The following is a 102,342-nucleotide window of genomic DNA, read 5'->3' as shown; positions in this document are numbered from 1 at the left end:
GCCAATTTAAGCATATGATGCTCAACAGCACAGTCTTGGACATGTCTTGAAGGCAATCCTGGCCAGCATACCTTCTTTTCACAGCTGACAATCTGACATATCATAGCAGGAAAAGCACAGGTGTATTAACAGTGGTGCATGCCACTTAATGGGTAGCTGTGGTTTATGCATAAGGACCTAACGGAAATACCTACTTCAAATGCCTGTACTGTGAAAAAGTCTTGAGCTATCCCTGATTTCTAGATAGTCTGCTTTCAAGGAGCCAGACTTTGTGAGTTTTTTTAAAAGTGGCCTCAATTTATAGTTCTCCAGGCTTTCTACAGGTCCTTTAATGTTGGTCTTTGGATTTGGTTGCTTTTTCACTCATTTTCAGTTGACTCCTAGCGCCTGACCATTTTCCGAGGCATGTCTTTTTGTTAAGCCACTTAATGCTGACATATTCAAGCATATAGTTGGGGCTGAACAAGGTAACCCTGGATTCTCCCTTTGCACTAGGCCAAGACTGGGGCCTTCCTACCTACCTTTTTCACTCACTATGTGCTTACACACCACTCTGCATGTAATCATTAGTCATTATTAATCTTGGGCTCTCTTCCATAGTGTGTATTTGGGCCTGTCTTTCTACCCTAGCCCTCAACCAGTCGTGGCAAATGTCTGCCTTTCTCTGAGCCTGGTTCTGCTGAAGGTTTCTTCCTGTTAAAAGTGAGTTTTTCCCTCCCACTGTCACTAAGTGCTTGCTCAAAGGGGGTCATTTGATTGTTGGGGCTGCAATATAAAGCCCCTTGATTGCTGTTGTGATTGCATCTAACTCAAGGGATGAACGAGTATTTTGTCTATGCATAACAGACAACCTAGCAAAGAACCAAAAATGCCAAAGACAACATAGACTGGAAAAAGGTCATGTTTTTTGCATCAGCATGTTGATTCCCAAAGAGCTATTAGCCAAAGACTTTAGGGGCTGGTCTACCTACATCAGATGAATACTTTCTATAAGTCATGCCCTTAATAGGTAAAGCTCCAGCAACACAGGACCTGAGAGATACATCTGGCTATTCAATTGATCTGTTTTCTTGTCAGAAATGGTCTCAGTGGATGTGTAGCTGTCACAAAGGCATTCTTAAAGAAGCATTTTCTCTGCCATACTGGAGAAAATGCTCCAGTATGCCAAATCACACTAGAACTGGACTGAAAATTAGTGGCAAAAGGTCTTATGGAGTGATTAATCCAGTTTTGAAAAATTATGGTTTAAATCATCTCAAGTCCAGAGAAAGTTGGGAGAAAAGTACAACAGCCATCTAATGTCTACAGCTATCTGCAATCCACAGTGGAGGCATCTATTACTTTACATGGACGTGTTTTCAGCTAACGTTAGCTTATAAAAGCCAGCTTGTCAATCTATCAATTTTGCAATACATAGCACATTTGGTTATGAAAATATTTTTTCTGGTTAAAAATTTTTATATTTTGATTTTAAATTAGATTATATGAATAGAAATGTGGATTAAAGGTATTAAATGCTACTTTCCTCAGCAATAAAACTGATAGACTTAACTTCACATAAAACTAAACCCACTTAACTGACCTACTGCGTCATTCACTATATTGCTTATTACTTGGTTTTTTGGTGTTCCTTGAACCTTTAATGATGGGTGCAGTACTTCGTACATACCTAAAATGAACTCGCATCTGGAAACGGTTTTCTTGAGCCTGGTTATTAGTGAAGCTGGGATATCTCGGAAGGAGCGTCATTTCACTTGTAAGCTACACTGGCTTGTGTTATTGTGTTTTATCCAAACTCTACCTGCCGCCGTCTACCTGCCGGAGCTCTCGGCTAAGCGGAAAAGGAAGCGGTCGTTTTAAATTCCCTCCAGCACCGCAGAGGCGTGGCGTTTATGTTGAACACTTGAAGGCTGGTGGAGAAAAGCGCAAACTAACTTTAGTTTCACATTATATGAGAAGATTATAGAGATTAATGACAGAAGCATAAACTTGCACATGAAAACCCTTAAATATGAATTATTTACTGAGCATTTTACTGATTGCTGTGGATTGGTCTTCCAGGCAGCTACGTTTGTGGTGGACAGATGCTATAAGATAAAGAGACAATATTAACCGAAAATAATATTATGTTATGCAATGTATTCCGAAGAAGTGTGGATTTTAATACAGGGGTGGATTTGTGGTGTAACACTTATTCACCTGTTTTCACTTTGGTAAATAAAAATAACAAAAGTTCATCTGCACTAAATCCTGCCTCTGCCCCTCTTAAAGTGCCTCTATAATGTACTTTAAAAACAGCGAGCACTGACCAAAGTGCTGAACATAAAATAAGAAAAAATATCAAAATAAATATAAATACTAAAAATAAAAATACAGTAAACAAATAGAACACTAACAACAAAAATAACATCCAAATAAATTTAACATTTCTATACTGGGTTAAAAGACAAACTGAAAAGGTGGATCTTTGATCGCTTGAGGAGGCCTTTCTAATTTGTAATGGCAGTGCTTTCCACAATTTGGGAGACGCAACTGTGAAAGCCCGATCCCCCGGTGCTTCTGATGCGTCTTCGCCACATCCAATAACAACTGCTCAGCTGATCGAAGAGACCACGAGGGGGTGTGCAGGTGCTGTAGCTCAGAGAGATACTGAGAAAAAAAAATACAAGAATTTTAGAATGAACTCTAAAATGGAAAGGCAGCCAGTCTAGTGAGGATAAAATAGGAGTAATATGCTCCCTTCAACATGTACCAGCTGAAGACGTGACAAGGATGACTGGCTAATACCAAGGTACCATGAGTTACAGTAATCCAGCTGAGTCGGATGGATTACTTAGCATGGATTACTGTTCTGAAATCATCTTTTGACAAGATGTGCTAGAGGGCCGATGTCCACAGGAAAGAACCCACCAGTGACACCTGACCCAAAGAGCCAACCAAGCTTTCATTTCCTCAAGACAGTCATTTAGCGCTTGCATGTAGTGGTCATTTGTCTTTTTTAGGGGCATATAAACCTGCGTATCATCTGCATATTAATGGAAAGCAATTTTTGGCCTTCTAAAAAAAAGGGAGAAAAGCAGAGGTCCAAGTATTGATCTCTGTGGTACCCCACATGAGACTAGAGCTTATCCTCAAATCCTCAGATTTTAGAGGATCTAAAATCTGAAAGACTGACACAAAATGTTCTCTCAGCCAGGTAAGACCTAAATCACTTCAGAGCGGTACCATGAACGCCTACACAGTGTACTAAGAATGATAGTAAAATATTGTGATCCACTGTGTCAAAGGCAGCTGTTAAGTCTAGGAGAACCAAGATCACATGGTCCCCTACATTTGTAGCCAGGAGGACGTCATTAACAACCGTAAGCAATGCAGATTTGGTGCTATGCAGAGATTTAAAACCAGACTGAAAAATCTCAAGGACATTATTTTCATTTAAAATGGTTTTCAGCTGATTATATGTAATTTTCTCCAGAATTTTAGAGAAAAAGGAAGCTTGGAAATAGGCCTAAAATTTGATAAAACAGAGGGATCCAGGCTAGTTTTCTAAAGCAGAGGTTGAACTGTAGCATGCTTCAAAATTTTAGGAAAAATACCAGATGAGAAACTGGTAATAACAATAACAAGAATGAATGGCCCAAGAGTAGAAACGACCTCTTTAAATAATTGAAGAAGAACAACATCAGTAAGGGAACCTGAGGGCTTCAGATGACTAACAACCTCATAGAATAAAGAGAAAGTTACAGGTTTAAACTGGTAGAAAACAGCAGAGCAAGAAACAGGGACTGAAGGGTCAAGAGCAGGTGGTGTTTTCTGAGCCCTGGCGTTATTCACCTTTTCCACAAAGAAATTCAGAAATTTCTTACATACCTCAGAGGAAGCTTCAATACCGTCAGACTCAGGAACATTAAACTAAAACCAAAAAAATGTCTTAAAAAACATTAGCACAACAAATTATTCTCAAAATTCCTTTAATTTTATTAAGATTGGTGGGACAAGTGGCTGCCCACACAACATTGCAGTATAAGGATAAAAGAAACTGTAATAAGGCATTAAAATGCAAGACTGATTTAATAATAATCCAACTGTACAGGAAGAATATCCAGAATTTTTGTATGTGTCCTACATGCACAATAGGTTTTCAAGATTATAATCATCTCCCAAAATAATTACACAATTTTGGCCAATGAATTAGCCAGCTACTAAAAAAATAACAGTCTACACTCTTACTTCTACTTCTGCTTATTATTTGTAAGATGGTGAAGTAATTAGATTCCTTCTTTTTTCAGTGCAAAAAATAAAAACAAAGAAAACCCCAAACCTAACATAACCCATTTACTGCCAAGTCGGGGGAAAAAAAGAAAAAGGCAAAACACCAATCATAAGCTAATTCTGCATTTGTAAGATGATCTGTTCTGCGTGTGTTAGGTTGATGCTAGATCTCACACGTGACTCAGTGTTAATGCGTTCGTCACATAAAGTGACTCAACTTCACTTTATTTACACACAAACATTCAGACAAACATGCAGCTTAAAGCGCTTCACACAGCAAAACCAAAACGACACAGAATGACGTTAAAACCATTCACAACATTAATTATATAAATTAAAGACAATAAAACATAATACTAAAAATAAATATATAAAAGCAATAAATACAGGGATACACCTTGCACTTCAAACTTTCATTGATGTATTACAGATAATTTAGTAATCAACAAGTGGAAGAACAAAAACAATCCATTAGCAGAATTTCATATGATTTGTTCAAGCTATCTTTATAGTGTTTTGCAAAAACAGATTATTGTTGAGACAGTGCCGTTAAAAGAAAAACTACTGGCAACCCCCAGTTCTACCCATCTGCCTCCTTGTAGATGGACCTATGGCATACATTTGAAAATACTAGATGATTTTCAGAAATGCTGACCTCTGACCTTTACATTGAGCTCACTGAGATTTGAACTCAGATTTTTACACAAACTTGGTTCCCCACGCCGCTCCGCTGCCTGCACGGCAGCGTGATGACAGCCTTTTACTTTTGATGGGTAAAAAATTTCATGCATTACATTTAGAGTTAAGAGTTCGTTTTAACACATTCATTTAAAAAAAAAAAAAAAAAAAAAGTTAAAAAAAAAACAAACAAAAACAGACTGGGTAGTGTACTTTTACTTGCAACTTAAAGTCAGCACTGTCCTATTTACAATCTTCTCATTGAAGCTTAGCGGCATTTGGCAACGTGACCGGAAAGATGGTGAGAGCGGGCAAACCTGCGGAGGCATTTAGGGCAAGAATACGGCTTCTCGCCCGTGTGAGTTAACATGTGAGTTTTCAAATGGCCCGACAGGCGAAAGCTTTTCCCACATTCTTGACATGTGTAGGGGCGCAGGTTAGTGTGACTCCTCCTGTGCTTCCCCAGATCACCAGATGAAGTGTAACAGCGGTGGCACTCGGGACATTCAAAGGGCTTTTCCCCAGAGTGTATCCGTTTGTGTTTCACCAAGTCACCGGACTGTGTGAAACTCTTATCGCATTCAGTACATTTGTAGGGTCTCTCACCAGTGTGGGTGCGTTGGTGATTTCTTAAATGGGCAAGGCGAATGAACCTACTGCCGCAGACAGTGCAGTGGTAAGGCCTTTCACCAGTGTGTGTTCGTAAGTGTATTTTTAAAGCGCCGAGATCTCCGATCTTCAACCCGCAGTCTCCGCACTGATGAGCTTTCTCGTTGGTATGAAGTTTAGTGTGAACCCTCAGGTTTCTCTGAGTGTTAAAGTTTTTCCCGCACACATTGCAGTGGAAGGGTCTTTCACTTGAATGTGTCCTCAGGTGTAGATCCAGGCTAGACTTCAATCCAAACTCCTTTCCACATTCCGAGCAGGAATATTCCTTCTTGCCAGAGTGTGTGGTTAAATGGCACTTAAGATGGTGGGACCTTAAAAAGGCTTTCTCACACACCTGACATTTGTAGGGCTTCTCCCCTGTGTGTATTTTCATGTGTTGTCGCCAGCCGCTGCGCTCTACAAACCTCCTGCCGCAATCCTTGCAGACAAACGGCCGGTCGCCTGTGTGGGTGCGCATGTGGTCTTCCAGGCTTTGAGGTGTGCGCACTTTCTTACCACATTCTGGACACTCCACACCAGTGTCCAGACAGATTGGTTTATCTTCAGGCTCTGTGCTATCTAGTTCATGACACAAATGAGGTCCTTGACCCCAGGTAGTTTTGAAACTCTTTCCACAATCAGCACAACTGAGATATCCTCCTCTAGTAACCACAGACATGTTGTGCCAGCGCTGACAGTGATTTTTTAGGTTCTTCAGGTACTGGAAGCTGCGAGCACAGGTTGGGCAAGGGTGAAGCCTGCGGGGAGGGGCAGAAGGGTGGACTTCACGTACGTGGACCCTGAGGTGTACTTTAGAGTTAAAGGTACTGCTGCATGCACCGCAGCTGTATTTGGGGATGAGATTTAGTGTGCGGCTTGAGATGCATGTGTTGAGTTTCGCAAGGTACTGTTTCTGATGGACCCACTTAACATGCTTCTCCAGGAAGTCCAAGTCAGTAAAGGAGACAGTGCAGTGCGGACATGGAAAAAACTCGGATGATGACTCTACATAGGAGTGAGAAAAAAATAGACAGGAGTCACATCAAGCAAAGGTAAGAATGTATGATTAGACTTTTCCTGTTACAGTAATAGGAAACTCTCTTGATTTATAATAAAGACATTTTAGCTGTATCACCGAATTTGCACACAATTTTTGTTTTTAAAGTTATTAAAGATGTATGCTGTACAATAATTCCACTCTTGAAAAAGAACAGTTCAAATAAATAATTTAAAGCCCTAAATTCATGCCCATGGTGAGGCTATGTAAACTTCTGACCATAACTATATATTCAGTGGCTGGATCTGGATTTTTAAATGTAATTTTTGGTCAGAATCTTTCCATTTTCTTGTCTTACTATTCCCTTCAATGAGGGTGTCTAGCTTAAGGATCACTAACAGTGCTCCTGTTATTTCTTAACTTTTTAAAAACATATGTATTTAACCCTCAGCTGATTAAAAAAATGCAAATGCAGATACACCTCTAGAGCTTGCATTAATGTGTTTCTTATAAATACTTTTCAAGCTAAAACTGGCTATTTGTAAAATTTGGAAAAGGTGAATAACAACTAAAAGCAAAAAGAGAAAACACCCAGACTTAAGGCCGGTCTCTACCTCTGCAAGCCTCCTCCTCCTCTCCCTCTTCAAACCCCTCTCTGGCGCTGCTTGCATCCTCCACCTCTTCTTCACTCTCTCTCTCTTCTTTGACCCACGACTCCGGCTCCTCCTTGACAGCTTCAGTGAATTCATAATGTGGTGAATGGTAGGAGTCAAACTCCTCCTTTATGTGTCCTTGTGAAATATAAGCATCAGTAATAGTGTCAGGCTTAGTGTCTAAACAGTCTTCTGTGCCTTCACTGTGCTCCTCGCTGATCTCCTGCGAATGTGGCTCCTCCTTTATCTGGATATTGAGGCCGTGCCCATTAGTGCATACTTCACTGAAGCCTTCCTCGCCATCACTCCCCTGCTCTAATTTATGCTCAGCTTTAATAGTGACCGCATCGCTTTGTGTCTCTTCTATCTTTGCCTCCCCTTTTGTGGATTTCATCTTCACGTAATCACCATTAGGGTTTCGTCGTGGCGTGCTGTGGAGCAGAGGAAAACACCGTTATGTCGAATATCTCGATGGACACTTAAATTTAAAAAGGCAGTCCGAGAAACACAGGGAACAGAAGCAAGCGTCATCTAAATATTCCCTGATTCTGGTTATCTGATCTTTGTTAGCTCACATTAGCTAAGAAGCATTAGCCTAGCAATAGGCTAACGCCGTTTACTTTCCTACAGCTGTGCAACTGTCACCGTTTCGCTTATATTCCGCCACAAAGAAGAGACTCACAGTGTTAAATCGGGCACTTAAGCCGCAGCAGCTTCTTCACATTTAAGCGACCATTTACTGGCAGCCTGCATCAGTTATAAATGGATAAAAACACAGGAAGAGCACCGCACACTTCCTCTGGTGCTGGCCAACCAGAGCACATCAGCCTTGTTTACCTTGAACCCGCTTTTAAAGTGACAGCTACAAAAAACAAGCATCACAACAAATCACGCCATCCTGCATCATGTTATCTGTCATGCTATACGTGATATAGATGGGTTAAGAAAGATTTAAAAAAAACTACAAAAAGAAAAATATTCTCAGTTTTAACAAATTCTCACAGGTCAATTCATTAAGTTCACCTTGATAATACTGCGTTACAACCTCCTTTGTCCTAATTATTTATGGTATAGAGTCAACAAAGTTTTGGGAACATTACATATTGACATGAGAGCATTACACAGTTGCTGTAGATTTGTCAGATACATGTCCTTGATGGCAAGTGGTTATTTGATTTGCTGTTGCCTTGAATGCCAAAGCAGGGCCAGGGGAGGTAAAGATGCAGAGTGTCTGTGAAGGTTCTCAGTCATCCAGGTCATTGTAGTCAAAGGAGCTTGCAAAGAAAAGCGTCTGGACTTCTTTAAGTTGCTTGAAGACGTTTCACCTCTCATCCGAGAGGGGACACTCCCACCACTCCCACCAGGTTTATATCTGGGACTCTCCACCATTTGACCTTAGAACTGAAGAAGCCTCTCGGATGAGAGGTGAAACGTCTTCAAGCAACTTAAAGAAGTCCAGACGCTTTTCTTTGCAAGCTCCTTTGACAATAAAGATGCAGAGGCTTTGCAGGCCAGTCTCTGCAGGCACTGAAGTGTCTGGGCACTAGAGGACTCCAAAACCATAGAGCAATCAAGAACGCCACAGATGCAGCAGAAAAGGTGCCAAGCAGCCTATGGATCAAGCGGACCAATCCATGGATGACAATTGCTACTTGGACAGCCAGGGCCTGGGTTGCATGGGTGAGGGTGTATGATGTTGAACGACCCGAAACACTCACTGAAACCAGATTGCATCACTGTTGATGTGTTGCATCAGAAAATGTATGCAAGAACTTGAAATACTTAGGCTTCTCAATTAGAAGCACATTAGTCTGTACCAGGTATAAATATGTTGTAGGGTTTCCAGCTCTCCTCCAAAATATCCTATTGGGCCAGGGGCGTAATTTCTGGGGGGGGGGGTTATGACCCCCCCATAAAAAGACCCAACCAACCCCCCCAATAAAATTATGAATTCACTTGCACAAATAGGCTGTTTTCTTTGCTCATTTCAGGTATTAACAGCAAATTAGTTGCACGTTTAATCATCTAGGAATTTACCCAGATTTATTTATTTATTTATTTAGACAGAGATCTTGATCCCCCCCCCCCTCCCCTAATGTTCAGCACAAAGTTACACCGATGTTATAGGCAGTACCTTCTGGGCAAGTCATTTGCAGTTTTGAACTCTTAACTGTCAGATTTAAAAATCACTGTAAATTACTTTTACCTCAACATTAAAACGTTACCATTACAGCATGCTTATTTTTTACTAAAACTTCAGTTGTAAGCCATTGCTAGGTTTCTTGTTCTCAACGTGACAAGATTAATGTCTGAGCCACAAACACCAGAATTTTACAGCTTTTAAATATTAAAGTATTTTTACTTGTAACAGGAAAAAAAAAAAAAAAAAACGCATAATCATGTTCCACAGACTTTATTTCAGCTGACTCAAGACAGACTCCTCACACAATCCTCTGTACAACACTGTTCCCTTCTTTGAAAACGAAAATACAAACACAATAAAAGTTATGTACAAAAATAAAGCATGTTAAAAAAAATTACAGAGATACAAGACACAACAATTTTAATGCTCATTTGGGCATGGCTGCTATAAATAGTGACAGTATTCATATGAGCTTTATTTTGCTGAACTATGCTGAACTACCCAAAAAAAATGGGAAAAAAAAGAAAAGAAAAGAAAAACAAAACGCCAGTAGCACCATTCTGAGTTCGTCCACGACAATGTTTTCCATCCGAGCATGGATGACACCCCGACCTTGTGTTTCACATGAATTTTAAAGCCCCATGGCTCCGTGCAGTGCAAAAAAGTAAATCAAAATACTCCCGTTAACACAAACCAGTGAACATGTAAATCAATTAAAATAATGCTGCAAAACCTTTACAAACCTCTCACCAGGAGAACTTTCTAATGTAACACTTTCCACTGTTAATGAAATGTAACTGTTCATACTGTATTTATTTATTTTTAGTTAGACCATAGTTTGATTGGTGCATACAATCACCTAAGAAGGCAAGCTGCCATAAAAAAAAGGCAGCTTAATGAACCATCTCAACACCGACACACATTTAATATGAACAAAAAATAATCATAAAAAGGACGATTTCTTCATTTTAATGGACGAGTTCTGTTAAGTTAGTGTAGTGTCGTGAGTGCAAAAACAATACTGAAAACATTATCCATCACAACTTCTCAATTCAAAACAACTCATTAAAGAAAATTCTAAATGTCACTTTAACATCTTTCAGGAGCTGCACCAAACACATTTCCATTAACACAAGTATTCAGTGTAAGCCATCTGACACACAGACAAGGCAAGAAGTGAAGGCAGGCGAGCAAAAAGATGTATAACGTAACAGAGCAGGTGAATGCATATGCGGAAACATACTGAGTCTGTTTAACATAAACGTGTAGCTTAGAAGCCTGCCATATACTTAGCTACAGTTAATAAATCATTCATATCGACTATGATATAAAAACCATCTCACAAGTAACTCAGACTTTTTTCCTGCGCTGACAATCAAAATGTTGCACATTATGCCGAAATCAAGTCTTTTGTTCTCAATGGCAATTCTGATTGTCACTTTTTGGGGGAGGGGGGTATAAAGCACATGTTGGTTCAAAGCAAGCACATGGTTTTACACCTCTGTTGGTCAATGAGAATAATTTTAACACGAGTCCAGCTTCAGTCTTCAGTCGCATAATCTGTCGAGTGCACTCATACCTCTTTAGTGACCACAGACACGATGTGACGAATTTTGCTGATACGTATAGCAGTTGTAGTGCATTCTAGAGACAGCTGGCTTGGTCATGTGAAGCACTGAAATACAGTATAGCAACACATAATAGAATAAAAGACACTTTAAATTTATTATACAGTATATGTACATCTCTTCAAAATGCTCAAGTTGCTCTTACTTTTGGATGTTGTCATTGCCTTGTGGCTGTTTCTTTCAAAATTAATTTATTATATACCAAACCCTTTAAAGACTTATTCTATCTCTCATAAAAATGTTACTTGTTTCTCTACATAGCCATAGTGGTCAGGTGCTGATGCCCCAGCAGCCCCTTGCGGCCCGCACCCGCTCCCGGATGCCCGCCTCCATTGCCGTGGCCACAGTATTCCTGCAGGTTCTGTCGCAAAGTAACCAGTGCGGAGCCCAGACAGGCGCGGTTTGGAGCCAAGACACCCCCCGGCAGCTGGAAGAGGACTGTAGCCACTCCAGCCATACCATCATCTGTGGGCTCCAGGGTAATGGGCCCCACCTTGAAGGAGGAATAGGAAAAGCCCATAAGCTGAGAGAGGAAAGGGTCAGGACGGCAAAAGTGCTGGTAAGCGCTGTATGTGGATGGGTGGTGATGATGTGAGGCTGGGTTGCCAGCTGTGGTACTGGCATAATGATGGGTGTTCAAGTAGTGCAGTGGTAAATGCTGGCCGCTGTTGCCTCCTCCACCCAAGGTGAGGTGATGGTGGTGATGGGCTGTGGGGCCGGAGGATGGGTCATGTTTATAGGAGACAGGTCCTGCTCTGCCCCTCTGGCCAACCACCACTCCACTTAACTTGCTTGTGCGGGCATGAGCAAGCGACACAGTGCTGCCCCCTACCCCTCCACCAGATGAAGGCAAGTAGATGAGCTGAGGCTCCTCCGGCTCAAGGTATATAGTGAGCTTAGCAAAAGGCCTTGATGCCATCTTTGTCATCTCCTGAATGTGGCGACGCTGCTCCCGACGGAAGTCCAGGAACTGCTTAACCTTCCACAGGAGGACGCAGACAGACAGGAAGAGGAAAAAGCAGGAGAAGAAGACAGAGAAGAAGACAAAAAGGTCAATGTGGGCTTGGTCCTGTCGCAGAAACAGCAGGCCCTGGGACTCTCCTTGTCTCTCTTCAGTTCCCACACCTCTCAGAGCGATGTAAAAGCGACTAGATTTCAAGGAGTGCACCTCATGGGGGAAGGTGATCACCACGCGATCTCGAACACCACGGACAATCAGCACCGTCTGGGGTTTCCACACAGTGATATAGGTGATGAGTCCTTCAGCACGTTCCTCTCTAATTTCCCTTTCCGCTCCTGGAGGTTTTGCTTGCAGGCTTTGGGAGAGCACAGAACCTGCAAAGTTGGATGAGGTGTTGGCAAACACCTTTATAGGGGACGGAGGTGAATCCTTTTCTGTCCCGGCAGTTTTCCCTGGAACTACAGATTCCTCCTCGATCTTGATGGTGTGAATCCCTGTGTATCGATCTACGTCCACAATGAAGGTGTCATGAGAGTTGGACACGTACACCTCCACCTCACCAAAAGTGACATCAATGGTGACCCGAATGTCCACATTGGTGAACTTTGGCTGGGCAGCAAAGAATACAGTGCGCCCCTTGGGCAGGTTGCGAATGGTGGGATCATGAAAGCAGTTGGTCTGCGATGTGGGGTCAAAGCAGCACTCTGAGTCCACATTAAACTGACGGTAGCACTGACGCCCATTCACTGGTGTGCCATTGAAAGAATCCTTGCACTTTGCACACTAAATGAAAGAGTAAAACACAGAATTTAAGCATGTTTCATTCACTGACAAAAAAAAAAAAAGAAAAATGTGGATTTCAACAAGTCAAAACTGTAAAAAGCGGAAACTGTGAACTCCAGCATGCACATACCTGTTGTCTGTAGCAATCTTTGCGATCACTCTGGGGGCTGCTGAGGCAGGAGGAGGTCTCTGTGTTGTTTTGGCAAGGGCAGCCTGTGCCATCGTGTTCATTGCATGTGTCTGCATGGCCATTACACTGACACCTGTGATGAAGAGGAGAAATTAACATTCACTACAGCTGTGCATGTATAAGCATTTCTCTTAATAGTAAAAGACACGTCTGCTGATTATAACTGACAGACCAGGTACTGAGTAATCAAAATCACACATTAAAACTTGATATAATAACTTTATATAATAACACTCCAGTGACAGCTCAGCAGCAGATTTTACTCACTTCTCACACTTCCCCTGCAGCAGGAAGTAGCCACTAAGGCAGCTCTCACACCGATCCCCTACGCTGTTGTTCTGACAATTTACACATACAGCATTCTCCTCTGTAGGACCCTCAGACACCCAGGACTGAATCTAAGAGGAGGACAAAAAGTGACAGAACTTTAAAACTAAAGTGGTTTGTGTTTGTTTTTTTTTTGTTTTTTTTAAATATATTCACATACACAAACCCTCACGGATTTCAGTTACTTACGCTGTTAGGGTCAAGAGGATATAATTGTGGAGTTTCCTGTGCCTTCTTAAGTTCATCCCGGGATAGACACACAGCGCTGTTTCCCTTGCAAAATTCCCGACATGGATGGCAAGTGCCACCCCCCTTGGCAGAGCCCACAAACAGAGGCTTACACTTCTCACAATGTTTACCCTAGATTTGGGACATAGAGGAAACAAAGTGGATTACTGAATATGAAAAAAACAACAACAAAACATTTAAGGCACGTGAATGTAGATTATTATAAGCACTTACCATGGTGTTATTGTGACACTCCAAACAAACATCTGGTTTGTTAACACCAGCACAGTTGCTGTGTTTGTTGCAGCTGCACTGAGAGGAGCAGTTATCCCCTACAAAGCCAAAGTGACACTGGCAAACTCCAGGGGATGTGCATGTCCCATTCACACAGCCTTGTGCACACACTGGCTCACACTGACCAGAAATACTGCACAGAAGGACGCAAAAAAGTGGAGATTTCAGTGAACCTCTTCAGTCACTATACAATAAAGTTCAAACTATCCTCTTATATTACCTGCTAAGTATGTAACCCTGTTTGCAGGTGCAGTGGTATCCTTGTGGCAGATCGTGGCAGTCCTGAGTGCTGTTACAGTTGTGATGACCGTTGGCGCATTCATCCTCCTCTGGACAATGGAGGAAAGACCAACTGCTGTTTGTCAAAGGGCAGACACCCTCACTCACACCTTTGGGGAGGGGGGGGGGGGGGGGGGGGGGGGCGAAAGAAAGAAACAGAGGTATGCTGATAAATAACAAAACAATCCACTCACAACATGCTAAGATGTTCAGCTTCTTCAAAACCATAAATTTAACGTTGTTCTCACCATCAAGTCCTCCCTGTAGGCAGCGTCCAGCCCCATTGCCCCCGCGAGAAGAACACCAACCACACTGAGGCCTAGCAATGCACTGGGAGCACTGAGTGAGCTGGGAGCACTGGGGAGAGCAGGAGTCTCCCCTAGAAAGCAGTCGACCACACTGGCCTGCCTCACACCGGAGGGGCACAAAAGATGGGCTCATGCACTACAGGAAGGGGAAAGAGATTTGCTCAGTTAAATTAAAAAGAAAATAAATTAACTTAAAGTCCAACATTCCAATCAGGGGTGGGTGATACAGCCTCAAAGTTCTGTCACGATATTTTCAGAAAACTTATGTTTTAATGATAACACTACAACATAAAAAAATATAGGAACATTTTAATGATGGTTGCGCACAGCAACATTTATAAGTGTAAATAAATGAACTGCATTTTCTATCCTTCCTTCCAATGAGCTACTATCACTGAAGCTAACCGTACCAATCTTCTAAAACAAGGTGCCAGAGGTAGCAGCTACATAGTACAATAGTAGTGACACAGCACCATATACAGTGTGAGTAAAGTCAAACCTAAGCACAACAATTTAGCTTAGCTAGTGTTAAATAATGCATGATCAGAGCTCATTTCAACTACTCCCTCACTTACAAGGAGTCGCCACAGTGGCTCATCATGTTTGATCTGGTAGATTTTTTTACATTAGACACTCTTCCTGATGCAACCATAAAACTATCCACCCAGAATTGGGATAGGGATCTGCTACTTGTTAGGAGAACATGTAAACCACTACTTTGTTACATGAGAAACTGAAAAATGTTTTCTACCTGGGATATCATTTCTTGAGTAAAGTCTTAACCGGCTGGTCAAAGCCCCTTTCACCACAATCTATATTGCATCATATCTTTAGCCAAATAAAAGACAACTACATCCACTGCTTGGTCTTTCTGTCACGTGCAACCTGCAAGTGAAATTAGCGAGTGCTACAGCGACACTGGGTAGAGTGGTTCTTTCACACTTTGACAGCACAACACCGATCGCTAATATTGCCTCCTTCACATCCTGTTTGCACTTGTTAGTGTTTTTTTTGCTTCAACTGGTCGTTTCCACCTTCAGTTGGAACTATTTTCTTGCATATTGAGCTTTGTTAGAGGTTGTTGAAGTAGCTCTTTTTTTAAGTTATTCTTTAATTGCATTGCTATAGCTGTGATATTGTGACATGACATTTTATATTATGCAGAATTTCATACTTTTGAATTCATCAAATCTTACCCGCTGCAGGGCCATGCTCCACACACAGTGCTGCCAGCCCCCATCAGAGCCATTGGAGCTCAGACAAAGGCTGCAGTTATGGAGACTGTGGCATGGCGGAGGGCACGGCAGAGGAGGGGATGACTCCACCTGCATGGGTGAGACGTTGAGCAGAGCGTAGCTGAAACATGTCCAGTCATAAGTAGGATTCACACTCAAGATGCGCCTCGTTTCGCCTGGAGGAGAGGGGAAAAAAAGAAAAAGCAAAGGGGGTCGACATTTCTTATTGGAAAATAATTATTAATCATAAAATTCATTTTCTGTAACACAAACACATCATCTGAACCTGGGTACCTGTGCGTTTGAACTGGCGAGTCCACATGCATTTTCCAGAAGCTGTACACTTGGGGCAGTCAGAAGCCTCACAGCTAGTCTCAGTGCAGTTGCTGGACAGGAAGATCTCTCTCTGGTTGATTCGACAGTCATGTACAGCTGTACAGCTGAGAGAGCTGCTGATACAAGCCCCCTCTGGACAATTTGTGCACCACTTACACTGTAAAACAGGCTGGGAATTTATTAAGAACAGACTTTAGTTCACAGTAATGGTCTCTCTTTGAGTGATTAACTGTGTTTGAGAAGGGGCATTACTTGTTACCTGGGATTGACTGGAAAATGTTTTAGGGTGTCGTGCAAGGCATTCACTACATGTCTTGAGTCTGCGACATTGGTCTGGCTCACGAGGGGTTGGAGAACAGGGAGACTGTCCAGTGAAGCATCCCATTCTGATGGAAAACAAGGAACAGAAGTGAATGTCATATGCATTTTATTTCATAGCTGCACATAACTTCAAGCTCAGAGTTGCTGTCAAACAACGTGTTACCTCTCAGCAGTGTCAGAAGAAGCACAGCTCCCTCTACACCATATGCAGCTGCCTGTGGTGGTGTTGCAAGCCTCTGGTGTGGGAAGAAGGGCGCAGGGGTCAGAGGGCACAGACAAGGTTAGGAGTCTGCCAAGGGTGATGCCATTGAAGCCTCCTGACAGGAAGAGACGACCGCCCCAGCTCGTCATGGCAAGGGACACCGAACCATTAACCGGATCTCCAACAGCTGACACTAAAAGAAAAACATGAGAAGAGATTAGCCTATGGTGTTTTATGATTTACAAATTAACCTGCAGCTAGAAATGTATAGTTACCTGGTTGTATCCAGGTGTTACAGTTGATCTGGTACAGAGAGACAGAGTTACTGTAGTCTTCTGCTTCTGTCCTGCCGCCCACAATCACCATCGTGTCTTTAATCAGTGCAGCAGCATGGAAGAAACGGGACAGGGGCTACACAGGAGAGAGATGACACAGCAGGAATCCAGAAGTGATCTTTCTGAAGTGGATGGATGGATGTCAACTGCTTGGATTTTCCAATTTCTTACCTTAATACCCTGAGAGGTGGCCAGCAAAGACCAGGTGAGGTTGGGGTAATACAGGCTGTAGAGCTCAGCAGATGGCTCTACACTTTCCACGTGAAAGCGGTAGCCTCCAAAGACATAGATGGCATCAGTCTGTTCATGGTAGACTGCCGTGTGGCCATACAAACCTGATTCAAGAACAAAGCAAGCAAAATAGGTTTATGTACAATGAAAAGAGTGTTTAGAGCTATATTTGTCTCTTTTTAAAAAAACATTTTCACAATGTGATTCTGTATTGTTATAACAATAAGCGGTGCATCAGTGAGTTATTGACATTATAAAAGGCTTCAAAAACCTGTAGGTGGTGTGCCAGTGTGGGGGGCAATGGTCCAGTTTCCAGACTGAGGGTTGAACTCAAGTAAATGGTGATTGAAACCATTTTCAGGAGAGTAACCGCCAATCAACAGCACAGAGCAGTCTCGCCGTACAGTTAAAGTGTGACCTGCCACTGGAGGAAGCACTGTGCTCTGTCAGCAGAAGAAAATTCATTAGTTAAAGAAAAAAAAAAAGATTTTTCACATATTCTTTATTTCCATATCAAGTCAGATACCAACCTTGTGCTCTCTCCAGACTAAACTGCTGAGATTGAGAGTCCAGGTATCCATGGAAACGCCGTCTTGTGTGACCCCGCCTACTACCAACATAAAGTTATGATTGGCTCCGGAGCCAGACTCATGACTCAGCATTGCAGAGGCGTGATGGTAGCGAGGGTTTGGCATCGACCCTTCTTCCACAGAGCTTGTCAACATTTGTGTCCAACGACGTTCCAACACAGAATATCTAAACCAACCAGAAGGAATTATTACACACATACAGAGGCAACACTGCACTACGTGACTGTGAGATTACCTAACCAACTTGTTGCTGGATGCCTACGCCAAGATATATGCAACAGGGTTATGTAATGTTATGTTTTATTGTTCTTATGCTACAGTCTGACAATATTATTATTATTATTATTATTATTATTATTATTATTATTATTATGCCTATAAAGGTGATTGTGATATATTAAAATGTTGAAGATTATATTTCAAAATGTTTAAGATGCTGCTGCAAAGAAAGCAATGCATTTGAAGATTCAACATTCGTGTTACCAATTCCTTTAAACCAAAATCAAAATTTAACTTATTTGGATCCAAAGTTGAACAAAGGTTTGTCCCAAATATGAACAAACTCCTTCAAGGAGTTAAACACATAACATTTTCACAGTAATAAGACAGAAGGTTTTCAGTAGTTTTCACAAATGGATGGGCTTGTTGCCTGATTGGCATTTTTCTCTCTGAGCAGTACAAATGTATTTCTACTACCATACCCATTCACCCATTCAAACACACATGCATATAACCTAGCATTCATACACACTCACTCTGATGGATTCATCAAGTGCAACTTGGGCTTCAGTATTTTACCCAAAGATATTTTGACATGAAGACTAGAGTAGCCAGGTATCTAATCTGTCACCTTCCAATAGACAACCTACTTTAGCTCCTGAGTCACATGTGCCCCACCCTGAAACATGAATACTACTGAAAATTGATTCTTACAAGCACTTTGTCTAAGCATTTATAGACTGTTGTTGCACTTTCTTACCTATAGACATTTCCCAGAATTCCCTCTGTCAGAGAAAGCCCTCCATACATCCAGAGGTTGCCCTGTGGTCCAGACACCAGAGAGTGTCCCATCCTGTGGAGGAACCTGTGGGCCTGGTTCTGTTTGGGGGGGGGGGGGGGGGGGGAGGAGCACAATGTTTATTTGTGTGTGCTGCGTTGTGTCAGCCATGCACACTTCAGGATTGTTCGTTCGTTTTTCTTTGGTCCTTACCACAGTCATCTGTGTGTCCAGTAAGGTTTCCCACACCAAGCTGTTGAAGTCTCGAGGAATAGAGCAGTCTGACCCAACCCAGCTCTCTGAGCACACGCACACTCCCAGAGACTAACACAAACAGAGTTATGCTGGTTAATGTTCTGTGTTTTATTTGCTAATTTTTTTTTTAAAACTGACTTCATAAACAAAAAAACCCCTCAAAAACCAACCAACCAAACAAACAAAAGAAAGTTAACAAAAAAAAGAAAAACACCAAAATTATCAAGTACACAACTAGAAATATATTGTTATGAGCGTTACAAATAAAAATGTCCCAGTATATTTAATTAAGTTTTACTTTTGACAAAAGAGACACTTGGAAATTTAAGAAAAGCAAACTTTAAATTTTTTTTTACAGCTCTTACTATATTACAAGTTCCTCTTCCTTCTGCTATTCCACAATCCTGTGGGCACACTAGCTGGTCACAGTGTGGTCCCCCATATCCCTGAGGGCACTGGCAGAGCCCACCCTGGCACTGGGCTCCACCTGGACATACAGAACCATCTTCATCCTCATCAGAGCTCTGCTGACACCGTCGTACCCAGAAAGATGCATTGAAGCCTTGAGGTCTGTCTGAAGTGACATTGGCTTCAAAGTAGACTGAGATCACACCTGGAGATAGAAGAGACGCTTATATGAGTGATTGTGTATATGTAAATTGGTTTTGTAGTCTAAACAGTGTATTTATTAATCAATGAGTTAAGGATAAACCTGAAGTGGCCTCCACTGTGATAGGCTGAGTCCTCGTGGTGCCACAAAATGCTCCAATTAGATTGTGATCAGAATGTACGACTCCGTTACCCAGAAAACGAGGCAGGCCATCGAACACATAGACATACGAACTCTGAAAAATAAAGCATCCTGAATGTCATGAACACAGTTTCAGGTACAGTGAGCTGTTAAGTAATTTGTGTTTATTTGAACTCACTTTACAATGTGTATGAGAGTCTGGGTGTAGCGTGAGAGCTACTGGGGGGCAAAACTGTCTGGGCAGACAGGGTGCCAAGTTTTCAGTCACAGAGAGGACCCACAGGCAATGAGAAAGTCCACCTTTCCCCTCTGTGCCACTCCGCCACCCCAAAGAAGAGGACAGGGGAATAGTGATGGAGGAAGTGGAGGACAGCAGGACAGAGCGGCCCTGGCACTGGCGGTAACATGTTCCATTGTTCCTAAATGGTACAGGATAACATAGACAAGTCACGATCACAGAATACACTGAAAATTGTCCAAGGAAATTATTTCTACTGAGCAAAATAGTGAAGATCTTTACCTGGGATCTCCATAGTAGCCAGGCAGACAGGACTCGCAGTGTGGTCCCTGAGTGTTGTGGGTGCAGTAACACTGGCCTGTCTGGTTGTGACAGTATCCCTGGAGAGAGTCGCCGTGTCCGTTACACTCACAGGGAACACAGCCGCTGCCACCAGCCAGGGCTGAGCCAAAGCTACCTGGACGGCAGTGCTCACAGTGAGGCCCTGTAGTCCAGTCTGAAAGTGAAGCAAGTGAATGTTAACCAATAAACAACACAATAGCCTTTATCTGTCAAACACCAAAATGCCTCCCACAGTTTCAGTTTTATGAATAGTGACTGAAATCAAATCACTATAATCCATTTATCAAAATCTGACCTTGGCATTCATCACAGATCCCTGGAGCAGTAATACATGTGGAGTGGAAGTTGCAGCCACAGTCAACATCACATTCTACGCCACTCAGAACCAGAGTAGCGGGATCAGATGTCCAGCCCAGGGCGCATTCACACTCAAACCGTGGGCTGCCGCTACACTGGCCCTCACGGCACTCATTGTAACAGCTGTGGGACGAAGGAAGATAACTCAATGAGCAAGATGAATAAAAAGATTTTATTAAGAGATTTAAAGAAGGAATTCGTGGATTACTGCTGTATTTTAATGCACTTACGTTTGGTTGCAGTGCAGTGTGCCATCCCCTGTGAATCCTCTCTCACAATGGCACTCATATGAAGTGGGAGTGTTGATGCAGGTGGCAGAGGGGTGACAGTTGTGGAGGCCCAGCCTGCATTCCTCTACATCAGGACATGTGGGATAGGCCCAGATTGCATCTTGCTCTTCATCACTCAAATGCTCCAACTCCATCTCCATTTCTAGGGGGCGAGGTGGGGCTGAAGTTTGGGGTTCAGGGCTAGAGAAGCAAGAAAGACAGGTGTAAACTTGGACTGATATACTACACACACATCTGGCTATCAGTTTATTCAGGATATATGTACAAGAAACATGATGAGAGATCTCACTTTGCAGCCCGAGCTTCAGCCACAGCCACACTACAGTTATACACTGATGGATCATCCATTCCTGCCCAGTCTCCCCTCAAGCATCTGAAAAGAAGGGCAGAAAATATGAATTATACACAGAAATCACAATGAATGCTAACTTATGAGCAACCTGATACTATAAAGATTGCATTTGCCTTATATGCAATTCTGGGAATCTGTATACTTTTTTTGTGTTGTTATGGGTTTGCTGTACTTACTTTCCAATTGTGGGATTATTGTAGTCACCACACCAGCCACACTGAAAAGTCCTCAGGCACTCTGTACATGTGTTTAAAGCTGAACACTGCTTACACTGGGGAACTGAGTGAACACTGACAAGCAAAAAAAAAAAAGTATTTTATTATTGATTGCCATTAAAGGGCCAATTCAACTGTCTGGCAAAATCTAAATGTGTTGTTTCTTGTGTTTTTGTTCATCTAATGTGAGTACATTACTGCATGTGAAAGCATTTGGAAAGTTAAGAAAAAAAATTCTGTCTTCAGGGCTGCCGCTTCAGTACCTTCCACTTTTAATCCAATACTGGCCACTGCTTTTGATACCAAATCCAAAATCCTTGTTTTAAATTGAGTTTACATGAATACAGCCTCTCCGTGAATCGCTACCTTATCATGGTGGAGGGGTTTGTGTGTCCTAGGGATCCCAGGGGCTATGTTGTCTGGGGGCTTTTGCCCCCTGGTAGGGTCTCCCATGGCAAATTGGTCCTGGGTGAGGGACCAGACAAAGAGCGATTCAGAAGACCCTTATGAAGAGAACATCGAGGGAACAGTTTACCCTGCCCGAGATAGGGTTACCGGGGCCCCGCCCTGGAGCCAGGCCCGGGGAGGGTGCCCGAGGGCGAGCCTCTGGGCTTTAGTCCATGGGGCCCAGCCGGGCCCAGCCCGAAGAGGAGACATGGGCCCATCCTGCCGCAGGCCCACCAGCCGCAGGAGGCGCCATACGGGTCGGGTGCATTGTGTGCCAGATGGCGGCCAGGAGCGGAGGCCCTGGCGGGCTGATCCCCGGCTGCCAAGACTGGCAATAGGGACATGGAATGTCACCTCTCTGGTGGGGAAGGAGCCTGAGTTAGTGCGTGAGGTTGAGAGGTACCGGCTAGATATAGTCGGGCTCACATCTACGCATGGCTTGGGCTCTGGAACCAGTCTCCTGGAGAGGGGCTGGACTCTGTCTCAGTCTGGAGTCTGGGGATGAGGGGAATGACCCGCCAATTTCCGGGGGCGAGGTCAGTGAGGCAGTTAAACAACTCCTTGGTGGCAGAGCCCCTGGTGTTGATGAGGTCCGCCCCGAGTTCCTGAAGGCTCTGGATGTTGTAGGGCTGTCCTGGTTGACACGCCTCTACAATGTTGCGTGGAGATCAGGGGCAGTACCCCTGGACTGGCAGACCGGGGTGGTGGTCCCCATCTTTAAGAAGGGAGACCGGAGGGTGTGTTCCAACTACAGGGGGATCACACTCCTCAGCCTCCCTGGGAAAGTCTATGCCAGGGTGCTGGTAAGGACAGTTCGTCCGCTAGTCAAACCTCGGATACAGGAGGAACAGTGCGGTTTTCGCCCTGGTCGTGGAACACTGGACCAGCTCTTTATCCTCTCAAGGATACTTGAGGGTGCATGGGAGTTTGCCAAACCAGTCTACATGTGTTTTGTGGACTTGGAGAAGGCATTCGACCGTGTCCCTCGGGGTGTCCTGTGGGAGGTGTTGCAGGAGTATGGGGTGTCTGGCCCATTGCTACGGGCCATTCGATCCCTATACAACCATTGCAAGAGCTTGGTTTGCATTGCTGGCAATAAGTCGGACTCGTTCCCGGTGGGTGATGGGCTCCGCCAGGGCTGCCCTTTGTCACCGGTTCTGTTCATAATTTTTATGGACAGGATTTATAGGCGCAGCCAAGTGGCGGTGGGCTTTCATTTTGGTGGCCTCAGAATCTCATCTCTGCTTTTTGCGGATGATGTGGTTCTGTTGACTTCATCGGGTGAGGGCCTCCAGCTCGCACTGGAGCGGTTCGCAGCCGAGTGTGAAGCAGCGGGAATGAGGATCAGCACCTCCAAATCTGAGGCCATGGTTCTCAGCCAGAAAAGGGTGGAGTGCCCACTCCGGGTCGGGGATGAGTTCCTGCCCCAAGTGGAGGAGTTCAAGTATCTCGGGGTCTTGTTCGCGAGTGATGGGAGAAGGGAGCCGGAGATTGACAGACGGATTGGGGCTGCGGCTGCAGTGATGCGGACGCTGCACCGGTCCATCATCGTTAAGAGGGAGCTGAGTGTAAAAGCAAAGCTCTCAATTTACCGGTCGATCTACGTCCCTATCCTCACCTATGGCCATGAGCTGTGGGTAGTGACCGAAAGAACAAGATCGCGGATACAAGCGGCAGAAATGAGCTTCCTCCGAAGGGTGGCTGGCCTCTCCCTTAGAGATAGGGCGAGAAGTTCGGCCATCCAGGAGGGGCTCAGAGTAGAGCCGCTGCTGCTCCACCTCAAAAGGAGCCAGCTGAGGTGGTTCGGGCATCTGACAAGGATGCCTCCTGGGCGCCTCCTGGGTGAGGTGTTCCAGGCATGTCCCACCGGGAGGAGGCCCCGGGGCAGACCCAGGACACGCTGGAGAGATTATATCTCTCGGCTGGCCTGGGAATGCCTTGGTGTTCCCCCGGATAAGCTGGAGGATGTGGCTGGGGAGAGGGAGGTCTGGGCCACTTTGCTTAGGCTGCTGCCCCCGCTACCCAGCCTCGGATAAAGCGGATGAAGATGGATGGATGGAGGAATACAGTGACCAAATGGGGGGTGCTTGCTGCTATTAGCAGAAATTACACTCACAGCTGATTATGAGGTGAAAGTTGCAATTTAAATTGAAGTGGAGTTGGTAGTCTGCGTTGACCTGGCCAAGCAAGGGAAATCCTACTACTAGTAGTAGGGATGCACCGATACCGATACCGGTATCGGGTATCGGGTATCGGCCTCGATACCACATTTTCTAAAGCACTCGTACTCGTTAAAAGTCCCACGATACCGAGGACCGATACCACGGTCTGAGACCTGTCTATGTTTGAGCGGCATGTAACGGGTTAATCACAGGCGCCGAGTGCCCGCGTCTTCGTTTCAAAGTGAACGAAGACGCGAAAACAAAGGCGGACTGCAAATTGTGCTCAGCGAAATTGTCCAGAGGAGGCTCAAAAGGTAGCGCATTTAACACAAGTAATTTAATCAAGCACCTAAATTCCCAACACAACAACGAGTACAAAGAGTTTACCCACGCTTCTTTAGCCATGCTTATTAGCACAGAGGAGCATACTGTAGCTGATGCTATAGCAGTGGGACGGAAAATAGTTGGGCATTTTAAACATTCCGCCTTAGCCTACTCCCGCCTCGAGGACATTCAGGGACAGCTCAACCAGCCAATAAAGAGACTGCAGCAGGACGTACAGACGCGCTGGAACAGCACGTATTACATGCTCCAGTCCCTCATTGAGCAAAAGCGAGTGCTGGGCGTGTATGTGTTCGAACTCCCTGACTATCTCACCGCTCACCAATGGGCTCTTATGGAGACGACTGTTGCCATCCTCGCCCCCTTTGAGGAACTAACTAAAAAAGTGAGCAGCTACGACACACTAGCCTCTGATGTCATCCCAGCTGTGACTGTGCTAGTGAGACTTCTAAACAGAGAAACAGACGAACAAATTTAAAATTAAATTTTGTTTTTTTTACAATTATTTATTCTGTAATATGTTGCATACAACATGCTTTTCATTTTAAATAAATGTTCTTAATTCCAAACTAGTCCCTTGTTTGTTTGTTTTTTGTTAAATTATAGGACTAAAGCTGTTACCTGCAAATTTAAATCATGTTTTTATTAAGTACTCGGTATCGGCGAGTACTGAAATGCAAGTACTCGTACTCATTTCCAAAAAAGTGGTATCGGTGCATCCCTAACTAGTAGTAGTAGTACTACAACTCATAATAATAAGGCTCAGAAAAAGCAACATGAATTTATTTTCCATTAGACATAGTAAGAAGTAAATTATAAATAAGACAGGTACAAGCAGGAGCCCTGACCAGCAGTAGTCTTAGGGATGAGCATAAGAACATAACTTGAATTTTTAGAGGCAGTCAAACACATTTCATCATTTCACAGGATAAAAATACAGTTAAAACTGTCTTGAAATGTCAGAGCCAATTATGTAATCTCAGTCCAACTGTACAGTTGCTAACACGGCAAGGAAACCTTTGGACAAATGAAGAGACGAGAGCGCGTAACCAGGGAAACCACTTAAATGCCGATGACTATGGGTTTTTAATTTTTGCTATATAACTTTGCACTGTCCACTTTCTGCTGGGACTAATAACGGTTATCTTATCTTACAAAATACTTAATATGATGATTTTACTGACTTACTTACTCTTAGGTATTCATGAGTCATTTGATTATGTTAAGCATGGCTTTACATTTAAAATGTAAAAAAAGAAAGTGATTATAGTCATTACAGCATTATAGACATAATGACTATATTATTATAGTATTTATAATGATTATAAATAGAACAAAAGGAAAAAACAAAAATATCTTAACAATGTTCTCATCTTACCTGTCATACCAATCCCTACACTCTCCATAGGGATACTTTGTGAGGTAGGCAGCAAAATAGAAGCAGGCTTGAGCAGATTCACACCACGCACACTGGCTGGAGTTGGAAAGGCATTCACCACACGTCTTTCTCCTGTAAAAGAAAGTGAAAGTAGAGTAGAAAAGATGAGCTGCAGATGTTTGTATGACCTAAAATAATATCTAAAATGAATATTATTTTTCAACTTACTGGTTGCACACTTTAGGACACCCCCTTGGATCACGTATGGATCCATCTACTCTTCCTCGCCGACTGCACTGGTAGTCGCCTTTCTTGCTGGAGTTTATCTGCCACTCACAATAAGGGTCCTACAATCAAAGTTAGCACAGCATGAGTCAAGAATACAGTTATGGTATACAAGTCAGAATAATGACAGATAATGTCAGTTTTTATGTGCATCTGTGTTGTACCTGAGTACAAGCAGAGCAGTCTCTATATTCTTCACACATGGTGCAGTGCTGGGGTGCTAACAGCAGATGGAGCTGACCTTCCATCTTCCCTTCACTGTCCTGGCTCTCAGGGCAGGGTTCGAGGTCTGGGCTGTCACGCAGCAGACAGCGGGACAAAGACGGGCACCAGCCACAAGATTGGTCTGACAGACAGGCCAGACAGGACATGTACCCTGAGCAGGAACCTGAGCGGTACGGCTCCGAGAATAGGAAGGAGATCTCCTAGAAGGAGATATCACAAGATATAAAGGAAAGGGTATTAAAATGATGCTTTTGTTTCATGATCTAAGAAAAATCACAAAGGAATTTTGCATAAGTTAGTTTTGCTGTTGAAGTTAAACTCACACTTCCTCCAGGCAACGTTCTGTTCCAAATCAAGGCCATCTCACTTGTTTGTCCTGAGCCCGAGTTGTTCAGGTAGCCCTCCGCCTGAACAAGGTAATGGTTTCCCCGAGTGAGGTTAGAGAAAAGTCGACTCCCATCTGGTCGAGTCAGGAGCTTCAGCTCCTTTTCCTGCTGAGCTGCCCAGTGACCCACCACCTCCTGATCAGCAAATGGGTTCACAATACATACAAAATTGGACATGAGGAAAATATGGATAAAACAATAGTGTTTAATAACCATATTGAGCCCTGGGGACAAGGATATTGGCTTTCACCGACAATTCTTAAGCATTCCAACAGTTCCAAGGTTTGGCCATATGAAATTATTTAAATTTATTATCAAATCTACTACAAATAATCCTCTAAAGAATTATGCTGTAAAGAAAGAGACAAAGGAATTCCAGCTGACATGCACTTCTCCTCACCATCTGACTGGAGTTAGGTCCTGTTGCCATTCGAGCCTCAAAGTGAAGCCTCTGGATGCGAGCCCACATGGAGACTGTCTCTGTAGGAGGGGGTGCAGGTGGAGGCCCGCCCCACAATGGGTGGACAAACCCCCTAAACTGTAAGGCTACGTCCATTTCTGTGGTGGGGCCAAGCATGATGGTGGCGCTGCGGAGGATGGTTACCTAATGTGAGGGGTGAGGAGGATGGAGGACAGTGGAGGATGATGGAAGTGGAAACACATCAACAGAGGCACTATTCTCTACTAACTGCTCCACAAAGTCTCACAAACTACTTGAACAAAAATATCCTTTCTACCCAAAGCAAACAGAAAAAAAGAAAAAGAGACATGACGAGGTTAAAAAGCATAAAGCACAAAGAAAAACTAACAAAAAGAGAATCATTATATCCAAGCTCAAATGCAATATTGGTGGCAGGAAGGAGGAGTAAGTATAAGCAGAGAGGGAAGTAGTTACAGGCTCAACTGGTAAAGTCAATACATTTGGACTCCGTACCTGGTCAGGCTGGGAGTCGTTGCGGGGGTGCTGGAAGGTGAGCAGGTGCAGTCCCGGGACATAGTTCTCGGTGCGACAGGAGTGGAGGGAGGTTAGGAAAAGGGTACGCTCCCCCCACCAGCCGTACGCCCCTGAGATCTGGTCCACACGGCACGCACTTCGCTCTGTGAGACCGAGAGGGAAAGGTCAGCACATGCACAAAAAAACCTAAAATACCCCCACACATCGGGCCTCTTAAATCTCATATTACAGCAGCTTTCTACTGTGCACTACTGTACTGAAATGAATGTAATTGGTGACTCTTGTTTGACGTGTGTTCTGAAGGAGTAAAATGACCTCACTGCACCAGAAGTATGTGACTAGACAGGCGAGTCAAACTGTGGTTTGAGGAACCTGTCCAGTCTCAGCTGGGTATAGCCAAGTCACTGTACTTCACCTCTGAAACACACCAAACACGAGTCAATTACGTCCCTCCCATGTCAACTCCCAACATCATTTTCCAGTCTTGACCCTTTTCGTCTGCCCTCATTCCTCCCTCCCTGGGTCTCACCTGACACTGGTAGGCAGGACTCATTCTGAACACACCAGCCAAATTCACCAGGGGCACGGGCCAGAGAAGCTGGAGTGCCACTGAACACCAGACAGGACTGGCAGTCAGACAGGAAGCGAGCAAGGCCCAAGCAACCAGTACTTCCACACTGCGACCAGAAAACAGAATTTGCACTTTAGCTATACCTAAACAAACAGTCTGAAAAGGAAAGGATTAGATTTCTGAAAATGTGAAAATGTAAAAATGGATCCCCCCCAAAAAAACAAAAAACAGGCATTGTTACAATTTAACAAAAAGTCTGAGAGAAGCGTTACCGGGTTAGTGGGCTGGTACTCTCGACAGCGGCCTTCACACCAGCTGCACTCTGGGTTCTTCAGGCACATATTTTCATCTACTGCCTCAGCACAAACAGCATCCTGATGATGAAACAAACAAACACAACAATTTCAATGCTACTATATCCTCTTGATCAACATAAATTTCAACCAGTGAGATTCTTCCAGCCACAGACAGTCTTCCAAATACGATTGGTTTACAGCGCTTTCACTCACCCTGTCACCTTGGTCGCTACTGACAAAAAGGGGAACTTTGTAAGCCACAAGGTCTCCACGCGCAACGCCACTGTAACCTCCAGCAACCAGCAACACTCGTCCCTCCATCACTGCAGCAACATGTGAGTAACGCCCCCTCACAGCATCGCCACCTTGGAAAAATATGAAAGCTCTGTGACCACTACACATGCAGAGGTAACAATCACTAAGATGGATGGTGTTTAAAATGGACCTTAAATAAATAAACAAATGTAAAACAACAACAACAAAAACCGCAACTGCATGTGCCTTCGCATTTCAGAGTGCTGGCAAGAGGCTACCCACTCAGGAAAAAACTGAAGATGGTGAAAATAAAAAAAGTTGAAAAGGTCTAAAATAGTTTGAGAAGTGAAAATAAACTTGTGCATCTGTGCAACCTGCTCAGATCTCAAACAGATTTTAGCCCAAACCCTTCTGATTGTCCTTACAAATATGCTCACCATGGAGCATAAAGACATTTAGTGTTTATTTCATCTACATATACAAAGTGGACTTTATTTGGCTGTCTAATCACAACCATTTCAAAACCAAATAAAATATAATGTGTTAGAAAAATAAATAAAACAAGTAAGGTGCAATCTAGAAGTCGGCTGTTTTGTTCACTTTCATACTCACTGAGTTTCTCCTTTGCCGAGACCCACTGGTGACAACCCAGATGGTAGAAAAAGATTTCCTCGTCATAGCACTTTTCCTCATGGAAATGAATGTGCACATTTCCTCCTGCAAGACAAACAAACAGATATAAATATAAACATGGCTGGACTGATTACAAAACAAACTCTGCTAATTATCTCAGGACTCACCGTAGACAACCATGTAGTTTCCGATGACAGTGGCTGAATGGAAAGCTCGCTCTCTTGGGCCAGTTGCTGCGAAACGCGAACGGAAGGATGTCCAAAATCGTCGATCCACATGGAACACGTCTGTTTTGTTCACCCTGACACTAAACCTAAGAAACATATAGAGTATGTATATTTCTATTGTCTATAAAGATGCCGTTTTTTAAAAATCCCCACTTCCTGGATTTTTCTGAAGAACTTAACTAACTTTGTGTAGCAAGTTATCACAAAAGAATTAAATCTTGGGATAAAATGTTTCTTATTATCTTGGGATCCACTGGTTAAAAATTGGTCCAATACTGACTTAAAAAGCTAAAATGGACATCAATGACAATGAGCCAGTCTAGGGAACAGATTGTGTGTTGCTTACACCAAATGTCAGCAACAGTGCATCACTAGCAGGAGGGATTGATAAAATAACATAGATTAAACTAATAGTATAATTAATAAACTTAGGAAATCAATGTTTAAGTGAGTGTGATGTGGTCTTATAGATAAAAGACAGATTCCCACTCTTCTCTCAACCTCTACCTTCTCATGTATGAGAAGGTACATACCTGGCAGTGGTAGGCCTGTGCCCTCCATAGACAAGCAATGTCCTGGAAGGGCTGTGGAAGACCATGGAGTGCCCAGCAGTGGCAGGTGGCTTCCCACCTGTGGGCTGAACCGTCTCCCACCGTCCAGAGCCATGCAGGCCGAACCGATACAGAGTCGAGGAAAACATATCCTCCTCAGTACGACCTGGAAAACAATTTTGGGTTTGTTCGTTTCTTAGTGGATTAAAAATGCTGATATAAAAAAAAGACAAAGTGCAACGTGACAGTATACATGCGAACCCACCTCCAAACACATAGAGATAACTGTCTACTATAGCCGCAGCGTGATTAGCCAGTTTAGGAGCACCACGTGAAGTGGAAAAGCCAAGCTGTTGCCAGTCATCATTGAGAGGCCGATACATCCACACATCATTGGCCAGGGAGCTGTTGGCTAGCTCTCCTCCAAAGATAACCATTTTCCCCATATACTCTACTGCTGTGTGGGAATGACGAGCCACCTGACAGAGTAGGAGAGCCAAAGAGAGCACGAAGGAAAGGAATACAATTGAGATGTTAAACAAAAAAATGAGAATGCTAGAATTCCCATTGACTATGTTTACATGTGCAAACAAATAGGATTAAAATAAAAGTGAATAGATTTCTACAAACTGCAATAAACTTATTTCTATAAAAACAACAAATGCACATTTGGTAAATATAAAAATAAATTCTTAGACAGTTACAACATTATTTACAAAAAAATAAGCAAATATTCTTGACTTTATTGATTTACCTTGCTTTTAACAATCAATCAGGAGAGTGCAATACTCTATCACCACAAAGTGGCATTAAATAAATATGGTCAATCAGCACTGAACAACAATAAATAAATAAATAAATAAAAGAAAGCAAGAAAGGCATGTTAAAAGTTTTGATATCCACAAGTATGCTAGGATCTACTTAAATTCAAGTGATGGAAATTTTAACACTAGATGGTGACCTTAAGGATCTGTGCAGATGTCTGCATGTCTGCCAGTCTTTTGTGACTGGATGACTGCATCATAGAGCACTAGCTACCATGTGCCCTTCAGCCACACTTCAAATAAGTGTAAGAGGAACTGTCAAAAACGGGTAAAACAGCTGTGCCATGGTGAGATTAAGTCGTACATTTGGACAATAACCAGAGAGAAGCATAAAATAAAATGTTTAAAAAGTGTGAAGAATGGACTGCATTAACTGAGTTGTTGGAGTGAAAAATTTAAGCATTTGTATTAGAATTTTACAAATGATATTAAACAGCTGTAGAGACCAACTTTGTGAGACTGGTATATTTCTGCTTTAGTTAGTTAGATGTTTCTGTTTTTTTAAGATTTTGCATTTAGGCTATTGCAATAAATGGCCATAAGTAAATGGATAAACTAGCATTAAGTTATAAGTAATAGTAATAGCTTTTGCCTTTAATCCTTCTCTATAGTTTTAATATTGTCTTTTAAAGTTATTTTTAGACATGTAATATAGAATGAAACAATAAGCTTATGAGTCTTAATATATCTTAAAAAGAAATCCTGATTCCAGAGTTGTTCCTGAGTTCCTGGTTGTCGGAGGATAAGTTGGGGCCTGACAAGTCATTGAGAGAAAATCTTGGAGTGGATATCTTTGAATCCATTCTCCTGATTAAGGAAACTACATTTCTTGCCTACATGACATTTTGAGGATCAATTTACTGTAAAGTGCTGACAGTAACTTGGACACTTGTTTGCATAGAGAATGACAAAGCAAATACAATAGCAGAAGGAAAGAAAAACAGCACATGTTTGAGTGTATGTTCACTTACAGGTGAATGACCATAAGACCTGCTTTCCCATTGGTTGGATGTAAAATTGTATTTGATCAAGTCACCAAGAGCTCTGTTCAGATCAAATCCTGCAAAGAAGATAAGCAAAATATAATTCAAACAAGGCCAATAATGAGATATGAGACTGATGACTCAGACATCGGCATTCAGCTCTAACAAAGACATCAATATCACTGATGGTTAATATGTAACACAGTAACAAATTGTGTTGAGTTATGATTATTAACATATACCAAAGAATCAAAGTCAAAAACCTTGCCGTTGTCTTGTGTGTTAAAAATGTTTTTCTAAGCAAAAAAATTGTGTTAGTGGAATTTAACTGTATGTTGCTCTTACCGCCAAACAGGTACATGGCTCCTGTGGAGGAGAGGTACACGCCTGCAGAAGCTGTCCTGGGAGGTGTGTAGGGGTTTTCTTCACTCACACGCCACCACTTCCCTGCACCGCTGTCATTATAGAGACCAAGCTGGCAGTTTTGACCCACGAAGCCTGGCTTACACAGACAACGCTCTCCTTTCTGAAAAAATAAATAAATGAATGAAGGCAAATATGAAAAGTTTCATCACGGCACACAAATGAATAACCTAATCAGGTTGAGAAACGCGTTACTGTGCGACTATAGTATATATTTTTTGTGTGTGTTCATTTAATCGTCCCTATCCCTACTCTTACCTTGTCACACTGGCCGTTCACAGAACAAGCTTGAGTGCACAGAGGGGTTGTACATGAGGGCCCACCCCAACCCTGATGACAATGGCACTTTGACGTAGAGGAATCACAACGACCATGACCGCCACACACTCCAGGGCACAAAGAGAAGGTGTAAGTTGCATTGAAACCCAGTAGGTTGTAATTAGCGTCACTGAAGAGGTGAAGCAGCATCTGTAACACAGTTTAAGAGTGAACACAAATTAAGTTAGAATTCAATGCTAATGAAGTGTCAAGAATCATTCTGACCTTTCAGCTGTGGTATCTTTTCTTGGTTACCTTGCCAGACTTTGCTTCAACGGGCTGGGGCAACGTGTGGCCACTCAGACTGGCTAGTAGGGGGCTTTGGTAGGAGTCCCCATCATATACAAAAAGGTAGTCATAAGTGCACTCTGTGTTCATGAAGGTGAAATTCAAGACAATGCGGTAACTGTTGTTGGGAGCTGGAAGATATGAAGAATTAGATAAATATCACTTTGAATAATCACAGAAAACAACAAAACATAATGACAAAAAAACATTTTCTCCACCTTTGATGAGCCACTCGCAATTCCCATTGACAGAGTAGTTTCCTGCTCCATCTGTCACATAGCCAGGTGGTCCCCTCAAAACCTGCCTGTGGCCCTTGCAGTCCCCTGCCTGGTACAAAGGCGACTTGGCCAACAGGAGAACCACCAGGATGAAGGAGACAGGGAGGGGGGAGGCCATCACTGGCACTGCCTGAAACATGGAAAGGGAAAGAGCAAGGTGGGAATCGGTTGGTGTTTGTCTCCTAATAACAAACCTTGAACATTTGCAGCACATATGAAGACCAAGCTCTTAAGTTTCGTTTATCAACCACATATAACAACTGAACGATCCGATCTGGATACAAGGGAACGTCCCTTATGGACATCAAAACGCAATCTTCGTCCCCCTAGTTGTTCTCAGGTCTCGCTGAGCACTCTTATGCCGCTGAAAGGGTCCAATTTAAAGCGCTATGACTCATATGTCAACTGCAATGCCATTCACCCTGCAGCAACAACCAATCAGGCTTAATGATCAGATTACAAGGATTACTACAAATTGCCAGACTCAAGAAAAGCTACTGCAAAAATTCTTATGCTGATGTTGCTAACGTGCACAGGGAAGTAGCTCGGAAACATTACGACTCCAGAAATCATACCACACAAACATCAAGGTGAAACGACGATAATCCACATCTGCAATGTTACATTAGAATAGCACACAACACAGTTTAACTTTTATTATCTGGGTTTCTTACAACAAACTAGCCAAAGGATAAACCTACGACAATTAGCAGCAAGGGTCTCTGCAGGCTATCACAACAAAGCTAACGAAAGGGTAGCTAAGCTAAGATAGCAAACGGAATACAGTTAATCTGAGCTCATCAATTGGTATAAATAACACTTACCATTTCCCGTCTCTTTGTTCGCATGGTGGTTTACATTTTCGGCAGGCCTTTAAACGTCAGTTACTGCACGAGCTAACTAGTGAGGGCTGCAAACTGACCGCTGGCTAAATTATCCAGTCGATACTAAATTTGATTCACTGCAGAGCGCTACAGCATTCTGCTCTGCTAGCCTGTCCGCTAGCTAGTGGTAGCGGCTCGGCCAAATCCAGATGCGCAATCGTTGGTTGCTGCAGACCCTAACAGAATCAGTCATTCTTGAGAGTAATTCTTCATTATGTAATAACAAAATGATGGTACACCTCGGGGAACTGCTTGCAGCTATCAGCGACACGTTTTAAAAGCATCGACGCTACTCCTGCGGACCATGTTGTGGTGAGAAGCCAGTGTTTTGGTGCTTTTTGGCAGGCGAGCAATAGCCAACGGTGACCAACACAAAGACAGTGCAGCGAATAACCCATCCCACTACTGCCACCCAGCGGAGACAATCAAGGTTTACACTTGGATCTTGTGTAAGCCATAAACGGAGGGTTGTTTATGAAATATTTTATTCATTATTTATGTCATTTATTTGTGGATAAAGTGAATGCCTTTAGAGGTTCAGCAGCGGATCATCTATTTGCATCTTCCCCCACTTCTGTCTCACCAGCCGTTTGCCTTCATTATACATCCATTATTTGTCTATGTGCTCTTCTTCTTTTCCTCCTACCTGACAGCTTCATATTCAACCTTCTCAGTCCAATACATCCATGATCCCTCCTCTGCACTTGTCCAAACTGCTCAGCCCAAGCTGTTCTTCTCAAAAATTAATTTCTAATCTTGTCCATTCCGGTTGCTCTCAAATGTTGCCATCTTCAGCTCTGCCTCCTGTGCTTTTTGTCAGAGCAACACAGGTCTCACTACCTTATTCTGAACCTTCTCTGTCTCTTACCTTTTTGTCACAAATTACCCCTGATTCTTATCTCCATCCTGGACTCTCTTCACTGCTCTTGTGCAGACCGTTGATGTCAGGTATTTAATCTCATCTCCCATCACTACCTCTACTCCTTGCATCTACACTGCTACATCTGTCCCCATCATTCTCATTCTCCCTCTTATGTTCTTGCTTTTTGTTTGTGTATCTGTAAGCACTTATTGATTTTCTGTAAATTAACAAGTTACAGTATTATTTTCACCACTGCTGAACTCCTCTGCTCCCTGCTGAATAAAGTTCCCCATACTGTTTGCAAACGTTTCGAAAAGAACTCTACACACATTTAATTTGAAACAGTTTTTAATTGAAGACTGACACACAAGTGTTAATGTTTAGAGGTTACACACACTGCAGTAGTATATTTTATATCACAAAGTGTTGCTAAGCATGAACTTAGTATAGTGAATGATAGCCAGCATAGCAGTCTAACTATCCCAACAATCCCAACAATCAGCAGTTTCATTTTGCATTTTAATCCAAAACATCAGCATCACCAAAAACATTTGAAACACATTTTTTAAGTGTATATTTGAGAAAATTTTCTGATTCCTCACAGAAATTAAATGAATCAAAGGCTAACAACAACTACAATATCATCCCCTAAAACCCAGAAGCAAGTGACTTTAGATATAACAGTGAAGTTTCAAACTTAATCACCATCATCGCCTTTATTTCATTGAAGGGTTAAAAAAAATAAAGCTATCAGTCCAATCCTTTGTTTTTGTCATGTGTTTTGTTTCTGTTTGGCCACATTAACTACGCTCAAAACACGAGGGTAGGGAGGTGCAGAGGGCCAGAAAACTGTTGTGCAAAACAAACAGTGTAAAGGCAACGCTGTGAACTCATAAACAAATCAATACAGCCTGAAATCTTCCACCAATGCAATGCAAGTTGAAAACAAAGAAATAAGAAAGAAACAACAAAATACACCTATGAGTAGAAACGGGACAGAAAGCACGAGTGTCTGTGTGTGGACCACAGGCTGATATTTCATCGCTCTGATATAAATAACCACATCCTTACTGTGGTTGTAAATCACAGCCTGAACGGCAGCCCGCATTAAGCTGTAATATCACCACCTATGTTGGTGGTGTCATATGTCAGCGGTCCCCAACCTTTTTTGCGCCACGGACCGGTTTATGCCCGACAATATTTTCACGGACCGGCCTTTAAGGTGTCGCGGATAAATATAACAAAATAAAACTAGTACTGGTACCGAAAAAAAGAAGATTTATTCATAACACACGTGAAAAGACCCAGGAAAACCGAGTTAATGATAAAAACAATAACAAAATAACGCCGAAAACCGATAAAAACCCTTAAAAAAGCATACATTTCACACCTGAGCCTCAACTCTCGCGGCCCGGTACCGGTCCGAGGCCCGGGAGTTGGGGACCGCTGTCATATGTCACGGTCACTGTTAATTATTTATGAGACTATCATATCAGTAATATTAACACAGCAAGAACCTTTCGATCATGGCGATCATCTTCGATACAACATAGCGTGACATCCCAAATTCAGTTTACTTCTTCCTCCTTTGGTCGGTCACTAGCAAGGTGTCAAAAGATCAGTGGATTCGGTTTCCCTCAGCAAAGGCACTACGGCACAAAGTGTCATCCTTTGATCACTTCTTGGTTTCTGTCTTCTGCACGCCGTCAACACATTTCATCTTGACTGTCTTTTGCAGGCTGGTTTGCATGTTTTAAAGTTTAGGCATTTCACTCTAAATTGCGTTTCTGACATTGTGTTTTATCACACGTTTCAAACATTATGTCAGTGTCAATATTTTCATCTTTATACTTAAACTGATGTTTCATCTACTGGCAGATTGAATCTTTTAAACTTTTATTTGATGTTCTCGTTGCCCCTGATTGACTGATAAAGGCTTGTCGAGTTTATCTTGCTTTTAAAAGTTTTTCATCATTGATTTTCAATCTCGCATCTTCACGGCAATAACCTTATCCTGGGTTGTTGACATGTGTATAGCTATTTTTCCTGGAACCAGAGCCATGGGCGAGCTATGGAGGCCGGGACCAAAAATAGGAAATATCGCACCTTCAAACTTGTGTGTAAGTGTGACCAGGTGCTTCCCTAACCCTCCATCCCAAAATGACACCTCTCCCTTTTCCATATTAAGCTTGACTCGAATCTTTTCAGGTCGCTGCTGAAGCTGCAGCTCTTCACGCTTAGTCGTCATTACATTATACACCCCTTTGCTCAGTCCTAAGGCCCACACACCGCGGTTTGTTGCGACTGTAAACTTCTTTTTACGCGGCAATGACTCTCTGCACACTCCCACTATCCACTTGGGGTTGTCACCTACAAGGACATCCCATTTGTGTTTCCCGGAGGTGTAACCTTCAGCACCGAGGACAAAGACGCAGGGATCAAAGCGATATGGGTTATCAGGGACGGTCTGCCGCTCTGAGCTTTCCTTCACACTGACCAGGTCTGAACTCAAAGACAGCCAAGGCGAGGCTGTGTTCGGGTTCAACAGCACTGGATCTGCACACATAGGGTGACAAAAGCCACAATGGGGGTCAAATTTCTTGTGAAGAGATATGCTAAATGTACTAAATGTAGGAAAGTCATGTGCAATCTCTATGCACTGTTCTAGAGCTCAAGACTACAAACATCCACTATCAAGTGCTGGCAGGAAAAGATTAACTAGTATTAAAATGTACTGATTCCAAGGTTCAGTGGCATTTCTTTGTGTCTGAAATAAATAAACAGACTAGTTATTTTTGCCTTCTGTCTGTAGTATAGCCATCAACAAGCATAAGCTCTGTTTTCATGGAGGATCTGGATCACTGTCAAATGACACCAAATACATGATGAACAGCTCAGTTCATACAACACTGGTTTTCAGGCAATGACTGAAGTGTAATACTGATCTACATTCACAATTCTTTTAATAGAATTGAGCCTATGAGATGCATTCTAGTGCACGTGTGTCTTCTAAAATTTGTGTATATTTCAGGCAATAAAGGCAGTTCCACTGTTCCAAAATCCCAACGTGTAACATACTCACAATATTTCACATGAGACTGCATTTTCTTCCATACGTTGAAGCCCAGACCACCAACGTGTTTGGCCACGTTCAAAAGGGATCCGTAGGGAAGGCGAGGCTCTGAACGAGACCAGTGAGCTCTAGACAAGAGATGGCAATGTGTAAAGCTAATGAGAGACAGTTGTAACTTAGCAAAAGACAGCAGAGAGCTATATAAAGAAAATCATAATTTGACGATTGTGCAAATATTTATTAAAAACATCTTTGTAATGAATTTTTTTTAGATGTATTTAATCTATAACAGAGATTGTTTTTGCAAAGATTATTTCTGATTACAGCGAGTTTTGCAGGGACTTACTGTCTTTTTAAATTCTGGAAATTCTGAAACAAAAAAAGTGACCGAAATCAGTTTGATTCAAGTCATGTAAAGCGCTCGTGAGACAAAAAACGACATTGTGATAAGAGACGTTTTTTTTTGTTTGTTTGTTTTTTTACCCGGAGGAGCGGTAGATCCTCATTGCCCATCTCCTTCTTAATTGTATCAATGAGCTCCTTCATAGTGACAACATCCTTTTCTGTGTTTTCAATCAGTTTCTCTATGCCAGCGATCTTCTCCCCCTCCTCATCAGACAGTGCTTTAAGACGCATCGCTTCTTCTGCGGTAAGCACGTCGTGAAGCCTCTGAAACTCTGCTCTGATCTGCTTTTCTGCTTCTCCAGCCTGATACTGTATTAAGATTGAGCAGAGAGTTTGTTTATGCAACATCGAGTATGAAATGAGACGTGAGCAGCCTCTGGTGTTTTATGTTTTGCATTTGTACTGTACATTTGTGCTGTGCCAGAAAAATATTAACGTGAAGCAGTGAAATTAATACCCCATAAGCTATGGATAGAAATATGCTTTAAAGTGTTGCAAATATGAACACTTCGTTCATATTGTGTGTAACAAAAGTTACACACAAATCACTGTACACAATTGTACACTTCGTACAATTGTGTACAGTGATTTGTGTGTAACTTTTGTTTCATGTCACAGAGTAAAATGGAGACATCTGGGCTCTCTCTCTGTATTTGTCTTTTTTTAATGTATTACTTTTTTTTTTAATGAAAAAGTCTTTTCTTGTTCTCAATAAACAGAACTGCGCATGTGTGGTCAAATTGCTTTGTATTAGTGCGTGGATTGAAGCATGATTTGTGAGTCCACAGAAGTTACACATGAATCACTGTACACAATTGTGTATTTTACTTTTTGCCTGTGGATAACATTGTACGTATTTGCGATGCTTCTGATGCATATTTCTCTCCATAATTTCCCGTCTACATGTTCTATAGTCTCATCTTTCCTTTGGAATGTAATCTGCCCCGGATCAGTTTAACATAAGGGGGCAAAGTACTTTACAGATCGCCTCAGGAAGCCACGCTTTAGAAACTGAAGATGTCTGAATTCAAAATACCAGTCCTGCTGCTATTAATAACCAGCTTAATCACTATTTGTGTAATAAGAACACCGTGAGACATGTCAGTGACCTTACCTTGACATAGGTCACTGCGTTTTTGAAATTGCGAGATGCTTTCTTGTACGAGTCCACTTTCTTTTCAAAAATGTGGACTCTGTCGCTCAGCTCTTTCTGCAAAAAACACCATTAGCACAAAATGTTTCAGTGACAAGGGTTACACACACAACACAAATATACACATCTTAGACAGATAAGATGACATCAAATTGTAAAATGGTTTGGTACTTATAGTATATACTTATATAGTGCTGTCGATTTAATATGAGCATTCAAAGTTCTTTTTACTATGTATATCTATCAGTATCTTGCTCATGGATACTTCAACAGACTGGAAGATCCAGGGATTGACCCTTTCTGCTACCAGAGCCACTGCTGCCCAAACATTGCTTTAAAAACATTGTTATGGCTGAAAGAGTTACCAGAAAGCTGTTTACTGCTGGCCAAGATATTCACAAGCATTCATTGAGGTACTTTGGGTGGTTGTACAGACTGCAGTAACGATCCTGTGAACAATTTTCTGTCTTTGATGGGAGATTATGGGCATATAATGAACCTCTAAATTATCTACTTTTACCAAAGATCCAAAATTGTCACCGTTGCTGCTGATGACATTATATCAGAACCTACACCGCTGATAGAAAGGGCCTTAATGCTTGATGAACCAGAAACACCCCTGCCCAGGCTGCTGTATTGGTCTTGAGCTATGTCTCAATTTTTCACTGTGGGGTAAAACGAGAGCTTTCATCTTTATAGTGAGTAGAAGCATGGCATTGTGAAGCAAGGTGAGGTGATCAAGGCATGTTTATTATTTGGCACAACTTTACAACATAAAATACTGGTAGTAGAGTGTGACATCTGGTGAATTAAACGGTCCAATGATGAGGAAGTCACCACCATGAAGTCACTATATTGAAATGACTAAGTCCTGTATTAGACTAAAAACTTATTTGTAATGAGAATCCACATTCAATTTTTCTTTTTTAGTCTGGCACTGGCCTTACTGTTAATTACACACCTTTCCATAACACATTACTAAATGAGCAGCTGCAACTACAGTTTGTCAGCTTTGAAGAAATCTCAAACAAACCAGTTCCTGCTGGTGGAAACAGGATTGCATAGCATTTTTTTCTTTCTCAAGAATAGTCTGACAAACTGGTTGGGGGAACTCTTACCTTGCACATGGGCGCCCCATCGCTCAGTGTGTACAGCCTGTGGGTGCTGTGCAGAGGGACGCAGTCCACGCACACCGGCTCCTCGTCCTTCTCGCAGTACAGCTCCAGGGGTTTCAGGTGCAGGTTGCAGACTGCCTCACTGGACTGAATGGTTTTCGGTCGTTTGTTCGTCTGTTTAAGGAAGGACTCGCAGGTGCTATTGAGCGCACGATTGGCGATGGCCTTGTCTTTCTCACACACCTCCCGGCAGACGGGACACGTTTTGCGGTGCTTACAATTTTCATCCAGACACTCCCGACAGAAGCTGTGGGTGCAGGGCAGCAACATCGGGTCCCGGAATATGCCCTGGCATATAGGGCAGGTCAGGTCCTGCTGGAGAGGTAAAGGCTCATCCTCATCCATGTTGTCAGACATGGCTTCACAGGCCCGCTTCAATTTGCTTTCGCTTTCAAAAACAGTGAAAATCGACAAATAAAGGCAGACAGACACGTATCCACCCGCCTCCGCGGATTAGGCGAAATTAACTGGCTGTTGATTTCAACAATGTTGGTTAGATTAAAACAGAAAGAAAAAAATAACGAAGATTTACTATCACTGCGTTGACAAAGTTCAACAACTTCTTCCCGCAACTCCTTTTCCGCGTTTGTGCTACAGGAAGCAGATCTACTCACTGTTTTTTGAAGCACTGCCCTCTAGTGGTCCTGGAGGGAACAATAAATATCTGGTGGGGAGCAGGATGAGCTGATCCCAACAAACCAAATATAGGACAAAGAGTTTGTTTGTGTGGAAAAATGAGGGACACGCTTCTAGTGCTGAAAAGGATGTGAAGAAATTATTTTTTTCTGAAATTTGATTCATTTAAAAATTCCACAAACAGCCAGCGATTAAAGGAACATGAGGTTTCTTCTTTTCCTTCAATCATAGTTTTACTTTCATGCATTCTCCATTTTGTCCCAGTAACATTTATATGAGCTCCTTGCTGTTATTTCAGTTCAGTTTTCAGAGATGGTGCCATCCATCCATCTGCTAGCACATTTCTTTCAGAGCGACAGCTTTCTCGTGACACTGACAGATAGGTGTCAACACAGGGGAAAACCCTGTGCCAGGTACCGTCAGCAAGTTTCACACAGTGGATGTTTGCAATTCTTGTGGCTGTCTTTCTTTCTCTTTGTGGTTATTTTTTTTAAAGCCTATTCCAAAGAAATCTGCACAACCTTTGAAATCTGCAGTGACAAACATTTTTCCACTTTGCTGCAGCGTGGAAACTAAATAACACTTTAGCCTGCAGGAGACCCACAGTGAAACGTTTTGGTGCTTTTGCAGGCAGATTTTAGAAAACTATCTTCCCTTACGGTGGGTGTTGATTTTCAAAAATTAAAGGTAATCAAAATGTAGAACATTTTTTCAGTATGGGGAGAGCAAAGGATAAAAATGTGTTGCAGTCCCATATAAAACAGAAGGTGTTTTCACCCCAGTGAAAGGAGAAATGAAACCTATGAACTACGGCATAGATTTATAAAAAGGCATGCCCACTGTGCATTTCCCAAATGAATGACAGTTTTTGTACATTTAGGCCGCTTGAGGCTGTCACAATGAATAAATATTATTTGAGATGGTTTTATTACTTTTTGTGTTTCCTTTACTTTTGCCTCATATTTTGATGTACATCATGGAGTACCAACATGTCTCCCTGGAAGCTCAGATAACACAGCAGCTGTCATTGTGCAGTAGAAATAACTTAAGGTGACTTAACCGATTCTTAAACCAGGCAAGCATAATCTATGAAGATACATAACTGCAGCACACAAGCACATTGTTTTTTGTATATTTTCTCTTTATTTTTACTTGCCAGTGAAGAATCTAAAGCTTTTTCCTGTTTGCTGCTTAGAGTTTATAAAAGAGCTGGAGCAGGATTTTGCACTTAATCTCGTTTCCTCTGTTCATCTTAGTTTATTAAACAGTCTGCATTATTTGGAACATCAATCCTTTAGTCACACTGATGCAATCATACAGTAGATTTGTTTTACAAAACACTGTTCTGAGAGATGATAGCAGGGTATCCAACAGATGGCACTGCAGCACCACTGCGTGACGTACTCTGAGTGGTGATTGTTAAAGAGTGGTTCCCCAAAGGTGTGCCCCTTGAAATGTGGCATCAACCATAAATTGTCGTTGCAACTGACCATAAAGCTTTCTTTCTTCAGCTGGTCCCCTTAGGGGTTGCTAAATCCATGAATCTTCTCTGTGGTCTTCCTCTTTTCCTCCTGCCTGGCAGCTCCATATTTAAGATAATTTTCCCAATATATCCACTATACCTCCTCTGCACAAGTTCAAATCATCTCAGTCTTGCTTTTCTTACTTTGTCTCCAAAATGCTTAAACGGAGCTGTCAACTCCAGCTCTGCCTCCTTTCTGTTTTATGTGTGCCATCATCTCCAAACCATCACCAACATCTTGTAAACTTTCCCTTTAACTGCAGCTGCATTTACCATTGGTGCACATCAAAGGCCCTCACTGGTGTTGATGAGGAAAACAAAAATCTGCGAGGGTGGTGTTGGTGGTGGTGGACTGCTTGTGTTTTAAAGCAAAACACAAGCAGTCAAGACAATCTACTAACTATAGAGTTTTTAGCTTGGCCATAGTTTCAGCCCAAATGCCTCCACTGTGGAGAGAAGTTGGCTGACATGGTGCCGAGCAAGCTGAAAAGGAAACCTAACCCATCCTTTCTGAGAGAAACTTGGCTTCTCAAAGGAAAGGCTTGAGCTGAACAAAAGCTTTCACTATATCTGATTTTTACTACACTTCCATCATGGTGAAATGAATATTCCTGCATTATCCACTGGAAATTTGAATAAAAATAACAAGGAGAGTTTTTCAGTGAAAACATCTTTGACTTTTATTAATGTGTGTTTTCTCTCTTTGTCAGTAAATGAATTAAACTCAGCCTTTAACTTACTCGTCTGTTTGTGACAAAGGGACCGTTACCAGAAATGTAGAAAATTTGATGATGAAGTGATGATGATGGTGTTGCTTTAAGAAAAGTTCTTACATTTAAGAGAAGAACTGATGAGACGGTTCTTCTGTGGGTAAGATATGTTGTTTTTGTTTTTGGCAGGTGTGAATAATCCAGTTTAACCTTTAGTGTGTTTTTGCCTCAAAATACTTGAAAACCACTGAGCACGGTAAAGTTACCAAACTCAGATTCTGCAACAACAAGTAGTTCCAAAAAGTAAATCAATCCAAAAAAAAAAACAAATAAAAGAGAAAAATTCCTTTTAGAAGGACAGTGACAGTGTGTGGAAAATGTGTGGTTTGGTTTGTATGTGTGTCTTTTGAACGATCTTGGTAACGTTTTAAACAGGAACCAAAACAGTGAAGCTCCCAGTAGCAACAATTCAGTGCAGGTTTGGTATTTTGGACAACAAACTGTAAAGAGGCTTCAGAAAATCCTCATTTAACCAACCAACAAACAAACATGCATTTGCTGTGAAACTAATGTTCTTTTTCTGACAACCTCAACATTAAAAAAATACTTTTTGCTGTTAATAAAGCAGTGAACAGATGGCAGAACTTGAATGCAGTGGAAAATTAAATTATTTTACAAAAGCATAACCAAATCACATACTGTGTCTGGACTGGACTCCACCTAGAGTTGACCATTTGGCTAAAATGGGAAATAAAGCAAGAAGGGCCTGAGGGAGATGATCAGGGAGATGATCAAGAGCCCAATGCATCACTGTAATAGAGTTTCAGTATTTCTCTGCTTCTTCTGGCAATCGGCTACATGGAGACCGTGGTGAGGGTTTGACTTAAATATAGAGTGAGCGCATAAGGAAAAATCACCATCTGAACTGGGAAGACACACAACTGAATATGAGTCCAACTCCAGAAACCTTTTTTTGCCAAACACGTAGTCCACATATCCCCTGGACTAGCACCATCCTCGAGCCTCAGCATTGTAGTATGGCAGCGCTTCTCGGCAGAGGCACAGGGAGGCTGCCCAGAACTAAAGAAAAGATGAATGTAGTCCCACACAGAGGTACTCAAAGAAAACCTTTCCCACAGTGCATGTGATCTGAGAATAGGGCAATGGTTTAGCTTTCAGCATTTTAATGACCCAAAGCAAAAGATATCACTGAAGTAACCTCAGGAACTTGGTTCAGATAAGGGTTCCACCCCCCAGAGTATCTGTGAAGAGTCCAGTTCACACATTTCCGACAGAGCTCAAGAGCATGCGGCACACTGAGTGGGATAAACTGCACAAATCTACGTGTGCATTTCCGAGATACGGCTTATATGCAATAGTAAATTTAAAGGTCTTAAATTTTTATTAAGTGAGCAATTTCATATTTTGACTTTTAATAAATTCTATAAAAAACACAAAAAATATTCTCATTGTTATTTATGGTTCATGAATTTTAGGCCATTTATGCAAGTCATTTGAGACATTTAGAAACTATAAGACAAGTTATGCAGAAAGTGAAAGAGTCCGAGCACTTTCTGATGCAACTTCAGAAAGTGTTTTGTTTGCTGTATGCTTTATTAAGCCACTGTAACCAGGGGCTACTGGGCTTAGTCATACAGACTTTATTAATACCCCAATGCATACTGTGATGGAAAATTTTAAGATGATCTTTTTCTCTGTGTAAAGCTGAACCTACTCAGTGAGAAGCTCCCTACAGTCTTATTCTTTCTCAGCGTGATCTTTCAGATATACCACATGTTGAGCTGTAAAGAATCTTTTGCACACTGACTTTATACTGTGATCATGGCAGATAGACAGTTCTACACATAATCTAGACTTATGATACCTCTTTGTCAAATAGCATGCATACTCCAGTCATGTATGCATGACAGGAGTATGCATGCTGTGCTGTTGGCTGATACCTTTGCAAAGTAAATTCAAACTCAAACTGACTGTTTGAGGTTTATTTCAGATTTCCATAACAAGCTTCAGAATTGAGATGCCTTGGTTGATTGAATGAGGGGTGTGAGATGGACAGAGACAGATCATACTGGAATAATCTATTTTTTTTTTAGCTTTACCTCCCATAGTTGAGACAGAAAAAGGGCAAACATTGTAGACCCTAGATGTATTCCCATTGTGTATCTAGAAATGGCCCACATTGTTCTCAGAGGTCGGATATGTGAAATAAATTGTGATAATTCTTTAGGGGAAAGACAACAAACAAACAAAACCCCCGCACAAAAACTCATTGCTCGCTTTTGGTCTAGAGATTTGTCATCACAAGGCTGAGTAAATTCAGTGCTCAGGGAACAAAGAGTACTTTCTCAATGGGAAAGTAAATTGAGGACAAGGGTTTTCCGAACGTTTAAGGCTGTTGTGACTGTTTTGCCTGGTTGTAGCGAAAGACAGTTTGGATTTGAGGTGACATTCATAGAAATTAATGTGCCAGATAGATACAATTAAGCATTTGTGAGCATGGGGATAGGTCTGGTAAAGAAAACCCCATTGAAGACTGAAGAGGTGGATGCTGTTCATATGAGGGGAAAATATGGCGATGGTGCTATAAGTGTTATGTATGTTTGGGTAAAAGATTTCAGGGCTCCACAGAGAGGAGCACTCAGCATGAACTAATTTATTTGGAAGGAAAAAAATAGATCATAGAATAAAGAAGAAAAGAAACTGAAAAGACATTACATCTGTGGAAATATAAAGCAGAATGCAGGAACAGAGGGAAAGGAGAAGCTCAAGAGAAAAGTCTTGACTCATCACTTGCAAAAGGTCCTAGCAAATTTCCTACATAAACATCAAAATTGTGATTGAGGCGATGATGAGATTGGGGCAGGGCATTGAGAGAGGCCATACAGGGAGGCCATAGCAGCCATGTAAGGCAAGACACCATCTCGTTCACACTGAGAATACCATCAGAACCCAACAGGAGAAGAAAAAAGGAGAAAATGGACAAAGTGCTCCACCTGGTGATCCAAACCCTGTACCAATCAGTTCAAGCTATAGCCTCTTTGCCAGAACTCCGGAGGATGAGGATGATATGACCTGGGCATCTGTTTCAAGTGCTATCAGAGGGAATGCCTCAACCGGGACAGCATCGCCACAAGAAATGACAACGAGAGACATGCAACTATTCTGACTCATACCTGATACCTGAAGGTGACGGTACCACGCCTTTGGCACATGGACATGATAGCATACCAGCATGAGCTCACACTTGAGTAACTCCTCCACAGGTTAGTGGCAACTAAGTTCACTCTATCAGTGTGTGGGAGTAAGTTGAGAGAGAACATTTTACTTTATCAAATAAAGAACTGGAAAACTAAAATAACCAAAAAATAGAGAGAAAAACTTCTTACTTTTAGCATTCCCCAGTTTGGTAATATTTCACATTCTGCCTCATGAGGCTTTGATTCACATGCTTATTGAGACTTTAGAAATCTGTTGTGGCCGTGAAGCAGCCACACAGCTTAATGCACCAAATCTGATCCTTATGTGCTGCTCTCAAAGCACGGCAGTGACAGATGAGAGGATTTTGGCCCTTTTGGTTCTGGTCATTACTGCAAACACTGCAATTTTATAAAATCCTGCCAATCTGCTGCCTGCTGCTCGGGAAGAGGAAAACAGCTCAACGTGACCTTTCAGCACCTTGTATTTCCTGCCTGGGAGGCCCCCAGAGCTGAGCGTGCAGCATGCACATAGAACACCTCCTCCCACTATTCACTGTGAAAATGATACTTTGAGATATTGCAAAACTTTGTCTTCCGTGTAATCCCAAATTCACAGACAGGTGAAGGATGCCTTCCTCAATTAGGCTGAAGCCTGACTATCAGTAAGAGCAGACAGCAAGAGTAATGTGCTGTGCTCCACCAAACACCAGGTTATGGAGGAGTTCCTCAACTTAGCTTTGTTCCTCTGCTCACAATAGAGCAGTAAAGTGTGATGGACTGATTTTCCTGTGTGCACCATGGAAGAACTAAGTGATTAATGCTCAGATGAGGCGTATCTGTCAAACCAAACCAGTTTTAACTGTTCTGTCATTACAACTCTTTTTGTCTGTTTTCTAGTACTGTGTCTTAGACTAAGGTTTAATAAGGTTTAATGATTGTTCCCTGACAGCCAGCCCAGATGGTTCAGATGATCATGGACAATCACGTAGGGTGTATGGCACTGATTTGATGGTAACTGTAATGTTGGGCGTTTTTAAGGATGCAGCTTCAAAGCCACACATTTAGCAATGAGATTCATTAATAGTTCACTTCTGAATACATCATGACTATGACAGGGTGGTGGATTTTGCACGCTTCCATCTGCAAAATAAACTGTACATATTTGTTGTGACATCAGCACTGTTGTTCAGCTGTATTTTGCTTAACAGCTGAAAGGGTGAATATATTTTTTGAGACTGAATGTCACACAGGAAATCCACAGAGGTGCTGTGAGTTCCTTCTGTTTACAAGTTGAACCTGCACAAGTGACATTTTTTGTTGCTGTTGCTGTTTGTTTTGCCATCACTCAGGGATTTAAGATCAAATACTGTTTTAATAGTTTATTCTGGGTGCATTATATAATGGTAGCAGTTTCGCAAAAACAAAACAAAGTAGCATTCACACCTATGACGAATTATATCCGAGGAAGTGTTTTCATTGTTAAATGTAAGTCGTATAGAGTGCGAGTGTGTACCTAAGCCTGTCCCCTTACCAATGAAGTGTCAAAACAAGCACGCTATCAAATAGATTTCCCAATATGAACTATGTCTTTCCTTCCCCACCCTTCTGTCAATCATAGATAGTCATGCATTACAACGGAAACCTTTTTCAGCAAGTGGCACAGGTTAGTGGCACACTAACCTACAATGTGGTCAAATTAACCGCCTAAGCAAAAGGAAGAGGTGGTTCAAGTTGAAGCCATTCTGCAAATGTTCAAACAGTTGCTAAAGAAAAATCTTGCCAAGAGGCTTATTCATCCTCTGTGAATCTTATCTTACATCCAATCACACCATCAACATCACACGAAGCCGAAGGTATTACATCAGTGAGCAGATGTGATTGAACCTGTAAACTGGAACTGTGATTCCTATGTGCTATACGAAATGATTCACTACTGCTAAAACTTAGCAATACAAAAACGATTTTAGGAATTAAAACTGCCAGTTTTCTTCTCTCAGTTCCTCAAACTGCCCAAAAAAACATCTCAATGGTTTCACTGTAGCTTAAAAAAAACAAATCTCAGTTTAGAAGCACAGATTTTATGGTGAACAAACAAGTTTTCATTAGTTTCTAAGAGACAAAAAAGTAGTATTCATGTGTATATATTATATATTTTTGTTTGTATCAGAATGTTGTCATGTTATGTTAGATTTGAATGACTTGTGTTTAAATCCCAGTGTTTCCAGCATGCTGCATCCCACTGCAGAATGAACCAAAAAAGCCAGACATGCGTGCTGTTTTTCATATGATGTAAAATGTATAATCTGGGTCACAACAGAACTGTTTTCTAGCTGTGCTTTTCGCTCTTTCTCTGACAGGTGCCTACATTTCCATTCGCCTCGAAGATGAATTGCATAAGAGCTGCACAACCAGCCGAGGAAAGGTGTGAAAAACAACAGGAACACGATCTGAAGCTTTTGTAAATGGTAAGGGGAAACAGACATTTGAAACCAAGCTCTGTCACAGGTGTCATCTTTGCATGTTTGGTGGCTGCATACAAAGCATGAGCAATACAGTGAAAAAAAAAAGGTGTGAGAAATATCTTGAGGTTTTGGGGGAAGGTAACTAAATCTTTGAAATGCTGATCTTGAAAATGATATAAAGTGAGATTTAACACTGATATGAGTGTCATAAAACGCTATCTTTTTTTTTTGGTTTGTTAAGACATGCCAGGAGCTTATCTATCAACATGTAGCTGTTCATTCATAATTCCAGTTTGTTTTTTTCATTCATTTTGATGAGACTGTGTAGTCTAAGAGCTTTATATGAATGGTGTGAATTGCTGCTGTGTCTCTGGTCATGCATTCTGCACCAATACTCTTCACTACTACTGTTCTAATAAAACCAGAGTGAGATTTGTTTGTGTAAACAGACAAATGTAAGACATGTAAGACAAAAAGATGCACAGCATGACTACATTATTATTTCACCGCACATTCAGTCAGTTTTATGTTCTTTGCATAGAGTCTGCTTTTGAAAAATATGATAGTAACATAAAATAGACCTATAAAAGGGTGCTGTAGGGCAGTGGTTAGCACTGTCACCTCACTGCAGGAAGCTTTCTGGTTTGAACATCAGTGGTCTCCAAAGGCATTTCTATGTGTGCATATCTTCTGTTGCCACTTTAGAGAACTTTTTCTTTTCTAAATTAGCAATAAGTGTGAATGTGTCACCCTGACATGAGTAACAAGAAGAGTGCATTTACAACAATATTTGTATTGTAATTTCTTGCTGTGAAAACTGTTTTAAATTTTGGATTTCATGTATGTCGTTCGTTTGACATGCATTTCTTGTGCTTATTACAGTTTTTCTTGATTGCTTGAGCACATTTTAGAATTGTTTTTAAGTTTCCAGGACTGAAGCAAATAAATGCAACAAAACACTGGTGCACAATTCAGTTAAAGGATTACAGAAACGTATATTTGATCAACTTTTATGACACTGTCTTTCAATTTTGTGGCAAAACTAAATGGATGTATGCAAAGTCCATTACGTGTGTGCTATGATATTGTCATCTAATCTAAATGCGCAGTTTATAAATTTAACATATTCCAGAGAGTGTTTTACAGCTTTCAACTGATGTGTGAGGACATGTGCACATGCATGAATAATACATAACAAGTTAAACACTGCAAAATATACAAATAAGAAAATCAGACACTACTCACTGAAATAAATCTGGTCAAACTGCATGATGAGGATTGATCTTTGGTGGTGACAGAGAGCTTAAGCTCATGTCTACACCCCCAAAAAAAGCTTAAAAAAAAGAACCCCATCAACATTTGTGATCAGAGGCCAGAAAAAATGTGCCCGAGCTTGTCCAGGATCAGAGCATATTTGCATGTAATATATGTCAAATACATATGAGAAATTCAGCACTCAACACAATGCATTTCTTTTAAATCGTGTGTTTCTCTTAAATGGCAACAAATTCTGAAACACAACTTCCAAACCAAATGAAACTGATGAGTGTTTTCATTTTTAGTCTCTGATTTCACAGAAACGTTCACGGAAAGTGCAACTACGTTACTCACACAGTGACCCCGAAAGTGTTTTTACGTATTCATATCTCCACATTGGTGTAAAGGCCCTTTACTACTACTTTAACATAAACAGAAGGGCGACAAGGAGAAAGAAAACTTTACAATTTTTTTGAGAATTTATAAATATGTTAAGTTGTTTCTATTGTAGGCTTGTTTCAGACATCTGAAACACATAGTTTAACATTTTAAGTTTGTTAACTGTTTGTTTTTAATTAAAGGATAAAACGTTATTCTCAGCGTCTCGGAAAAAAGAGGAAATAAAAAATAAAACTTTTTAAAAGTAAGACGTTTCTTCACAAAAATCCTCAAAAAACTATTTTAGCAATTATTTCATTAAATTTCTGTAAACCATCAGGCTTCTTATTTACAGCTTATGAGAGTTTTCATACTGTCATAACGTACCATGAGAGGTGGAGGAGGGTTTTTTTTTTTTTTTTTTGGTTTGTGTGCCTGAGCCTTTGTCTTATGTCAGCTTCCTTTGTAGTAGCTTTAGATGCTTTTATCGGGACTGCTAGAGGTAGAGCTCTTTTTCGCAGGGCAGATTTATGTGATCTACAATATCAGAAACTCCTAGTTTGGTATGTTTTTTTATTTTATGCTGTTTTCAATCAGGCTATACTAGCTAAATTTCATGCATTTGTCATTCCTTGTTGTAAAATTTCAGTTGTGCTTACATAAGAGTACACACATTACATTGAACATTTAAACTGCACTCTCCCCTCTCTGCACAAATGCATGCAGTTAAGTATGTAATTAAGAAATAATTAAAATCGGTTTGTATTGAAAACAATGCAAACCATGAATTCTGCATAAAAATTCAATTTGGAGTATGATTGAATTTTGATGTTTGCATTGCTTTCATTGTGCTCTTTTGTTTTTCTGTTTGTATGCACACCTTTAGCTCACAGTGACAGACCACAGCATATTAAACTCTGATGTGGTGTGAAGTGTTATAGTTTGCTATTATATTTTTGTCACTGAGTAAGTTTCCAGGTTTTGTAAAGATGAGATGTGATAGAACTCTTTTGAATCATTTGCATTTATGTTTATTGATATAATAAATTCCATTTATTAAAAATAAAATTACAAAACTTGTATATATGCATGTATGTTTATGTGGTGTTACTCTATACCTACAGTTATGATATTATTTACAAAACACGGTGTTTTTTTACCTGCTTATAATGTGATCACCAAGAATATCTAAATGACCAAACTAAATACTACAGATAGATAGATAGATAGATAGATAGATAGATAGATAGATAGATAGATAGATAGATAGATAGATAGATAGATAGATAGATAGATAGATAGATAGATAGCACCATCATGTGGTAGAAAACATTTGACAAATCAAATGCTGAAACCAAATTAATGGCCTTTTCTCTGTCTGTCCACAGATGATGGAAGATGAAAAGATTACAGTGAGAGGGGAGGACCTTGACTGGTCTGATTTGTATGAAAACTATCACTATTCAGACTCGAATGGCTCTTATGAAGGGGGTGATATTTGCGACCTGACTGAGAATGTGAATTTTGAAGCTGTGTTCATACCAGTTCTGTACTCTGTGGTGTTTGTTGTTGGTCTACTTGGGAATGGATTGCTTTTGGGAATACTGGCTCGGAGTAGAAAGACCTGGAGCGTAACAGATACCTTCATCCTCCATCTGGGAGTGGCAGATATCCTGATGCTGGTGACGCTGCCCATCTGGGCAGTACAGTATGCCCAAAGTGATGGATGGACATTTGGTACTCCCCTGTGCAAGATCAGTGGAAGTGTTTTTACAGTAAGTATTGTGCAGGAATAAAGTTGTACAAAATATCTGTATTTTCAATTAATTTAGCAGAGGCTTCAAAATATGTCTTGCTCATCTCTCATTGATTTCTTTAGATTAACTTCTACAGTGGGATCCTTCTCCTGGCCTGCATCAGTCTGGACCGCTACCTGTCCATCGTCCATGCTACACAGATGTACTCAAAGAAGAAGCCTTGGGTTGTTCAGGCCAGCTGCCTGATGGTGTGGTGCTTTTCCCTGCTTCTCTCTATCATTGACTGGATCTTTTTAGAAGATGTGTTTGATGAAAGACGAGTCAGGAGAGAGTGTGTTCCCAATTATTACAAATTTGGTGAGGAGGCTGTATATAATTGGAGGTTGGCATCACGCATGATTTATCTCATAGTGGGCTTTGTACTTCCTTCTGGTGTAATGATTTTCTGCTACTCCTGCATTTTGCATCAGCTGAGCTATGGTGCCCAGAGCCATCAAAAGCAGAGAGCTTTTAAAGTTATTGTGGCTGTGGTGGTGGTTTTCTTTATCTGCTGGACACCGTACAACTTCACAATCTTAGTGGAAACAATTCATTTTGATAACAACACAGAAACTTGTTCAGGCACAACATCTCTGGAGAAAATTAAGACAGTGACCACCTGTGTGGGTTTCATTCACTGCTGCCTCAATCCCATCCTGTATGCTTTTGTGGGTGTGAAGTTCCGCCGTCAGCTCATGAGCATCCTCAGGTCTCTGGGCTGCAAAGTGGCAAGTGCAAAAATCCAGTCTTTTGTCAGCAACAGGAGAAGCTCCATGTGGTCCGAGTCTGCCGACACCTCCCACTCCCTTGCTATCTGAGAAAGACAAAAACAACAAATCTGATTGACCTAAACAATCATGAAGACAAATACATGAACATCAGCACATACAACTTGTGTTTGTATATTTTTTGTGTTACATTACCTGAAATCAGCACTGGTTATTTGCTACAGTTCTTAGTGCACCAGTAGTTGAATGAGACAGAACAGAAATAACTCACACCTGCATTTGTTGGCAGTGTATGAGATTTCCTTTCTCTGTTTTCTCGGCAGTATTGTAATAGAAATAAGTTATGACAGCACGAGAATTATTAATGTAAAGAGCTACTATTTTATCTTAAAATGTTTTAAACATGTATTTTATGCTACATTTATTTTGCATATTGATTTATGTTTTATGTGTAAAATGTTCAAATGTACAATAAATCTTTGTTATCATAATAAAGTCTGTTTTTAAGATTATACCTACAGGACCAACAGGCCTATTAAAGGAATCTTGGATGATTATTCATTGAAATAAACGTACTTATTCTTACAGCTTTGGAAGGAGTTTTGGGAACATATATCAAAATGACAAGACAGTTCATCAGACAGTGTGTACAGTCCTTTGATGAGGTGTACTGGTCTCTAGGTTCCAGTTTCTATTTGAGGCCTGGTGACTAATTTGATGAATTTTTCTTTATCTGACAGAGAAATTGCATGAAAGTTAATTTTCTTTTATCTTTGTACTTAAAACAACAACCTAAAATATGAATAAAAAAGGACACATATTATTCACATACAGACTACACATATTGACTAAAATCAAAACGTCTTTTAAATGTCAAAAGAATCTGAAACAAAACTTAAAACCAAATGAAACTGATGTGCGTTTTCAGGTTTAGTCTCTGATTTGACAGAAACATTTGCAGAAAGTGTAACCACCTTACTTACACACCTACCCCGTAAACGTTCTTATCATATGCAAATCTTCATGTTGGTGAAAAGGTCTAACATAAACAGAGGGGCAAAAATTACAGATTGAGATTATTTTATAGATGTGTAAAAATATATATAACATTTTAAATAAGGGATCAAGTTTATTCTCACTGTCTTGAAAAAAGAAGAAACAAGAAATTGAATAAAAATTAATAGTGAGATTATCTTCACCAAAATGTTTTATCAGGTCACCTTTGGTGATGGTGTCTCTAAGATTGTGTAAAACTATCAAAAGTCCTGATGCAATTTTACAAATGTTTTTACGTGTAATGTGGTCTGCAAGGTGGGGGAGGGGTTTTTTGGCTTTTGTCTGAGTCTGTCTTATGTCAGCTTCCTCTTCAGTGGTAATACATGCTTTTATCGGTGCTGCTGGAGGTAGCTGAGCATATTTTTGTGATCTAAAATATCAACACTTCTACTTTGGTATTGTTTTCATTTCATGCCTATCTTTTAAAAAATTATTTACTGTTTTATCATTGTATATTAGTTAGTTCTGATTCCTCGTGCAGTTCATTATTATAGAATTTTTGTTCACCTTTCTTTACACACATCACATTATGGATTCAATTGCACTTTCTCATCTCTGGACAAATAAATGTGATTAACAATTTACAAAATGATCACAAATTGACTTTTGAGGATGAACACTTGCTTTACTCTGTATTATTTGCTTATTTTTTTCAGTTTGTAGGCACACCTTTAGTTCACAGTAACAGACCACGGCGTGTTAAAATGCACTGTGGTTTGAAGTGTGATAGTTTGCTAGAATATATATATATATATATATATATATATATATATATATATATATATATATATATATATATATATATATATATATATATATATATATATTTATCATTCAAGAGGTTGTTGAGATTTTCTCAAAGATGAGGGTGTAATGGATGTCATACTACTCTTTGGATCCTTTATTTTAACAAAAGTACGATTAATTCATGATATAGCATTAAGTCACAGAGAATTAAAATTCAGATTAATGTTTAGAGCCTTGTGGCTCTTAATTTCTCGCAAACTGAATTTACACGTGCTACCTCTTGGATGTGCACATTAATTTCTCTTCCCCAAATTTTGCGACTAAATTAAAAAAAAAGAAAAAGAAAGACTGTAAAACAAATTAAAGAGACAAAAAACAAACAAACAATGTTGATGGAAAAGTTAAAAGTGTGTGTTCATAATTTCTTTTTGGGTTTGAGATGGGATTTATGTTTAGGCTTATCTGCACACTTAGTTCCTTGCTTCAAGTTGATTCTTGGGGATTTCACTACATTATTGCAGGGTCTTTACCTTACAACGTAAAGTGCCTTAAGGGAAGTGTTGTTGTGAATTTGGTGGTATATAAATAAAAATGCACTGAAAATTTATTGGAATTGATTAAACTAAATACAGAAAATTACAAAAATTATTTTTACTTTTAGTTTGTGTAACCAAAAATAAAACAAACAAAAACACTGGTGTCCATAGAGACATATAGTTGGATGGCACCCCCATCTGGTAGAAAAAAATATGACAAGTCAAATGATGAAACAAAATTTCGTGTCTGTCCACAGGTGATGGAAGGTGGAAAGATTTCACTGTCAGAGGAGTACTGGCCGGATTTGTGTGACAACACCTCAGTCTGTAACAGCTCTTATGATGGCATTTATGAGGATGAAATTAATGACCTGGCTGAGCATGTGAATTTTGAAGCTGTGTTCATGCCAGTTCTGTACTCTGTGGTGTTTGTTGTTGGCCTGCTTGGGAATGGATTGCTGTTGGGAATACTGGCTCGGAGTAGGAAGACCTGGAGTGTGACAGATATATTCATCCTTCATCTGGGACTGGCAGATATTCTGATGCTGGTGACGCTGCCCATATGGGCAGTACAGTATGCCCAAAGTGATGGATGGACATTTGGTACTCCCTTGTGCAAGATCAGTCGAAGTGTCTTTATGGTAAGTATTGTGCTGAAGTAAAGATGCATTGAAAATATCTGTACTTTCAATTATTTAGCAGAGGTGTCTTGTCTCTCATTGATTTCTTTAGATTAACTTCTACAGTGGGATCCTTCTCCTGGCCTGCATCAGTCTGGACCGCTACCTGTCCATCGTCCATGCTACACAGATGTACTCAAGAAAGAAGCTTTGGGTTGCCCAGGCCAGCTGCCTGATGATGTGGTTCTTTTCCCTGCTTCTCTCCATTATTGACTGGATTTTTTTAGAAGAAATGTTTGATGATAGACGAGGCAGAAGAGAGTGTATTTACAACTATCGTAAATTTGATGTGGATGCAGAAGGCTCTTGGAGGTTGGCATCACGCATGATTTATCTCATAGTGGGCTTTGGTGCTGCCTTCCAGTGTCATGATTTTCTGTTACTCCCGCATCCTGGATCAGCTGAGGTGTGGTGCCCAGAGCCTTCAAAAGCAGAGAGCTTTTAAAGTTATTGTGGCTGTGGTGGTGGTTTTCTTTATCTGCTGGACACCGTACAACATCACGCTCTTAGTGGAAACAATTCATTTTGACAACAAAACAGAAACTTATTCAAGCAAAACATCTCTGGAGAAAGCAAAGACAGTGACCACCTGTATGGGTTTCATTCACTGCTGCCTCAATCCCATCCTGTATGCTTTTGTGGGTGTGAAGTTCCGCCGTCAGCTCATGAGCATCCTCAGGTCTCTGGGCTGCAAAGTGGCAAGTGCAAGAATCCAGTCTTTTGTCAGCAACAGGAGAAGCTCCCTTTGGTCTGAGTCTGCTGACACCTCCCACTCCCTTGCTATCTGAGAAAGACAAAACCAGGGAAATACATAAACATCAGAATGCACAGTGTGCTTTTGTATATTGTTGTGTTAGATAACATGCAGGCAGTGTTTTTGTTGTTGTTGTTGTTGTTATTATTATTTTCCGTAGCTGAACATGAATTAATAGTATTAATAATATTAATAATAATATTTCTTTTTTCTAATTTCCGGGCAGTATTGTAATAGAAATAAGTAATGACAACATGAGAATTAATAGAGTAAAGAGATTAATACCTATTCAACAGCTTGTATTTTATATATTTTTTCTTTGTATCTTGATTTATGTTCTGTACAAAATGTTCAAATGAAGATTAGATATTTTTTAAGTATGATAAAGTCTCTTTCCAATATAACAATTCCCATAGGACCTGCAGGAATATTAACCTCTTAAGCCCCAACGCCCCCTGATACGGGGGCAAAAAGCAGGAGATCAGGTAGGCTCGGGGCTTAAGAGGTTAAAGGGATTTGGGTGATTATTCAGTGAAATGTAATTAATTGATGTTAAAACTATGCAGGAAACTTTGGAAATGTGTCAAAAACAGTTCATCAAGCAGTTGGGACCTTCCTGTGATTAGTCTGGTCTCATCTGGAATCTGGCATAAAAATGAGTTTTCTTTTGACTTTGTGCTGAAAACTACAAAAACCTAAAATATGAATAGAACAAGTTGTTACAAATATTATTGACATACAGATAACACAGACTAAAAAAAAAAAAACTTGTTAAAGTCAAAGTCAAATTTATTCATATAGCATCTTTCATACAACCTCACCAGGTTTGGTTCTAGATCTGAGACCTTGGAGACCTAGGAGCCCCACAGACTTCAAGTAGATCAGCAATATATTTAGGTCCAAGACCCTCAATGCTTTATGAACCGTTAACAGTATTTTACAATCCCTTTACACACAGGAAGCCAGTACAATGATTTAAAATTAGTTGTAATGTGATCAGTTTTTCCTGGTGTTGGTCAGAAATGTAGCAACAGCATTTTGGATGTACATTAAATTAAAACCAATAAAAACAACAATTATAATAATTTAGCTTACTAAAAATAAATGCATGAATAAGCATTTATTATCTTTTTTTTTTTTGCCACAAGACTCTTAATTCTAATTCTAATATTTTAAGATGGAAGAGGATTGCATAATGGTCTTTATATGACTATTCAAATTCAAATCAGCATTCATAACTATGCTAAACAATTTTAAATCGTTCTGTTGTATTGAATTTTGTTGACTTTCATTTTTTGGGACCAAAAGTGATTACTTCTGTTTTTCAGCATTAAGCTGAAGAAAATTATGGCTCATCCATTCATTTATTTGGTGAACACATTTACCCAGTAACTGCAATGTATTAGAATTATAAACATAGCACTAACATATACTAAAAATGCTAATTTTGTTTATGCAAAAATGAAATAATAATTCTGAAGGACGACTTACCACTAAATTAAAATGATGATTGTTTTCAGGTTTAGTCTCTGATTGCAGAGAAAAGTTCACAGAAAGTAAACCTTACCTTACTTACACACTTATCCTGTAAAGGTTTTTATCATATCCATTTTTTTTTTTTTTTTGCCTGTCCCATTTGGTTCTTTTGCCATCAGAATTATTGTCTAAAGGCAAAGAAAGATGTCCAACAGATTTACTTTACCAAATGGACCATCCCTGCCTTGCTGTATTGGTCTATTTGATTAACCTTTTATTGTTTATTTTATTTTATTTTCACTTGCTAAATACAGAACAGACTTGTCAGGGGAGAAGAAAGGGGAGAAAGAAAAAGGGAAAGAAAAACAGTGGAGAAGAGGAATGTGACAAAGGGCAAAAAACTAAAACAACAAAACAAACAGACAAAAAATACATATATCAATCACCTGGATCACCTGTTGAGAAAGAAAAAAGAGAAAACAAGGAAAAAAAGAGAGCAATATTATAAACAACATCATTGCAAGGAACTATGTGAATATAATAGTAAATACTAAATATTAAATATTATTGTGCAGCACGTAAGATCGACAGCGCACAGTGTGCTTTGAGGTAGGAGCCAAAAAGGGTGTAGTTTGTATGTGTGAGCACCCGTGTGTACACCTGTGAGCATGAGTGCACTTGTATTTAAAAGATTCCTTCATGTAATGATCTGCTAGAGGGTGTGGGGAGCCACTGCCCTGTCCTCCAGGGCATGAAGCAGGTATGGAGGAGATCCAGGCTCCAGACATCCAGAGGCCCCTAGAACACAAGCGACCAAGGAAGACCAACAGAGGGGCAGCGGCGCCACTATCCCGGAAAGAGCTGAGGGGAGCCCCAGATGAGGGGTCACTCAGCAGCCGCGGAGCAGAAGCCAGGGGGGGTTGCTGTGATGTGCCCATGTGCCAGAGTGACCGAGCCCCAGGCCGAGAGGCCGAGGGCACCCCACCCCCGAAGGGGCCCGAGTGAGCCCCATGCTCCAGGCAAGCAGCCACCAGGAGTGAGCCGGTGCGTACCTGGACGCCCATCCCTGGACACAAAGAACCACCAATGCACCGATGTCTGAGGGCGTCTGCCACTGGCAGGGGAAGTAGTGGGGGGAGATAGGCCTCCATACCATGGAGGGCCTGAGATGTCCCTAGAGAGGTGGCGTCTGATACCCGACCTGACATGTAGACACAAACAAACAGGCACACACAGATACAAACATCCATTCCCACCCTCATGCTCTCAAATGCAATTACTCATATACATATTTTCACACTAGTGTAAATACATTCCATGAAGCTTTCTTGAGCTAATCTGAAGGCCACATGAAGTTTGGAGGTCTATATTGATTGACTCTGCAGAAGGTTCACGAACCCATACCCAAGCGCAGAGCCCACTTTGTGATTTTAGGTGGGTTACCTCTTTGTGGCTGCTGTTCTCAATCACTTCCACTTTGTTATAATACCACTGACAACTGACTGTGGAATATTTAATAGTGAGGAAATTTCACAACTTGACTTGTTGCACAGGTGGCATCCTATCACAATACCACACTGATGTCCACTGAGCTTCTGAGAGCGAGCCATTCTTTCACAAATATTTGTAGAAGCAGTCTGCAGGCCAAGCTGCCTGATTTATACACATATGGCTGTGGAAGCTACCAGAACAGCTGAATTCTAGATGGGTGAGGGAATACTTTTGGCAATATAGTGTCTCTAAAACAAATCCTGACTGAGCTTACAAACTAACGTAGATGAACACTAAGGCAAAAAAAAAAAAAACCCATACAACATGCTTTATTATTGTAGAGAACTACTATTTCACCTTAAAAAGGTTTTATACAACATGTATTTTATGATACATTATTTTGCACATTGATTTATGTTTTATATGTGTTCGAATACAGAATCATTATTCCAAATAACACAAACAAGTCAGTTTTTATAGTTTTTTATACAGTACACCCACAGGATCAAAAGGCCAGTTAAAGAAATCTCACTGACTTAATGATCGTTAAAGTTATACAAGGACAGCTATCAAAACCGAAAGAGAGTTTAGAAAAAAAACCCCATCAAACGGTTGCTAAATTCTTTTGATTGGGATAACTAGTTTCTAGGTTTCAGTTTCAATTTGACACCAGTTGACTAATTTGTTAAACTTTCTTTATTTGACAGCGAAAAAGCAAAAAAGAAATGCAACAAAAAGCAAAAAATAAAAAAAAATAAAAAAAATCTAAATAAAATAACTTTATTCAAATGTTAATAACATATTGATAACACTTATAGACTAAAACTCTAAGCCTTTCAATTCTGAAACATAACTTCAAAATGAATCTTTTGTGTTTTTAGGTTTTGTGCCTGATTTCACAGAAATGTGTACATAGACAGTGGAACCACCACTTACACACTGATCCTATAAAATTTTATAGCATATATTCACATTAATAACAAAAATGGAAGGGCAACAATGAGGAAATCTTACAGCTTTACAGCAAATTTATAAATGGGTTCAGTTATCTCTGCTGTAGTTAGTTCCAGACATCTTAAAAGCACAATTTAAATATATAAAGTGCAGTTGTAAGCTATATTTTCAGCATCTTAAAAAAAAAGAATAAATACAAAATAAAACATACAAATAAAATTTAAAAGTATTGTTATTATTTTTTGCAAAAATACTTTTTTCAAAACAAAGTTAATAATTTTATATAAAAACATCAAATGCTGGCTCATAATGTGCCTAGTAAGGTGGAGGAGTTTGTTTTGGTTTTGTTTTTGTGCGAGCTTCCTCTTTAACCGATTTAGATGCTTTTATCGGCACTGCTGGAGGTAGAGCTCTGGACACATTTTTATTATCTACGATATTAGAGACTTCTACTTTGGTATGTTTTTATTTTATGCCTATATTATTGAATTATTAAATTATTTGTATTTTTTTATCATTCTATGCTGGCTATTTCTAACTTTTCACGAGTATGTCATTATTCTTAAATTTTGGTCAACATCCTATTATGCATTTTAACTACATTGACCACTCTCTGTTTACATTAATTAATTATGCGTTTAAGAATTTACTAAATGATCACAAATTGAATTGATTTGATGCAGAGGGGTGTATGTTTTTCTTTACTGGATTGTTTTTCTGTTTGTATACACACCTTCAGTTCTCAGTGAAAAACTACAGCATATTAAACTGTGATGTGACGTGAAGAGTGATATTTTCCTTATATATTTTTTTAACATTCAGTTTATGACATTATGTTTACAACACACTAATGTCTAGAGCCACCTGACTCTTAATTTCTTGCAAAATGTGAATTTACATGCTTCCTCTTGGTTGGTGTATATCAGTTTCTCTTCCCTAAATTTTACCAGCATAAATAAAAGAAGATGAAGATTGAATACAAAACAGTTAAAACAAATTAAGAAATTAAAAAATAAATCAATAGTATGACTGAAATGGTTGACACTGTCTTTTGTTGATTGGTACAAGTAATTCAGTTAATAAAAATAAATAAATAAAATAAACCGTACAAAGCAAAGCTTTATGTATCCAGTTTCTGCATTTGTTTTTTTGTTTTTTACCCTGCCTCACTGTTAAAATATTATCTATTAAAAAAAAACAATGTGCTCTTTACCTGGAAAATATTAGTAGTGTTTCCAACTACTTTAACTGGAAGGCACGGGATATCTAATGCAGGAGCTTTTTTAAAGGCATGCATTAAAAAAACAACAACAAACAAACAAAAAACTAAATACAGAAAACATGATCGACCATGTGGTTGAAAACCACTTCATAAGTCAGAGTCTAAGTGAAAATTTGTGTCCTTTTCTCCGTCTGTCCACAGATGATGGAAGATGAAAAGATTACAGTGACAGGGGAGGACCTTGACTGGTCTGATTTGTATGAAAACTATAACCATTCAGACGGGAACATCTCTTATGAAGGGGATGATATTTGCAGCCTGACTGAGAATGTGAATTTTGAAGCCGTGTTCATACCAGTTCTGTACTCTGTGGTGTTTGCTGTTGGTCTGCTTGGGAACGGATTGCTGTTGAGAATACTGGCTCGGAGTAGGAAGACCTGGAGTGCGACAGATACATTCATCTTCCATCTGGGAGTGGCAGATATTCTGATGCTGGTGACGCTGCCCATCTGGGCAGCACAGTATGTCCAAAGTGGTGGATGGACATATGGTACTCCCCTGTGCAAGATCAGTGGAAGTGTTTTTACAGTAAGTATTGTGCAGGAATAAAGTAGTACAAAATATCTGTATTTTCAATTAATTTAGCAGAGGCTTCAAAATATGTCTTGCTCATCTCTCATTGATTTCTTTAGATTAACTTCTACAGTGGGATCCTTCTCCTGGCCTGCATCAGCCTGGACCGCTACCTGTCCATCGTCCATGCTACACAGATGTACTCAAGAAAGAAGCCTTGGGTTATTCGAGCCAGCTGCCTGATGGTGTGGTTCTTTTCCCTGCTTCTCTCCATCATTGACTGGATCTTTTTAGAAGATGTGTTTGATGATAGACGAGGCAGAAGAGAGTGTGTTCCCAATTATTACAAATTTCGTGAGCAAGCAGTATATAATTGGAGGTTGGCATCACGCATGATTTATCTCATAGTTGGCTTTGCACTTCCTTCAGCCATCATGATGTTCTGCTACTCCCGCATCCTACATCAGCTGAGGTGTGGTGCCCAGAGCCTTCAAAAGCAGAAAGCTTTTAAAGTTATTGTGGCTGTGGTGGTGGTTTTCTTTATCTGCTGGACCCCGTACAACATCACTCTCTTAGTGGAAACGTTTAATTTTGATATCAGTAATGAAACTTGTTCAGACACAACGTCTCTGGAGAAAGCAAAGACAGTGACCACCTGTGTGGGCTTCTTTCACTGCTGCCTCAATCCAATCCTGTATGCTTTTGTGAGTGAGAAGTTCCGGCGTCGGCTCCTGAGCAGGGAAACAGTGTTCATGTCACACTTAAATGTTTCAAATCATCAAACAAATCATAGGTGAATTGTTCCCCCGTCCCCTGACCGTGCTTCCTCTAAAGAAGACACTCAGTCAGATTAAGGAGCTCCTCTAAGTATTATTTTACAGTCTATGTCCTCAGTTGAAGGCAGCAGCACCCCACCTTCATTAAATACCATGTGAGTAGAGCACCGCTTTCCCCTCCACCTTTTCTCATGTTTATGCTCACCTCATGATAATAGATGGAGGTCCAAAATGATTGATTCTTTTTTTCTTTCTTTAGGAGTGAGAATTCTCCCTAAGTTGTAAAGCTTTAAATATTTATTTCACTCACATGCAAATTCAGTTCAATTCAATTCGATTCAATTCAATTTTGTTTGTGTATAAACCTAAATCACAAGAGCAGTTACGTCAGGCACTTGATATACTAAGATCCTACAGTAAGTACACAATAATTGTTGGGGAACTCATGGTGGCTCATGGAGCCTTGTTACAGTATATTTGAGTTGATGGTTTTGACCCTGTGTGGATATGAGAAAATCCAAAATTAATTAGATTCATTTTGGATTAAATTCTTGTGTTTTTAAAGTAACTAACGATGTATACTGTACAGCAGGGGTGGGCAGTTCCAGGCCCCGAGGGCCGGTGTCCCTGCAGGTTTTAGATGTGTCCTTGAACCAACACAGCTGATTTAAATGGCTAAATTAGCTCCTCAACATGTCCTGAAGTTCTCCAGAAGCCTGCTAATGAACTAATCATGTGATTCAAGTGTGTTTACCCAAGGTGAGATCTAAAACCTGCAGGACATTGGCCCTCGGGGCCTGGAATTGCCCACCCCTGCGTACAGCTATTCAAGCCTGGAAAAAGAACAGTTGAAAGAAACCATTAAAAGCCCAAAATTACCATGAAGTTCATGGTTATGATGAATTTATATAAACTTCCAATCACAACTGTAGTCTCTGGTACAAAGTGTAAAGTTTTAGTTGATGTTACAGAGAATTCTGACTGACTGAAAGCATTTCTTTAAATAGGAAGGACCCACTGGTGTTATGCAGGGACCCAGTTGTTTTAAGCTGGGTTTTTTCCTGTTTATATAGGCTGCTTTTGAAAATATCGGGATTTACACCCAGGGATATACTCTCGATCTTGGAATACTTCTGGAAAGCACCGTTAGATGAGGATTTTACTCTCAGGATTAAAGGCTAAATTTACTTTTATAGACAAATATTTTTTTATGTGCACAAAAATTGTCATGTAATGAAGTTCTGTTTTAAAAACTTCACATAGTCAACATAGCAAAAGTCAACCCAATGAACATTCAGGCACCACATCTTTCAAAATTAAAATTGCTACACACACTTTATTTACACTACTTCAAAATGGCATTTTAAAACCAACCAACCAAATTACTGTAAACAATATGGTTATTTACTACATTTTTAAATATATGGAATTAATTAACAAGAAATCAAATCTGTAGAAGATTTAAAGAGATATATTAGACATGCAGAGAGATTGTTTCCAGTCCACACCGCAAGAAAGATGAGGTGTGAGGCTTAAATTACAGGCATTGACACTGGTACTTTTTCTGACTTGACTCTCTGTGGCTCTCCTATACAAGTATAATTAATGTATGCATAGGTCTATAATTACTTCACAGAATTACTTCAGCTGTTTTTGTGTGTGGGATTGCATAATTTCTGTGGCCTATAATGCATGCAGTTTGGAAATGTTGTCTATCGCTGGTGATTTTAAGACCATAATGAAGGCCACCATTACTCTTACTGTTATACAATGTTCTATTATTTTAATGTTTTTATGTTAAACAAACTGTTTTTCTGAGCTGTATAAAAAAAACTTAAAAGTTTGGAAAATTCAAAATCTGAGGTCTGTTAGAACATGTTTCTAAAAAGCAATTTTAGACATAAAAAACACATTTTTAACAAAACTTCAAAGCAAAAGTAAAATAAAAATGTAAAATGAACACTTAAATGAGTGAACATGTTTGTTGGTGAGTTTATAGGTAGTTAAATCAAAAATGCTACTCCTCAGTAAAAGCTTTTGGCTCTTTTTTGAGGAATTTTATTTCCCAGAGTTTATATTTGTGGTAATAACAATTTTGTTGCTAAATAAAAAAAAAAAGTAAAATCAGAGAAATAACTGTTACAATTGCTAACAAAATAAACGTGTAAAAGAAATTTTTTTAATAGAACAAAAAAATGAGTAAATTATTGTTTTGGTTAGTTTATTGGTTGTCAGTATATATGCTGCTCTACAATCTTATTGAGCTGAAGGGAACTTTCCTGTTTACAACATACCATTACTCTACTTATTATAACGACTCCCAATATTCAATGTTTACAGCCTGCAAAGATAAAAAAGCTGCATTATTACATGCATCATTTGCTTATTTCTACCTGCTTTAAGCATTATCTAAACAAAAAAAGCAGTATTCAAATCACATTATGAAACCACTGTGTGACTTGTTTGTCTTCTGCTCATGAAGTCTTTACTCAGTACATGTCGACTGATGTGACAGAAGACTGCGCAACCTTTTGGTCTATTTCTTCCCTCTTTTTTTCTGTATATATAAAATTTTTATAATGGCCTGTGTAAACCAAGGAGAAGCTTTTAAGTTAAGTTCACGACCTATTTTGGCAAACAGATGAAGAATGCATGTAAGAATGATAGAGAAAAATTTCAACTCACATCCAGCAGTTTTTGTAAAAACAGCTTACATGTTTTTAACTGGAAACTGAAACCATAAAAATGAAAGGTAGACGCACTGGCTCGGTGACAGAGATCTTACGTAACAGATGGAAACAATGAGATATAATGTGACGTGTGACTCACTTCTCCAAAACAACTGACATGCACATGACCGACATTCAGAAAAACATGTGGACAATGACACGACTGCTTTTGTTTTCATAATTACGTGAAAGGCAAATATCTGACAATAGCAGGCTGATGGCAGCAGTGCTAAGATCATCCCAACCACAGTCATGATGTCTACACTATAAACATTTCAGTCTTAAAGCAACAGAGAGTAAGGTGGATTAAAGACACTGTCTGCAAACACAGCCAAACAGGGTCAACTAGCCCTGGATTTGTGTTAATCATATAGTATTTTTGCTAAGTGCGCTTACATTTGATCAAGTTGTATACAAAGACTTTCTCTTTTTCTTTTGGACTCTATTTCTAAAGATTATGTTGATGCTGATACCAGATTTGTTACTCATTAAACAAAAGACCTGATTAGCTGGTTTTCTCTATCTTAGTTGCCAGATAAGCTGAAGCAGGAAATAATGCTTGAGGTGCAGCTGAAAACTGTAAACCACATCTTAAACATGAAGAATGTTTCTGCTGCTTTTGACAACCACCATTTCTTTTATTGCATCATGCGCTCTTACAGACTCTCTAGAGTCACAAAACACTAAACAGAGGAAGGAGTGCGTCGAAACGAGGAAACTGAATATTTTCAAGTGTGAAATTACTATACAGCGAGTTTTCAGAAGAACATTCAGTACTGAAAGTACATTTATTTCTGAACATAATTACATTTCTCAAGATTGTTAGGATTTGAAACCAGGCAAGCATGGCAGGTCACAACGTGCTGGGCAGTGTCAAAGCATAAAACCACAGGCTTTTTTGTGTGTGTGCAGCACAACACAGACTATTATCATCACAATAAGTTTTTATCTTCTCTAACTTCTGTTCTTCTCCCACATAGTGGTCTGCTGGTTTTCTGTCAGCTGGCTCTGTTCACAAAGCCTCACACAGTTCTTCCTACTAAGCACAGACACGTCTTCAGATGACTGTAAATAGAAAGCTATGAAAAGGGTGCAGCACCCCTCCTCCACCGTTGTGCTCTGTCACCTGACTGATGACATCACTACTTTTTTTTCTTTTCTTCCTGTGTCACATTTGTACATTCCCAGAAACAATGATTTTTAAAGTTAAGTAAACTGGCCTGAGGGGAAATCCCTTAACTGCAAAGCAATCACACACTGACATGTCATTACACAATCTTGGAATTTACTGCTTCAAGACAAGTCAAAGAGAGCAGATAGAGAGAACGCATAAACACTGAATTGTTTTAATGGTGTTAAAGTTATAAACTGTTTGGGTAACAACTTGCATTACACTGAATTTCAAAGATTATGATATTAGCTTTACTTTAACTGTGTTAAAAACTGTTAATTGACAACACAAATGTTTTATTAATCATAAAAAACTAAATACCTTTATTTTAAATAATTCAAAAATAAAATACAGACATCTGTTTTAACCCTTTTGGGTGAGCATATGTCACCATGATGCATGTGTGGAATGTGAGAGTCATTTTTATATATAAACATCTGCTTGTCAGTTACGCAGAAACAAGTCCTCCACCCCTTGAACTCATGACATGAAACTGCATTCACTTCCTCTCAGGAGTGTAAAGTTGCTCATCTCACACTTGAGTCGCAAGAGAGTATGTTCATCTTCACTAAGCTAATGGATTCTCTGCATCCGTCATCTGTTTCAGTTCTTCTTGCTGAACCTGACTGTGATCAGGCTGCTGTCTCTGGCCTACACCAAGATCCCAGAGTGAGCCTTCTGGTTCAGTTTTATTACATCTCAGCATGGCCAGTAAGTGTTGCCTGAAGTTTCCACACAGGCCGAGATACAGCAGAGGCCTCAGGCTGGCGTGAAGGCAGCCTAACGCAGAGGTGACCATAAGAAGTATTTTTAGTGAACCTTCGGAGCTTTTATGTAAATCATTAGGATGTTTCTGAAGTCTGTTCTGGACAGTGTCCAAAAAAAATATGAAGTTGTACGGCATCCAACACACACAGAATATGCCCACCAGAGACAGGATGACGGTGACATTTCTCTGCATTCGGGCCCCATTAGAGCTGCACTGCCGCCATAGCATATGTGAGAAGATTATCAGCATGACCGCAGGTAGCACCAAGCCAAATATGTGGTGGAACAGGCGTGACCACAACTGCCAGTCAGTTCCAGATTGAGGGTAGATGTGAACACATGTTTTCTCTTCTGTGGAGTCCTTTTTAGCCCCTGGGAAAATCCAGTCAGGTACGGTGAGGATGACAGAGATAAGCCAGACTGACAGGCAGCTGATGTGAACAAAGAAGGGCTTCTCGTGGGAATATAACTGGATGCCATGGATGGCAGAGAGATAGTTTTGAAGACTGATGCAAAACAGCAGAAAGATCCCACAGTAGTAGTTGAGCTAGAAGAAGACAGGGAGAACTTTTAGTGTAAGACACAAACCTCTAACTTCTATAAAAATTACACTTCATTTCTTCCCTTTCACATCTGTCCTCTTCTAAACTGCTGTTCTAAGCTTGTTCTCTTCCTTAAAAATGTTAAATACTCAGTGGATGTCACTGTCATCCTGTTGAGCACAATGACTCTGTTCTGCCCGTTCTGCCAAGAAACTAAATTCAGCAGAAAAATGATGGAGTACAGCAAAACAAAAGAAAACTTTCTCACAGCTTCACTGAAAATGTCTTGCTTTTATTTTCAGTCTCTATCTGATTCACACAACATCTAGTCCTTACCTTGAAAACGACTCCAAAGATCTGGCTGAAAATGCCCAAGGACCAGTCACAAGGCTGAGTTGTCTGTGCAGCCCAGAAGGGCAGCATTAACAGGAGGAGGATGTCCGCGATACTCAGGTGGAGAATAAAGGTGTCCGATATGCTCCACTGTCTCCTCTTTTGAACCAGAACTGTCAGGAGAATAATATTTCCCAGGATTCCAACAAAAAACACTATGGAGTACAGAGCAGGGACCCACAGTGCCTCACTGCCTCTTTTCACAAAAGACTCATCCCCTGGATACTCATATTCATAGTCCTCCTCAGGAAATGTGACATTCTCTTTAAATATTCCATCGAGATCCACATCTAGATCACCCATGTTCGTGAACTGTGAAGACAAAAATGTTGAAACACTGAGACCAGACAAAAATGCTGCAGTGCCTTAGAAGCTCTATGTCAGAATAGATTCCTCTCTTTCTTTCTCTCTGGGTAAAAGTCAAGTTAGTTCCCTGAAATTTCCCTTTGGTAAACCCAGCTTATAGTAAATGCACAAACACAACAACTCACATGTTATGATGTAGCAATTGTGGGGCTGACAAACGGAAAGTACAGTTCTCCTTAGTCACTCACACACACACACACACACACACACACACACACACACACACACACACACACACACTTTTAATCTATAAAATTGCCTGCCAGCTTTGCTTTTTACCGTTGTTAAAATAAAGCTTCTACAAAACCAGAAAAGTCAAGAGTTAAGGATAAGGAACGCTAAGCTTGCGCACACAGTTATTGCAAACAGACAGTAGACAGAATTATCATTAACTTTCATGGCTGCCAGTAAAATGTTCATATGTTAAAATACATATTGTAGGAGGGCTGATATATGCAAATAAATGTACGTACTTCACAAAAAGAGCTTCGGCTGTAGAGTTTGAGAAGATTTCTGCGCGCTGTAGGTCGACGATACTAAAAACAGGACCCGCGCATAGCCTACCGCTTCAACCTCGGGTCACTCAGTTTTAAAGGGTCGGGTACCGGTCGGGTGTTTTTGGAGGGAGCACAGACGAACTCCCGCAGCTGTCCGACGCCTGTCAAGTACAACTGAAAAACACGTGATAGCGTTCTTTACAGCTACCAAACACAGTTAAATTATAGAACCATAAAACTGTAATTACAGAACAATACGCTGAAAGTAGATCCACAAACATAAGCGCTCCGGCGAGCAGACGTAACTTAGAAGGAGACGGTGAAAAAAAAAGCTGAGCTCACCACAGTAGTTCGCTTATTAGAGACACGCCCCGCACACAAACTGCTACCTTTAAACGTGTCACGCACATAAAGGAATTATAAACATTTTAATTTCTACACCACTGACTTGTTTGGGTTCATCACACGTCACCTCGCTCGCAAATTGCCACTTCAGTCAAATAATACAATACGCGAAACCCAATATTTTATTTTTCAAAATAAAATACTGCATATTAATTATACTTCAGCGGATACGACTGAAAATCCAAAAGAAAGAGAATTTAAGAAAAAGACTAGGCTCTGTGGTTTTGTGGCGCTCAGACAGACACTTTACAGTGGTTACACTGGCTAATTCTCTGTGACCTCCGTGTTTAATGTGGAAAAACAGGTGGTTTGTTTTGGTGGTCGCCCCCAACTAACTTCCGTGTCTCGCCTTTAGATGTCTGGCTTGATTCAGGCTTCTGAAAAGAAGGAAACAAAACAGACAAAGCATCGCATAAATAGCTGCTAAACTAGAGGGAGCTGTTGAGATTGTGAGATGGGTTGGCCGGCTGGAGTTACCTAACTCCACTCATAAAGTGATGATGATGCTATTTAAACAAACCTAACAGTGTAGCAGATAATTAGAATGAAGTAGAGAGCTAAATATCAAAATGATGCCAATCTAACTTTAATTGTGAAAGCGACACTAATGTAAGTTTCATATTAGTTATTTTAATTAAACTGATTTTTAACATGACCTGCTCAAAAGTCGTTTACCGCAGTCTGTGGCCAAGACGAATGCAGCAGTTGTTTGTTGGTGCAGGTGTCAGAATATTTATAACATGCAATACTTTGAAAATGTTTTAAGCCGTCCTTCGTTTTTAATTTTTTTTCTGGAAAAATAGGAAATAAGTCAATGTGTAAACATGCTTATACAACGTGTAAGGTTAAAAACAAAAAGTTTAGATGTCTGCTGTTTAACTCAAATCCAGCGGAGGGCGCTCCATTGCAATCAAACGATGCGTGATGATGTGCATGTGGCGTTCCATACATGTAAGTACGTATGTAGTATCATGGTCTTTACAGGAGTATTTTATCTGTTTTTAGCCTGGTGATGTTCATGAATGACCATATCTTTGTTCATTCATTTAGTTGCACTGTTTTATATCTGACTTTGCTCTTTTGACACAAAGGTCTGTTTTTTCTTTCTAAAAGAAAGGTCCTAAACAGGAATCTCAGCTTTACTGTAAATATTAAGTTTAACTCAATGCAGCACTCAGTGTGTTTCATCTCAGTTGTTCAATGTGTGGTCCTCTGTCTTCTTAACTTTATCTAGTTATAGTGGCTTCTGAGAATAAATTATGCTCACATTTATTATCCTCTGAAACCCAGAATTACATTTTTGTCCTCTGTTGGGGACATTTATATGCAGATTTTACTTGAAAGTGTGGAAGGGAAGTCAGACTTACTGCTGTCATGAGGTAGAGGAAGGCGAGACATTAGAGCAGGAAGGTGAAAGCTCAGAGGAAGACATATAAGCTTTTAAGGTGCCTTAGCATGAACAATGTGCTGGCACCCATACCATCCATAATAACAAGTATTAATTGTACGGCTCACATGCACACACACACACACACACACACACACACACACACACACACACACACACACACACACACACACACACACACACACACACACACACACTTGCTTTCTTTATCCTCTTTGGTCTTTGATTAATAGGATATATGATAAAAATGTTTTGAATTGTGAGCCTCCCGTCTTTGTCAGTTAACTTTCAACAACACTTAAACTGGATTGATTCCCTGCACAGGTCAGTGCGTATATGCCAGTTGAGAAACCAAATTTCACAACTTTAGAGCCCTAACTTGTACACTACTTGTTACCCACAATGGACTTTGGAGGCCATCGTGTTCCCTCTTTTCAGGCTCAAAAGCTGGTACGTCCTCGTCTGAGCCTTTACTTTCTTACTGCAATGTTTGACTCTCCTCCACCTCATTTGTATGACTACAGTTTCACCATTCTAAGTAAAAGAGTAAAGAAATCCCCTCAAAAATAATTTGAGGTGTAATTAAATGACATAATTCTGTAATCAAGCCAGACCTGATGTCAGCTACAAGGTACAGAAGATTAAAAAAATAACAACCTCTTCTGAGGTTTCTCTTTCTATCATCATATCCAGAACATCTCAGCTCCAAACTTTGTGTCAGGGAGTTTTCTACAATATACATGGTATTTTCCCACACTCTTATTTCCTAAAGGGCCATAACAGCAAGTGGATCTGCGTATTTGATATGGCCGTTTTTTGTTTTTGTTTTTAAACTTGTTTGTTTTGTTTAAATGCCAAATACCCTGATGCACTTGTCCCATCGTGTCTAGGCATGGGACAGTACCAACCTGGGGCTCTTTTGCACGCATGCAGTTTTCTGTAATAAAAAAATTCACCAAGAAAAACAAAGAGCTTTACTTTGTTTCCAGCTAAAAGAACACAGTTTTATCAGGCTGGTTGTGGACCCTGAAAAGAAATACACATCACACATTGAACATTATGTATCCGTTTCCTTTTATTTCCCAATTATTATTATTTGATACATTTTGGTATATAGGAAATCATTAACATCAAAGCATATCTGCAGAAGAGATAAGAGCTATATTAGAGACACAGAAAGAATCTTGACAGTGCATTCTGAAGGAAATGGAGGCAGGTGTGATGCTAAAAGTAGAGCCCCTTTGCAGCGTGCAAACACAGCTACCACAGCTACCTTTCCTCACTTATAGCTTCTCTGAGGTTATCATATACAAGAATGTAGGGTTGTAAAACACAAAGCACATAACAGCGTTTACACTTAATTTAAGTGACATAATAATAATAATAATAATGCATGTAATTTGAAAATGCCATTATTGGTCTAAAAGGTGTTTTGGTTGTATGTTAGTGAGTTTCTGAATCTTAATTTGCTGAGCTGTAAAAAACAAAACAAAACAAAACCCAAACAAACAAAAGACTTAACACTTTAAAAAAATATAAAATCTTAGAAATGTGCACTGTAATATGTGCAAAATTAGAAAAAATGTTTTACACATAAGCACACATTTTGAGCAAAAATCTGCTATGTAAACAAAAGAAAAGTAAACATTTTAAATGCAAACTTATTTTATTGCTAGTCAGGTTAAAGACTATTCCACTATAATTCTTTTTAAAATATTTGTGAATCAGTTTTAAGCATAAGACACATTTAGAGCAGGATTAAAATCTGCCAACAAAAACAAACAACACTACATGCTGTTGTCATCCGGTCTCCTGTCTGCACATTCCCAGTACCCATGCTACAACAGTGAAATCAAGATGTAAAAATACTGGCGACTACCAGTGCTGCCCCTCAGGCTCCATGACAGGAGGACCAACATAAAGACGGACAACAAACAGAAACAATCTGAGGACTTAAATACACCGGATTAGGAGAGGATGGACAACAGGTGGAAAGACATCAGGAACAAATCTGACTGACAAAACAAGGGAACCCAAACTGAACATAAGACACATGAGATAAGGTACTGTCAAAAGAAAACAACAAGTGACACTCACATAGACACCAAGGCAAGGACATGTAAGCAAAGGGAGACGAAACTCAGAGACACGACTAGGAAGACACAGAACGAGGGTGAGAGAGTGAGGGACAGAGAGGGTGAGGGAAACCAGACACACACACAGATGCCCACATGCCTGTGGAAACAGGCAAATAAACAAGACAAGACAGACTCCACTGGGTGGCAAATAAACAAGACAAGACAGACTCCACTGGGTGGCAAATAAATGCAGGAGATACTGAGGAGGACACACAGAGGCAATACCAAGGCAAACATGACCCGAAAGGAAAAAAAAAAAAAAACCTCAATAGACTACAAACTAGCATCAGGGCTTCAAACTGAACATAAGAATAGCAATAACTCTATACAGAAAGAACAAGACCAAACACTGCAAAAACACATTCTACACAACACGTTATGGACCTAAATAAACTCAAAGCTGTGGGTCAATGACCCAGTACCATGACAGTAACATCATCCTGATCACATCTGAGCTTTCTCACGAAAGAGTATGTTTCTCTGTTCATCTTCCCTAAACTGACTGGTTCTCTACACCCATCATCTGTTTCAATCTTCATCTTCATCACACAGATACTTACAGATATCTACTTTTAACCCTTTTGGGTGAACATATGTCACCATGATGCATGTCTGGAATGTGAGAGTCATTTTTTATATATAAACATCTGTTTGTCAGTTACACAGAATAACATCCTCCAGCCCTTGAACTCATGACATGAAACTGCATTCACTTCCTCTCGGGAGTGTAAAGTTGTTCTACTTACATCTGAGTCAAAAGAAAGCATGTTTCTCTGTTCATCTTCACTAAGCTAACGGATTCTCTACAGCCGTCATCTGTTTCAGCTCTTCCTGTTGATCCCGACTGTGATCAGGCTGCTGTCTCTGGCCTACACCAAGATCCCAGAGTGAGCCTTTTGGTTCAGTTTTATTACATCTCAGCATGGCCAGTAAGTGTTGCCTGAAGTTTCCACACAGGCCAAGATACAGCAGAGGCCTCAGGCTGGCGTGAAGGCAGCCTATAGCAGAGGTGACCATGAGAAGGGTTTTTAGTGAACTTTCAGAACCTTCATGTGAATCGTTAGGAGGATCCCGAAGTCTGTTCTGGACAGTGTCCAAAACAAGTATGAAGTTGTACGGCATCCAACACAGACAGAATACGACCACCAGAGACAGGATGACGGTGATATTTCTCTGCATTGGGAGGCCATTACAGCTGCACTGCCGCCGTAGCATATGTGAGCAAAAGATCATCAACATGAGTCCAGGTAGCACCAAGCCAAATATGTGGTGTAGCAGGCGTGACCACAACTGCCAGTCAGTTCCAGATTGAGGGTAGATATTAACACAAGTATTATCTTTTGTGTAATTATTTTTACCCACCAGGAAAATCCAGTCAGGTGCAGTGAGGAGGACAGAGATAAGCCAGACTAACAGGCAGCTGATATGAACTAACCAGCGCCTCCTGTGGGAATACAACTGGATGCCACGGATGGATGACAGATAGTTCTGAAGACTGATGCAAACCAGCAGAAAGATCCCACAGTAGTAGTTGAGCTAGAAGAAGACAGGGAGAACTTTTAGTGTAAGATACAAACCTCTAACATCTATAAAAATTACACTTGACTTCTTCCCTTTCATTTCTGTCCTACTCTAAACTGCTGTTCTAAGCTTCTTCTCTTTCTTATAAATGTTAAATACTCAGTGGATGTCACTGTCATCCTGTTGAGTACAATGACTCTGTTCAGCTTTCTCACAGCTTCACAGAAAATGTCTTACTTTCACTTTCAGTCTCTGTTTCACACAACATCTGGTTCTTACCTTGAAAACGACCCCAAAGACCCGGCTGAAAATCCCCCAAAACCAGTCACAAAGCTGACTTGTCTGTGCAGCCCAGAAGGGCAGCATTAACAGGAGGAGGATGTCCAAAAAACTCAGGTGGAGAATAAAGGTGTCCGATAGGCTCCACTGTCTCCTTTTTTGAACCAGAACTTTCAGGAGAATAATATTTCCCAGGATTCCAACAAAAAACACTACAGCATACAGAGCAGGGACCCACACTGCCTCACTGCCTCTTTCCACAGGAACATTATCCACTGTACTGTTAAACACTGTAAACACTGTAGTGTTATTCACTGTATTCGCTGCATCGTAATCATAATCATAATCATGGGTGTTGTTCTGGCCATATTCCAAATAGTCATCGGACTTTAAGATTCCGTCGGTTTCCACATGCAGCTGTGCCATGTCCATATACTGTGGAGACAAAAACAGGACAGAAGAAAATACATCAGTGCCACCCACACTGCCTCACTGCCTCTTTTCACAAAAGGCTCATCTGATAGTGATAGTTAATGTTAGGGTCATAGTCAATTCCACTGTTTACATCCAGATCATCTGTACTCATATTCATGTTCTGTTGAACCAAAACAAAAAGTCAAAACACAAGTGTTGAAACACAGAGAGAAGATAAAAGTGCTGCAGTGCCTCAGAAGCTCTATGTCAGAATAGATTCCTCTGTCTCTCTTTCTGTGTGATGTAGCAATCTTGGAGTGGACATAAACGGAAAGTACAGTACTCCGTTGTCCCCCCCCCCTTCTCTCTCTCTCTCTCTCTCTCTCTCTCTCTCTGTCACACACACACACACACACACACACACACACACACACACACACACACACACACTTAAAATCTACAAGAATGTCTCGCAGCTTTGTTATTGAGTGATGTTGAAATGGACAGTCAGGAGTTAAAGATTAGGAACGTTAAGCCACACACAGTTTTGCAAGCTGATACAAAAAGAAACTGAAAGGGACATGCCTGATAATTATGAGCAGCTTCAATAGCTGCAAGAAAAATGTGCGTAACGTTAAAACACTTTACAAAAGTCATATATTCATATTGCATGAGGGCTAATATATGCAAACAAATGCACTTACTTCACATAAAGAGCTTCAGCTGCAAAGTTTGGGAACTTTTTCCGCGTTGTGGACCGATGATGCTCAGGTGAAGAGATACATTATTTCTCTGAAATCTCTTAAGAAGCTGCGTTTGCGCTCAAAATTTAGGAATCATAAAACTGTAATACAGAAAACTCGCACGTGCTGAGTACTCAATCTATAAAAAACAAGGGTCATGGTAAACGAGACGATAAGAAAAGCTGAGCTCAGCAAAGAATCTTCACTCACAATCATGCAGACGATGCAGACTCGTACCTTAAAGCCTCTCATGCACAGAAAGGACTTATAAACATCTTAACTTCTATTCCACTGGGATTTTGTGGTTCATCACGCCTCACCTCGTTGTTTTTCACAATAAAATATTGCATTATAACAATTTAACTGCAACAGATACGACTAAAAATCTCAAAGAAAGATGCGTTTACAAAAAGACGAGGCTCTGTGGTTTAGTAGCGCTTATACAGACGCGTAACACTGGCTTAGTCTCTGTGACATCCGCTTTAATAAGAAAAACAGGTGGTTTGTTTCGAAAAACCACGTAACGTCACTTCCGTGTTACTAGTTTATATGATCCACTAGATTTCAGCAAACAAAGATAATCGAATAAAGAGCTACTAAACTAGAGGGAGCTGTTGATATTGTGATATTGTGAGATGGGGTGGGCAGTTGGGAGATCTAACTAGACACAAGAAATCATAAATAAGAAAAGTCCTAAGGAAACACTGGCTCAAAGACATCTGTTAATAAAGTAATTATCATAAATCAGTTATCATTTGATTTATTTGGGCACTTATCTTGAAGTATTATTTAAATTCAACCTTAAATAATGACCATCGACAAAGCATGTTAGGGACCCCTTAAAAAGTCTGCAGACTTTGTCCTTTGAACTTCTCTTATAGATTTCATTTCAGGAATTATTAGGTAGTCATCATAATGTCTCTGGAACGTTTTGATGTACTTCAAAGTATTTTTATTTAGTTTAAACACTTTTAAGTCAGATATTTTAACATTTAGACCTGACAACTGTCATGATATGCGTGAAGTTGTTGTTTAAGGTGCAGTTCATGTGGAAGCCACAGGAGGGTAGTGTCGAGCGCATGATAAAAAGTGATGGCAAAACCTAAAAGACTGTGTCATGTCTGTTCCCTGAAGCAATATCGTAACAACAACTACATGCAGATTGTTTAAATAAATATTTTCCATACAAATTACGATGTTATTAAATAAATAAATTCAATTCAAAATATTGAATAAACCAGGTCTTTTTAAACCTTTCTGGATTGTTACTTCTATTAACTGCTCTTTGGAGTTTGAATCATTTCTTTCATGAACTATGTGAGGCAGAAAGACGTTTTAGACGTTTCCCTTATTTGCTGATTCATGCATGGTTACCTCCAAGTCTGTGTTTTCACATTTAGCAATCATTGTATTGTTTTTGATGGTTACGTTTTTTTTTTTTTTTATCTTGACAGTTAGTCCTTCGTTACACTTGACAGGATGCTTCAAGTAAGCGTGCAGTTGTGTTGCAGTGGCTTAGTCATGAGTCACTCTTGACTAAAAGGTTTCTCTTTCCATCATTATACCCACACCGTCTCAGCGCCAAACTGCTCAAAACCAATTAGTTGCCCTAACTTAGTCATCTTAAGTAAGTTTTACTCAAATTTTTTGAGGCAACGAGTTTGCATAGTTTTTTTTTAAGTTCTGGGAACTAATGAAATTTTACAGTGTATGTGTCAGTGAAATTTTCTATAATATAGACGGTACTTTCACACACTCTCTTATTTCCTTAAGGGTTATCACGACAAGTGCATCTGTATATTTGATATGGCAGTTTTATTTGGTTAATTTATTTTATTACAATTCTAAATGTCCTTCCTGATGGTCCTGTCCCATACAGGCATGGGGACAGACAAAAAACTGGGAATCTTTTGAATGTCAGGTAAATAGGTAACCACTACACTATGGCGACACATGCAATTATCTATAATAAAGAATTCAACAACACCTGGGATTTATTGTCACACCTGCAAGTGAGCTCAGTTTACAGCTTAAACAATGTTTTTTTATTTGCACAGACAGACAGATAGATACTTTTTTGGTCCCACAAGGGAAATTGCTGTGTTACAGCAACATGATAAAAAGTAAAAAAAATAAAATAAAATAAAATAAAATAGTACAGTCTACAATTCACAAGAAATAAACAACACGGTTATAGAAAAGTGCCCCTTGGTAACAGGCTTATACTGTGAGATAGAGTAGGAATTAATACATTTACAACAGAGATAAAAACCAAAGAACAGTAAAAATTAAGTTAGTAAAAAACACTGAAGGTAAGACTGACATTGTGTAAGAGAGATGTGCAAATTTCATTAATAAAACACACACACAGACACACACACACACACACACACACACACACACACACTTTTAATCTATAAAACTGCCTCCCAGCTTTCCTTTTTACCGTTGTTAAAATAAAGCTTCTACAAAACCAGCTAAGCTTGCACACACAGTTATTGCAAACAGAAAGTAGACAGAATTATCAGTAACTTCCATGGCTGCCAGTAAAATGTTCATAATGTTAAAAGACATATTGTAGGAGGGATGATATATGCAAACAAATGCACTTACTTCACATAAAGAGCTTCAGCTGCAGAGTTTGAGAAGGTTCTTGAGCGCTGTGGACCGATGATACTAAAAGCAGGACCTCAGTATGTCCTACCGCTTCAACTCCAAGTAAACCAGTGTTAAAGGATCAGTACTGGTCGGATGTTTCTCGCTTTGCCTGGGTTGACATAGAGTGCAGGCCAAAAAAAAAAAAAAAACTGTCAAAACCCCACATAAAGAGCTTCTAACACTAGAGGGAGCTGTTGACAACATGACTTTGTGAGATGGGATGCAGGGCAAGGGCACAGTCGTTTTAACAGTCACCTGACTTCACCTGTTCGAGGAATTGAATTTTAATCGAAATTGTCAAATTTGGATTAATTGAATTAAAAAAAATGCATTCCTTTGAAAATGGTTTGGTACAAAGACTGGGCTAAAAATAACTGACAAAGCAGCCAATATCCAAAGACAAACTTTGATCGATACAAAGAGAAATATGTTGCAAAACGCCAGAACTAAGAGATAAGAACATCTCACTTTAAATACAGGTGTTCTGTGAAGGTCTCAGAGATTTGTTGGTGATTATCAGTGAACAAAAAGCATCATGAAGATTAAGGAATGCACCAGACAGGATGGGGATGAAGTTATGAAAAAGTTTAAAGCAGGGATAGGTTATAGAAACATTTCCCAAACTCTGAACATCTCACAAAGCAATGTTTAATGCCTCATCTGAAAATGGAAAGAGTGTGGCACAACTGCAAACTACCAAGGCATGCTCATCCACCTAAACTGACAGGCTTGACATGCCTACATGCAAAATGCAGTGTGGTGGAAAACTAACACTGCACCCCATCCCCACCATCAAACATAGTGGTGGCAGCCACATGATGTTCAACCTGTTCAAGGCTGCAAAAGGATTATGACTCAAGCAGGGGTCCAGATGTAATTACTATTGTGAACCTCTGGTGAGACTGGAAAATTGCTGTTAACAGAGGCTCTCCATCCAGTCTGACCGAACTGAAGCTATTTTGGAAAAAAGAAATGAGCAAAAAATATAGTCTGCAGAGACATACCTGAAAAGACTTGCAGCTGTAATTGCAGCAAAAGGTGGTTTGATAAAGTATTGATTCAGGGGACTGAATACAAATGCATGCCACATGTTTCAAATTTGTAAAAAAATGTTTAACACCATGTATCATTTTACTCCCACTTCACAATTTTGCACCACTTTATGTTGGTCTATCAGATAAAATCTGAATAAAATACATTTTGGTTTGTGATTGTAATGTGAGAAAATGTGGAAAAGTTAAAAAAATATGAATACTTTTTCAAGACAATGTAACTTTCAGGCTTAATTATTGTTTGGCCAACTGATCAGTATGAGAGTAAGATAAGATAAGATAACCTTTATTAGTCCCACATGTGGGAAATTTGTTTTGCTACAGCAGAAAGTGGACAGTACAAAGTTACAGTACAGTACAGAGTAAGTAACAGTTTCCTAGTGACTGGTACAAAATTGAATGTTTTAATGTCGTAATGCTTTCTGTTACACAGAACTGTGACTGAATAAAAGCAGTCCTTTAAATAAGACTGGTATACAACTCCATCTGTTTTATTCGGGGACTCAAGTGTATTACACTGAGTTTGTATCCATGCTGCTTTTGGAAATAGCAGGATTTCCAGACGATGTGGATCCCAAAGCACTCTTAAATGAGGATTTTTACTTTCAATTTTAAAAGATAAATACATTTTTGCTAATTGAGGAAATAATTAAATTCATTGCAGTTTTTTCCTCACAAAATTTCTTAAAGAGTTTTTTTTTTTAAACTATCCACAAAGCACTACATCTTTTAAAATTGATATTTACAATCTACAGAGATTTACACAGTTCATTTAGCATGTTCAAACAATTCTTAAAATTGACATATTTAAAACCAACTCTTAAAAAAATTACTATCAACTATATGGATAATTGGTGGAAAATAAAGTACATAGTTTGGAAATACTGTATATTGTTGATGAGGGAATAATAATGGCACTTTTGCTGATGTAAAAGTTTTAGCTGTATAAAGAACATGTGGAACATTATAAAAATGTTTTAGACATAAACACACATTTTAAGCAAAAGTCTTAAAAGCAAAAATAAAATAAAATTAACAAATTAACAATTAAATAAGTCAAAATGTTCCTTTATGTGATTTTACTTTCGGTCTGAAGGCTACTCGGGAGCACTGACTAAAGGACAGGAGCTGGAGATTTTCCGATTTTCATTCGAGTGAACAAGACTAGAAATGAGTACATCAGAGAGATGGCCCAGGTTCAACAGTTTGTAGACAAAGTTAGAGAGACATGGCTGACATGCTTTGGACATATGCAGAGGAGAGATTGGAGATATAGTGGACAAAGGATGCTGAATGTGGAGATGCCAATCGGGAGCAATCCTGAGAGATTTACGGATATAGTGAAAGAGACGATGAAGAGGGTTGGTGTGACAGTGATGGATGCTGAGGATAGGTGAAAATGAAAGCAGATAATCTGCTCTGGCGACCCAGCTGAAAGGAAAAGTAAAAGAAGATTAAAACATAGATAAGGTGAGTATGTGTTACATCGATTATGTTGATTAGAGGTAACCGTTTGGGAGAGGCGTCTATTTAAATTCCGTTTGAATTATTGTTATTCTTGGTCAAAGGAATAAAAAATACAAAGAAAAACAGTTTCAATGGGTTTTCTTGGTGTGGCCATTAAAGTGTTAATTCATTAATTGTCAATCCATAGTCAGGAGTGTAACAATATTTTGCTCACATCTGAGTCACAAGAGGGTATTTCTGTCTGTTCATCTTCAATAAGCTAACGGATTCTATACAGCCATCATCTGTTCCAGCTCTTCCTACTGAACCTGACCGTGATCAGGCTGCTGTCTCTGGCCTACACCAAGATCCCAGAGTGAGCCTTTTGGTTCAGTTTTATTACATCTCAGCATGGCCAGTAAGTGTTGCCTGAAGTTTCCACACAGGCCGAGATACAGCAGAGGCCTCAGGCTGGCGTGAAGGCAGCCTATAGCAGAGGTGACCATGAGAAGGGTTTTTAGTGAACTTTCAGAACCTTCATGTGAATCGTTAAGATGTTTCTGAAGTCTGTTCTGGACAGTGTCCAAAACAAGTATGAAGTTGTACGGCATCCAACACAGACAGAATACGACCACCAGAGACAGGATGACGGTGATATTTCTCTGCATTGGGAGGCCATTAGAGCTGCACTGCCGCCGTAGCATATGTGAGCAAAAGATCATCAACATGAGTCCAGGTAGCACCAAGCCAAATATGTGGTGTAGCAGGTGTGACCACAACTGCCAGTCAGTTCCAGATTGAGGGTAGATATTAACACAATTATTATCTTCTGTGTGATTATTTTTACCCACCAGGAAAATCCAGTCAGGTGCAGTGAGGAGGACAGAGATAAGCCAGACTAACAAGCAGCTGATATGAACTAACCAGCGCCTCCCGTGGTAATATAACTGGATGTCATGGATGACAGAGAGGTAGTTTTGAAGACTGATGCAAACCAGCAGAAAGATCCCACAGTAGTAGTTGAGCTAGAAGAAGACAGAGAAACTTAGTGTAAGACACAAACCTCTAACATCTATAAAATTATACTTGACTTCCTCCCTTTCACATCTGTCCTACTCTAAACTGCTGTTCTAAGCTTGTTCTCTTTGAAAATGTTAAATACTCACGGTCTATTGAGTACAATGACTCTGTTCATACACAGTGGATATCACTGTCATACTGTTGAATACAATGACTCTGTTCAGCTTTCTCACAGCTTCACTGAAAATGTCTTGTTTTCACTTTCAGTCTCTGTTTCACACAACATCTGGTTCTTACCCTGAAAACAACCCCAAACATATGGCTGAAAGTCCCAAAGAACCAGTCACAAAGCTGAGTTGTCTGTGCAGCCCAGAAAGGCAGCATTAACAGGAGGAGGATGTCCAAAAAACTCAGGTGGAGAATAAAGGTGTCCGATAGGCTCCACTGTCTCCTTTTTTGAACCAGAACTGTCAGGAGAATAATATTTCCCAGGATTCCAAACAAAAAACACTATGGAGTACAGAGCAGGGACCCACACTGCCTCACTGCCTCTTTCCACAGGAACATTATCCACTGTACTGTTAAACACTGTAAACACTGTAGTGTTATTCACTGTATTCGCTGCATCGTAATCATAATCACAGGTGTTGTTCCTGCCATATTCCCAATAGTCATCCGACTCCTTTAAGATACCGCCAGTATCCACATGCAGCTGTGCCATGTCCATATACTGTGGAGACAAAAACAGAATAGACAAAAATACATCAGTGCCTCAGAAGCTGTATATGAGAACTTGAAGCCAGTTTGCTGAACTCTCCCCATAGGAAACCCCTAACACAGACACACCCCACTCACAGATTGGTAGCTTAAAGCCCCTCATTCACAAAAAGAGTTATAAACACTTTAACTTCTTCTCAAAATTGCCACTTCATTGCCAATTATTAATATTTGTTATTTGTCATTCATGTAATTCATTATTTTATGTCAGAAATCGCCATAGTGACACAAAATTCTGGAATTTCTAACAAGGTCCAAAACAGAAAGTGAAGCTTTACTTTATTTTAGTTTCAGCTTTCCATTGTGTTAGCCTTTGTTTTCTTTATGTAATATGCAGCTATTTGGCAGCAGGACTAGAGCAGAGCATGGGAGACAGAAGTAAAACCAACCAAGAACTCCGAGGAAATCCGGGGGCTTAAAACACATGAAATAAATAAGGAGAGATGAATTAGCCTGGGAAAACTCAGGAAATCTTAAATAAGACTACTCTTAACTAAGGACAAAGAAAAACAAACTCGAAACACTGGGTCAAAGACCAAGGACCATGGCACTTCCTCAGTGTTTTAGATAAAAATAATGCAGTTATTAAGCACAAGATTAACCCGGTGTTTCCAAAACTTTCTGTTCATTATTTCCCAGCTGTGTGTTTTTACATTTTAGTAATCAGTGTATGGTTTTTGGCAGTTAATCTTCCATTAAGCTTGACAGGTAGCCTCAAGCAAACGTAGAAACTTGCAACTCCCTTGTTATCTGAGAATGGCTGTAATGAATAGCATGTAAATGGGCATGAAGAGAAAAACGTTAGCATCCGCACATACAAAGTATGCTTGTATATGAGATAATCTGCAATAAGCACCGTTTATTTTGTTGTTTTCTGTACTTCCTAGTGCATCAGTAGTTGAACGTGATAGGACAAAAATAATTTTGTCTATTTGGGGCTCACACCTGCATTTGTTGGCAGGTTATAATATTTCGCTTTTCTGATTTCTGGAAAGTGTTGTAATAGAAGTAAGATGACATGAGATGTTATTTTAGGTTGCCACATTTTTTAATACATTGATTCATGTTTTTGTGTGACATGTTAAAATGCATAAACAATTCTGTTTGCAACATTACAGAACATCCACAGGGTCAACAGACCAATTAAAGAACTTGGGTGACTATTCACTGAAAATTGACTTACTTGTCATTGAACGCTATCCAAGGAGATTTAGAAAAAAGCTCTCAAAACAGTTGGTAAATTCATTTGATGAGGTGTACCGGTCTCAGTGATTCAGGTGTTATTGGAAGCCTGTTGACTAGTTTGTTTAATTTTCTTTATTTGCCAGAAAGATGGCAGAAAAATGAGTTGTCATCATCTTTGTGGTGAAAATAATGTAAAATTTACCAAGAAAAGAAAACACAAGCATAAAACACAAACCTTTGACAATATCTACAGACGAACATAATGAAAAACACAACTCAAAATCCATAGTAGAAATTGATGAAGTAAAACAAAGGAGGGGGTGGGGGCTGCAGAAGAATTTTTAATGTTCAAGTTTTATTGATTAATTGATCAGTAACGCAGTTGTAAATAATTTTTTTAACAATCAGCAGTTAAAAACTTCATGTTTCAGGTGCTTTTACAGAGAATTCTGACTGACTGAAAGCAGTTCCTTGAGTAGGAATGCTATATTCATCCAGTTATGTGTCAAACCAGGTTAATTAAGTTGAGTTTGTTCCTGTTTAGACATCCAGGCTGTTTTTGAAAACAAAAAACAAAAATAGGTTTTCTTGGGGTTGTGGATCCCACACGAGGCTATAGCCTTGATTTTATAATACTTTGGAAAGCACCCTCAAGGATTTTACTTTCAATCTTAAAGACTAAATTCATTTTATAGATAAAATATTGTGCTATCCCCTCATCTTCCTATGGGTGTCTTAATGCTCAGACGATGTTGCTATGATCCCATTGAGTACAATGACCCTGTTCTGCAGGTTCAGCCAAGGATCTGGATTCAACCGGAAAAATTGGAGCACAATTTTTCCGGTTGAAAACTTAATCCAAGTCAAAAACAGATAATCTGAAAAAAAGAGAGGGCTCTACACAGGCTCAATCTCTGAGACCTATGTCTTTATTGAGGAAAAAAGGTCCCGTTAACCCAGTTCAGTGTCGCTTCTTTCTAATAACCTGTACCTGGCAAACTGATAGGCACAAAACTGACAAAGCACTACAATAAGAGCCGCTAACACTAGAGGGAGCTGTTGATATTGTAAAATTGTGAGATGGGGAGGCGGGTCAGGACTGACAAACCTAAAACTGAAGCAGAATCCTGACTCCACTCAATCCCTTTTCAAGTGGGGTGCATGATGCTGTTTAAGTAAACCTAATTACATTAAGTTCACAGTCAAAGACCAAGGAGCTTTAGGAGCTGAAGTAAAGGTAAACAGTGATAAATTGAATCCTGTGCAGACATGTCAATGTAAATACAGCGTACAAGGCAAAAAACAGAGTTTGTACAATTCTAGTGAGTTTCAAAGTGAGAAACAAACATGGAAAGCAGAAGAAATGGTGAGTAAGCAGCTTCTTAAAAAACTATTTATACCCCCTTTATTCCGATATCCCTTAATAAAATCCGGTGCTACCAATTGCCTTCAGAAGTCACGTAATTAGTAAATAAGAGTCCATTTGTGTGCACTTTAATGTCAGCTTAAGTACAGCTGCTCTTTGAAGCCCTCAGAGGTTTGTTAGAGATCACTGGTGAACAAACAGCATCGTGAAGATCAAGGAAAGCACCAGACAGGACAGAGATGAAGTTGTGGAAAACAAAATTTATTATTTTGCAGGGAAAAATTTGGGATTAAACGGGTTAAGTGCACCTTATAGTCTGAGAAATACAATAATTGCCTGTAAAATGTAAACGTAGTGCCAACAGGGCTCAGCAATTTTCCCCTCCTCAGTTCTTCCACATTCAAAGACGTGAAGACTTTTGAAGGCTTTCACATTGGAAATTTCAAAAGGCATTGATTTTGAAAAACAAAATCTGAGTGATATGATAGTAAATGTGCTTCATCTTACCTGACGTAGAAAGCGGGACTGTGCTACTTTATGGTAATTTGAACCACAGTTTTAAAATTTGGATTCCCTACTCAATATGACCTATTGCCACTGATTTTCAGTCCAGTTCTTGTGTAATTTAGCATAAGTCAGGCTTTTGGCAGTGGGGCAGGTGAGTGATCTTCTCTTGGTGGGTCTGTCTCCTCTGAAACTCTGTTTCCAAATTCTATCAAAACAGCTGATTCCTGACTTCTCCCTCGTAAACAACTCTTTCTGTTGACAGCAGTGGGCATGTGAAAAGAGAAAGCGCAGGTAAATCTGAAATCACCTCTTCAGTAGTAGCCTGCTCACCATAGTGAGCCCAACAGAGATTGCCAGATCATTGCATTGCAACTGGAGAAGGACCAGGAGACCATGACACAGGTACAAGGACTGTACTGAAAAATGAAAAATGAGTAAATATGTCAAAAATCTGACTCCTTGGAAGCAAAGGCTCAAGAATTTTGCACAGTAAAGGTGATGAAAGGACGTGCTGTGAGTTTTTTAGGACTCCATAAGACTCTATAATCACCACTGTTTATATTATTGAATCTCCAGGCAAATTGTTTTAATCTACAGTGTCTTTTAATCAGATTCCACCAGAGGGCAATCCTCTTACATGTAATCAGACTTTACATGTATTTTTTCTATTGTATTATTTTACATTAGACATTGTCTGACATGTCTGACATCTATTGTAAACATACCGTTAAACCTAATATAGCACTCATGTGTTGTGTTTCATTTCAGTTGATCAATGTAATGTAATATGAGGCCATCTGTCTTCGTAGAAACAAGCAGGTCTCACAACTCAGCTCTTATTTTTTAAGTATTTAAATTAACTTCAAATAATAGACATAAAGACAGTATACTAAATACCACTATAAAGTTTGCTGACTTTGAAATGTGTAATTCTCAAGTAGATTCAAATTTCTCCAATTTTTATTTACTTCAAAGTATTTTCATTGCAGTAAGCTACTTTAAGGTCAGATCTGTCCACATTTAAACCTCACAACTACATGAATACGTTTGACAGAAATATTTTTTAAATTAATGATGTTGTCAAACATAATGTGATTCCAAACCTTTTGGTACTTTTGCTTCTTATAAAAACAAATGTTGGGTCTAGTAACGGCTCTTTGGATTTCGCTCATGAAATATCAGAGTTGATGTCTTGGTTACAGTTTCTATATTTGTTGACTTATGCATGGTTACCTCTAAGTGCATTTTTACGTTTAGCAACCAGTGTGGTTTATGAAGGTTAAGATTCTTATCTTGACAGATAATCTTCCGTTAAACTTGACAGTGTGCCTCAAGTAAATGTTGCAAGTGCAGCTTCCTGATGCACTACCATTTATCTAGGCACATACTGAGCAGGTTTTGCATGTCAAAAAATAAGCAAGAAAAACAGAGAGCTATCTTCCTGGAACTTTGCACCTGGAAGTGAGCTATGTCAACCTTCAGGTTTCCAGCCAAGAGTGCGTTCTTGCACAAAACAAAGTTTATTAGCTTTGTGGTATTTTCAGTATTTTCATGCTAGATTATAGAGGTTAAATCCATTTAGTGTTTTCCTCAGTGAGATTAATAATTGTGCTCTTTTTTTTTTTTCTTTTTTTTTTTTAGTAATGCCATTCCTGGCAAAATGTAAACCTGTAGGGAGGCAATGAAAAAATACATAAAAGACAACTGAACAATCATTTTCTTTAAAACATTTAATACAAAAATATTCAGCATCGGCCAAAATAAAGGTTGCGTTTCAGTGATACATAGAAAATTTAAGATGTGCTGTAGCCATTTCATCTTTTGCAGCTCTAAACATTTTAAAGGACACAAACAGGATGATTGATTTATACATGTTACAACATAAATTATAACATATACAGATTTAAAATCTTTTAAAAATTTACAATCTACTGGGAATAAATACATGAGATCTGACTCTGAGTACTTACGTAAACGTTACCCAATACTGCTGATCAAGCTTTTTAGAAATGTGGAAATCAAAAAATTTCACAGTAAGTTAGCAAGAAATATTTTGTGACACCATCAGCATTTTGCAATCGTTTTACTCCATGGCTCGTGTCACACACAAAAGAAATCAAAACAATATAAACTGCAGACTTCCAAAAAAAAAGCACCAATAACATGTAGCAAATATTTTTGAGAACATTTTATTTCAGTTTTCACCTCACTTTACTATACAAGCTTCACACCCAAAACCACAAAAATATATTTTCATCTTCCTTTCTCTTTATGTATCTCTGACTAAAATCACACCATGACAGAATACGAGGTGTTTTCACTCTCTGCAGAACTGAACGATCCCGTGGCTTTTCTAAGCCTTCGCTCTCGCCACCCTTCCATTGCCAGCCAGCTCCTCTGTCCCAGTAGCCCCTTACACATTCTGACTAGCTCCCGCCTGAATTTCACTCCTACAAAGCCGTACAGCAGAGGATTGAGGGCACAGTGTGACAGCCCCAGACTTTCAGTGATCAGAGTTCCAACATCAAGCACATAGCCAAGCTCACAGGATGCACTTAACACACCCAGCCTTAGCAGACTATCTGCCAGCTGGAAGCAGGTGTATGGAGCCCAACAGATTACAAATACAGACACTAAGGAGATGATGAGGCGGAGAGACTTGCGCTTTTGGCGGCGAGAGGCGTTGCACAGAGACCTGAAGATCCGGATGTAGCAGTACAGCATAACTAGGAGGGGAACCCCAAAGCCCAGAACTACACTAACAAACTTCAGCCCCACCTGCCACTGTAAAGTGTTTTCAGTGAACCACACCTGGCACACGGGCCCCCTCTGCTGACCGACAAGTTCTATCATCACCACTTGTTTAAAGTAAATGTCAATTCCACTCAAGCCCAGACAGACTGCCCAGATGATTGCACATGCAAACTGAGCATGGCATGTGCTTCGTTTCCAACTTGAGCTGATGGCATGAACGATTGCCAGGTATCTGTCAAAGCTGATGCAGGCCAGGAAGAGGATGCCACTGTACCGGTTTAGGGAGAAGAGAGCACCAGAGATCTTACAAACAGCCAAGCCGAACATCCAGCGGTGAGCCCATTGCACTGCAAACAGGGGCAGAGTGAAGGCCAGAAGAAGGTCTGAAATGGCCAGGTGAAGGAGGAAGGTGTCTGTTAAGGAAAAGGCACAAGCTCCACTACTCTGAGAGATTCTGTAGCGTCTGATCACACACAGCACCAGCACGTTGCCAACAACTGCCAAGATGAACACCAGGCTGTATACTACAGGGGAGTACTTTTCTGCAAAACCATAGATGTCTTCCTCTGAGCACGGGGCTGCAACAGCTTCTGTCGTATTTCCATAATAATCATAGTCCTGTGAGAAGACAGAGACACAGAACTCATCAATATCTTTCAAAGATCTGGGTAATTAAAAAAAAAGACTTGCTTTTGGATAAGGTTCAGGTAACACTTTGTGTTTCCTAATGAACAATTATGCATAACAACTAAATAACTAATTTAAATTAATAACTAAATTTTAAAAATATCCACTCACCCAGACATTGTCTGTGGTTGACATGGCTGAACCTGGGATTGGACGGCGAGCCAGCAGAAGACCTAAAACCTTCCAAGGGAGATGAGAGTACACTGTTCTCATAAACACGTTTGCCAAACATCCCTTTTCACATCTTGCCTTAGCCAGATGACAGAGGATCAGAAAGAAGAAGTAAGAATTTCAGGAACTGATTGTTTTTTTTTCAGTTTTAGACAGATGAAAACATAGCTAAAGTGGGAATTGATGACTGTTTCAGGAAATTTTTTACACATATTTTTAATCCGTGTCTCCACCTAGCTGTAAGCGTCAGCCAGACAGACAGAGCATGACTACTGTGCTTCATATGAAAAATATTCCATTGCAAAGAAAACTTAGAAGAAAATGCATCCTCTTTGAAAACATAAATTGATTACACATCATAAAGTAAAAAACTATAAGTTGTCAGGCTTTAAAAAGCAGAAAGTTGTTTTTGCAAAGAAATCCTCCACAACTAAGGAGAAGTGAAAGTGCTTTGTTGGCACAAATTTTACACTCGCCACTATGCTGCAAGTTCAACTTGCTTCGACATATCAAGCATTTCACTCAACCTACAATGTAGTAACTTGTTTGTTTGTTTCTTCAGGAGTATTTTTTTTCCTGTTTTTGTCAATTTATAGAATGTGAAAATATAAAACACTTTAGAGCTCAGCAGGACTGCATTATAAGATTTATTAAGTGATTTCAAACATTGGTGACTTTGGATTTCGCTCATGAAATATCAGAGTTGATGTCTTAGTTACAGTTTCTATATTTGTTGACTTATGCATGGTTACCTCTAAGTGCATTTTTACATTTAGCAACCAGTGAGGTTTATGAAGGTTAATGTTCTTATCTTGACAGATAATCTTCTGTTAAACTTGACAGTGTGCCTCAAGTAAATGTTGCAAGCGCAGCTGTGTTGCAATGGCTTAGAGCTAATGAGTCACTCATTTGTGAAAATTCTTTCTGTCGTCAAACTCGGACCACCTGGCTCCAAACTGTGTGCCACTGAAGTTCCCTGTAAAACAGATCTGACTTTCAGCTGCTCCCTTATTTCTGAAAGATTCATCACAAAAAGTGGGTCTGCATATGTGATATTTGATATTGCAGAGGGTTTTTTTTATGGCAAATAACCTTCCTGATGCACTACCATTTATCTAGGCACATACTGAGCAGGTTTTGCATGTCAGGCAAATGTGTTAACCACTTCACCATGGTGCCACATGCAGTTTTCTATAATAAAAAAATAAGCAAGAAAAACAGAGAGCTGTCTTCCTGGAACTTTGCACCTGGAAGTGAGCTATGTCAACCTTCAGGTTTCCAGCCAAGAGTGCGTTCTTGCACAAAACAAAGTTTATTAGCTTTGTGGTATTTTCAGTATTTTCATGCAAGATTATAGAGGTTAAATCCATTTAGTGTTTTCCTCAGTGAGATTAATAATTGTGCCCTTTTCTTTTTTTTTTTAGCAATGACATTCCTGGCAAAAAGTAAACCTGTAGGGAGGCAATGAAAAAATACATAAGGACTTCTGGAAAAAAAAAACATCCCTCACTGAAAACATAAGATCTCTCTATAAATATGCATTACATATATTACTCAAGGGCCGGTGTACTGCAGGTTTTAGATATCACCGTGGATCAACACACCTGAATCAAATGATTAGTTCATTACCAGGCCTCTGGAGAGTTTCAAGACATGTTGAAGTAATTTAGCCATTAAAATCAGCTGTGTTGGATCAAGGACACATCTGAAACCTGCAGGACACCGGCCATTGAGGCCTCGAGTTCCCCCACCCCTGGTTTAAAGGATGACAACAGGATATAAGCTGTGTGCAGAAACAATGTTAGAGGTACTTCAAAGGCTCTCGGAAGTGAATTAAAAGTAAATGCTAAAACTGTTTTACTAAATTAGTGTACTAAATACTAAAAGACTCCACGGACACTTCAGGGTATAAATTTTAAATTGAGGTAAGATGAAAATTTTTTAAAAAGCGTGTTAGCAAGCAGTGGGCAACTTAATTAAAGTCACTCAGTTAAAACTACTAAAGCTGGATTAACTGAGTGAGCCATATCAACTCACTCAAATATTACATATATATATATATATATATATATGCAGTGTTGGGAAGGTTACTTTTAAAATGTATTCCATTACAGAATACATGTCCCAAAATGTATTCTGTAACGTATTCCGTTACGTTACTCAATGAGAGCAACGTATTCTGAATACTTTGGATTACGTAATATATTATCATGCTGTTTACAACTACATATTGCTGTGATTTATTACTGTTACTGAAGGTCCGCGACTCCGTAGTAAAGGGACCTCTGGCTAATACGTCGGGTTCCGTGTCGGGCTCGTAGCCGAAAACTAGCTTTACTTTGTTGTCTGGGTCAACTTTGCTTGCAAGAGACAGAGAGAGGCGTTGAAAGGCTGCTCCAACGGGACTTATTTTTTTGGAGGAAAACACAAACACGGTGTACAGTCGAGTCTTAATAACTTACTTACAACTGGGCTCGTCAGGCACTCTTCTTGGCTGCAGTGGTTATTATTATATTTACATGTTTCCAGCTCCCGTTTTTGCTCGATGACAGCTCCTACTTTTCCTTTTTCTCCCTCCCTCGTTCACAGACACATAACGGGTATGGCAGTCCATTCTCCCTGCAGCACGGACTACACTGCCTATGATGCTACATTCTTTAGAGCTATACCTGTAGCATTCTGCCTGTTAGCTTAGCACAACAACAACAGGCGCTCTCTCACCCAGGAAACACGCAGAGAGAGAACGTCACCCTGTAACCATGGCAACCGTAACGCTGCCGCCTGGAACAACAGAACGTAGCTGTCAAACAAAACCCAAACAGTCCTGACCCGCCACCATATGAAACAGGGAAGTACCTCCGTGTAATCCATTTATTTCAACAAAGTAACTGTATTCTAAATACCACCTTTTTAAACGGTACCTGTAACGGAATACAGTTACTCATATTTTGTATTTTAAATACGTAACGGCGGTACATGTATTCCGTTACTCCCCAACACTGTATATATGTATAAATAGAGCAAACAAGACTTACCTTCTGAACTTTTATAAAAACAGAATACAAGCTGATGAAGGCTGGTGAAAGAGATACTGAAGGCTTTATGATTGTGCAGGCTTTAAAGAAGACAGGATATGACATTATTTGCGCTTATCTCTGTGGTTAAATTAAACATAGGTTTAAGAGGATATTATCAGAATATATCGTTTGCTATATATATCCGTGGTAGATATGATTTCCTGCAGATGATGTCTCTATGCAGACTTTAAAAAACTTTAAAAGTTTATGAGGTTTGGGCACCAATGACAACAAAAGACAGTCAGTCCACAAGTTTGAAACTAAGGTGAAAACATAAAAAAGTATGTTTAAGCAGTAGATAATTGCATAGTCAGGTTCAAGAACATTCAAATGCAAATTGAAAAATTCAGTTAAGAAATGAGTCATAAACTAGACAGAGGCTGGATAGTCTGAGTGAGCCATATCCCCTCACGGTACAAGTGTTATTTTTGAAAAGCAGTTCATTTGAGAGGAACTGAATACTGTTGTGGTTACATCTGTCTCAACCGAAGGTCTCCTGGAAAATTAAGCTATTGTGTAACATCATACATGTTTTTGTCTTCTGACAGCCCCTCAAACACTATGCTTCCATGTTTAAATTCAGACTTTTTCTTATGTTACCCAATGTAAACAAAAATCAACCCTAAGTGTTTTATTAATGTGACATTTTACACTTGTATTTTGTAGCTTTATTGAAATAAAAAAGTTGCAGCATGAGTGAGTTATCGGCACATTTATTTATTGGTGGCTGCAAGTGTTCAGAACACAGATAGCTTTTGGAAAGAAAGGGTGTCACAATCTAGAGGTGCGTGTTTTAGACGAAGAATAAGTCCCTAACTGGAATGAGAGCAGTCCCTGTTGACGTTTTGTGGTCTGAGGTGGCAATGTCCTCTAGGGTTGACAGATAGCAACCGCTGGTTTTTTCTCCACCAGTGCTTGCAGCACCATTTTTTTTCTGCCACAGAGCAGCGTGCGTACCACACTGATGTGAATTGTGTTATAACAGCAGAAAGTGGAGTCTCACTGAGGAACTCACAAGCTCTCCACAGTCAATACAAAATGAGGCTTGGTTTGAGTCAAGCTTTTCCTGTATTTCAGTATCAACTCTTTAGTCCTAAAGGTGTTCTAAGCTACTATGTTCACTGAACACCACACTGATGGGCAGTGGCGGTCTTAGCCTGTTTGGTGCCCTGGAACACCCCCTCTGGCCCCCGCCCACCCCGCCCCCCGCACCCGGTACCCTCCACCCCGCCCCATCCCACACCCCGCCCCCACACATTCAATATATTAAGGATTGTACAATAACATATTTTACTGTAAAAACTGTTATTGGAACAAATCAACTGGCAATGACTAATGCACCTTAATATTGTGCTGAACACAATCCAAAAGATTCAGTAAGCTACATCAGTGTCTACTGTTTACTATCATAGCCAAGTGGCTAACAAACGTAAACAGACATTTTCACTATCCCTACTAATTAATGTTATCTTGTTGTATCTCTGTTGTGGTCAGTGCTATCCTCTATGCTGTTGCATGCTGGGGCAGCAGGTTGAGGGTCACAGATGCCCACAGACTAAATAAACTGATCCACAAGGCCAGTAATGTTGTGGGGATGGAGCTGGACTCTGTCAGGGTGGTGTCTGAGAGGCAGATGTTGTCCAAGATAAGGACAATCATGAATAATACCTCCCACCCACTCCATGAAGTACTGGCTAGTTACAGGAGCACGTTCAGTGAGAGACTGAGATTACCAAACGCACCACTGAATAACGCAGGAAATCATTCCTGCCCGTGGCCATCTCCCTGTACAACTCCTCCATCTAATACACTGTAAACGCTGCAATAGTTACACCCTTTTTACACACACTCTTTTCTACTCTGGAATATTCTTGTCAATTTTGTTGATATTTATTTATAATCACCTCTGTTAATTCTTGATATTTATAATTGAGTGATCTGTATATATTAGTGCTATTTCCTAAATTTGTAAAATCTGTAACATAATGTATTGTTCGGAGTTTAGTCTGTTACTGTTACTATTTTTAGAATTTCTTCGTGGACCAACTGTAACCCACATAAGTTCCAAAGGGATTAATAAAGTATTCTGATTCTGATTCTGATTGTTTCAGGATGACCTGCCATTATCCAATGACACATCTGCTTACCTGTATCTTTTGCTCGTTTCTCCTCCTCTTCTTTTCTCTTTTTTCCTAAACTGAGCACCTGATGGCTTTGAACTTTTCTTGTCCACCTTCCATTGGTTTTAATTTTGCACTCCAGTATGAACACCCATCCCCAACCCGAGGATCACCACAACAATACTTAATATACCTATACCTTAGTTCACAGATATGCTTTGTCTGGGTTTATTTCTGGGATTTCGCACAACCCAGGAGTCAGACCAGGAATACAAAATGGGCTTGGATTTACATCATTATGAATGAAATGTGCTCTATTTGGAAGCAGCCGCCCCCTCCCCTGTCGACACTTTGTGTATACTGTATGTAGCGGAGATGACAATAAAGTTTACTTTGACTTCAGCACAGCGGCAAGGGGGCGCACCGAGGGCTCTCGCGTTCACTTTATAGAATTTCGAAAAAAAAACAAAAACATTTTCAAACAAATTATAAGACTGTATCATAATGTCTGGTGTTTCGTGTTTGTTGGTTTCTTTTTATTTTGTTATATTCTGCGAGCTGGTTATTAGATGCTGCTCCAGCCAGTGAATCCTCCGCCGCCCCGCCCTCTCCTCCATGTGCCGCAAGCAGCAGGCGCACGTCGCAAACGTAGGGCGCCTTTACTCCCAGCAAATGGGCGGCAGAAAACCGACCGGTGCCTATGCCATCTCCAAAATGCGCTGGCTTTTTTTTTTCCGATTTGCCCGTGATGCTGCCCTCACCACGATGCCGCCCTGGGCAACCGCCCATGTCGCCCCTATCAAAAACCGCTACTGCTGATGGGCACATCTCATCTCTGTATGCTGACTCACCTTCACCTGAGATTAGCTCAACAACAACTGCGTCATCAACAGATTAAACAATGATGTTGGATGAGTGGACAGGTGTACAGTCACTGGGTTGCGTTATGTAAAGAAGCAACCTCAAAGAGATTCAGTGTTCAGTGTAATGGATGAGGATGTATGGGGAAAAAATTGATGTGATGAGAGGGGTTTGACAAAAACCTCTTGGTCCAAGTGCTGATCAATGACTTTACAAAGAGCTAAAAATAAACTTGTCAGGGCTGTGATGAAGAGACAATATTGTTTCAGTATTTCCACATTGAATCATCAAGTCAACTAATGTATTCAGTTCAATTAAAAAAATGTATGTATATAGTGCAAAATTACAAAAACAGTTGCCTTAAGGCACTTTATATTGTAAGATAGCAAAGACTGTATGATAATACAGGGAAAACCCCAAGAATTTGATGGCCCCATATGAGCAAGCACTTAGCGATGGTGGGAAGGAAAAATGTCCTTTTAATGGAAAGACACAACCGGCAGAACCAAGCTCATGGAGGGGCAACCACTTACCTCGACTGGCTGGGAGGGAGAAGGGAAAAACAGGCCAAAAACAGAGTGTAGAAGAGAGCCTGAGATTAATAACAGCTAATACTTAAATGCAGAGTGGTGTATGAATGAGGTCATTAAGGTAAGATGGGCCCCGATTATTCAAGACCTTGTATGTGAGGAGACAGAGTTTAAATTTGATTCTGGATTTAACAGGGAGCCAATGAAGAGAAGATAATATAGGAAAAATACACTCTCTCTTTCTATTTCCTGTTAGCACGCTTGCTGCTGAATTTTAGATAAACTCAAGACTTTTCAGTAAGTTTTTAGGACAGCCTGATAATAATGATATCCAATAGTCCAGCCAGAAAGTAATTCTCAACTAACTCATTTTTTAGCATCACGATCAGGCGTTTCTAATTTGAAAGATATTGCACAAAAGGAGAGGGAAGCAGTCCTACATATTTGTTCAATATGCGCATTAAAGGACACATTCTCACCAAAATTCCTCACAGTAATACTGGAGTGTTGGTCAAGTTACTTGAAAAAAGTAATCAGTAACTAATTACCGATTACTTCTCCAAAAAAGTAATCCCATTACTTTACTGATTACTTATTTTCAAAAGTAATTAATTACTTAGTTACTTGTCTGTGAAGGTTCTCAGTCATCCAGGTCATCGTAGTCAAAGGAGCTTGCAAAGAAAAGCGTCTGGACTTCTTTAAGTTACTTGAAGACGTTTCACCTCTCATCCGAGAAGCTTCTTCAGTTCTAAGGTCAAATGGTGGAGAGTCCCAGATATAAACCTAGTGGGAGTATCCCCCCACAGAGGGACAAAAGGACCCCCTGATGATCCTCTAATCGCCTGAGCCAAGGTGTGGAACTGGGTGTGGGTCCCAATCAGCCAGAGTTTCGGGTGAGTTCATTGTGAAACCTGGCCCCACCTTATCATGCGAATTCCTGAGGTCAGATGGCCCAGGGTGTGAGTGGGCGTTAAGGCGTCTGGGAAGGGATCTCAAAACTGGATTATAGATGGCAGAGAGTTGGTGTCGTAAACCACCGCCTCTGTTCAAAGATGGTCGCTCACAGTGGACATAGATGGCTTCTTTCACTCCTCTTTCAAACCATCTGTCCTCTCTGTCCAAAATGTGAACATTGGCATCCTCGAAAGAGTGTCCTTTATCCTTAAGATGCAGATGGACAGCTGAGTCTTGTCCTGTGGAGGTGGCTCTTCTGTGTTGTGCCATGCGCTTGTGAAGTGGCTGTTTGGTCTCTCCAATGTAGAGGTCTGGGCATTCCTCGCTGCACTGTACAGCATACACCACATTGTTAAGTCTGTGTTTTGCCGTTTTGTCTTTCGGGTGAACCAGTTTTTGTCTGAGTGTGTTGCTGGGTCTGAAGTACACCGGGATGTCATGCTTGGAGAAAACCCTCCTGAGTTTCTCTGATACACCGGCTACATAGGGGATGACAATGTTGTTGCGTCTGTCCTTCTTATCCTCCCTCGCTGGTGTCTGATCTTCTTTTCTGTGCCTCTTTGCTGACTTTAAGAACGCCCATTTAGGATAGCCGCACGTTTTGAGTGCTTCCTTTACATGTGTGTGTTCCTTCTTTTTCCCTTCAGGCTTAGAGGGAACATGTTCTGCCCGGTGGTGTAGGGTCCTAATTACTCCAAGTTTGTGTTCCAGAGGGTGATGGGAGTCAAACAGTTTGACCGCCATCTATGTCCACTGTGAGCGACCATCTTTGAACAGAGGCGGTGGTTTACGACACCAACTCTCTGCCATCTATAATCCAGTTTTGAGATCCCTTCCCAGACGCCTTAACGCCCACTCACACCCTGGGCCATCTGACCTCAGGAATTCGCATGATAAGGTGGGGCCAGGTTTCACAATGAACTCACCCGAAACTCTGGCTGATTGGGACCCACACCCAGTTCCACACCTTGGCTCAGGCGATTAGAGGATCATCAGGGGGTCCTTTTGTCCCTCTGTGGGGGGACACTCCCACTAGGTTTATATCTGGGACTCTCCACCATTTGACCTTAGAACTGAAGAAGCTTCTCGGATGAGAGGTGAAACGTCTTCAAGTAACTTAAAGAAGTCCAGACGCTTTTCTTTGCAAGCTCCTTTGACTACTTAGTTACTTAGTTACTTTTTAAAAACACGATTTAAAACCTGAATAGGTGATAAAGCGATAGATCTTTCAGCCCAATTCTACTTTTTCTGCATAATCCATCAAGCAAAATGTAATCAAATGGAAAGGTCCCTTTTTAAAACTTGTTTTATTAGTTTTAATCTTTTAACTTTATGCATCAAGCTAAAATTTAATTATATGCAACATTCAGTGACTGGAAGAAATTTGTTTAACATTTAAACTTATTTTCCAGCACATAAAATATATATTTTTGTGTGTTTACACTCACTCTTTCAAATAGATGCAAGTAAAACACAGCAGAAAATAAATAACATCAAAGACTAGCGGTCCTGTTGCTCTATTTTCACCTGTAAAGCAGGAGTGGCGTAGGCGTAGGTTTGCCCTGGTGCAGGTGTGCCGCAGCGGTCAGTTGAAGAATCCGCGAGTTTCTCTGTGAATTTCCCATTACGTGGTAGCGCACTCCCGGTGCTTGCTTGGAAGTTTAGGGGGTTTTTTTTCGCTGTAAAAAGAAGTTTTCTTCCCACGCACAACGGACGCTAATGTTTTTGTCACTCAAAGTAAGGTCAGTACTTCCACGCTTTAAACGCTGCACGCTCACATTCTCTCCCGCACTCGATATATTATCCACTGTTAATCTGCACACAGCTGTAGTCACGAATGTTGCACTCGCTTACGTCACTGTCATGAGACATTCTCGCAAAAAAATCACGGTTTTAGTAACGCAGTAACGCAGCGTTCCTACGGGAAAGTAACGGTAATCTAATTATCGTTTTTGCAATAGTAATCCCTTACTTTACTCGTTACCTGAAAAAAGTAATCAGATTACAGTAACGCATTACAAGTAACGCGTTACTGCCCATCTCTGCTGGAGATCAAGGTACTGTCATCCAGAGAAAGCGTCTGGTTAGAGACCATATTTCTAGGATTTTTAGGGCTGAGTACAATATGCTCAGTTTTACCTGAATTTAGAAGCAGAAAGTTAGAAGTCATTCAGGTAGTTATGTGTTTAAGATATTCCTTCAGTTTAACTAACTGGTGTGTGTTATCTAGCTTCAGAGCTAGATAAAGCTGGGGATCATCTGCATAGCAGTGAAAATGTATGCTATGCCTCCTAATGATAGCATATAGAAAGTAAACAGAACTGGTCCTAGCATAAAATCTGTTGGAGTCTAGATAAAATTCAAACCACTGCATAGCAGTGTCTTTAATACCTAATGCTTGCCCCAATGTCTCTAATAAAATATTGTGGTCAACAATGAATGATGCACTGAAGTATAGCCTCTGACAGCAAAAGGATGATGTTACTGTCAGGTGCATTAAGAAGATCATTTTTAAACAGGGGGGATTCTAGGATCAGAGCTTTGGGGGTGCTGAGCACCCAGAGCTGCCCAGCCAGACAAGATAAACTTTACTCGTCACGATGAGACTTCTTCCCTGTCTCTGTCAGTCCCTGCATCCTTTAATGTCTCCAGTTATCCCAGGTTCTCTCTGACTGTCTCCTTGGTGCATTTATACCTCTGTTCCTCCCTGTCCTCGTCATCTGTTGTCTTCGTCTCCATTATCAGTCATCATAATTTTACCATCTCTGCGCAAGTCTGCAAATTTCTTTATTAAATCATAAGATTCTTAAATTCATCAAGTCTCTCTGTGCCTGGGTCCTCATCACAAAACATGACATCACTGTTTTGTACATTTTAACACAATTTAATCCCCACATTTGTGAAAAAGCAAAACACTTTTTTGAAAAGTCTGTAACAAAACCATCAAATCTGATAAAGGTTATTTAAATGCTGCAAAAGAAGAATGGATTGGAATAAAAAAATAAAATACATATCCTAACCTTAATTACTGGGGAAGAAACAGATACACAAAAATACACTCCAAAAATAGAAGAGTCCTTGAAATGTACAAATGTACAAAATATTAATAAAAAAACCTTAAATCTTAAAAATGGAGGCAACTTTGCCTACGGTACAATGTATACTATGTATGAAACGATCTTTACTGCATCTCCAAAAGTTAATTCTGTTCATCTGGACGTAGCGTTTTGTGGAAGAAACTTTCGTCACTCATCCAAGTGACTTCTTTAGTCTTAGCTGACTGCAAGTTTCCCCAATCTTATAAACAGTACATTTGCATAATGAATTGCAAATTTATAAGATGGAATTTAAAAATACAAACTGCTAGAACAACTTTAAGAACTATGTCTATCTCAATTGCAGGAGTTAAATTATGGAACAGTCTAACAGAAGAAATAAAAGACAGTAAAAACATAAAACAGTTTAAAGTAAGATATAAAAACCTAATTTTAAATAAGTATAAGAATGAAGAAAACGGGGTTAACCCAGGACGGTAATGTTGCTGGTAATGGTGTTGTGGTTCTTTTTTGTTTTTTTGTTTTTGTTTTGGTTTGTTAGTTTTTCCATAACTTGTGTATCTGCAAATATACACCTTCTGTATTTTTTTATATGAAAGAAACTATACTGTGGTGGGGCTTGCTAATTTCTTGTTTTTGATTTATGTACGTTTTGTTTTGTTTTGCTTTACTTTTGTTTCATATGTTGTTTGTTTAATTTAAGACTAAAAAAAAAAAATTAAATGAATGAGAGGTAAAACTTGAGGGGGTAGGGACAAATAAGTAAATACTTCTGCCTACTCCTTTTCAAACAAATAATGGAATAATATTTTGTAATGATTGTGAAAGCACATGTTTGAAATGTTTGAAATAAAAATGAACTGAACTGAACTGATGATTTATTACCTTTTTTTAACTGAAAAAGCCATAAAGAACAACAACAAAAGTGGTATTTGAACAGCCTAGAAGTCAGAAATACTT

General features: G+C 40.1%; 9 protein-coding genes and 1 pseudogene across 16 annotated transcripts; 3 read left to right on the top strand and 7 right to left on the bottom strand.

Moving 5' to 3' along the window:
• Positions 1–3,167: 3,167 nt before the first annotated feature.
• On the bottom strand, positions 3,168–8,174 carry LOC146508549 (uncharacterized). The gene is made up of 3 exons (XM_085177501.1): positions 7,931–8,174; positions 7,210–7,679; positions 3,168–6,603 (listed from the first exon to the last, which is right to left on the bottom strand). The coding sequence occupies exons 2-3, from the start codon at positions 7,640–7,642 to the stop codon at positions 5,219–5,221; spliced, it is 1,818 nt and encodes a 605-aa protein (XP_085033627.1). The 5' UTR covers positions 7,643–7,679; positions 7,931–8,174; the 3' UTR covers positions 3,168–5,218.
• Positions 8,175–9,645: 1,471 nt separating this feature from the next.
• megf8 (multiple EGF-like-domains 8) lies at positions 9,646–34,558 on the bottom strand. The gene is made up of 44 exons (XM_085177499.1): positions 34,088–34,558; positions 33,204–33,393; positions 32,953–33,116; positions 32,638–32,847; positions 32,302–32,482; positions 31,945–32,033; positions 30,415–30,628; positions 30,132–30,315; positions 29,539–29,684; positions 29,351–29,455; positions 28,697–28,848; positions 28,460–28,561; positions 28,146–28,293; positions 27,596–27,759; positions 27,062–27,265; positions 26,599–26,796; positions 26,215–26,475; positions 25,994–26,112; positions 25,766–25,897; positions 21,398–21,511; positions 21,159–21,242; positions 20,810–21,049; positions 20,518–20,702; positions 20,163–20,376; positions 19,821–20,061; positions 19,604–19,736; positions 19,257–19,504; positions 18,850–18,960; positions 18,619–18,737; positions 17,580–17,805; positions 17,321–17,492; positions 16,990–17,153; positions 16,759–16,894; positions 16,445–16,676; positions 16,220–16,346; positions 15,919–16,129; positions 15,586–15,800; positions 14,330–14,525; positions 14,023–14,191; positions 13,743–13,935; positions 13,470–13,640; positions 13,221–13,351; positions 12,894–13,026; positions 9,646–12,763 (listed from the first exon to the last, which is right to left on the bottom strand). Exons 1-44 carry the CDS (start codon positions 34,109–34,111, stop codon positions 11,273–11,275), a joined length of 8,643 nt encoding a protein of 2,880 aa, XP_085033625.1. The 5' UTR covers positions 34,112–34,558; the 3' UTR covers positions 9,646–11,272.
• Positions 34,559–35,339: 781 nt separating this feature from the next.
• On the bottom strand, positions 35,340–41,422 carry trim35-28 (tripartite motif containing 35-28). Its single transcript, XM_085177502.1, has 6 exons — positions 40,759–41,422; positions 39,602–39,697; positions 38,566–38,796; positions 38,429–38,451; positions 38,092–38,210; positions 35,340–37,565 (listed from the first exon to the last, which is right to left on the bottom strand). The coding sequence occupies exons 1-6, from the start codon at positions 41,170–41,172 to the stop codon at positions 36,991–36,993; spliced, it is 1,458 nt and encodes a 485-aa protein (XP_085033628.1). The 5' UTR covers positions 41,173–41,422; the 3' UTR covers positions 35,340–36,990.
• A 5,018-nt stretch (positions 41,423–46,440) lies between these two features.
• Positions 46,441–54,017, top strand: LOC146508546 (C-X-C chemokine receptor type 3-like). Of its 2 annotated transcripts, XM_085177505.1 has the most exons (4): positions 46,441–46,967; positions 49,259–49,366; positions 52,387–52,773; positions 52,878–54,017. In XM_085177505.1, the coding sequence occupies exons 2-4, from the start codon at positions 49,364–49,366 to the stop codon at positions 53,610–53,612; spliced, it is 1,125 nt and encodes a 374-aa protein (XP_085033631.1). In that variant the 5' UTR covers positions 46,441–46,967; positions 49,259–49,363; the 3' UTR covers positions 53,613–54,017. The 2 variants fall into 2 exon arrangements, with proteins under 2 accessions (XP_085033631.1, XP_085033632.1); XM_085177506.1 differs by lacking the exons at positions 46,441–46,967; positions 49,259–49,366 and adding an exon at positions 51,212–51,561.
• A 1,394-nt stretch (positions 54,018–55,411) lies between these two features.
• Positions 55,412–61,118, top strand: LOC146508545 (C-X-C chemokine receptor type 3-like). Its single transcript, XM_085177503.1, is given in 3 exon segments — positions 55,412–56,502; positions 56,594–56,890; positions 56,892–61,118. Coding segments are annotated over 3 exon segments (1,191 nt in total). The 5' UTR covers positions 55,412–56,046; the 3' UTR covers positions 57,330–61,118.
• A 380-nt stretch (positions 61,119–61,498) lies between these two features.
• LOC146508544 (C-X-C chemokine receptor type 3-like) lies at positions 61,499–65,970 on the top strand. Its single transcript, XM_085177953.1, has 2 exons — positions 61,499–63,026; positions 63,131–65,970. Exons 1-2 carry the CDS (start codon positions 62,640–62,642, stop codon positions 63,806–63,808), a joined length of 1,065 nt encoding a protein of 354 aa, XP_085034079.1. The 5' UTR covers positions 61,499–62,639; the 3' UTR covers positions 63,809–65,970.
• Positions 65,971–67,292: 1,322 nt separating this feature from the next.
• Positions 67,293–70,743, bottom strand: LOC146508543 (C-X-C chemokine receptor type 3-like). Of its 4 annotated transcripts, none has more exons than XM_085177951.1 (3): positions 70,702–70,743; positions 69,334–69,702; positions 67,293–69,002 (listed from the first exon to the last, which is right to left on the bottom strand). In XM_085177951.1, the coding sequence occupies exons 2-3, from the start codon at positions 69,691–69,693 to the stop codon at positions 68,256–68,258; spliced, it is 1,107 nt and encodes a 368-aa protein (XP_085034077.1). In that variant the 5' UTR covers positions 69,694–69,702; positions 70,702–70,743; the 3' UTR covers positions 67,293–68,255. The 4 variants fall into 4 exon arrangements, with proteins under 4 accessions (XP_085034077.1, XP_085034075.1, XP_085034074.1 ...); XM_085177949.1 differs by having other exon boundaries at positions 70,596–70,731; XM_085177948.1 differs by lacking the exon at positions 70,702–70,743 and adding an exon at positions 70,230–70,667.
• A 4,247-nt stretch (positions 70,744–74,990) lies between these two features.
• LOC146508542 (C-X-C chemokine receptor type 3-like) lies at positions 74,991–79,915 on the bottom strand. Of its 4 annotated transcripts, none has more exons than XM_085177947.1 (4): positions 79,775–79,915; positions 76,524–76,599; positions 76,005–76,282; positions 74,991–75,740 (listed from the first exon to the last, which is right to left on the bottom strand). In XM_085177947.1, exons 2-4 carry the CDS (start codon positions 76,594–76,596, stop codon positions 74,991–74,993), a joined length of 1,101 nt encoding a protein of 366 aa, XP_085034073.1. In that variant the 5' UTR covers positions 76,597–76,599; positions 79,775–79,915. The 4 variants fall into 4 exon arrangements, with proteins under 4 accessions (XP_085034073.1, XP_085034071.1, XP_085034072.1 ...); XM_085177945.1 differs by lacking the exons at positions 76,524–76,599; positions 79,775–79,915 and adding exons at positions 77,123–77,300; positions 77,399–77,639 and having other exon boundaries at positions 76,005–76,439; XM_085177946.1 differs by lacking the exon at positions 76,524–76,599 and having other exon boundaries at positions 76,005–76,439; positions 79,775–79,914.
• A 2,028-nt stretch (positions 79,916–81,943) lies between these two features.
• LOC146508541 (C-X-C chemokine receptor type 3-like) lies at positions 81,944–84,171 on the bottom strand (annotated as a pseudogene).
• Positions 84,172–88,884: 4,713 nt separating this feature from the next.
• On the bottom strand, positions 88,885–91,015 carry cxcr3.2 (chemokine (C-X-C motif) receptor 3, tandem duplicate 2). Its single transcript, XM_085178741.1, has 2 exons — positions 90,725–91,015; positions 88,885–90,544 (listed from the first exon to the last, which is right to left on the bottom strand). Exons 1-2 carry the CDS (start codon positions 90,824–90,826, stop codon positions 89,462–89,464), a joined length of 1,185 nt encoding a protein of 394 aa, XP_085034867.1. The 5' UTR covers positions 90,827–91,015; the 3' UTR covers positions 88,885–89,461.
• Positions 91,016–102,342: the final 11,327 nt, after the last annotated feature.

Source organism: Neolamprologus multifasciatus, chromosome 11 (assembly GCF_963576455.1).
Source record: "Neolamprologus multifasciatus chromosome 11, fNeoMul1.2, whole genome shotgun sequence".
In the NCBI taxonomy this organism is placed as follows: domain Eukaryota; kingdom Metazoa; phylum Chordata; class Actinopteri; order Cichliformes; family Cichlidae; genus Neolamprologus; species Neolamprologus multifasciatus.
Note: the sequence above shows the minus strand (reverse complement) of the source record. Positions and strands in the feature narration are given on the sequence as shown.

Bases quoted from the DNA above. Each gene is read 5' to 3' on its own strand.
- LOC146508549 (XM_085177501.1), bottom strand. From the start codon at position 7,642: ATGAAATCCACAAAAGGGGAGGCAAAGATAGAAGAGACACAAAGCGAT. The intron at 6,604-7,209 runs GTAGAGACCGGC...ACTCCTATGTAG, and splicing joins GGAGGAGGAGGCTTGCAGAG to AGTCATCATCCGAGTTTTTT.
- megf8 (XM_085177499.1), bottom strand. From the start codon at position 34,111: ATGCGAACAAAGAGACGGGAAATG. The intron at 33,117-33,203 runs GTGGAGAAAATG...CATATCTTCCAG, and splicing joins TTGCGAGTGGCTCATCAAAG to CTCCCAACAACAGTTACCGC. The intron at 28,562-28,696 runs GTGAGTGAAAGC...TTTCATCATCAG, and splicing joins GTAGCGACCAAGGTGACAGG to GATGCTGTTTGTGCTGAGGC.
- trim35-28 (XM_085177502.1), bottom strand. From the start codon at position 41,172: ATGTCTGACAACATGGATGAGGATGAGCCTTTACCTCTCCAGCAGGAC. The intron at 39,698-40,758 runs GTAAGAGTTCCC...TGTTTTTTGCAG, and splicing joins ATGGGGCGCCCATGTGCAAG to AAAGAGCTGAGCGACAGAGT. The intron at 38,452-38,565 runs GTAAAAAAACAA...TTTTTGTTTCAG, and splicing joins AGGATCTACCGCTCCTCCGG to AATTTCCAGAATTTAAAAAG.
- LOC146508546 (XM_085177505.1), top strand. The intron at 52,774-52,877 runs GTAAGTATTGTG...TGATTTCTTTAG, and splicing joins TCAGTGGAAGTGTTTTTACA to ATTAACTTCTACAGTGGGAT.
- LOC146508544 (XM_085177953.1), top strand. From the start codon at position 62,640: ATGATGGAAGATGAAAAGATTACAGTGACAGGGGAGGACCTTGACTGG. The intron at 63,027-63,130 runs GTAAGTATTGTG...TGATTTCTTTAG, and splicing joins TCAGTGGAAGTGTTTTTACA to ATTAACTTCTACAGTGGGAT.
- LOC146508543 (XM_085177951.1), bottom strand. From the start codon at position 69,693: ATGGGTGATCTAGATGTGGATCTCGATGGAATATTTAAAGAGAATGTC. The intron at 69,003-69,333 runs GTAAGGACTAGA...GTCTTCTTCTAG, and splicing joins TCTTTGGAGTCGTTTTCAAG to CTCAACTACTACTGTGGGAT.
- LOC146508542 (XM_085177946.1), bottom strand. From the start codon at position 76,436: ATGGACATGGCACAGCTGCATGTGGAAACCGACGGAATCTTAAAGTCC. The intron at 75,741-76,004 runs GTAAGAACCAGA...GTCTTCTTCTAG, and splicing joins TCTTTGGGGTCGTTTTCAAG to CTCAACTACTACTGTGGGAT.
- cxcr3.2 (XM_085178741.1), bottom strand. From the start codon at position 90,826: ATGAGAACAGTGTACTCTCATCTCCCTTGGAAGGTTTTAGGTCTTCTG. The intron at 90,545-90,724 runs GTGAGTGGATAT...GTCTTCTCACAG, and splicing joins CAACCACAGACAATGTCTGG to GACTATGATTATTATGGAAA.